Source organism: Ovis aries, chromosome 5 (genome assembly GCF_016772045.2).
Source record: "Ovis aries strain OAR_USU_Benz2616 breed Rambouillet chromosome 5, ARS-UI_Ramb_v3.0, whole genome shotgun sequence".
Lineage (NCBI taxonomy): Eukaryota > Metazoa > Chordata > Mammalia > Artiodactyla > Bovidae > Ovis > Ovis aries.
The window spans coordinates 18,414,712-18,537,591 of NC_056058.1; the positions used below are offsets into that span (position 1 = coordinate 18,414,712).

The following is a 122,880-nucleotide window of genomic DNA, read 5'->3' on the forward strand; positions in this document are numbered from 1 at the left end:
GAGCTGGGCTGGAGACAGGCTCTGTCTCCATGGAGACAGGATGCTGAAGCCCTGTGGCCCTCTGATGTGCTGGGAGAGTCATTTAAAAGAATAAAAATAAAACCCCACCAGCTCTCTTGCGAGTCAAAGAGGCATTTTCCTCAGCCTCTTTCTCCCACTGGAGACAAAGAGTGGGGAAGAGCCCAGTCTAACTTGAGTCTGACCTCCACGACCTAAAATTCAGTAACCGTGTGTGTGATCAGTCGTGTCCAACTCTTAGTGACCCCCATGGACTGTAGCCCACCAGGTTCCTCTGTCCATGGAATTCTCCAGGCAAGACTAGTGGAGTGGGTTGCCATTTCCTTCTCCAGGGGAATCTTCCTGATCCAAGGATCAAACCCTCATCTATTGCATCTCCCGCACTGGCAGAATTCTTTACCACTAGCCTCCCACCTCCTAAGCAATCTTCACCCCTGGCGTTTATTCCCTGACACACATCAGCCGTATCAGGGAACAGGTCATGGCAGAAAAAACCAAGACTGTGTGCCTGAGGGCACCTGGGACACTTGAGGCTGACTTTTGATTTTATCATCAGCAGAGGAAAGCTAGTCACATCAGCTTCGTGGCAGGAGGTCCTTGGTCTGGGCTGTGACTTAAAAGATAGTGAGGATGGGAACAGAGCCTGATGGGGAATCTGGGGCTGAGATACTTCCCAGCCGGTTGACTCTCAGGATCTTCTGTCAAAAATCTGCCCCAGGACCTTTGCACAGTCTCCCACAATAGAGTTTCTCAAAATAATTACACAGACTTAATTTATCTTAAAGGAAAACTCCCTACAATTGGGATCAGGTCATTCTCTGTGCAGGGGCGGGGGCGGGGTGTTGAGCAGCTTCCCTGCCCCACCCTCTTGGTGCCAAGAGCACCCCCCAGTTGTGACAGTTGTCCCTAGACGTGGCCCAGGGTCCAAGGTGAGAACTGCTGATGTGAACAGGTAAGGTGCTTACCTTGGCTTACCTCGGCAGAGGGGCCAGACTGGGATCAGGGGGGCAATGTCCAGGCTGCACCGCCCCTCAGGTGTGCAGACCACCTGGGCGGGCATTCTCTTGAAAACCACCCCCAGAACCACCCTCAACCCCTGGGTCTGATAAGGGGCATGGGACTCTATTTCGAACCAGTCTCCAAGTGAGGGGCAGCAAAGGTGTGAGGAGACATCCGTTGTGTCCCCGTCTTGACGTCTACAGGCAAGATTCTCATTTCATAGGGCGTGGGTTCATTTCGCAGGGCGTGGGTGTTACGAGGACTGGGCCCATGAAGGGAAACGTCCCTTCTGGGGCCTGGTCTTGCAGTCCTTGGTTTGGGGGTTCCTCCGGTGGTGGTGGGAGGGTCAGCCAGGGGGACTGGGGTCTCTGCACTGCCAGCCCAAGTGTCCTCCTGGGTGAAGGTCAGCTGTGCCCCGTCCCCTTGGACCCTGTGTCCTTCAGCCTCATCCCTTCAGGGATGTGTACACCTCCTCTGGCACATCACCAGAGATTGAAATGTCCCCATCCGACAGGGCTTAGGGGCTCAGGATGTGTCCCCCAGAAACACTGTACCGCAGTCCCCACCTGCCCCAGATGCCTCCTGCCTTCATGCACCTAAGGACACAAGGCACCTGGGGCTGTCCAGCACTCAGAGCCCCCAGCCCCACTGCCCTCCCTCTGCTGGGAGGGAACTGCCCATCCGCCTTCCTGCAGGGACCCCCGGATCCTCCCTGACCCTCGCCATTTGGCTTCAGGGATGGGAAAAGGTTTTTCACTGAGCCAACACCTCGCTGCCCCCTCTCTCAGCAAACCGCACTCCCTGGACACAGCCAGGGGGAGGGGAATCTGAAACATAACTCCGTCACCCCCTGAGCAAATCTCTCCCCCGTGGGGAGGTGGGGGAAGGAAAGGAGGGGCTGGAGATAGGAGTGGGGACCCGGCCACGCACCCCTCAGTGGTCACGGTCCCATCCCCCATCCCTCCTCTGCTGTGGCCCCGCCCCTTTGACCCTAGGAGTGGACACCTGCCCCTCAGGGCTTCTTCCTGTGGGAGTCTGAGCCTGGGAACAAGAGGGCCTGGGTGTTGAACTAGAGAGTTTGTCAGAGGATCTTCCCCCTCCCCAAGTTAGAATGAGAAAGAGATGAATAAATGCTCTTTTCTGAACTGAGCTAGACTCACTGTGTTTCTGTAACTCGCCATCGAAACGGCATGAGAGTCTATATTGCAGGATTCCATTTCTGTGAAATGTTCAGAACAGGCAGAATCCACAGAGACATACAGTGGGTTTGTGGTTGCCAGGGGCTGGGATAGAGGCTGAGGGGGGTGACTGCTCACGAGAGCAGGGTTTCCCTTCGGGAGTGGGATAGGACGTTCTGGAATTAGATAGAGCTGACAGATACACAGCTCTGTGAATGGACTAAAACCCACTGAACTATACACATTGAAATGGCAAATGTTATGGTGTGTGAATGTATATCAATAAGACTTAAAAAAATAAAAATAAAAAAGGTGGGAGACTTCCCTGGTGGTCCAGGGGTTAAGATTCTGCATTCCCACTGTGGGGGCATGGGTTCAATCCCCAGCTGGGGAACTAGGACCCCACATGCTGCAGGACGCGGCCAAATAATAAAAATATATATATATTTAAAAGAGACTGCCAGCAGCGTCCTGTTGCCAAGGGACCTTAAGGCAAGATACTTCTCCTGCCCAGATACCCTTTTGTCCCCTGCAAACTGGACATAGAAGCAGGTATGTGATCCTGACCCGTGCCTTTAGGAGAGGAATGGCAGGAGGGTCCCCGCTGGGCACCAGGTCCCAGTGGTTTCAAGCAGGAACTGTCAGTGGTCGCTGACCATGGGACTAAAGGATCAACCCACAACTTGCTCATTAATCAATCACAAAGGGGGAACAGCGACTCTCTTGTGAGACACCCAGCAGACACATCGCCCTGAGCTCGGCAATGACACCCCCCCACTTCATTCCTGGTTCCTGTACCAGCCCCCCCTACACCCCCGCTCCCCCTCTCCCTTAATTTTTTTCTGGACCTTCTATAGGTCAAATACTGATTAAAATTATCAATAACTCTTAGAACTGGGGCTGAAATGTCAAAAGAAGCCAAGGGTGTGTGTGTGTTAGTCACTCAGTCGTGTCCAGCTCTTTGCAGCCCCATGGACTGCAGCCCGCCAGGCTTCTCTATCCATGGAATTCTCCAAGCAAGACTACTGGAGTGGGTAGCCATTCCATTCTACAGGGGATCTTCCCGAACCAGGGATCGAACCCGGGTCTCCTACATTGCAGTCAGACTCTTTATTGTCTGAGCCACTCGGGAAGCTCCTGAACTGAGGCTGAAATGTCCAAAGAAGCCCACGACGTGTGTCCCTTGCAAAAGGACTGCACCGCCAGCCTGCTCTGGTAGCTGCCAAATGAGTCCCATGGTAAGAAAGGGGAGAAACCAGAGGGCAGACTTTGGGAGGCTGCGGACTTTTCCCAGAAAGAGCCGGAACGGTAAGCACTTGAGGGTTTGTGGCCCGTGCAGCAAGAAAACAGCTGAGGGTGATTCACAGCCAGGTGCGTCTGGTTGTGGCCGTGTGCCAACAAAGCTTTATTTACAAAGACAGGCAGTGGGCCATACACAGTCAAGGGCCACAGTTCTCTGGCATTTGGTTAAATACACTCCCTCCTGAGAGGCACCTATGAAGGCTTGTGATGGTATGAACATCAGCAGGGCGCCAGTAGATAAGCCGTTGTACCTTCTGAGTTCAGAATACTACACAGCAGGGGAAAAGAGCATGGAGTGTGAGAGATACCAAAGCAAGAGTTAATGCAAGAGGACAGTACAATGGGACCCACAGATGTGTAGGCCACACGCAAGCGAAGCTGAATATTGTGTATATATCCATAAACAAGACTCTTGCTCCTTGTAAGGAAAGCTATGACAAACCTAGACAGCGTATTAAAAAGCAGAGGCATCACTTTGCCAATAAAGGTCTGTCTGGTCAAAGCTATGGTTTTTCCAGTAGTCATGTACAGGTGTGAGAGCTGGACCATAAAGAAGGCTGAATGCTGAAGAATTGATGCTTCGAACTGTGGTGCTAGAGAAGACTTTTGAGAGTTATTTGGACTGCAAGGAGATCAAACCAGCCAATCCAAAAGGAAATCAACCCTGAATATTCATTGGAAGGATTGATGCTGAAGCTCCAATAGTTTAGCCACCTGATACGAAGGGCCAACTCATTGGAAAAGCCTGATACTGGGAAAGGTTAAAGGCAGAAGGAGAAGGGGACAACAGAGGATGAGATGGTTTGATAGCATCATTGATTCAATTCAATGGACATGAATTTGAGGAAACTCTGGGAGATAGTGGAAGACAGAGGAGGCTGGTGTGCTGCAGTCCATGGGGTTGCAGACTTGGACGTGACTGAGCAACTGAACAACAACATAACCATAAACACACACAGACGTTTTTAAGAGTGAGAGTTACAGACAGCGGGAGACGGCTCTGTGCAGAAAGAGGAGACCAAGGTGGTCTCATCAGATGCTCTTCCTGTTTTATAGCCTTAAAACACAGACCCTGGAAAGAGATCGATGCTACTGGGGTCCTAATATGGGATTGCACCTTTGCCCAAATTGTTTGCTGCTGCCCAGGGTTGATGGAGACCTGGGATCATGCTCACTGGTTCTGAGGGAGCCCACAGAACAGGGTCATCTGCACAACTGTCCCCTGGGAGTCAGTGGCCTTGCTGCAGCCCTCCTCTCCTCTGCCCTTCCCTCCCCACAGCTTCCCATCACTCTTGACAGCAGGAAGCAAACGCCCACCAATTCCCCAGGGGCCTCTTGTGCCTCACCTCCTTCCTCTCTCCCCCTCCATCACTGCCCCACCCACACAGGCCCCCTCCTCACTGCTCCTGCAACTCGCCAGGCCTGGTCCTGCCCCAGGGCCTTTGCACAGGCTGTGCACGCTGCTTGGACCACTGTCCTGGATTTCCATATGGCTCAGTCCCTCCTGTCATCCTGATTTCACTCAAAAGCCCACTCATGTCCACCTGGGAGGTTTATTTTTACTCCAGTGGACCACAGGGCCCAGGGTCTCTGCTTGGCAGCCGCGTCTGTATGCCCAGCAGGGCACCTGGCACATGTGGGAAAATACTGGATGACTCCACAGTTGAATGAGACTGATCTGCAGTGGCGGGACCAGAGGGCACCTGGGAACAAGGAGGCCACAGGGAGGGGTCACGGATGGAAGCCAGGAGGAGCTCTGAGGACAAAACATACACCACGCCTTCCATGTGGCAATGGTTCCGTGGGTGGAACACGGCACCTCTCACCGCCTAACATGCCTATGGACAGAAATACTGTTTTTCACACGTGGATCTCATTTCCAGAATGTGGCCTGGTGTACACCCATGTACACACGCCACATACCCAGGGTGGACATGACGGAGAGACACCGGCACATACATAAGGGCAGCTGTGTCTGCCTGCCGGTGTTGTGGTTTTCATGTTTTTGGTTATAATGGGCACAGTTTCGTAGAAAAGGAAGAGGAAGTTAACAGCCTGTGTTGAAATAAGGGGAGGGGCTGGCTTTTCCCCCTTTTTACCTGAGTCCGAGCTGGGGCCAGAGCCACCCTCCAGCCTCAGGGTAGTGTGGGGGATATGAAGGTCTGAGAAGAGGCGGTAGTGACATTGACCTTGAAGATGGGAGTCACTATGGAGACTTGAGCAGCTCTGTGGTCAGGCCCACACATGGTCCAGAAACAGCCTTTGAGCCTCTCCTCTGGGTCCAGGGAACCCAGCCTCCTTCTCCCCTCATGTGTCCCCCACCTGGACAAGCATAGCCCCCTGACCTGCTGGGTGTACCCACTCCCAGTCTGCCTTCCCCAAAGCTGCCACCAGAGGGCGCCTGTGAGCACCTGAGTCCAACCCCTCCTCTGCCCACAGCTCCCCAGAGGCTCCCACCTCCCTGGGGTCAAGGATCTCACAGCCCTCTTTTTTGGCTGAAGCCGTGGAGTTCAAGCCACACCCCCTGTACTGCCTGCCTCCCCCAGGCTTCCTCTCCCAGCTGCACACGTCTCTGTACTTTGTTCTCTGCTCCCCAAAACCAAAGCCCCCAATGCAGGGACCCTGACACAAAGGCACTGAGAACAGTGTGGACAGGCAGAAGCCAACAGGGACAGGCCCCGGATCAGGAGTCTCCTCCAGTGGAGCCCAGGAAGCAGGCGGACCCCTCGGGAGCTCCCAGGCCCAGAGCAGGGAGCCCACTGCTGGAACCCCAGTGTGGAGCTGCACCAGGCACCCCAATGACTGGCCAGGGCCTCCCCAAAGCCTGGGCTGGGGCTGGCCAGTGGTCTTGACCTTCATACAGCCATCACCCTTCCCCCCATATCAGGTTGAATGGTGTCCTTCCAAATTCACAGCCATGCAGAACTTCGGAATGTGTCCTCATGTGGAAACGGCATGCTGGCTGAAGCAGGATGCGCCCTAAGCCCAAAGACGGATGCGTGCTTATGAGACGTCAGAAGAGATGGCCACGCGACCCTGAGGCCGGGAGCCGGGGGACACACGGGACACACACTGCCTCCAGGGATGGGGGGTAACGGACTCCAGCTGTATTGTGGTACGCCACCCCCACCCCCCACCATGATCTATCAGCCCTGAGCTGGCTGTCACCTTCGTGTTACCATGGGGCGAGTGATGGTCCCAGCCAGGGGCAGGAAGGACACCGACTCTGCTCTTTATACAGACATGATGCTCCCCCCCCACCCCCCAAGAAATGCATACGACCCTCAGGGGTTCTGTCCAGACCCTGAGGCCCCAGCCCCAATAGGACACGCGATGCTGTGGTTTGTTATGGCTTTATTTCTCATCGTCTGGCCGCATCCCACAAGCAGCCTGAGCTCCACCCAGTCAGTGGCCCTGACCACGCCCCCCGGGGAGGAAGGACACTCACTCGGCATCCCCAGCCGGCCCCTGGCTCACACATTCACACCCGGGGAAGGGCTGGCCGCCAGCACCGCACCGCATCGCCCTAGAGGGGGCCGGGCTCTGGGTAAACATCTGGGGCAGATGGGCCACTAGACAGGGAGGGGCAAGGAACCTGCAGCCCCCATGCCTGCCCCTCCCAGGCTTGCCAGATAGTCACCTGTTCCCTCCAGTGGGTGGTAGGTGGCTTCGGGAGGGAGCCAGTCTCCAGTCCCTCCGAATCGGAAGGCTGGCGAGCGTTCCCTGGTGGCCAGTAGGCCCCTGGAGTCCCTCCTCCTGGACTCTGAGTCCCCAGCACTCAACAAGTCACTGATTATATTGCTAATGAATGGGTACACCTGGGTCTCCCTGAGGTCACTCCCAGCCCTGCTTGCCTCCCCCGCCTCACCCCTTCCCAGGGGCTCAGGCCTGGACCTGTCCCTCCAGGTCCCAGGATGAGCTCCCCTGTGGTCACGTCCCCTCTGGCGATATGGGGGAACACGCTCCCCCTGAAGGTGACCTCCTCCTTGCAGATGAGGAAACCGAGGCCCTGGGACAGGGGCAGAGGGGCTGCCTCCACCCCCAGGGCTCCTCAGGAGAACAGGCTGAGCAGGAGCCCCAAGGACTAGGAGAGGTGGGCGGGGCTCCCGGGCAGGGGGAGGGGCAGAGGAACCCAGAGGTAGGGTGAGAGGGCCGACAGGGAGGGTGCCGGGTGTCCAGGGCGCCAGCTGCCCAGGGGCTTCAGAGAGTCTGGAGGCCACCCCCTGAGCTGGCTCCCCTCAGCCGGGCTGGGGGTTGTGGAGGCGGTGCACAAGGCTACGAGGGAGGGGCCGGAACCCAGAGACTCAGAGGCCCTGTGGCGCACTCTCCAGACAGGAAAGAAGGGAGAGCCCGGGTTACTGAAGCACGCGGGGGTGGGGGTTGAGGGGGGGGGTGGTCGGGGAATGCGGAGGGCAGCCTCGAGGTCAGAACAGAGCCAGCGTGGTGGAGGGCTGGAGGTTTGGGGGGTGGCCTGGCCCGACTTCCTTGGCCTGCAACTGCCAGGTCCAGGGTCAGCGTCTTAGGCGGGGGTGATGCCCAAGGCCACGCTGGGCGCCTTTCCTCTTTCCTGGCCATGGCTTATGCCCCAGGGCCATGGGGCCAACTCCAGGGTGGGGGGCTCATCCACACATTTGTCCCCGAGTCTGTGGCCTGGCCCCAGACCTCCACCGACGCTCCTCCAGGGGAGCGCAAAGGACGAAAAAGAGAAAGAAGCCCCCAAGTCCTCAAGAGCAACACAGAAAAGCTCTGTAATGAAGGGTTTCGGCCACCGAGGGGGAGGCCCTGCCCTCCAGGTGAGGCGGGGATGGCAGCCCGGTCACTGCGTCTTGGCCTTCAGCAGCCTCTGAACTGTTTTGTATAAGAGGTCGAAGTGCTGGGGGCAGTGGGAGGACTCCAGTGAGACCAGGGGAAAAGGGCCACCTGTTGGGCTCCCACAAGGACCCGCCTCCCGCCGCCCCCTGCTTACCTGGACTGCTGTGTAAGCCATCCCGAGGTAGGCACCAATGCAGACGGCTAGAAGCAGGTCGAAGATGGCTGGCTTGACCCTGGGGATGGGAGGGGGCGGTGGAGGCGGTCAGCCAGCTGCTCCCAGCTGTCCCGAGGACCCAGGCCCCTGGGCGGTGACAGGGCGCTCACCTGTAGGCATTCATCACCTGCTTCAGCTGGTCGTAGAAGACAAACTCGGGGTCCCTGGCAAGAGAGCACTTGCTCAGCAGGCTCACCCTGACCTCGGAGCCACCTGAAGCCCCACTAGCCCAGGAACACAGCACGGTGGAGGATGCTGGGTATGTGTCTATGGGGGTTGCCACTGTCTGTCCTAGGGGAGGGCGTCCTTTATTCTGAACTAACATCTTTTCTATGGCTTTCTGGGCCAACAACTCTCTAAGAACAGTGTGGTGACTATGGAAATTCTCTGGTCTCGTTTCTATAGAGGGAGAATGATCACAGCTGAGGACTCTGAAGCCCCAGCTGCACGGCTGTGGGTCCACTGTGACCCTCAGTTTCTTCTTCGGTTCAAGAGCTCTGTCTCCCTGGAGTGCCACAAGTTGGGGGGAAGATGGAGAGCCAGTGAGTGGCACTGAGCTGTCTGTGGAGGAAGAGGGGTGTCTCCTGCCTGAGGGTCACCCACACCCTTCCTCAGTCCTAATTCATCCCAACCAGGGGACGTGGGAGCATCAAACAGAAAGAAGACAAAACCCAGGAGGCCTGCAGTGGGCAGGAGCATTCCGAGGGCAGGAGGGGGCCAGGGCACAGAAGGATCACAGAGGGTCGGCAGGGGTACAGAGCTGCCAGATAAAACATGGGGCTTCAGTTCTGTGATGACTGAAGATAAAGACTACACAGGCTTTCAGTGTGTGTCCCAGACACCGCGTGAGGGGTACTTATGCTGGGATAGTTCGTCCACCTGGAGCTCAGATTTAATAGGGCGCCTACACTGCTCACTCATCCTGTGACATTTCGCCCTGAGTTTCCATTTGCTCCATCTGGTTCCAGGGTGTGGCAGGGAGACTCTGGAAGGACCCTCTGCCAGCTGGGGGCAGGGGCTGCGCCTGGTCTCACCGCTTGTCGGCCTTGATGTGGTGCGGCTTGACCTCCTTCAGGTAGCGACTGAGGTAGTGCTCCAGCGTGCTGAGAAACGTGCCGTCCTTGTCCACTAGCTGGGCGGCCCGTGGCTGGGTGGTGAGCCAGTCCATCACTGAGTCCAGCTGCTCCTGCTGGATCTGCTGCGGGGACACGGCGGTGGTCAAAGGACCCCCCACACACTCCCACCACGCCCCCGAGCCCACCCACCCGCCGGCCAGGCCATTACCATCTGCTCTGTGAAGACCGGCATGTCCGGGGGCGTTCCCTGCAGAGAGAGGCGGGGCGGGGCTGAGTCCAGACCCCCTTCAGTGCTTGGGGGGGCAGAGAGGGCGGCTCGCGGGTGGCCGGGGCTCACCTTCTCTGTCAGGTTGTAGATGACGCGGGTCAGGGCCTCAGCAATGAGCCTCGTGTTTCGGGTTAGGGTTTTCGAGTCGACCCGGGACCTTCGAGGACGGATTTTATTTATTTATTTTTACTTTATTTATTTAATTCAAGGCTAATTACTTTACAATACAATGACATGAATCAGCCACAGCTGTACATGTGTCCCCCACCTCATCCTGAACTCCCCTCCCACCTGCTTTAGAGGGCAGATTTTACAAACGTACTTATTTGGAAGTGGCATCAATCACCCAAAACCAAGAATGATCACATATGTATCTGATGATGAAAAGACAAGAAAAACAACAGCCTTCCCAGCGGATGGTCCCCCACCCCCCACAGGGCTGCCCGGGTGCCCAGCTGAGCCCTGAGGATGCCGTGGGCCTCAGTGACCAGATGGCTCTGGGCCCGTGTACTCCTCTAGAACCTGGGGGTATGGGGGGCGGTCAGGACACCTGCCTCGGCCGGCTGCTGAGGGCAGAGCTGAGGAAACGCCCTGTGGAGGGGCTACAGTGCCCCCCACACCCACGGCCGCCCAAACCCCGGGATGGGACCTAAGCTGGCAGCAGGGTGTCTGCAGATGTGACTGGTTAATATGCGGTCACAGTGGAGCAGGGGGTCCCGCAGTCCATGGCTCTGTCCTCATAAGGAGGGGAGCCACAACAACGGAGCCGAGGGCGGCGGCACAGCCGCGAGCCCAGGGCAGCGAGGGCTGAGGCCACACAGGACCAGAAGCGGGGAGCTTCAGAGACGACAGACACATCCTGACCCGAGTGGGCGTGGGGTGCAGGCGGCCCGGGGGCAGGGTGAGGTGGCGGCCGCTGGCTCTCCCAGCGCCCTACCCAATCAAAATTCTTCCCTCTCTTCTCCTGGCTCATGCCCTCGGTTCTGGTGCCCCCTCCTCCAGGAAGCCTGACGGGCCCCGCTGGCTCGGTCTGATGGGGGCAGGGGGGCTCTCACCTCACGTCCATGATGCTGCTGCGCTGGCCGTCGCGGTGGCTTTGCAGGTGGGACAGGGTGAAGGCGGGCAGCCGGCGGACGGCGAAGCGCTCGTGTTCCCAGGCCAGCATGTCCTCGGCCAGGTTGATCTTCTTGTGCACCATGGAGAACCGCACCTCGGGGAACTGGTGGGCGGCCACCTGCGAGCAGAGCCATGAGCCTCTGCCCTGTGCCCATGCACCACGCCCTGGCTTCACCGGCCTCTGTAGAGGTGGTCCCTGCCGCCCGATGGATCCCCAGTCCCTCCCCAACCTCCTGCTTCTGGAGCCTGAGGAGAAGCCCACCTGCCCACCGGAAACCCAACCGAGGCCCCAGGGTTCACACGGGCAGCTCCCATGTCCCCGCCCAGCCCCCACGGGGCGCCCACCGTCTCGAGTTCCCGCAGGAAGGCGTGCTGCAGCGTCCCCTCCCTGGGCGGCTTGGACACGTGCAGGTGGAGGCTGTCCCCCCGGCCCACGGTGTCCAGGCAGAGGACGAAGGCCACGTTGTCCTGGAGCAGGCTGGAATCTGCAGACAGTGAGGGCTGGTGGGCTGGGGGTGTGGGGGAGCACCGGCGGCCCAGAGCCCACCCTGGCAGTGGGGGCTGCTCACCTGTGTGGTCCAGGTTGTCTTCCAGCCAGCGCTTGGTGCCCTGGTAGTTAAACTTTCCTCCTCCGGAAGCAAAGAACAGGAGGTTGTACCTGGCAGGGAGGAGTGGGGCCAGAGTTGACAGGTGGGAGTCCAGGCTCCCAACGAGGAGGGGGTGGTCTCCTTGCTGAGTACCCAGTCCCACCCTGTCCTGGCACTGCTGACATCGGGGCATCCTGAGCGCTGCGGGCGCTGGACACATCCCTGGCCCCCACAAATGAGCGCCAGGAGCCCCCTAGTCCAGACAATCACAGACATCCCAACTTCACCCAGTGTCTCCAGAGTGAGAAGGGAGGCTCCAGAGACCTCTGAGTGGAGAGGTGGACCACTCAGAGTGGTCCACACACTCAGACTGGGTGGACCAATCAGGAAACAGGAAGTGATGGGAACTCAGCACCACCTCCCTGAGCAGGAGTGAAGCCAGTGGGGTGGTGAAGGACCATATAACCGGGCCCCCACCCCAGCTGCACCCACCTCACCACAACCACGGCAGTCCTTATAAAAGAAACACACAAGTGTGACCCTGCCAACACCTTGATCTCAACACCCACCCTGCCCCCCCACCCCCAATGGACTGTGAGCACAGTGCTTCTCAAGCCAGCTGCCTGAGAGCAGGCGTGGGGCCTGGAGCGTGAGGTTTGGGGAGACCCGCTGGCTACTAGGGCCCTGCTCTCCCAGGGCACCGTGCTGTGTGGACAAGTGCCCCTGTGAAGGACCGCAATGTCCGGCACCAAGATGGGGAGACGCTTTTCTAAGTGATGATGACAATTTTGCAGGGGTTTCTGACTCTTGCATCTGGAAGCAGCCCAGCCCCTGGTGGGATCCCCAGGAAGAGGGTAGGTGGATGGACCTGGAGGGGCGGGGCCTGACTGAACCAACTCTGAGATCCCGGGTCAGCCCGCCCCCAGCCCTGGGCCCTGTCACTCACGCCGCGTGGGTGCGCTTGTAGGTGTACAGCCTGGAGAAGAGGCGGGCAAGCTCCAGCAGCACCGAGATACCACTCCCGTTGGAGTCCGCGCCGTGAGACAGCCACTGCAGGCAAGGACAAAGGGCACACTCACCCCACCTCCACGTGCACCACCACCCACCTCCACCCCGGCCTGTGGCCCGCTCTGAACCCCACCCCCACAATCTTACCTTCAGTCCTCTTTTCCAGTCCAGCTGGGATTGCTTCCTCTCCCCACTAACCCCCAGCTCTGCCCAAACCTGACTGATGCACCCTTGGTGTGGCCCAACCCCTGCACACGTGGGAAACTCCCCCAACCCTGCTACCCTGCAGCCTGAAGCTAGACTCCCCAGCTGGGCAGGAAGGGCACGGACATACCGGGGCCACCCCAAAGGCATCGTAGTGGGCCACGATGACGATGGTGGGCAGGTCCTCTCCACCCAGCCCAGTCAGCCGCCCCTGTAGAGACACGGGTGTGAAGGGCCTGCCCATAGGAAGCAACAGCCACCCTCACCTTGGGGGGCAGGGTTCTAGGCTCTGCCGGCTACACTGCGGGTACCAGTGGACCAGTGGGCACGGTCACTTTCCAGTAAAACGTTATTTACAGAAACAGGCGGGCCAGGCTCTGCTGGGGGCCAAGGTGCCAGCTGTTTCTCCACCTGGAAACCAGGCCTACCCTTCATAGGCTGAGCTCCACTGATGGAGACCCTGCCCGTCCGCAAGACCTTGGCCGTAAGGACAGCACGGGAAGAGCCCTCTTGTGTAACCGGCCCTCCGTCAAACACAACGAGGAGCCGCTGGGGAGACGGCCTGTCCAGAGCACTGCCTACGGGCATCAGGTGCTAAGGCCCTGCGGCCTTTACTCTCTGGATGGAGGGCTGCCCTGCAAGGAGACAGCAGAGGCCTCCTGGTGCGGGGAGTGGGAACAAAACTGCTCGGAGCTTTTTGCTGGGGGGAGCAGTGATAAAACCCCACATTTGCCCGTGGAGAGAATGGAAGTGGGGGAGGACTTGGGAGCTTGCTCTGGCCTGGACCCCTCCTGATGGGAGACGGGCGTCTGGATTTTTCTGCATTCTGCTTTAATTGCTGCCCTGAGCTCTCCTCTCTACCAGCTTAGAGAATGTTCCATGAAGGGAAGGGGGTGGCCACTCCAGCAGGCAGGGGTCAGGGAAACAGGAGGAGGTGGAGGAGCCCCGCCTACCCAGAGGTGGTGACTTGATCCCGTCACCCAAGCAGCAGCCCCTCCAGTGGGGACAGGAAGTTAGGCGCCAGGTACTTACCTCCACGCTGGTGATGAGCCAGTCACTCACGGCCTTGCTCTGGACCCCACTGGTGACCATCTGGAAGCCGTTGGCGGTGGCGGTGTGGAGCAGCACTGGATACAGGGCCAGGGAGGGTCAGCCTGAGCCCCGTGACTGCCCTGCAGCAGCTGGGGGGGGAGGTCCCAGACCAGAATCTGGGTCCTCGTCACCCCAGACTCTAAGCGTTTGGTCTGAGCAAAAGCGGGACTGATCACATGGACAGAACACAATGTGATAACTGGACATGGGAGCGAATCTGGGCATCCAGGACAAGGGCTGGTGAAACAATCTCCTGCTTCCCACATGGGAGTCCATGTGTGCCCTTGCTCTGCTCTGCAGGGCCCCTTCCTAAATCACAGAGGGGTACACACTGCCTCTGACCCAGCTTTCTAAGGATCACTTGAGCAGGGATGCCAAAACATGTTTCCCATCAGACAGCTCATGACCCTCCAGCCCAGCCCCAAAAGTGGAGATGGTGTGAGAACCCAGAGATTCATAAAGTTTTGTTCTCTCCAGAATCAGGAGAGAGTGTGCCCACCTTCCACGGTGTGAGCTAATGGTCCACTTCACCTGGGGGCAGGGGCTCCCTTAAAATGCCCAGGAGCTCACTCTGCCTCGAATCCTTCTGTTCTTTACACATTTAAACATTTAAAAACACAACTGTAGGGATTCCCTGGTGGCTCACTGGTAATGATCACACCCGCCAGTGCAAAGGAGGAGAATTCAATCCCTGGTCCGGGAAGATTCCTCCCTGCGGGTGGCGGCTGCAAGATGCGATCCGTGATGCCCGGTGCCCCCTCGGTTAAGCGTGTGTTGGCTTGAAAAGGGGAGCCCCAGAAACAGCACAGCGCAGCCCATCCACGCACCCTCCGCCCTGCAGCAACCCCCCACCAGCCCACCTTCGGCGGCGGAGGCGGAGCCCTGGGAGGCGGAGGCAGCCTGCGTCTGCTCATAGATGGACAGCAAGGCATCGTCCTCCACGGCAAAGTACACGGGGACGATGGTCTCCATGGCCAGCATCTCAGGCTCAATCTCCATGAATTGCTGCGAGAGAGGCATGTGTTCGCTCTGCGGTGTGTGTGGGGGAAGGGGGCCCAGAGGGAGAGAGGGGACCCCAGGGCGAGGCAGGGCTCACCCGGACGACGTCCTGCGGCACAGCGGCCATGGTCCGCGGTAGGATGATGACCACAGCACCGGCAGACTGGTGCAGGGCGCGCTGGTAGCGCTCGTACGAGAAGTCCAGCAGCCGCACGAGCACGCAGCGCCGGCTCAGCACATCCGCGTCGATGGTGCGCGCCTCTGTGTTGAGCACCGCGTTCCGCGTGCCTGTGGGGACGGGACCCTGAGAGGGGTGCCGGACCCCCGCCGGCCGCCAGCCCGCCGCACACCCACCCCAACCCCGGGGACTCGCGGGGCCTTCCGAGAACCTTCTCCCTGGGCCAACCTCCCCTCCACACCCACATTCCTAGACCACGGCCCTACCGCCCATCCCTGCTCTCGCTCTCGCTTCGCCGCACTACACCCCTGCTGCAGTCATCCCCCATAAAGTGATGTCCCTGTCCACTCAGCCACCCTGCAACCACGTGCAGGTTGCCCGCTGGGCCGGGCAACGAGTCTCCACCCCATGTCCCTGAAGCAGCTCAGGGGGCTGGTGGCCTCAACCCACCCGACAGAGGCAGCCACCGGCCCCCACCCCCAGGCCAGCCCCTCAGCAAGAGCACTCGGACTGGAACTCAGCTGGTGTTGCTCCCCCAGTCCTTCACCAGTGGCTTCGCCATGGTTCCAGGACCCGCAGGGCTGACAGGTGCCTGCTGAGCAAACCCAACCCCCAGCCTCCTGCCCTGCCCAGACTGTCCTGAGATGCCCAGGAGTCTTCCCAGCACCCACACCACTCCAGGGTCCAGACACCAGCAGAGGGAGCCCCCAAGCTAAGAGGCTGCACCTCCCCACCCCCAGGTTCCCAATGTCCTAGGGAAAACCCAAACCCTGCCCTCTCCAGGCCAACCCGCCCCCAGCCCCCAGGCAACTAGCCTGGGGTTCCAGGGGCACAAACCTTGTTCACTGCAGTGCAAACCCAGCATCACCTAGCAACTACCAGCCTAGTGCCCTCAGGACACGGAATGAACAAATGCTTGGTCTCCCCAAGGCCCCTCAGGAGGGCAAGCGCCAGGGCTTGTCCACCTTCTTCCACAGTCAGGGCCACTCTGTAGCCTGTGGGCCATCCTGGACGCTGTAGGGCACAGGGCAGCCTCCCTGGCCCCCAGACCCTTGTTGCCAGGACCCCCTTAGATGTGGTAACCACAGACGACCCCAGACATGGCCCCATGTCCCCTGGAAGCAGGGCCACCCAGATTTTTCTCAAGAAAGATCCAGAGAATCAGGTAGGAAGTGAGAAGCTGCCTCCTGGAGTGGACCCTGCCTTGCTCACAAGCTTATTCCAGGCAATTGACTCCTTCCCACCAGAGTGGAAGGGGCAGGTTGTAACCAGGATTGTGTGGCCAAAGTGAAAGTCGCTCAGTTGTATTTGACTCTTTGTGACCCCATGGACTGTAGCCCACCAGGCTCCTCTGTTGATGGGATTTCCCAGGCAAGAATACTGGAGTGGGTTGCCATTTTCTCTTCCAGGGGATCTTCCCAAACCAGGGATGGAACCCAGGTCTCCTGCATCACAGGCAGACTCTTTACTGTCTGAGCCACCAGGGAAGCCCACTGTTCTAAGGCTGGTGCAGCCCCTCCCACACAGAGCACCGCTGCCCTGAGAGCTGAAGGGGCAAGAAGCAGTGCAGACGTTTGATGCAGCACATGGACTCCCGTGGTTGCACTGCCTGGGTGCACAGCCCCCGGCGGCCGGCCCTCGGGGCCCCCTGTCCTCCCTGGACGGGGGCGGGCGGGGGGCTCGGGCAGCCCCCTCAACTGCTGGGGCCACTAGCACTCAGCAGGATGCTGCTGAAACTCCAGATTCTTCGGTCAGACCTCCCAGATGACAAAGACACACAGTGCCCAAAATGTCTCACAGGCCCTGGCTGAGCTGGGATGCACAAAGCAAGCACGCTAATCCTCCTACACTGGGGGCAGGTGTGGCCTCAGGGCTCCACCCTGAGCCCCTCACAGCAAGTGTCAAGAAAACAATGCAGACAAACAGGTCTGTTTCCCCACGGGAGCTGGACCGCGCTGCCTGGAGGACAAGGTGCCGGGTGACGGGACACTGGCATCCTTGGGGACATACCAAGCCCCACGGAGCCTCAGGCTCAGAGTCCCCCCCCCTCGCCCACTGCTCTGCAGGAATGCACTGGCCAGCAGGAGAAGGGTCGCTTCTTACAGCCCATCCTAAGGGCCCGTCCAGGGGAGGGGACCAGCAGGACACAGAAGGGACGGTGTCCCAGGTGGGAAAGGGCAGGGCCGTCTCTGGGCAGGGGCCAGTGACCAAGGGGACCAACCAGGGGCCTCCATGCCTCTCCCCACCCCTCCGGGGCCCCGCTTCTGCTTTAGGGTGACAGGGGAGCCCCCAAGGGCCTAGTAGGGGAGGGCAGTAGAGACCTTCAGGAGCCCTTGAAACTTGCCCCACCTGTCCCAGCCGCAGCCTCCCGGGGGTGGCTCAGATGTCACCTCGGGTGGGGACACACACGGCCGCTTGTGGAGCCTACTGTGACCCGCTTTCCAGAAGGAGGACGACGGCCAGAGAGGGGAAGGAGGAGGTGAGAGCAGAGTCAGGCTGACGCCAGATGCCCAAGTGCCCCCTCAGAGGCCAAGCACCCCAAGAGCAGAGACCGCCTTGGTTGGCGCGAGGCTGGAGTCTGCGAGGCCTGTTGCCCCTGCGTCATGACGGGCTCTGGACACCTGGATGGGAAGTTGCAGGTCCCCACAATGGGACCAGATCTGAACGGAGGTCGCAGACTTCAATCGAAGGCCAATCCTCTCTCCCTGCAGTGGCACTAGTCTTACGCTGTGCAAAGCCACTGACTGTAGGCATGGCGGAGTGCCAATAAAACTTTATTTACAAACAGGGGCGAAGAGCCCATCCTGGTGCCCGGCGTGAGTGCCCATGTCCCCGCCTACCAGAGCCCCCTAGGGCCAAGTGGGATGGGCATGAGCGGCCCAGACCAGGGAGGCTGTAGTCCGTTGTGGGAGGGTGGGGAGGCAGGCCACACCCAGGGCCCAGCTCACACCCCAGCTCAAAGAGCACATAGCCTCTCCTGCCAGTTTCTCAAGAGGTGTGGAGGACAGGAAGTTGGGAAACGAGGCTCAGAGCAAGGGCATGTGCGATGCTGGGATTACTGCAATCAGCGATGACCCAGCAGAGCAGCTCTCAAATGCTCCACCACTGGGAGGGAGGTGGGGTTCCCTGCTCCACCGGACTATCCCACAGCATCTCCCCAGGCAGTGGCAGGCGCCCTACATCCCTACCAATGGGGACACTGCCAGGTGGGACCAGGGTGAGGGTATAGATGTGTGAGCCAAGATGGGTGGGTGCCCTGCCAGGCCCCTCTGCTCATCCCTGAGCCCACTCAGTGTCTGGCAAAGAGATGGGGGCCAGGAAGGAGGGCGTGTGGGGTGAGGGAGTCACGGGGTCAGAAAAAAGAATAGGAAGGAAGGACTGGGGGCAAAGGACTCAGAGAGAGGAGGGGAGGAGGAAAGGGAGAGAGTATTGAAGGTTCTGAGGGCCCACGTGGAGGACGAGGCAGACATGGCTCTGTGATCAGGGTTGGAGTGTCAGGAAGCGCCCGTCTGGGCAAGGACAGGAGGCCATATCAGCAAGCAGGCCAGCACTGGGCAGGCAGCAGGAGACACGGGGCATCCAGGCGGCAGATTACAGCTGCCCAAGGGGCCGGGGCAGAGCTGGGTGTGCTAGGAGAGCTCACAGCAAGGCTCCCAGTGTGAGACAGGACAGGGGAGTGACACGGTGAGGGAAGGACCTGCGAGCTGATCTGGAGAGAGCTAGGATCCTGCCAATGGGATGGCGGAATTCTCCAGACCAGGACAGAGCCGCCAGTCACACGTGGCTATTCAAAATTATGATGATGAAACGCCAAAAGTCATCCCAAAGGGCCACCTGTGACACCACTGGCATAGACCCTCTTCCCAGGGGGATGCCAACAACACATATAAACTTCCCACTCCTTAGCGGCTCCTGGCCTACCACCCCACTGGAGAGGAGCCTGGGGTCTGCAGCCAACACTGTAACCCTGAGTTCTCCCCCTTGGCACTGCTGACAATCTGGCCAAGATAATTTTCTAAGTGAGGTTGTCCTGGGCACGGTGAGGTGTGGGGCAGCACCCCTGGCCCGGCTCCACTAAATTCCAGGAGCCTGTCAATCATGACGGCCCAAAGTCATCACTCAGGGACCCGTGGATCCACAACCACTGCACTAAACAGAAACGATGTAACTGGGGTGAGAAGGGGTCTGAGGGGGATGTCTCCAGACACCGGGGCTCCCCAAGGACCTGGCAGTGGCGAGGGGTCCAGGGGACTCAGGTTGGGCCTGATGTTCCAACGAGAGAGGCCAGTCCAAGAGAACCAGGACTCAGAGATGAGGGGACAGGGGCACTGGGAAGGGGAAGCCCTCATGGCGTGGACAGGCCTTGCTTGCCGGGGGCCTAAGACACCAAGTTGGGAGAGAAACCAGAGGCCAGAAGGTTCTGGAACACCAGATACAGCAAGGCCCGGAAAAGAGAGGACACTTTCGAAAGACTTTAACAGATGAGGGGGCAGGGCTGAGGAACAGAAGCTAGGCAGGATCCAGGCCTGGAGGCCTGCAACCCTGGGGAGAAGGAGCAGCAAGGGGGCTTCCAGGAAGCTGAGGGGTGGGTGCGCTCCCAAGCAGGGAGCAGGACATGGGGTCCAACGGATTTCAGGAGCCCAAAGGCAGGAGAATTTCTGAGGAACCGAATCCATGAGCTGGGTCCAGGGAGTAGGGAGGGCCTCGACATAGAGATAGGCTGGGGTGAGCGATCAGAGCTCTGAGCCCTAAAGCAGAGCAGAATGTGAGCACTAGATAGAGCGCACCCGGGTGCTGAAGGGCTGTGTAGAGTTGGCCAGCTTAGCCTGGAAGAACGGCGCTGAGAGGTTCCACTCCAAATCAAGGAGGCCCAAGGCGGGCGTTCTGTTCCAGCTGGGGACTGGGGAGAGAGAGGGGACCCAGGAGGTCAGGAGCAGCGACAGTGTGGCCTGAGGCTGGGAGGGAGTTCTGCGTTCTGGAGCAGGTAGCCCTTGTTGGGGACGGGGCCAGAGGGCTGTGGGAGCCAGTGCGGTGGGTCCCTGGGACACTGGACAGAGAGCTAGGGGCCCAGCAGCGGTCCAGGCATCCAGGCTCGGACTTGCCTGGAGCTCCGGTAAAGGGTCTGGCAGCCCAAGTGAAGTCTGCAAGCTGGACTCCTGCTGGACGTGTGGGAGAGGCAGGTCCTGAGGCCCAGGGAGCAGAGACCGAACCGCAGGAAGGTGCACCCCGGCCGGCATAGGCCGGGGCCCTAGGGAGGCGGGAGGCTGGGCGGGAGGTCAGGGCCCCAGCGTGGAGGCTGTGCTGGGGGAGACCAAGAGCCCAGGAGAAGAGCTGGGCCCACGGGGGAGGCCAGGGGCCCGGGTCCACGCACCGTAGGGTTGCCCCTGTAGGTCGTACTGCTGCATGCGGTACACGGTGAACTCGTGCGCCGCATCGGCGGCGGGCAGCGGCGGTGCGACGAGCAGCAGCACCGCGGGCAGGAAGACGATGAAGCCGAGAGGCAGACACGACGCCTTCAGCATATTCTCCAGCACCTCGCCCGCTTCCTCCAGCATCCTGGCCAGCAGCGGGGCCGCGCGGGGCGGCGGCGGGGTCGGGACGGCGGTGGCGGTGGCTCCCGCGGACTCACCTCGGCATGGGTAGGCGCCGGGGTCCTGCGGGCGACGCTCGGGGCAGCCCGCGCCCGCCCCGGGGTCCTGCCGGCACCGCCGAGGGCCACCTGTCCGCCGCGCTGGCTACTGGGAGTTGTAGTCTTCCCGGCGCGTGGAGCCACATGGGAGTTGTGGGCCCATTCTGTTACTCCCCCTAATAGAGAAAGCTGTGGTGGCTGTCTGGCTAAAGTTTCACTTAAACTCCAAGTCAGAAAATACGGAGACTTTAAAACATACTATTAGCAGTGTAACTTACTGAAACCATGCCTTTGCTGTGGGAGAAAGGCGAAGGACGGGAGGAAGAAAGGTTGTACAGGAGGTGACCTTGCGACCCGGAAGAAAGTTGAAATAAGGAAGAGAGGGGCGGACCTGTTGCGCTAGGGCTCCTGGGAATTGTGGTCTCGAGCAAGCATAAGGGATCATGGGAGCTGAAGTCTTCCCTCGTCTGAAAAAAATCACTTAAAAGTCCCAAAGAATATAGATGTTAAATTGCCTGAGGGCAAAGACTTGTGTTTTCTTTGTGCACTGATGTATTCCTCAGAACTTGACCCAAGGCCGGGCACACAACGGGTGGGTTATATAATTTTTGGATAAATGAATGAAAGAAGAATCAAAAAATCATGACAGGTTCCTAAAAGGGAGTGTCGCAATGGATTATGGGACTTGTAGTCTGCAACCTGGTGGTGTGCTGCGGTTGATGATATATTATTTATACCTAGGCTTAATTATATTTGGGGCATACTCATAGTAAAAGAGTTACTCGTTGATAACCAGAAATTCAAATTCTACTGAGTGTCTTAAATTAATATTTTCTAATCTGCCCACCCTAAGAACCCAACTGTCCCTGGGTCAGAGGCCTTAAGGGTCATCAGTAACTCATATCCTCTGTACGGATGAGAAGGCTGAGGCCACAGTGTGCAGAACACAATGGCCCTGGCCCCTAGGCTCCGGTACTGTTGCCTAAGGAGTTGAGCCTCCCTCCTGCCCCAAGTGAGAGGAGGCAGTTGTGTTGATTAATAACATGAGTTCAAGTCCCAGCTCCTCCACTTCCCAGCTGTGTGACCTTGGGCAAGTCCTTTCACCTCTCTGAGCCTCTATTTCCTCAACTGCCTGCCGAATACGATGATAAATAATCAAACACTCTTCCCAGGGTCCTCAGGGTTGTGTGAGGATTCGGTAAGATAATTCACGTGAATGCACTTTGAAAGGATGAGGCATACATGAAGCACTCAATAAATGCAGGTATTACGAGAATGTGCCAAGCTCATGCAGCCTTGGAGCTGCTGCACCTGCTTTTCCTGTAGAACCCTCACGGACCCCTCCTGCTTTCTGCATGGGTAGTTCCTTACTGAAAATGACACTGGACTCTTAGTTTGGTGTTTGTCACCTGCGCCAAACTGTGACCTTTGTGCAAGCAGGTGCCAGATTATTCATAGCTGCCACCCCAGTGCCCAGAATAGAGCCTGACACACAGTGGTTAAGTGAATGAGTGAGTGAATAAATGAGTCATGAAAACCCTAAGACACCACCCCATCCCTCCCAGCTATGTCACCTGCTTCTGGCCATCCCCAGGTCTCTCAGCGGGTGGGGGGTCCCAGGCTGGAGGAGTCAGGGGTGGCTTGGCAGGGCAGGGAGAGGGGTAAGAACTCATTCTGGCCAATGTGATCTTGATCAGCAAATATTTATTATCTGCTTCTCCATCTACCCTTGCTCCTTCCAGCCAGGTTATGAACAGGCAACACACATACACATACACACTTACACTCATCCAGAGATAGAGCAAGAAAGGGGCCTGAACCTGGCTCAGATAACAAGGCTTGGATCTTAGGGCTGCCCGTGCCACCTCCTCCCCTGAGCCTTAGTTTTTCTGTCTGTAAAATGGGGGGCTTCAACTAATCCTGCTTTGTGGAGGTGAAACCTTGGGGCAGCCCAAAGAATAACTTGGAGCATTCATTCTTAGTTTTCCAAAGAGGGAAGGAACTGGTATTCATTCATTCATTCATTCATTAAAGAGGCAGTAAAGAACAGGGATCAAGAAGTCACCTGTCAAGTTTGAATCCCAATCCTGCCTCTTCCCAGCTGTGTGAACTTGTCTGTTACCTAAACTCTCTGGGTCTCAGTTTCTCCATCTGTAACATGACGTTAATGACAGTATCTGCCTCCTGGAGGTTTTGCAAGGATTAAATGAATTAACACACAGGTGATTAGAACAGTACAGAGTGGCCTTCGTTGTTATTATTCATTTAACTACGTTACCAAAAGCAAGGACAAACAAACCAAAACTATGGGAGTTGGAGCAGAGAAAGGTTTATTGCAGGGCCATGCAAGTAAACCAGTGGCTCATGTCTCATAAACTCATACTCCCCAAAGGGTTTCAGCAAAGCAAGGTAAGAGAGGGACGTGGTTGATTGTTGCAGACTTCTTAGTGTTGGAATCCTTTGTTCTTGCAGCTGGCCACAAAGGACAGGATGTTCCTGTAAACCTCCAATGAGACAAATGTTATTCTCTGTTCTGCAACTTTTTACCTCTGTATGAATAGATTCAAGTGTCAGAGCCCTGAGGACAGGCTCTCCTGTATATTTCAGGCTATAATGCAACATTCTTGTACAAAAGGTGCAGAATCAGTATGACAGGCAACAGGGCACAAAAGTGAAAGCAAAAGGAACAGATCTAATAGGGAGTCAGATTTGTTCTTCCCTGTTACAAAAACACGCTTCCCAAGTGGTGCAGTGGTAAAGAATCTGCCTGCCAAGTGCAGGAGACATAGAAGACACGGGTTCAATCCTGGGGTCTGGAAGATCCCCTGGAGGAGGAAATGACAACCCACTCTAGTATTCTTCCCTGGAAAATTCCATGGATAGAGGAGCCTGACGGGCTGCAGTCCATGGGATCACAAGAAGTCCGACAAGACTGAGCAACTGAGCACAGCACATTACACAAACATAAGTAGTTGGAGAGCCTTTATATTCCTTGCCTTATCAACATCCCAGGAGGGCAGGAGACATCGATATCTCCAGTTTACAGATGAGGAAACTGAAGCCCGTGGTGCATGGCAGAGCTGGGGAACAGCAATGTTACAGACACCTGAGCCACCTAAGAGCAGAGGACCGCATTCTTGAGGACGGCTCCACCTCAGTCAGGGAGGTGGGGAACAAGGAGGTGAAGAGGTTTCAGTGGAAGGCATGCTGCTGGGACCAGTTATACCAGAGCTCTAGTTCATGGAGCACCTCCTATCTGCTGGGCCCTGTGCTGTGTTTGGGACACAGCAATGACCCAAATACTGTCACTAACTCCATTCTCATGGAGCTCAAAGTCCAGGGGAGCAGGTGGATGTGCGGCCAGGTGTGATTGAAGCTGTGATAGTGATGTACACACAGATGTGTGAGCCTGGAAGAGGGCTAAGGAAGAAGAGAAATCAGGGAGACTTCCTGGAGGAGGTGATGCTGAAGCTGAGACTTGAAGGATGCACAGGCCACGCTAGTGGGGTCAACAAAGACATGCAAAGGTCCCAGGTAGGAAGGGGCAGCAAATAGTCCAGTTCAGTCAAAGCAAAGCGTGACACTCACAGGGTGGCCCAACTCACACAGGCCCAGGGTTGCAGGTCAAGAGCTTTAAGGCAGCCCGGGCTTCACTCGCCCCAAATTCTGCCAAGACCCCACCCACCCTGTCACTGTTCCAGATCAACACACCTGGTCAGCAATCTGGAAAACGTAAGTACCTCAGGTTATGAGTTATCCAGGGGGTGCTCTGGGAAGGGAGAACCCACCTGCCAATGCCCAGTGCAGGAGACACAGGAGACACGGGTTCATTCCCTGGGTCAGGAAGATTCCCTGGAGAAGGGAACGGCAACCCGCTCCAGTATTTTTGGCTGGAGAATGCCCTGGACAGAGGAACCTGGTGAGCTACAGTCCATGGGGTCACAAAGAGTCGGACATGACTGCGTGACTGAGCACGCAATCCTAGCTTATACATGCTTAGAACTTTCCCCTCCCTGTCTCATAGCACCTTCTGTGATGATGGATAGATTCTGTGTCTGCATTTTCCAGAACAGTAGCCACGAGCCACATGTCCCATCAAGCACTCAAAATGGGGTTAGTGTGACCAAATGCCATGGGCCGAATTGTGTCTCCTCCAAAATTGACGACTCGAAATCCTAATTCCCAACACCTCAGAAGAGGCCCTTATTTGGAAATAGGATTTTTATAGGTATAATTAGTTAATCTGAGTCACACTGTATAGGGTGGCCCTAAGCCAATAGGACTGGTGTCCTTATGAAACAGGGAGGGACTGCCCTGATGGCCCAGTGGTTAAGAATCCTCCTTCCAGAGAGATATTGTATGTCATCCCTTACATGCGGACCTTAAAGAGAAATGATACAAATGAACTTACAAAACAGAAAGAGACTCATAAAGGACAAACTTATGGCTGCTGGTTGAGAAGAATAGGGGGGAGGGATAGTTAGGGAGTCTGGGATTGACATGTACTCACCGCTACACTTAAAATGGATAACCAACAAGGACCTACTGTATAGCACATGGAATCCTGTTCAGTGTTATGTGGCAGGCTGGATGGGAGGGGAGTTTGGGAGAGAATGGATACATGTAATGGATGGATACATGTATGTATGGCTGAGTCTCCTCCCTGTTCACCTGAAACTATTGCAAAGTTGCTTGTTATTTGGTTGTACCCCAATACAAAATAAAAAGTTGAAAGAATACACCGTCCAATGCAGGGGACCTGTATGTGATCCCTGGTCAGAGAACTAAGATCTCACATGTTGCAGGACAACTAAGTCAGAACACCAAAACTAGAGACAGCCCTCGTGCCACAATGAAGACCCACAGTAGCCAAGGGAGAAAAAAAAAAAAAAAAGACTTGAGAATTTGGACACAGACGTGCAGGCAAACACAACCCATGTGAAGATGGAGGCAGAGATGCGGCTGATGTGTCTACAAGCCAAGGGATGCAAGACTGCCAGCAAACCCCCAGGATCCAGGAGAGAGGACTCAAGGGAACCAAGCCTGCTGGCACCTTGACCTCAGACTTGCAGCCTCCAGAGTTGTGAGCAAATACATTTATGTTATTCAAGCACCCCCTCCCCAGTCTGTGATACTTGGCCACTGAAGCTCTGAGAAATGCACCGAGAAACTGAATTTTTAAAATTCATTTTAATTTTAAGTAGCCACATGTGGCTAATGGCTGCTTTATTGGACTGCACAGTCAACACATCCATCATGCCATCCCCTATCCTGCAGGGGAGAAATGGAGGCTCAGAACAGAGCTGTCCCTTCTGGAGTGGCAGACAGGACGCTGCCCCAACGACTTGGCAAGATAGAGGCAAAAAGACCTGTGGGCACTGTCTCGGCTGGGCGGATGGAGACAGAGAACTTCCCACTAGCCAAAAGTGGCTACATTCAGAAGGTGTCCCCCTGTAGCACTGTCTGGTACCATTGCTGCGAGTCCTGTGGAGTGCTTAAATTCGCACGCATTCTAAGTTGATTTCTTCAGTCCCATTGACCTCTTATTGAGGGCTCAGTAGCCATGTGTGGGGGAGGGGTCCCACACTGGGAAACACAGATACAGAACATTTCCACTATCGCCGGATGTTTCTTTGACACACTGATGCCTGCTCGCCACAGCAAAAGCACTGAGCGAGCACCAACAGCCTCCTGCGGTGAGTTCCGAGCACCAACAGCCTCCTGCGGTGAGTTCCATCTGCCATCAGCCCATTTTACAGATGGGGAAGGGAGAGGCAGTTAGTGCTAAAGCATCTCCCTCTCTGTTGGACTCCAGACTGAGTCTCAAAAGATGCAGAAGCCAGAGGTGGGGGGAGGAGGCTGCCCAGAACCCAAGATGAGAGATAGGGCAGGCAAAGGGGAAGTGACCAGGAAGGGGTGGGTGTCAGCGTCACCGCCCCCGCCCCCACCCCCTTCTGGTAGCCTCCCTAAGTTTACACACACGTTCAACAGAGTGGATCGGTCACACACATGTGTGCACAAGCACACGCCCTCAGACAAGAGGCCTGCTACACGCAAGGATATCTGCACACCAGCACACGCTGCTCACCGACACAACTTGCTCTGCCCTCAACCTCTCTATCCCTCTCTAACAGACACATACAGTCTCATCCACACCAAAGCCCTTGCTGTCACAGCCACACCTCCCAGCACACAGACCCATGTTGCTCCCTGGCCACTGGCCCAGCTCCAGCAGACCCACAACCCTCATGCTTTCACCCTGACACCATCTCATCCCACCACTGAACTTCTGTGTTCCCAGGGCATCCACCCACTCCCCGCCAGTCCACCCCCACCGAGGCCCAGAGAGGGGCTGGGACTTCCTCCGAGTCACACAGGAGGGGGGCGCACACAGCAAACCCATTGATCTCCAGTCCAGCGCGCTCTCGGTTGCAACCAGCCGTTGCCTCCTGCTCCACAACAACCATAGGAAACCCACTTGGTGCCAGCAGCCCCTTGAGGCTTCCGGGATGCCCCCCAGCACCGCGGGGCCTTGGGATGCAGGCCCCTGGTGGCTAACCGGTTCCTTCCTCTTCTTCAGGCGCGACTGCAGCATCCCTGCACGGGGATCAAGGCTGCTGAACCACCACCCCGACCGTGGCTTCAGACACTCCGCACGCTGGAGACACTGGTCAGGGGCTCCCGCATCCGGAAGCTGTGCGATCGAGAACCCCGAAAGCTGTCCCTCGGCCTCAGTGAGCTGTCGGTGTTGGAGGCTGCAGAGTGGGCCTCGACGGCCTGAGCCAGGCAGTCCCCAGGCCCTCGAAGCCCTAGCCGGAGACACGCGCCGCACAGGAAGCCCACCACGGCCCGGCACACCTCCCGGCTGCGGAAGGAGTAGATGATGGGGTTGACCGCCGAGTTGAGCACGGCCAGCGCCAGGATCCAGTCCATGCCCCGCAGGTACTCCTGCGCCCAGACGTTGGAGCCGAAGATGTCGGCCAGCAGCAGGCCGAAAAGCGGGCCCCAGCACACCACGAAGGCCACCAGGATCATGAGTACCGTCTTGAGCAGCCGGCGGGCCTTGCGGCGCGCCGGGGTGCTAGGCGCCTTCTGCCCGTTGGCGCGCACTACTCGGAAGATGGCTCCGTAGAGCACCATGATGGTGGCCAGGATGAAAGCGAAGACCACTACGCAGAAGAGGATGTAGTCCTTGGAGTAGAGCGGGAGGAGGCTGGAGCAGCGTTGGAAGGCGCACACGCAGTTCCAGCCGAGCAGGGGCAGCAGGCCGAGGAGCGCCGCCAGCAGCCAGCACAGCCCGATGAAGCTGCACACGCGGCCCCGCTTGGTGGCCCCACTCTCGGCCACCGGCCGCACCATGGTGACGAAACGCTCGCCGGCCGTGAAGAGCAGGCTGAAAGTGGAGGCGGCCAGCGCCATGAAGAGCAGGCCCTCGCGCAGGAACCACTGGGCCGGCGCCAGGCGGAAGGTGTGCGCCCCCGACAGCAGCACGTTGGCCAGGTACGCGGCGCCGGTGAGCAGGTCGCTGAGCGTGATGTTCACCAGGCAGTAGTAGACCCAGCGCCGGGAGCGCATGCGGCTGGCGATGGCCACCAGCACCAGAAGGTTCTCCAGCACCACCAGGCAGCTCATGGCCACGAACAGCCCTCGCAGCACCCCCAGACCGACCTCCTCCGCCCCAGCGCGCCCCGCCAGCCGCCCCGAGTGGTTGTAGTGCAGGAGGACGAGCCGGCTGTGCCCGCCGGCCGCCAGCAGCTGGCAGGACTCGGGGTCCCCCGTCGGGGTCCCCGTGGCGTTCATTGCGGTCCCCCTCCCCGAGGGCAGACTGGGGCCCCGGGGTGGGGTGTTTCGTTTGCCCCAGGCAGGGTGGAGCCGAGAGTTTTGCCCGCCCTTGGTTTCCTGTTATTTGAAATTTCCTGTTATTTCAAGGTACCCCCTGGGTGGGGGTGAGGCTGAAACGGGGAGGGGCATCCAACGGTGGGCTCCCATCCTTACTCCCAGAGGGCAGGGCGCTGCGGTCACTCCGTGCCGCCCCCTGCGGGTCCTCGAAAGCCCATTGAGGGTGGGGTCCCCGCCCCCACCCCCACCCCTTCACTCCCTCTAAAGGGTGGGTAACCGGTTCTTTGTGGCACCCAGGCTGGACGACTCTCCCGCCCCCACCAACAACTCCTTGCAGGCTGGCCCCACTGTTCCATCACCTGCTCCTCAACCTCTCTAGGCCCGCCTGGCACACAGTAGGTACTTAATAAGTGTGTGCCGAGTGGCTGCACACAAAGAAGCACTGCCAGCTCCCTCATCGATGGTGCAGTTGTACCCTCATCTTATCCTCACAACAGGGCCAGGAGCAAACAGTTCTCAGAGGGGAAACAGGCGTGGAGAGGGGCAGTCCCTGGGGAACCCTGCTGAAGACAGCACAGTGGGGAGGTGAACCCCAGGCACGCACACACCCACACGGGTCTGGATGGGGGGACCCTCCTTACCCGGGTCTTCTGTTGCTTTCCAGCCCCTGAGCTGACCTTGCTAGCAGCAAAGCCGCAGGGGACCTCCGCCCAGGGCGGCACCTCACCTCTGGAGGGAGGAGGGCCTCACTCGACCTCCCTCAGACAGACTCAGCCTGAGAAGGTTGAGGACCGAGGTGTGTGGCGGGGAGAGGAAGTGGGGGGTGACACTTGGAGTGATGCTGGGGGAGTCTGAGGGGGGAGGCACAGCCCTGGCCAGGGTCTGAGGAGAGTGGCACCGGTATCTGCGTGGCTCCCTAGCCCCCCTAAGTGGAGGATGGGCAGGACGTGGGGCTGGAGGGCAGCCCTGCAGCCCTCCCCTGAGTTCATTGTTCAGCCTGGAGCAGGACAGTTACAGGGAGGGGAGGGGGCTGCACGAGAGGCAGCCACATAGACTCACTGGAGGTGACCAAGCAGAAACAGATCTGAGGTGGGAAGGGGGTGTGAGGAGGGGCTGTGCAGGCGGGTGGGGAGAGCGAGGAGGGCACGAGCAGTAGGGCCACCGAGCCCCAGTCCCAGCCTTACAAGGGACCCCTGACCTAGGCACACTCAGAGAGAGACACATGCATAGTCTGAGCCTGGACCCTGGACTGAACCTTGACCCCAGGCTGAATCCTGACCTTGGTTGAGCCCACTACCATAGGCTGACTCCAACCCTGACCCTTGCTGAGACTTGACCCTGAACTGAGCCCTGATTGCAAGCTAAGCCCTGATCCTATTGAACCCCAACCCTGACTAAACCCTATCCCCAGGTGAGCACCTGAGCCAGCCTAGAAGAGCAAATTGAGAACTAGACTGAAATGTTATGAGAGAGCAGGGTTTGACTAGATTGAGGCCAAGCTGTCCTACTGTGGTGACCTTATGCCATGGATTACCCGCTGCTTAGGTGAAAAGCCATATGTGCATTGTAACTTATTTAACCTTACAATTATCCTCATGTTACAGAAGAGCAGTCCCCCTTCAGAAATTAATCCTGAAGACACAGCTCTAACAATACCCAAGTGAGTATGGAGAAAGCTATTAATTGTCATTTGTAAATGCAAAATATTGGAAGCAACCCACATGTCTGTATACAGGAGAGAGACTAATGTATTACACTGCACTTCAGAGTGGAGTGCTACACAGCCATGAGAAAGAATAAGGTCTATTTCTGTGATAGAATGGGGTAATTTCCAGGACATATTGTTAAGTTGAGGGGGAAGTACAAGAGTATAGGTAATATGTTACCTTTTGTATAATAAAGAAGGAGGGAATAAAAAATCCACATATCTGCTTGTTTTTGCAAAATGAAAGGTAAAGCAAAGAGCAATCAAATTGGTTACCTACAAGAGTGGCTGGGATTTAAATTTAAGAAAGGAGGGGATAACATCCTTTGTATTTTCCTTTTTGTATAATTTTTAAACTGTTATTGCTTTCTATATTTAATAAAAATTTAAATCAACAACAGTGGAGGACAAAAGCTTTAAGATGGAATACAGAGACATCCCTGGTGGTCCAGTGGTTAAGACTCTGCACTTCCACTGCAGGGAGCATGGGTTTGATCCCTTGCTGGAGAACAAAGATCCCACATGCATGCAGTGCAGCCAAAAAAGGAAAGAAAGGTGGGATATAAGTAGAAAACAAATGAACTGAATGATATTTCAAATGAAAAACATAAGCCCCCAGAAATAGAAAAGAACCAACTTGTGCAACTTGTGGACACGGTACTGACTCTAAAGACAGGAGCTGCAAAAAAATTTTTTAACTTGGTTTAGTACATTTGTGTGTTCCGGAGTGACATAGGTATAGTGATTCTGAAACTCTCATGTGTATTATGGGACTGAACAAACTAGCAAGTGTGTTGATATTATTAAGAATCAGGTCTTTCCTGGGGGGCAAAGAAAGTGCAAAGATGAAATGGAAGAACCCCATGGGAACAGAATGAAATTAAAGTATCCGCGTGGACTTGATAGTTAAACAAAAATCTACTTCCTAACTCTGTCCACTGAGACAACCCAATAAGAATGAGTGCACCTAGCACCTAGATCTTGGCTTCTAAATATCATCCCCCAAAAGGTGGGGAGGGGAATGCAGGACTCTTGGGAGAAATGGCAGAATCCAGGATACAAGGTGTATACAAGGTGAGGCTGGAATGTCCTGGTGCATCAAAGAGTAACGAAGGGCTCCCAGAAGGATGGGACCCATCAGAGAGATACAGGCTGAACAAATCTGGGACAATTTGATTGTGAACAAATGTAGTTCAGTCACTAAATCGTGTCACCATGAACTGAAGCATACCAATCTTCCCTGTCCTTCACTGTCTCCCAGAATTTGCTCAAATTCATGTCAATGGAGTCAGTGATGCTATCGATTCTTATCCTCTGTTGCCCCCTTCTCCTCCTGCCTTCAATCTTTGCCAGCATTAGGGCTTTTGCCAATGAGCCAGCTCTTTGCATCAGGTGGCCAAAATATTGGAGCTTCAGCTTCAGCATCAGTCCTTCCCACAAATATTCAGGGTTGATTTCCTTTCAGATGGACTGGTTTGTCCTCTGTGCAGTCCAAGGGACATTCAAGAGTCTTTTCCAGCATCACAGTTGGAAAGCATCAGTGAATGATCTTAAAATCATAGGATGGTGGATGCAGGGGCAAGGGAGGGAGAATTCAGATTTAGTGTTTAATGAGAAGAGAGTTTCAGTTTTATAAGGTGAAAAGCAAGAGTTCTGCAGATAGAATGTGGTGGTGACATTTGCAAACATGAAGAATGTATTCATTCAGCCCTATCTCTGAAATGGATGCTCAGGTTCATTTATGTTACATTCATTTTACCACAATAAGAAGCAATTTTGAAGGGACTTCCCTGGTGGTCTAGTAGCTAGGACCCCACGCTCCCAATGCAGAGGGCCCTAACTAGATTCCCACATGCCACAACTAAGACCCAGTGCAGCCAAATAAATAAATCTTTTTTAAAAAATTAGAAAAAAATGAATGAACTTTCCATATGATCCAGTAATTCCACTCCCAGGCATTTCCTCAAAACGAGTTAGGAAAAAAAATCACCATTTGATAATTATCCCAGCAATAATGGACCCAAACAAGATTGATCAGTGGAGGGCTTCCCTGGTGGCTCAGTGGTGAAGACTCTGCCTGCTAGCACAGGAGACTCCAGTTTGATCCCTGGTCCGGGAGGATCCCATGTGCTGAGGAGCAGCTAAGCCCATGCGCCACTACTACTGAATTTGGGCTCCAGAGCCAGGGAACCACAGCTGTCGAAGCCCAAGTGCCCCAGATGCTGTGCTCCATGATAAGAGAATTCACTGCAATGAGAAGCCAGGCACTGCAAGGAGAGAGCAGCCCCCGCTCGCCGCAACTAGAGAAAGCCTGTGCTCAGCAACAGAGACCCAGCACAGCCAAAAATAAATTCATCAGTGGATGTTAAGATGATTGGGTGGAAGTTTGAAGGGGAGAAGTAATCTCAAAGTGTGTTGCTACAGATGACTTAGCAATTACAAATGCCTTACTTAGAACCCTAGTGAATAGCTTCTTAACCAAGCCATCCAGGGAAACACACTGGGAGTGAGGACAAAATGGTCTTTGTGGGCCTCCTGATAGGAGGCACTGAGGAGGACACATTGCTTCTGGGATATTCCTGCCAAACACAGGCCACCTGCATTTGATCATGGGAGCCATCAGACAAACCCACACTGAGGGACAAGGTCATAACAGTTATTAAGTGTGTATGTGTGTGTGTGTGTGTGCGCGTGCTATGTCACTTCAGTCCTGTCTGACTCTTTTGCAACCCCATGGATCATACCCCACGGATCATACCCCACCAGGCTCCTCTCTCCCTGGGATTTCTCAGGCAAGAATACTGGAGTGGGTTGCCATTTCCTCCTCCAGGGGATTTTCCCCACCCAGGAATCAAACTCACATCTCCTGCATTGGAGGTAGATTCTTTACCACTGAGCCACCTGGGAAGCCTGAAAGGTATTAAGAGACAACAACAGAAAGCCTGAAGCTGACTCAGAAGAAAGGCGATCACAGATACATGAAATTGTGTGCAATGAGTGATCCCTGCCTGAATACACCACCGGCGGAGAATGAGGGGGTGGGGAGGGGAGCCTTGCGATATAAGACAATATTAAAACAACTTGTGACACTTTCAAACAGGCTGTGTATTAGCTACTATTATTGTCTCAGTGCTAGATTTCCTGAATTTGACCATCTTGGTTACTTAACAAGAGGTGTTTTTTTTGTTTGCAGGAAATACATGGGTTTTTGTTTTTTATTTGTTTTGTTTTTGAGTCAAAGTGCATGATGTCGCGAGCTCACTGTCAAATTATTTAGAAAAGATTAAGAAAAAGAACAAAATTATTTTGTGCATATTCTTTAGGGAATAGATTATATACTTTTAAATTATGATTATAGAGAAATGTAAAGCAAAAGGTTAACTGTGGGAAGCTCTAGCTCAGGGGTGGGCAGATTTTTTCTGCAAAGAGCCAAACAGTAACTATCTTTGGTGTTGAGGGCCAGACAGTCTCTGTCACAGTGCCTCTGCTGTCATGGAGAAAGCTGCCCCCTGCGATGTGTAAATGAATAGGTGTGGTCATGTGCCAATAAAACTTTACAAAGCAGCCTTAGAGCAGGTAGTGAGCCCTGCTGACCTAGAGGAAGCCTTTATGGGGGTTCATTATCATCATGTTGCAACTTCTGTAGGCCTGAAATATTTTCAAAGTCAAAAGATAAGTGAAGAAAATGTGGATTTCCTAACTTTGTGGTCAGTGATGGTCTCTAAATATCAAGAGGAAGCAGGGGGACTTCCCTGGTGGTCCAGTGGATAAGACTCCGTGCTTATCTCAGGGAGCCCAGGCTCAATCCTTGGTCAGGGAACTGGATCCCACATGCTGCAATGAACTAAGACCCAGTGTAGCCAAATGAACAAAATTAATACGTTAATTTAGGGGGAAAAAAAAAGAGGAAACAGGGCTCCTTGGGGAAACACCCAGATCCAAGGCTGGGGCTGTGAAGTATGAGATGATCAGAAAGCGTCTCACAATGCCAGAACTATGAGCTCTTAAGACCACTGCATCATATCACAAGGACTTAGGGGCCAACTTGAAGAGGCTTCCATTGGCCAGAGAAGGAAAATAGCAGAGACATCACCTTGCAGAAAAATGTCCATATTGTCAAAGCTATAGATTTTCCAGTAGTCATGTATGGATCTGAGAGCTGGACCATAAAGAAGGCTGAGCACCGAAGAATTGATGCTTTAGAACTGTGGTGCTTGAGAAGATTCTTGAGCATCTTGGACAGCAAGGAAATCAAACCAGTTAATCCTAAAGGGAAATCAACCCTGAATATTCTTTGGAAGGACTGATGCTGAAGCTAAAGCTACAATCCTTTAGCCACCCGATGCGAGGAGCCAACTCACTGGAAAAGACCCTGATATTGGAAAAGATTGAGGGCAGGAGGAGAAGAGGGCAACAGAGGATGAGATGGTTGGATGGCATCACTCACTCAATGGACATGAGTTTGAGCAAACTCTGGGAGATAGTGAAGGACAGGGAAGCCTGGTGTGCTGCAGTCCATGGGGTCGCAAAGAGTCAGACATGACTGAGCAACTGAACAACAAAGGGAAGAATAAGATGTACAGTGTGTAGAAACACATCTAATGTTACATCCATGAGTTCATAGGGACACGAAGGAGAAAATAAAACCCTTTGGTGATCTTTTGTGGCTATTTAGGAACTAACTCATTATTATGAAAACTGCTAAAGAAAATCAAGAATCAGGCATTAAGCTTTTCTCTCCTGCACAGTTTTTATTTCTGGGTAACCAATTACTTGATAGGGGGAAGACATTTTGATCATACTACATTTAAAAAATTTTTTTAATTGTGGTAAAACACATGTGGCATTAATTATCACTAACCATCTTTAAGTGCCCAAAGTGGCTTTAAGCACCTTCACATTGTATTGCAGTCACCACCACCATCACCTCCAGAGCTTTCTCATCTTCCCAAACAGAACTCTGTCCCCATGAAATAGTGATTCCCCCTCCTCCTCCCCTAGTCTCTGGCCCCACCATCTCCTTCCTGTCCCTGTGGATCTGACTCCTCCAGGGACCTCCTGTGAGTGGAATCAGACAATGTGTGTCCTTCTGTGTCTGGATTACTTCACTGAGCATAAGGTCCCCACGGTTCATGCATGTTGTAGTGTGTGTCAGGGTCTCCTTCCTCATTGGGGCTGGATGACATTTCATTGTATGGATGGACCATATTTGTTTAACCATCCATCTCTCAAGGGACATTTGAATTGCTTCCTCCTCTTGGCTATTAGAAATAATGCTGCTGTGAACATGGGTATACAAATATCTCTTCAAGACCCTGCTTTCAGTTCTTTTGGGTGAGCTGGGTTGTTGAATAGAAAAATTCCAGGCAACAAATGCAGAAGAAATGCAAGTATTCAAAGTCACCATTTTTGCAACCCCAGATGATGTATGTAAGTGATGATCATCAGTGGCCACTAAGATTGTTAGGAGAGAGAAATTTCTCATCGGGAAGTTCACAATGCATGAGTCAGACCGATGCCCCCTGAACCCACTGGTCAATTTTAATGAGAAGAGAGAGAAACACACACATACAGAGAAGCAACTGGCTGTTGTGTTGTTACATGTCTCATGGAGAGAGACACCCAGAAACACAGAGAGAGAACCAACTAGATGTTATGTGTCATCTGCTGGAGCTCACGCCACCTAGAAAGTCTGTCCAGGTATCTAGGCAGATCATTCACAGGGATTACCGGGCATAGAGGAGCCCATTGATCCACACCTGGAAAGCAATCCACCAGTTAGGAAGCTGAGAAACTCTACCAGACAAATGATCTCATTTATTCAACAAATAAATGGCATACAAAAAAGGCTGGGTGATAGTTATAGGTGAAAAGCTTCTTAAGAGATAGAAAAACCAAGGGGCTTCCCAGGTGGGGAATCCACCTGCCAGGGCAGGAGATACAAGAGACATGGGCTCAATCCCTGAGTCAGGAAGATCCCCTGAAGAAGGAAATGGCAACCCACTCCAGTGTTCTTGCCTAGAAAATTTCCAGGACAGAGGAGCCTGGCAGGCTACAGTCCGTGGGGTCCCAATGAGTCGTACACGACTGAGCGACTTAACTGAACAGCAACCAGATGCCACATGTGGGCTTTGTTTGGGTCGTGACTCAAATGAACCAACTGTGAAAAAAAACACAGGTAGCATTTCCTCATCTGTGATGAGGCATTTCCCCACCAGGGACCCACCCATCTGAGAGGGACCCTGCGGGACTCTTGCCCAAAATACATGGCGTTAATCACATTGTGAGCAAACCTCAGACAAACCCAAATTGTGGGACTGTTCTACAAAATAACCAGGTAGCATTCTTTAAACAGGCCATGACAAAGGCTAAGGAGCCATCAGCCAGGAAGGAAACGAAGATCAGGAGGTGCAGTGCGGAATCCTGGCCCAGACGGAGGGCAGAAGAGGGAAAAACTGGCCAAATTCTAGCAAGTCTAGAGGTCTAGATGGTTGATGTGAATTCCTCGGCTTCTATAACCTGGTTTGTAGCATGTTACCTAAGAGGTTCACATCAGAGGAAGCTGGGTGAAGGGTGTTCTGGAACTCTGCACTATTGCTGCAACTTTTCTGTAAATCTAAAATGATTACAAAATGAAAAGCTTCAGGGAATCCCTTGGTGGTCTGGTGGTTAGAACTCCGAGCTTTCACTACCAAGGGCCCTCATTCAATCCCTGGTGGGGAAACTAAGATCCCACAAGCCATACAGTGGGGCCAAAAGATTAAAAAAAAAAAAAAACCCTTTAGAAAAGACATTACAAGACACATAGGGAAATGTGAGTACCTGGTGGAGAAGGAAATGGCAACCCACTCCAGTGTTCTTGCCTGGAGAATCCCAGGGACGGGGGAGCCTGGTGGGCTGCCGTCTATGGGGCCGCACAGAGTCGGACACGACTAAAGCGACTTAGCAGCAGCAGTGGATATTAAATACACGGGGATCATTTCTAACTTTTTTTTTATAGGTGTTCACGTTGCATTATACTTTTTCTTTTTAGAAGTGAGTTTTGTCTTTTGCTTTTTACAGTTCTGATGTGCTTTTAAGCTTTATTAGTATTGTCTTTTTGCTTGTTTTTGGCAGTGCCATGGGAGGTATGTGCCATCTTACCTCCCCCGCAGTGGGTGGAACCCGAGTCTTCTGCACCAGAAGCTCGGAGTCCCTAGAAAAGTCTTTATATTCTAGAAAGATGTGAATGAAATGGTACTATATCAGGGAAAATCAAAGTAACCAAGAGGCAGATTTCTCTGGTGACTCAGACAGTAAAGAATTCGCCTGCAATGCAGGAGATGCAGGACATGAGGGTTCGATCCCTGGGTCAGGAAGATCCCCTGGAGAAGGGAATGGCAACCCACCCTGACTTTCACTTCCAAGAGGCAGAAGGGGCAGGGAGGGAGGATGGAGAGATATGCATGGAACAGGCGTGAAGAACCATCACTCGTGGGATGACGGGGTTTGTGTACTAGGTTCAAGGTCAACTTAGTCTTCAGGCTTAGGGCTCACAGCACTTTCAGGGGTCCATGAAATGTGTTAATTTTCATTCCCTTTTAAGATCCAAAGAGGAAAATGAATAAGCTAATCATGAATACATAACAACAAACCCAGTCTGGATTTCATTCTTCTTTCTACCAACAGGGCTGTAAAAAATAATTATAAATATAGTTTTATCAAGGAAGAAGCCCATGAAAGCAAAAGTGCCTCAGACTCGTGAGAGTCTTAATGGCTAGTCTCCCTGCTTTGGGAGGTTTCATAGTTTCTGTCTTACAAAGGTTTTATTTTTTTTAATTTATTTACTTACTTGTTCACTTATTTGGCTGGACCAAGTTGTGGCATGTGGGATTTAGTTCCCTGACCAGGGATTGAACCCAGGCCCCATGCACTGGAATGCAGAGTCAACCACTGAGAAGTCCCTCCATCTTAAAAAGGTTCTAAAGAGTTGCGTGCCTGACTCAGACAGGGAACCAAGGTCATGTTGACAGCATGTACTTTCACTAAAGCGGCTTCCCAGGTGACGTTAGTGGTAAAGAACCTGCCTGCCAATGCAGGAGATGTAAGAGATGAGGGTTCAGTCCCTGGGTCAGGAAGATCCCCTGGAGGAGGGCATGGCAGCCCACTCCAGTATTCTTGCCTGGAAAATCTCATGGACAGAGAAGCCTGCGGTCACAAAGAGTCAGACACAAAGAGTCAGACCCAACAGAAGTGACTTAGCACACATGCCTGCACTCTTGCTATAATGGGCCGAAATCTTCTCCTCTCTGCTCTCCTGATCAAAAAATTAAACCTCAGTCTAATCACGAGAAAAAACATTGGACAAAACAACTAAAGGACGTCTGACAAAACACCTGCTGGGAGATGGCTGAGGTCCTAACCCAGGTATGGTATCCGGGAATATGACCTTTGGAAACAGGATCATTGCAGATACAATCAAGTTAGAATGAGGTCATGTTCATCTAATTCAGTATGACTGGTATCTCTGTTGTTGTCAGTCATTCAGTTGTGTCTGACTGTGACCCCATGGACAGTAGCCCACCAGGCTGCTCTGTCCATGGAAATCTCCAGGTAAGAATACTGTAGTGGGTTAGCATTTCCTCCTCCAGGTGTCTCTGTAAGAAGAGCAAAATTGGACACAGACACACACAAGAGGAAATGGCCATGTGAGGACAGAGGCAGAGACTGGAGGGATGCCGCTACAAGCCAAGGGACACACAGAGCCACCAGGAGCGGGAAGAGACAGGAAGGACCTTCCCCTGGAGCCTCTGGAGGGAGCTCAGCCCTGCTGACACTTTAGTCTCAGACGCTGCCTCCAGAACTCTGAGAGATTTCATTTCTGTGGTTTTAAGTCCCTCTGTCTGGGGTACTTCATTACTGGAGCTCTGGACAAGCCACAGAGCTGACCAGCACTCTTCAAAATGGTCAAGGTCATCAAAGACAAGGAGAGTCTGAGAAACCATCCCAGCACAGAGGACCTTAAAGAGATGCGATGACAAAATGTCATGAGGGATCCTGGGTGGTGTCCCAGGACAGAGAAAGGGCATTAGGGGAACACAGGAAATCGGAATATAGAGTAGACTTCAGTTAATAATGTTTCAGTGTTTGTGTGTGTTAATCACTCATGTGACCCCATGGACTGTAGCCCGCCAGGCTCCTCTGTCCATGGGATTCTCCAGGTAAGAATACTGGAGTGGCTTGCCATTCTCTTCTCCAGGGGATCTTCCTGACCGGGAGATTGAACCCATGTCTCTGGCATTGCAGGTAGAATCTTTACGGTCTGAGCCACCATACCATATTAATATATTAATAATATGGGAAATCAGATATGGTTTTATAAGGCAACTCTGTATTCACAATTTTTCTATAAACCTAAGACTATTCTGAAAATAGTTAATTTTTTAAAAATTTAAAAACAACAGACTTCCTTGGTGGTCCATCGGTTAAGATTCTGGGCATCCACTGCAGGGAGCACGGGTTCAATCCCTGGTTGGGGACCTAAGATCACCCACACTGCGCAATGCAGGAAAAAAATTTTTTAAAAGAAACCAAAAAACTGTTGAATGAATAATAGAGTCTTGGCTCAGCCATCTTCAGGTGTGTAGCCTCAGTCAAATTATTCAGTTTCTCATGTGCCTCAGTTTCCTCATCTGTAAAATGGGGGCAATGGGATTTGTGCCACATAGGACTGGCCTGAGACCAGGATATGGTGAATAGAGTCATCATTGTCTCCATCAGAGATGGCTGGTGGCTGCTGCTGGAATTTTGGGTGAGCAGCAACAGAGGGCCCGCTAATACGACCCCATGGTCACAGAGAGAGGCTGGACTTCACTTCCTGGCTTAAAGTGCACACAGTCCCGCAGAGCTCTGTGTTCCGTGCCCTGCACAGCGGATGGACAAGTAGAACTTCTTCCTTCCTTTGCCATGTTGCTACCCTGTCTGGGACAGGAGACTTGCGACAGGACAGCGGGGGCCAGGGCTAGGGGGTGGGGTGTTAAACAGGACGCCCCTAAGAAACCAAAGGTCTCCAGAATGTCATTTCTTTAATGTCCACCCTGCAAGGGGCCATGCAGAAGGTGAGGGAATAAATACAGAAGGTTGTAAGATGCAGTGCTCCTGGCTTCCAGCCTGGGAATGAAGGCGGATGCCTGTGGACCTCGGTTTCCTTCATCTGCAAACCGAGGTAAGACACGCTTTGAGCCAAGAGGCTCTGAAAGGGCATCTCTTTCTCCTAAGAAAACGGAAGTCCCTGAGCTCCTCAGACCTCAGGCTGGGATGTCGGCTCCTGTCCGCTAGGGGGCGCCAGATCCCGCGTCCCCGGCATGAAGGACCACTCCCCCTATCCCGGGGCTGGCACAGAAGCCCCAAAGGGCCTCTGCCTAAGAGAGGACATGCCTATAGGTGGGGGTCCTGAGAGAGCCCCACCCAGCCAAGTTCTGGATCCGTTACTCTTTTCACCCTTTCCTGCACCTTGGCCTCCTAAACGGCCACTGTATTTTCTCTCCGAGGAGGTAAACCGAGTCGAGGGAAGGGGGATCCAGAGGCTGTCCTAACGAGGAGCGGAGAAGGAAGGGGTTAGCGACCGGCTTTCCACGCCGGCTCACTCGTGGTCCTTCCTCCATCTGGGTCTGGGGCTGGAGCAACATGGGGCATCTGGACTAGCTGAGAGCCGGCCCACCCCGCGCCCACTGCCCGCAGGTTCCACTTGCCCCTGGCGGGTCCGAGTTCGGAGCGGCAGGCCTGGGTCACAGCAGGTTGATCTCGTCCAGGTAGCGGGCCAGGACCGAGTCCCGTACGTCCTTGAAAACCTTGCGGATGTTCTGTGTGTCCGTGGCGCACGTGTAGTGGCTGAAGAGACGGCGGGAGCGCGAGCCCTTCCTTCCCCCGTCGGCACTGTCCACGCAGCCGGCGTACATGCGGGTGTACATGTCCAGAATGAACTTCTTGGCTGCCTCCGCGTCCTGCTTGGGGCCTGGGGACAGGGGTGGGCAGTCAGAGCACGCGGCTCGTGTGGCAGGTGAGAGCCCCTCCCCCCTGGGACCAAAGTAGACTCTGGACAACATCGGGGCTGCAGGAACCATCCGGCAGGGTGCCTGCCAGCCTCCTCCATCTTTTGTGTTTCTAGCCATTCACAAGACTGAGGCCCAACCGGTAGGAGTCTCAGGGGTAGGCTCATTTGGGTCACATGGCCTGGAATGGACCAATGAGGCTGGTCTCTGAGACTGCACAGAACCGTGTTAAAGACCCTCTCTCTTAGCTGGGCTTGGAGCCTGGAGGTCCAGAGAAAGAAATCCTGGGGAGATGAAAGAGAAGGGAAGGGATGGCTGCCCTGGTGAGGCACACATGGGATTTCCAGCCCACCCATCTCTCATTCATATACGTGTGTGTGTGTGTGTGTATACATATATACGTACATATGTATACATATATACATATACACACGGACACACATATATATGAAATATATATATAAAGAGAGAGAGTGAGTCAAGGGCTTCTGGAACCCCCCAAGACCCTCCTCCACTACTTACAAGTTGGATTACCTTATCTATTAATCCACCTAACCTCTGAGAGTCTGTTTCCTCATTTGTTTAAAACGGGATCATAACAGTCCTAGGCCTCCCTGAAGTGTTAAGACTCAATACAATCAGGTCGAGGGCTCCGTGTTCAATAAGAGAAGCTTTCAGGAGTCTATACTATCATCATTCTGTCAGAAAGGCAGGTTCCCATAGTGGTTACCACCTGCCAGCTTTGGATCCAGGAAACCTGGGTGGGAATCCTGCCTCTGCCAGTCACTTGCTGTGTGACTTTTGGCAAATAACTGTACCTCTCTGTGTTTCAGTTTCCTCATCTCTATAGTGGTGAGAAACATGAGTGCTACTGAACAGCGATTTTTTAATGACCATTTTTAACAAGTCAGTACACGAGGGTGCTTCCATCAGTGTTAGATGTATTAGCTGTTATTGGCTTATTATTATTGTCATGAATATTATATAGTAGAGAGGAGAGAAGACCATGAGTCAGAAGTTAGCAAAGGGTGCTCCAGCCTCTGTGGCTGGGAGAAAAGGATGAGTTATGGGGGTTCCCTGCGACATGAAGGAAAACAAACCATCCTCAAAATGATCTACTTTATCCCTGTTTCCAAACTCTCCAAGCCATGGTCCCACTTCCAGACCTGCCCAGGGGATGCTCGAGGAAGAGGGAGAAGAGTGTCCAGGCCACCTTCCTGGAACAAGCTGACATCTGTCACCCAGACCTCAAGTCTTGTGGGTAAGATTGGGTGAGACTGGCCACACAGGCTCTGACAGACCAGCGGTCACACCTGTGGCTGCTACTGCTGCTGCAGCTAAGTCGCTTCAGTTGTGTCTGACTCTGTGCGACCCCATAGATGGCAGCCCACCAGGCTCCCCCGTCCCTGGGATTCTCCAGGCAAGAACACTGGAGTGGGTTGCCATTTCCTTCTCCAATGCATAAAAGTGAAAAGTGAAAGTGAAGTCACTCAGTCGTGTTCGACTCTTAGCAACCCCATGGACTGCAGCCTACCAGGCTCCTCCATCCATGGGATTTTCTAGGCAAGAGAACTGTAGTGGGGTGCCATTGCCTTCTCCGCACACCTGTGGTGACATCATCAAGACTTACACACCAAGCTCATGCTAAGGGTTTCACTTACTGTGGCTGATTGTGTATTAGGATGAATACACAAAACTCACAATTTGGTGAATACACCAAATCCATGTTCACTCAGAATCTCAGAATATGACCTTATTTACAAATAGTGGGTTTTGCACGTGTAATTGGTTAAGCTGAAATGAGATCACACTAGGTTAGGTCATGTCCTAAACCCAATGACTGGTGTCCTTGTAAGAAGAGAAGTGGGACTTCCTTGGTGGCACAGTGGATAAGAATCTGCCTGCCAATGCAGAGGGATACGGGTTCCATCCCTGGTCTGGGAAGATTCCCCGTGCCACAGGGCATCTAAGCCTGAGCTCTAGGGCCCCTAAGCCGTAATTACTGAAGCCCATGCACCTATGGCCTATGATCCACAACAAGAGAAGCCACCGCAACAAGAAGCCTGTGCACCACAACGAAGAATATCCCGCACTCCCCACAACTAGAGAAAGCCCAGATGCAGCAACAAGACCCAGCACAGCCCAAAACAAAGAAAGAAAGAAGAGACGAGACAGACAGAGTCATGTGGCAACAGAGGCAGAGACTGCAGACACGCAGCTACAAGTGAAGGAATGCTGCAGATTACGGTGACCACCGGAAACCAGGAGGGGCCTGCTTCAGGCTTCCGGCCTCCTAAACTATGAGGGGGAGATTCCTGCTGCTTTCGGCACCCAGTATTAAGGCTTCTGTTACCTTCTCCCCATTCGACGGAGGGGGAAGCTGAGACTCAGAGGTCTCTGGCAGAGATCAGAGATGGGTCTGGAGCTCAGGTCTGTCCGACTGCACTTGGAACCCCAGTGACTCCAGGCTGAGGTGTGGCCTGAACCAGCGTCTCTCTTGGGAGCTGCTTTTGGGAAGTGAAGGATATAGAAAGTTCTAGAACCACTCACCCCGGAAACTGGGGAAATAGGTAGCCAGGTGGGAGGTGGGGATCTTCTCCTCCAGGATGTCGGTTTTGTTGAGGAAGAGGATGACGGAAGTGCTTTTGAACCAGGGCAGTTCCAGGATGGTCCCAAACAGGGCCAGACTCTCCTTCATTCGGTTCTGGGTTGGGAGGCACAGGCTGGTCATGGATCCAGATGGATGCTTGGCCTGAACAGGAGCCCTCCCCGCAGGCGGAGATGGGGTGGCAGCCCACCATCCAGCAGCCTGGAGGCTCCCCAGTTCCCTCCAGGCTGGGACTCAGGGCAGTGGGACCAGCTGCCTGTGTGTGCCCAAGATTGTTTTGTGCCTGAACTGGTTGGGCTAGTGTACCCCACCCCCAAATTCATGTCCACCTGGAAATTCAGAATGAGACCTGATTTGGAAATAGGGTCTTTGAAGATGTAATTAGTTAAGAATCAGTCACACTGGAGTAGGGTGGGCTCTGACTCCAATGTCCTTATAAAAAGGGGAAATCAAAGGACTTCCTTGGTGGCCCAGTGGTTAAGACTCTGTGTTTACAATGCAGGGGGCAAGGGTTCGATCCCTGGTTGGGGAACTAAGATCTCACATGCCACGCAGCATGGCCAAAAAAGTTTTAAAATTATTTTTTAAAATAGGACACAGGGAGATGGCCATGTGAAGATGGAGGCATAAATGGTGTGGTGTCTTCTCCAGTCAAGGGACCCCAAAGAGTGTCAGCACACCAGAGGCTGGGAGAGCCTGGAACAGATTCTCTCTCACAGGGTCAGAAAGAAACAGCCCCACTGACACCTTGACCTTGGATTTCTGGCCTCCAGGACCATGAGACAATAAATTTCTGTGGTTTCAGCTCCACCACCCACTCCCCACGACCAGCCCCACCTCCCAGTTTGTGGGACTTCATCACTGCAGCCCCAGCAAAGTGGGACGTTGTGTGTGACTCGATTCAAGCAAGATCTGTGTCAGAATGACCTCAAATTGATTCTATCTGACTCAGTTTGATTCTATCTGACTCAGCCCGAAAGTACAAATTATAACACCTGACCCTTGGATCTGAAACTGTCTATGTGAAACTTTAACCCTGAAAAGTGCACATGTCAGAGATAATAGTGGTGTGCCCAACCTCCACCGTGCTTTGGTCGTGTCTGACTCTTTGTGACCCGATGGACTGTAGCCCGCCAGGCTACTCTGTCCATGGGATCTCCCAGGCAAGGATACTGGAGTGGGTTGCCGTTTCCTCCTCCAGGGGATCTTCCTCACCCAGGAATTCAACCTGCATCTCCTGCATCTCTAGCATTGCAGGTGGATTCTTTGCCGCTGAGCCACTAGGGAAGCTGAATTAGGAGAAGAATTCATGAAAAGGAGAAGAATCCTGAATAAAAACAGGACACAGCCCCATTCCCACAGCCTGACCCCTACTCCCAGGACAGCACACACTCCCAGCACACACTCCCAGCACACACACTCCCAGGACAGCACACACTCCCAGCACACACTCCCAGGACAGCACACACTGTGCTTCAGGGTGTGGGAATAGGGTGGTGTGCCTTGAAGCTTGAGTATCCAACTGTGTGTGTGTGTGCCCCCAGGGTTCTTGTCTCACAAATACTTGTGGATCTGTGTGTTGGGGTTCAATGGTCTGGCCACAAAAGAGTGGACAGTGAAGCTCAAAGCCACGCCAGACACACAAAGACTCCCTCAAGAGTGGCAGTAGGCTTTCCTGCTCAGTGGAGGGCCAAGGAGTAAGAAGGGCAGGGGAGACGGCACCCCCACATCCCCAGTGGCACCTCACCTCTTGGTTGTTTTCCTCCAAACACTGGTCATATTCACTCAGCGAGGCCAGGTAGATGAGGGCAATCACGTTCTCAAAGCAGTGGATCCACTTCTTCCGTTCTGACTTTTGGCCCCCGACATCCACGATCCTGTGGGGAAACCATCTCCTGTCAGAGCTCAGGCCCAATCAGGGGCCCTGAGACACGGCACCCCAGACCCCAGTCATGGCTGGGACATGCCACAATCAACATTAATAGCAGCAAGAATAGATGCTAGCCACCTGTGTGTGACTGCCTTTCACCCCATGGGGTAGGCATCACTATTATACCCATTTTACAGATGAGAAAACTAAGTACAGAGAGGAGAGGGGACTATCCTGAACTTCTGTTGCACTGGGCTGCCTTCTACCCCACAGTAGAGGACAGCTGATTGGACACATCCTCACTCAGCTTGCCCTGTTTTGATTGATGACCCAGGGGAAGTAGCAAAATGTCTCCAGAACTCAGTTTTCCATTGGCTGTGCTCTGGGTGACCACAGGAGCGTCCAGCAGCCACACAGATGGGCAAGAGCCATCCCCTTTGTTTGCGTCCCAGGACGAGTGTTCACCTCCACCCCAAGACACACCACAACAAAAACCTGAGCCCTCCCGCCTTCCTGTTGTCTGTTCTAAGAAATATGGGTCGCTGATAACAAACCCTGCGTCATTTACCCGGGGATGCGACCATTACTCAGGCAGCAGGCAGGAAATGCCAGAAGCCTCAGAGCAAGAAAAGACTTGCCCTGATGTACAGAAGGAAAATCCAGGCTGGTGCCTGAGGCTCCTGAGTCCCCAAACCGGCCTTTCTGGTGATCCCAAGATTCCCTCAGACCCTGTGTCCAGAGTCATATGGGGGAGGCAGTGGCTTAGAGTGGGGCTCCAGAGGCTGAGACAGCTGTGGGGTTCACTTACTCTCCAGCCTCCCAGCTCAGAGTCTCCCTGTCCTCTTTGCTCTCACCGTTCCCTTGAGAATGGACTCAAGTTTCCCCTTCTGAAAATTCCCCTCCTCCACCCAGTCTTTCCTCTGAACTTCCCCAACCACTACTTCTACTCCTAAACTTTCACCAACTCACCCATCCACCTGTGCATCCATCCCCCCACCCACTCATTTATCCACCTTTCCACCCACCCATCTAGTCACCCATCTGCCCACATACTCACCCAACCATTCATGCATCCATCCACCTACCTATCCATCTATCCATTCATCCACCCAACAATCCACTCATCCCTTCATCCATCCAGCCTTCCATCCATCTATCCACCCATCTATCTACCCACCCATCCGTCCGTCCAGTCTTCTATCTTCTCAGCCATACACTCGTATTTACAAACTTCCACTCTGACATTTAGTTGATTATCACTAGAGAAGCAATGCTTCCCCGATGGCTCAATAGTCAAGAATACACCTGCAATGCAGGAGACGAAGGAGACGTGGATTGAATCCCTGGATTGGAAAGATCACCTAGAGGAGGGCATGGCAACACACTCCTGTATTCTTGCCCGAAAAATCCCATGGACAGAGGAGCCTGCCGGGCTGCAGTTCAGGGAGTCGCAAAGAGCTGGACACAGCTGAAGCGACTGATCACACACAACTCACTCAATATCACATAATAAATATATCAGTCAGAGAAGCAGCAGAATCAGTCTCAAGCTGTAACTTCAAGGGGCTCTCCATCTAGTGGAGGAGACCCAAATGCAAACAGTAAATTATGAACCTTCTTGTTTCAAAAGCATGGAGCCAAGAGGGAGGGCCATTCAAGGAAACTAGAGATCAACATGAGTGGGTTGAACACGAGGTTTTCAGGCACACCTGCACAGCTCTCTGCCACCATCTTGCCACTGAAGATTCTCTAAGGGCCGATCCCAGAAGTTGCTTGTCTCTCTGAACTTTCCTCGGTCTTTGACACTGGCCATGGCTCTGCATGGACCATTCTTGGCTGCACTGGATCCCCACACCTCTCTGTTTTCCAGCTCAGGCCTGTTTGCACCCAGCCATCTCCCAGATGTCCCAGACTCCTCAGACCCAACCTGCCCCCAAATAACTCCATCGGCTTTTCTAACACCTCCCTCTCTACCACCACCACAGTGGTTTTTACCATCTATACCATCATCTTGATGGGAAACTCACAGCAAGTCATTTTTGACTGCCTGCTCTAATTCCCACACTCACCCATTCTATACCAGAAACATTTATTGCACAATTCCATCATTTCCATCCTCATGGCCACTGCCCAGACCCTTCCCAACCCTGTCTGCCTGAATCATGACTCCCATCTCCTCCTGGGTCTCCTGACGCCCAGCCTGAACCCCTCATTGATCACTAGAGAGATCACCGTCTGAGCTTTCCCAGCCCCAAATCAATCCCTCTGATCTAGCCCTGACCCCACAGTCTGCCTCCTCCTTCCCATCAGCCCATAGCTCTAGTGAACTCCTAATCATTCTTCAATGCCCTAAGACCAATGCCTCCTTCTCTAGAAAGACTTCCCCTCCCAGAACTCTGGGGGCTATGGGTGGGCCCTTCCAGGTCCCAGTCATGACTCCATGGGGGGATGGAGATGTCTATACCCAGCTTTGCCTCCTCCAGCCTGACAGGCCCTTTGTGGGCTGGGACAGACAACTCCTACTCAGCCGTCAGCGCTGCAGCTCCTTTGCCCCTCCTACAAGATCTTCCAAGCTCTGTGCTCACCTCAGGTTGGTTTTCTGCACGGAGAAGCAGTACTCGTTGATCCCGGTGGTAGGCATGCGGCTGCGGAGCACGTCCTGTGCGGTAGGGATGTAGCCCTCTTCCGTGATACGGTCCAGATTCGACAAGTAGCTGTGGAGACGGAAGCCCTGAGCGCTGGCCTTGCAACCTCCCTTTGCTTCTCAGATTTCCCCTGACCCAGGGCCCCATGAGAACCCTGCTGGGGGAGGAGAGCCCCCAGAGAGGGGCCAGCATTTCTGTGGGTCCCACGTGGCTGAGGAGCACAGCCTGAGGCCACGGGAGCCTCAGGGAGAAGAAGCTTCATCCTCAGGGCAGTGTGTCTCTCTGGGGAGGTGTCACCCAGGTGAGTCACTACCACAGGAGCAGTGATACTCTTGAGAACTAGAAGCCAGCATTGAGCCCAGGACTCCATCACCCCAGGAAGGATCTCATGCCAGAAACGGTGTGACCCCAGGGCAATGTCATCCTAGAATAGTCACCTTCGAGGTGCCATCACTCCAGAAACGGTGTCATCCTAGGACCTGTGTCACCCCAGAAACATCACCCCAAGAGCTATGACATCCCAGGAGCTCTGTCATCCCAGGAGCTGTGAAACCCTGGTAACAGTGCACCCCAGAAACTGAGTCACCTGTGAGCAATGTCACCCCAGAAACACCCTCATCTGGGAGTCAAGACCACCCACAGCACTCCCGCAGTGGAAGCTGACCAGCCTTGGGGCCCCTCTGCCCGCTTGGATCCCTGGGAATGGGTCTCTTTGGACTGTGTCCAGGCACGGCCTCCCGCCCCAGACCCCCGTCCCTTACCCGGCCCGCGGACCCCAGACTCACTACACAGCCGAGTCAAGCAGGTGGAACTCTCGCCGGCGCTCATAGCAGGCGCGGATGCCGCTGTCCTCCCACAGCCACTTCATGGCCACGGCGTGGCGCTTCTCGAATTTGGTCACCTTGTAGGGGTCCTGGCTCATGATCACGCTGGCGTGGTGCTGGGAAGGGACGGACGGGGTGGGTCAGAGCAGCAGGACCGGGCGGGCGGGGGGCGGGGCTGCCCTCCTGCCGTCTCCGCCCCCTTGGCGCGCGTGTCTGCAGGCCGCAGGGGCGGCAGGGGCGCGCGCGCAAGGAGCATCACTTCGGGTGACCCTGCGCCGGGCAGCAACCTCTGCTCCATCTGTCCGCTTTGCTTTGCACCGGAAGCAGGCCGCTCTTGTTTATGTTTGAATTATCTTTTTATAGAAGTAATTAAGCTACCATGAGGTCATGAAGGTGGCCCTAGTCCAGAGTGCCCTATAAGAAGAGATTGGAGCACAAACGCAACGGAAGGATGGCCGTGTGAGGATACAGAGAGGACAGCCGTCTGCAGGCTAAGGAGAGAAGACTCATAGTGAACCAACCCTGAGGTCTTAGGGGTCAGAACCCGTATACACTGCTGGGGAGAATGTAAACTGGTACAGCCACTGTGGAAAACAGTTTGGAAGTTCCCCTCAAATTAAAAATAGAGCCACCAGGAATTCCCTGGCAGCCCAGTGGTTAGTATTCCACACTTTTACTGCTGAGGGTCCAGACTCAATTTCTGATCAGGGAACTAAGATCTCACAGGCTGTGTGCAACGACCAAAAAAATAAATAAGCAAATAATTTGTTTTTTAAACATGGAGCTACCATATGATCCAGCAGTTCCACTCCTGAGTATGAAATCAGGATCTCGAAAAGATATCTGAACTTTCAGGTTTATCCCAGCGTTATTTACAGTAGCCAAGATGTGGAAAGAACCTAAATGTCCATCAGTGGATGAATGAATAAGGATGTAGATATAGGGACCACTATGCAGCCTTTAAAAAGAAATAAATTCTGCAATAGGGGACAAGGCAGATAAACCTTGAGTACATAATTTTAAGTGAGGTAAGCCAGTCATAGGACAGATCCTGCATGATTCTACTTACACAAAGAATCTGAAAGCAGCAAGTGCAAGGATACAGGGAATAGAATGAGCTGAGGGGACTGGTTGGGGGTTGATATGAATAAAGTTTCCCTTAGTCAAGGGGAACACCTTCTAGAATTCTTTCTTTATGACATTGTATCTGCAGTTACTGATACTGTATTGTGCATTTAAACTTTGCTAAGAGAGTAGATTTCATGTGGAATGTTCTTCATACAATAAAATATTTAAAAAGAAGGGTGGTGACTCCCTGGTGTTCCAGTGGCTAAGACTCCCTGCTTCCAGTGGAGGAGGTGCAAGTTTGATCCCTGGTCAGGGAACTAGGATCCCGCATGTAGTCTGGTGCAGCCAAAAATAAAATAAAGAAATATAAAAAGAAGGGTGAGGTGACACATGGTCTGCATAGCACTGTTCCCTCAGCAGGGTGGGGCAGGGTTCAGGAACCAGTGCACCATAATAATACTTCTAGAACAAAACACATGCCCACTCAGGACTCCTACCAGGCATCATAAGGTCCAAGGGAGAGATGACTGAGCCTTGGGGGTCCACGGGGGAACCCTTGAGGTGGGGGCACATGCTGGTGCTGAAAGTGAAACTGCTCAGTCTCACAGCCCTGTCCAGCTCTTTGCGAGCCCATGGACTGTAACTCACCAGACTCCTCTGTCTGTGGGATTTCCCAGGCAAGAATACTGGAATGGGTTGCCATGCCCTTCTCTGAGGGAATCTTCATGACCAAGGGATCGAACCCAAGTCTCCCGCATTGCAGGCGGATTCTTTACCTACTGAGCCACCAGCTGGTGCTAAGCTGCCTTACGTGCACACCAGGATCCCAAGAAACCTTGGAGGGGGCGGTTCTTAAGAACTGAGGCGATCTGAGGGAATGCGGTCCCACCTGGAAGCCCTAAGGGCGCCCACTCCGCATGGGGCTCACCTTGCTCTCGGGCCAGCTGAAGGGGATCTGTAGTCGTTCCATAGCTTCGATCATGGTCCTCATGGATATGAAGATGTTCTGGTAGACTAGGGGCCGGAAGTTCTTGCGGTCCTCCTCCGAGTAGCCCGCCCCATGGATGATACGCATCTGCTTGATAAACGTGCTCTTTCCACTCTCGCCGGGACCTGGAGAGATGGCCACTGTGGTCAGCTCAGCCCTCGGGGGGCTCCCGCCACCTAGCACCCGCCACCCGCAGGCAATGGGGCTCCAATCCTGGCTCCGTGACCCTGGGCATGCCTTCACGGCTCTGAGCCTTTATGTCTCCACCTGTAAAACATGGTTTTGCTGGAGGGCATGAGGGTTAAACTGGTTCATGAAAATGTAGTTCTGGAGGGTTGACAAACCACTGGTCCTCGGACAAAGCTTGTCAGTGCCTGTTTTTGTTTCATTTTTGTTTGTTTGATTTGATTTTCTGTTTCATCATTACCACTTATTTGGCTACACTGGGTCTTCTTGGCAGCATGACGGATCTAGTTCCCTGACCAGGAGTCAAACCCAGGTCCCCCACATTGGGAGCTTGATGTTTTACCCACTAGACTTCCCTGGGGAAGCCCCTGTTTTTTGTTTTGTTTGCATTTTGTTTTTGGCTGAGCCGCATGGCTTGTGGGATCTCAGTTCCCCAACCAAGGACTGAACCAGGCCCTCGGCAGTCAAAGTGTGGAGTCCTAACCGCTGGACCTCCAAGGAATTCCTGACAGCCACCTGTTTTTGCATGCCAGCAAATTTTTACAGTGTGCATGGTTTTTACATTTCTAATTATTTTCACGATTACAATTTTTACAGTTTTTAAATGGTTAGTTTTTGCATTTTTTACATGGCTGAGAGGAATCTAGACACTGTTTGATGACACCTGAAAATTACATGAAATTCAGGTTTCAGAGTCAGTAAATAAAGTTCTGGGCTTCCCTGGTAGCTCAGCTGGTAAAGAATTCACCTGAAATGCAAGAGACCCCGGTTTGACTTCTGGGTAGGGAAGATCCCCTGGAGAAGGGATAGGCTACCCATTCCAGTATTCATGAGCTTTCCTGGTGGCTCAGATGATAAAGAATCCTCCTGCAATGCGGGAGACCTGGGTTCGATCCCTGGGTCAGGAAGATTCCCCTGGAGAAGGGCATGGCAACCCACTCCAGTATTCTTGCCTGGAGAATCCCCATGGACAGAGAAGCCTGGCGCATTACGGTCCATGGGGTCTCAAAAAGTTGGACATGACTAAGCACAGCACAGCAAATAAAGTTTTAATTGGCACACGGCCACACCTGGTTGTATATAAATTATCTAGAGCTGGTTTCTGGGGATAGCAGCACAGTTGAGCAGTCAGAGACCCTCCAGCTTGCAAAGCTGAGATTTACTGTGCGTGCTCTTTAGTCGCTAAGTCTTGTCTCTTTAGAGACCCCATGGACTGTGGCTTTCCAGGCTCCTCTGTCCATGGGATTCTCCCGGCAAGAATACTGGAGTCGGTTGCCATTTCCTTCTCTAGAGGATCCTCCCGACCCAGGGAATGACCTCAAGTCTCCCACATGGCAGGAAGATTCTTTACCACTGAGCCACCTGGGAAGCTCAAAACGATTTTATATCTGGCCCTTTACAGAAAAAGTCTGTAGACCCCTGGCTTAGAATGTGCTTTGATATAGTAAGAGTTACATTCGTGTTCACTACCATTAGCAGTAGTAGTCTTTACCATAGTTATAATTACTGTTATCATTATTTGCTCTAATTATTTCAGGTAGAGGAAGTTTTATGAAGGAAACACAATAGGACAAGTAGAGTGAGTAAGTGACTACTGCTAAGTGCATGGAACGCTTCTCAGTGGAGGTGACACTGGGGTTGAGATCTGAAGGCTGAGAAGGTTGCTCCCGTGTCAAGGTGTGGGGAAAGGGAGCACCAGGCAGCGGACACAGCATGTGCAAAGACCCTGGGGCAGGACTGTACCTGATGTGTTTGACAAACAGATGGGAGACCCATGTGACTAGAGCAGAGTGAGCAAGGGGGAGGGAGGAGGGAAGGGCAGGGAGGGGATGGGGCTGGTCATGCAGAGGCTTGTGGGCTACAGGAGAACTTGGGCTTTTACCCTCAGGGAGGTGGAAGCCTCGAAGGCTGTGGGCAGAGGAGGGGCGGGACCTGACTCAGGTGCTCACAGGTGCCCTCTGGTTACTGCAGGGAGGACTTCCCACTAGCCAGATGGTTCAGGCTAACCCAGGTGGCCAAGTGGAGTGAGACAGAACCCACACAACCTCACAGTGGAACAGAGTGGGATGAGGCTCCTTGCAGGCTCACCTACAGAATTTCCAGGGCCAAGTGCAGGATGAACCTTCAGGGCCCTTCTGAGTGCAGGGTTGCATGGCCCAAAAGCCAGGAGTGAGTCTGTGATATTAACACTAGAATCTTCCAGAGCCCAGGACCAGGAGTTCAAAGAGAAAGGCCTGGCTTGCTGCTGTCTGAGCCCCGATATCTCCCTCTTGGAGCCTCTGTTTTCTCATCTGTGAAATGGGCTTGACAGCCAGGTGAGAGGTACATGGCCAGGAGGCCTCTTCCCACACCTCCATCACCCTGCCAGCCCCTGGGGGACCCTGGCGTGGGGTCCCTCCAAGGGCGGGGGCACTCATGCAGGAGGAACTGAGACCTGCCGCAGAAAGGGAAGGGGCACCCTGGCTGGAGCCAGAAAGAGGAACCGGGAGCAATGGGAACATAGTGGGGAGGAGGCAGGGAGTGCGGGAAGTGGCAGAAGAGAGCGTGCTCTCTCCTATCACTCATGGCGGGGCTCCAGGTCCTCCCTACTCCCAGCACATTTGAGGGCAGTGAGCGGTAGGCTGGCGGCACTACTGCACTTGAGATCCAAGAAAAATAATCACTTTTCTGTTACCTGAAAAGACATTCATGGGGAAACTGGAAACACTGGTGGGACGTGACAGAGACAAGACTGCAGCACGTGCATCAGCCGCTCATCATCGTCCTGGGGGTCTTTCCTTTTTAGTGGGACCCAAACCCACAGAAGTATTTGGGGGATAAAAAGGTGAAAGTAATTATCCTCCAATTAAAAATAAATAAAATTTAAAAAATATGTACTGCTGCTGCTAAGTCGCTTCAGTCGTGTCCGACTCTGTGCGACCCCATGGACTGCAGCCACCCAGGTTCCTCCATCCATGGGATTTTCCAGGCAAGAGTACTGGGGTGGGTTGCCATTGCCACTAAATATATAAATGTATAGCAAAGGTCCAGTGGCTAAGACTCTGCACTCACAATGCAGGGGTCCTGGGTTCAATCCCTGGTCAGGGAACTAGATCCCACATGCCAAAACTAAATGATCTGATGCTGCAACTAAAGATTCTGTATGCTGAAACTAAGACCCAGAGCAACCAAATAAATAAATATTTTTAAATGCAACTACATTTTTTAAAATAAATATATAGCAAGTAAGCTATAGACATACATTACGTAAATTACAAATATATACACACAGATATATATAGTGTATATGTGTATGCGTATGGAGAGGGAATAAAAGGCATGAGATAAAATATTAACATTTTCAGAAGAATCCAGTATAACTTTTCTAGAACTCTGAAAGCATTTCAAAATGTAAAGTTAAGAAAGTTGAGGGGTGAATTCTGCTGCTGAGGCATGGTGATGGCTTCTCGCAGGCGGAGACCTGAGCTCCCTGGGCCCAAAATTTAAAAAAAAAAAAAAGTGGGGGGGAAAACCCCTCAAATACCAGGTGAGATACTGCGTTGGAGGCTGAAATGAGAAAAGGGTATTTGTGGAAAAACCAGTGAAATCTAAACTTTGGATATGAGTTCACAGAAACTTAAGGGCACAGTTCCCACGTTAATATCTCAGCTATGACAGCCCACGGCACTTATGTAAGAAGCCATCATAGAGGAAGCTGCTCAGAAGTTGGGAATTCTTTGTGCAGTCTTTGCCATGTTTTTGTCCATTGAAAGTGATTCCAAAATAAAAAGTTTCCAGGACTTTCCTGGTGGTCCAGTGGTTAAGATTCCATGCTTCCAATGCAGGCGGCATGGGTTTGATCCCTGGATGAAGAACTAAGATCCTGCATGCCATGCAGCATGGCCAACAATTAAATAAATAAAATGTGTACTATAAACAAATTAATAACAGACACCATCCGTATGGAGCCACCTGGCTTAGATTCTGAAATTCCTTGGGTTTCAGGACGGAGATACATCAAACTCACTAAATATTCCTGCAATGGGACATCTATCACAGTCAGTGAGATAAACCCACAACCTCACCTCCCACTGGGAAACCTAGGGAGATGGACTGGTCTCTGCTTTTTAACAGCTCTATTTATTTATTTATTTGGCATATCACATGGCACGTGGGATCTTAGTTCTCCAACCAGGGATTGACCCTACATCTCCTGCAATGGAAGCGAGGAGTCCTAATCACTATACTTCCTGGAAAGTTTGAGATAGGCTGGTCTCTGATGCTTCTGCAATTTGGAGATGGTAGAGAAGGCTGTGAGTTCTGCCCCCCTTACCTCCCTCTCCCAGTGTGGTGGGGGGCCCATGCACCAGCTCCCCCAAGTCCACAAGAGGAATGGCCCTTGGCTCCACTTTTCAGGTGGAAAAACTGAGTCCCAGATTGGTTGGGTCCTGCAGTTGGTGAGTGGCCAGATTGGGACTAAAACCCAGTTTTGAGTCCAGAGTTCTTGGGCTCTTTCATGATCGTTCTGGGAAGTTCCCCAGGTGCTTTGAATCATTGTCATCACCCGTGTCTTCCCAGCGACAATGATTTAAGTCTTAGTATCTGCCAGACCCTGAGCCCAAGTCCTCTCTGACTGACCTTGGTGGATCCTCACAAACATTCCCACTGTGTTCCCATTCACAGTGAAGATGTGGGGGCTCAGAGAGGTGCAGTGACTTTCCCAAGGTCACACAGCTAATGGAAAAGCAGAGGAGTAAAAACAAACCCTTGTGGATCCTTCACCAACAAAATAGGATGTGGCCGGTAGGCTGAGTCAGGCATCATCAAAATATCAGTTAATAGGATTTTTCTCCACACACTCGGAAGCTCATTGGCTCCTCTGGGTGCTGCCAAAATGGCAGTGAGACCTACAGCAGGGGACTACATTCTTTGACCTTCCTGTGAGCTGCTCCTCTGGGAGCACAAACAGAGATCTCATCAAGCAACAGTTAATTTTGTTGGGATGCACTGTTTCATTAAAGAAAAAAAAAAAAAAGCCTGGTAGCCACCCGCAACTTGGGTTTCATGACACACGTGTGAGTCCCAACCTGAAGTCTGAAACACGTTCACATTTCCAGCCATGACTCCTAGAACCACTGAGGATTCAGGAGCCTCTCATGTTATGGTTCAGGAAGCTCCCCAAATGACGCTGAAAGATGTAGGAGAGCTGTCTCCACCTGGCACAGCCTCGCAGCACAGACGGGAAGTGGCCGCTTCCTCCTGGGCACCGGAGAGGAAGTGGAAATGCAGAGGCCAGGAGCTGCGCCAAGTCCCAGGCATCACAAGACACCAGGCGGCTCCTTCCATGGGGAACCACAGCCCCCACGCCACCGTCCACTCCTGGAAGACGGGGCTCCTGGGGCCAAGGGGGTCAGGCCCGGGCAGCTGGAGACCATACAGACCAGCTTCCATGCCCAGCTCTGCCTCCAAACCAGCTGCAGACCCCAGACCCAATCCTGCCACCTCCCTGGGCCTCAGTTTCCCCATCTGTCACTGGGGTTCTGTGGGGGCACATTCGCAGGGCAGTCAACAGTGTGGAACTGCAATTCTAGGCTCCAGTCCTGGCTCTGTGACTTTGGGCAAGTTGCTTCACCTCTCTGGGCCTTGGTTTCCCCATCTGGGGATAGAAATGGTTCCCACCTCACATAGGACAGACAGAGCTGGCTTCTTTATTATTATTATTATTATTATTATTGGAGAGGGGCACACTGCATGGCATGCAAGATCTTAGTTCCACAAAAAGGGATCAAACCTGTACCCCCTGCCGTGGAAGCTTGGAGTGTTAACCACTGGACAACCAGGGAAGTCCCAGAGATGGCTCCTTTAATTGTTTGCTTCAGATTCTTCCCCCTTCTCAACATGGTGACTACTACCTGCCAGGGACAGACCCCTGGTCCCTTGGGCTTCTTCCTCAAAAGGATCAACCACCTCCCAGGAAAAAAAAAAAAAACTTTTAAATTCAATTCCTGTTTTTAAGGAAGGCGGGTGTGGAGGCAGCCTTTGGGGCTTGGATGGGGGTGGTTGAAACCACAGTTCAGCAGGCTGTCCACAGGGCCACATCAGTGCTTGGACATGTGAACAACCTCCCTTCTCCCCTCCCCCCACCCACCACGAGCAGAAACGGCTTCCTGATTTGGGGCTGGCTGTCCAGGAGTCAGTGGAGCAAAGGACTCTACCAGCTCTAGGAAGATACAGTATAACTCGGGGGAAAATCACTCCAGAAACTGGATTCATTCATTCATTCGCTCATTTATAAAGCATGCCTTCATGACCAGGCCGCTGTACTCCTGAAAAATGCTGAGGACGCAGGAGTGAATACGATGGACATGGTCTCTACCTCTGTGTTGCTTGCTGTGTGACTGGAGAGACAGACGGTGAACAAGGAAACAGGAAAATACCAGACAGTGTGTCACGAAGTGAGTGCTATGAAGAAAAACTGGGCAGAGGAAGAAGGACGGGTCTGACCTTGAAGCCAGGGAAATCAGGGAAGATGTCTCTGAGGAGGCAGCACTTGAGCTGAGACCCACCGGCCAGGCAAAGGCTTGTGGGGATACTGAGAACCCTTGGCAGGGAGAATGGCAAATGCAGAGGTCCTGAGGTATGGTTAGAGAAACCTGAGACGTTCAAGGAAGGATCGTAACACTGACAAACCCCTAGCCCAGCTGAGCTCCTAGCTTCCCCAAAAGGAAGAGAAGACAAAGAACGAAAAAAGAGACATCACTACAAATCCTACAGACATGAAAGGATGACAAGGGAATGTTAGAAACAATAGTACGCCTCTGTACTTGAAAACTTCAAGGAAACAGACAAATTCTTTGGAAGCTACCAATAACCAGAGCTCACAAAAGAATAGCCTACGTAGCTCTATTTATTAAAAAATAATAAATACCTTTAAAAAAATGAAAATGAAGAAAAGAAAGTAAAAAAAAAATAGTAAATACCATATCATGTATAAAAGCCTAGTTATTTTAGAAAGTGAATAGGGATAGTTATTAAAGTCTTAATTAAAACTTTCCTGCGACTTCCAAAGGAAGACTCACAGCAGGGACCATGGGTTCGATCCCTGGCCAGAGAACTAAGAGCCCACACGCCATATATGGTGAGGTCAAAAAACCAAAACAAAATAAAAACCTCTTCCAGGCTCAGACGGCTTCACTGGGGTGCTGTGCCCCACTTTCTCCTCTCTTTCCACCCCTGAGGGCTGCCCCTTCCCACTGAGCAAGAGAAGAGACAGGGCGGCTATCCAGATGACCAAGCCCTGCCCTTTGTCCCAGGGCAGGCAGGTGGGATTTGGGGACCTCAGGGCCTTCCCCAGCCCTCATCCAGGGCTCAGGCATTCCCAGGAGACCCTCCGAGGTTGGGGTCCCTGGGCTTAGGCCTGAGGGGCTACACACAGGGCAAAGTGGCTGGGGGAGTGGACGCTGCTGCTGCTGCTAAGTCACTTCAGTTGTGTCTGACTCTGTGTGACCCCATAGACGACAGTCCACCAGGCTCCCCCATCCCTGGGATTCTCCAGGCAAGAACACTGGAGTGGGTTGCCATTTCCTTCTCCAATGCATAAAAGTGAAAAGTGAAAGTGAAGCTGCTCAGTCATGTCTGACTCTTAGCGACCCCATGGACTGCAGCCTACCAGGCTCCTCTGTCCATGGGGTTTTCCAGGCAAGAGTACTGGAGTGGGGTGCCATTGCCTTCTCCGGAGTGGACACATGTGGACCATAAGACGTCAGGTCTCAGAGGTCACAACTTCAGAGCCTTCCAATCCGTCACACCTGAATCACCCCACCTCCCACACGGTTTTGTTTACCTCCTCTTCTTGCTGCCGGAAATTATTTTATCTACTTGTTAGTTTACAGGCTTATGGTCTGGCTCCGTCACCAGAAGCTGAGGTCCCTAAAGTCAGGGACACACAATGCTCCATCTCCCCTGCTATTGTACCCCACCTCCAGGAATTATGCAGTACATCTTGAATGAATGAACTGATCCATCAATTAATCAATCCATCAAAGGTGCTTGGCCATGCTTTCCCCATGGGACTTGTCCTGATAAACCACCAGAACAAACCCAGGTCAAGCCCTCAGAGGGACGGAAGGGTCCTGGACTCTCCACGGTCGCAGGGCTAGGCTGGAGGTCCCAGCACTGGGCAGCTCATTCCCTTATCATGACTCGGGAGCCCGTAGGGTGGGCTGGGCCAGCCAGGCCAGAATTGGGCCACCCAACTGAGCCACCTCCACCCCTGCAGATTCCCAGGAGGTGGCTGGGCCAAGGGAACGGGCCCACAGCTCACCCCCTGGGAGGAGGAATCAAGCCTCAGTCAATTCATCCTGAAAGTGGGCTCCCAGGCTGCCCCGCCCTGGGTGGCCTCCGACTCACCCAGAAGCAGCAGTTTCAGCTCCCCTCGGTCGCGCTTCTTCTGCTCCAGGAGGATCTTGTTGATTTCCTGGTCGATCCGGGCTGCCGACTTCTCATCCTCCGTCAGACACCAGGGGCAGCAGCGCCAGGTGAGTGAGCGAGCCATGGCAGGGCCTCAGCGGCCACGAGGCGGCATCGCCCCCGCCCTCGCCCAGGGAGGAACCCCAGCCCGGCCACTCTGGGGAGGGCTCCAGGCAGCGGGCAGGAAGAGCCTCCCTCGTCGTGGGGGTCGCCCCCCCAGGGACCCCCTGGCTTCCTGGCCTGGGTTACCGGCTGGCCCAGCTTCTCTAGGCCTGTGCGCCAGCTCCAGCTCCGGGGTGGAGGAAGAGAAAAGATGCTGGCTCAGGGCTCCCCGCCCATCCCCAGACCTGCCTGGCCCGGCCTGACAGGTTGACGGCAGAAGAGCTCAGAGATGAGGTGGGCGCCTCGGGGAAGGGCGGGCCAGGGAGGAAAGGCCAGCCGTCTGGGTGCACGCTGGGCCTCCTTCCTCATTCTGGAGAAGGGGTGGACCTGGTTCTCCGTCCTCCCTGGGCCTCTGAAGCCCGCCCTGGCCCACGCCCCTCTTCCCTTCCTCTAGGCCAATTAGACGCAATCCTCAGAATACCTATCACCATCTTTGTTATTTATTTTTTTTAATAGCTTTTTGGCCATCCTGAGAAACATGTGGAATTTTAGTTCCCCCACCAAGGATCAAACCAGCGCCCCCTGCACTGGAAGCCTGGCGTCTTAACCACTGGACCGCCAAGGGAAGTCCCCCATCCTGATATTTTTTTAAAAGAACATCCAAGGCCCAGGGGCACATACTGCTTTAAGCACTTTTGTGTATTAGGGGAAGCGGGTTTCACGCAGACAGCGCCCCAAGTTCATTTCAGCCCCCTGCACAGATGGGCACATGGAGGCACAACCAGGCCTGACTCCCGGGGGAGGCTCTCCCACCCGTGGGGCCCCAGGGTTTCAATGCAGAGCAGGCAGCTTTAGAGCCAGGGCCATTCATTGTCCCTGCAAACTTGTATGTGGCGCCTCCTATGTGGCAGGCAGTCTACGCAAAGATGGGACTGAAACGTCAAACGCCACCCTACCTCCCTGTGTGATACCCTTGACAGACAAAGAAATACCTTAAATATATGTATATCCAAGCCTATCAGATGGTGATAAAGTGTATGTGAGAGGAAAATAAAGCCCAGGGAGAGGATGGGAGATGTAGTGGGGCTCATTTGTGTCCTGAAACGTGGGGCAGGGGGAGCCAAAGAAGGTCACTCTGACAAGAGGACCTTTGGGACCAGGACGAGAAGCTGGACAGGGAGCCTGGACATAGTGAGAATCTCGGGAGTGGAAGCTGCTCCCCAAAAAGCCAAGAAGTCACCATGCCAGGTCTCCAGAAGTAGAGGGGAACCAGAGGGTGAATTGTGGCTGGTCCCCCACTGACTGCCTCCAATCTGGTAAGAACTTTGCCGTGTTTGGGAGCAGAACGCTCTTGGAGAGGTTCTAGAAACTTCTAGAAAGTTCCCAAACACCCCTCTCCCCAGAGATACACAGAATCCTGCAGCCTCCGGGCCCCTCCCAAAGGTGCTGGTGAGGCCCAGATAGGGTACGTGTTGCACTTGGGACACACAGCCGCAACCGTCTCCCTCCACCACGCCCTAGCCACGACCGGTGTGGTTTTCTTGCTGTTGATTCATAACGACTGGCAGATGGGAAGTTCGATAGGGGCCCCCTTGGGTCACTGGGGCCCGGCAGGCGCTGCCCTGCCCACCCCCATCCCCGCCCCCTGACCGGATGGCTGTGGGGAGGGGATGTTCCCTGGGGCCTCGAGGTCTGGGTAACTTCCCGCTCCCAGGCAGGTGAAGAAAAACAGAAATAAGTCTGGGCCGTGCAGAGCTGGGCAAAGAGAACAGAGATGACCAGCTTGGCAAAATTGAGAAGCCAGGCTGAGTCACGGGATGGAGAGCAGATGGTGGGGTGAGGTGGGGAGTCCCTGGGGCCACCCTGCTGACTATTTCCCAAAGGATACCAGGCCTTTAGCATGTGACATGGGGCCAGGGAGGTAGGCACTGGTCTAATACTTTCCTTGGCTCCCGCTGACCTCCTGAGAAAAAACAAGCAGTGCCTTGTTCCTTTTCCTCCAGGGCCCAGACTCTGTGAATTTCTCTAGCCTCACAACACATCTTCTCAGTTCCCCAAACAGGAAAGTGTTGCTTCCTCCCTTCCAGGCGGGACGCCTGTCACCTATTAATTGATGCAGGAAAAACAGGGTGAGCTCTGTGCATACACACAAACATGGGCTTCCCTGGCGGTTCAGTGGTTAAGACTACACATTTCCGAAGCAGAGGATGGCGGGTTTTGGTCCCTGGTTAGGGAACTAAGATACCACGGGGCTGCCAAATAATACTAATATAAATAATAATAATTCTTTAAATGCAAACACACATGGAAAACACAGAAAACATCAACATATATTAATCTAATTATTTCCTGTGAAACCAACACACACGTGATCCCCACCCTGGCCAAGATTCAGGGTGTCATCAGCCCCCTGAGGTCCCCCACATGCTCTTTCAAACATGAACAACCTCCCACCTCCTCCTCTGGCCAGGTAATCAGCACTACAGCGATTTCTATGGTACTTCTGTGTTTGGGGGGTACATTTTGGTTACAAGATTTATTTTGTTTTTCGTTTTTTTTAATTTATGTGGCTTGGTAGGCACTTTCTTTGGTGCAGGGTTCTAAGTTTTAACAAATATACAGTTGACAGAACATGGTTCTGCTACCTGAAGAACCTCCTCCAGATACTGCTTCGTAGGCAGATCCTCACCCAAGCCCTCACCCCTGGACACCGTGGATCTGCTTTTTTTGTTGCTATGGTTTTTTGAAACTTTTTATTTATTTTTATTTATTTGGCTGTACCAGGGTCATAGTTGCAGAATGTGGGATCTATTTCCTTGACCAGGGATCAAACTCAGGTCCCCTGCATTGGGAGCGTGTCTTAGCCGCTGGACCACTAGGGAAGTCCCCATTTTTTAAAAAATCTTTTTGAGAACATCATATAAACAGAAGCATACATTGTGTAGCTTTTGAGATTGGCTTCTCTCACTTAGCATCTGAGACCTGTCCATGCAGTTAGGTATGTCAGGAGCCCTTTCCTTTGGACTGTCCAGTATTTTCCCTTTGTGTGGGCTCATCACCTTTTATCCGTTCACCTGTAGAGGGCCATCTGAGTTGCTCCCAGTTTAGGGCGATCATGAACAGTGCTGCTATAAACATATTATATAAATATCACCAGTGTTCATTTCTCCAGGATAAATTCTTAGAAGCAGGCTGCTTGAGTTATAAGGTAATTGTAGGTGTAACTTTGTAAGAAATGGCTGGTTTTCCAATGTGGCTGTGCTGTTTTTCATCCCCACCGCCAATACCTGAGAGTTCCTATTTTTCCACATCTTCATCAGCACTGGGTATTGTCCTATTTTTTTATTTTTTATTTTAGGCATTCTAAGATGCTTTATTTTCTTGGACTCCAAAATCACTGCAGATAGTGACTGCAGCCACAAAATTAAAAGACCCTTGCTTCTTGGAAGAAAAGCTATGATCAACCTCAACAGCATATTAAAAAGCAGAGACATTACTTTGCCAACAAAGGTCCATATAGTCAAAGCTATGGTTTTTCCACTAGTCACGTACGGATGTGAGAGTTGGACCATAAAGAAGGCTGAATACCGAGGAATTTATGCTTTTGAGCTGTGTGTGGTGTTGGAGAAGACTCTTGAGACTCCCTTGGACTGCAAGGAGATCAAACCAGTCAATCCTAAAGGAAATCAATCCTGAATATTCATTAGAAGTATTGATGCTGAAACTGAAGCTCCAATATTTTGGCCACCTGATGCAAAGAGCTGATTCATTAGAAAAGACCTTGATGCTGGGAAAGATTGAAGGCAGGAGGAGAAGGGGACGACAGAGGATGAGATGGTTGAATGGCATCACCAACTCAATGGACATGAGTTTGAGGAAGCTCCGGGAGATGGTGAAGAACAGGGACGCCTGGCACGCTAAAGTCCATAGGGTCACAAAGAGTCGGACACGACTGAGCTACTGAACAACAGCAAAGATGCATGTAATGGTACCTCACTGTGGATTTTAATCTGTGTCTCCCTGATCAGCTAACAGTGTTGAACATCTTTGCATGTATTTATGTGCCATCCATGAATTTTTTTCAGTGAAGCGTCTGTTCAAATATTTTGCCATTTCTTTTAGTGGGCTTGTTTTCCTATTATTATGTCTTGAGAATTCTTTATATATTCTGGATACAAGTGATTTTATGGGGTCTGGGGTTTGAAATTTTTTTTTCAGCTTGTGGTTTGGCTTTTCATTCGCTTAGCTGTGTCCTTGGGGCTTCATTTTGATGATGCTCAGTTTATCAGCTTTTCCCCTCTTCATAGGTCATGCTTTCACTGCTGTCATGAAGAACCCTTTGCCAGACCCAAGGCCACAAAGAAGTTCTCTTTCGTGTGTGTGTGTTCAGTCGCTCAGTCGTGTCCGAAACTTGGAGGCCCTATTATGTATGTATGTATGTATTTGGCTGTGCTGGGCCTTAGTTGCACACACTGGATCTGTTTTCAGTTGTGGTATGTGAACTCTTAGTTGTAGCATGTGGAATCAAATTCCCTGACTAGGGCTTGAACCTGGGCACCCTGCATTGGGAACGCAGTCTTAGCCAGTGGACCACCAGGGGAGTCCCAAGCAGTTCTCTGTTTTCTTCTAAGAGTTTTATTGTTTTACATGTCACATTTAGACCTATGATCCCATCTTGTGTTCCTTTTTGTTTAGGTAGAGGGTTTTTTTTGTTTATTTGTTTTGTTTGTTTCTGCCTAGGATATCCTGTTTTTCCAGCACCATTTGCTGAAAAGACAGTCCTTTCTCTGTTGAACTGCCTTTGTATCTTTGCGCCAAATCATTTCACCATATTTTTTGTTTCTGTTTGGTTGATGCTATTGTTTAGATCTCTATTCTTGCTAATATCCTGTCTGCTTATTTTGCCAAGCACCAAGAGATGACTGTAGAAGTTTTGAAGTGTAATTGTGACTTTCTCTGCTTTTCCTTTCAGCCATATCGTATTTTGCTTCATCTATTTCATGCAGACACATTTAGGATTATTCTGTCCTCTTGCTGAGCTGATTGTCTTGTGATTCCCTTTTGTAATGTCCCTCTATACTTCTTTGCTTTCTTTATTTACAATCGTATTAAGTGACTCTAAAAATTGTGTTCTTTTTCTGTCATTTTTGAACGTTTTGCAAATTATCTCTCACTCAGCATTTTGTTTGTGTCATAAATCATATGATTACCTGTGGTTGAAATTCATTAATTCTCACTTCTATAGACTATACCGTTGGGTGAACATCCCATCATCCATGTATATATCCTTTTAGTCAGCGTTTTCTATATATATATTTTAAAGTGAGCTATAATTGATACATAACATATGCGCTTCAGCTGTACAACATAATTATTCTGCATTTGTATATACTGTGAAATGGTCACCACAGTAACTCTAGTTAGCATCCATCGGCACATGGAGTAGTTATTTTTCTTGTGATGAGAACCTTTAAGACCGACTCTCAGACACTTTCAAAGTACAATACAGTTTTGTGTGGGTTTTTGTCCACCCTGCAGTGTGGCACGTGGGATCTAGTTCCCAGGCTAGGGATTGAACATATGCTCCCTGCTTTGGGAGCTCAGAGTCTTAACCACTGCACCCCCAGGGGAGTCCCAATACAGCATTATTAACTGTCATCACCATGCTGGGCTAGTCATCTATTCTAGTGTCGATGGGCATTTGGGGCTGTAATGAGAGGGGTCACAGAGTCGGACATGACTGAGTGACTGAACTGAACTGAACTGAACTGAATGCTATAAATGCATAGTCTCTCCTTTCTTTACAAATGAGCCACTCCCTTCAAGTGCTGTTCATTCAATATTAAAAATGTCCTTCTCTAGAAGTCCAGTGGTCAAGACTTTGCATTCCGCTGGAGAGAGTGCAGGTTTGATCCTTGGCAGGGGAGCTAAGATTCCACATGCCTCCTGGCCTAAAAACAGAAAACAGAAGCAATATTGTAACAAATTCTATAAAGATTCTTTATTAAGAAAATCTTAAAAATAAGTCCTTTCTGTTTAATGAGGATGTTTACATAGCTTCAAAGTACCTGGCGCTCTTCAGATGATGGGAGACCACAGCGGGGTCCCTCCCTGGCCATTGCGTTGGCCACACACCCCTCCCCCCCACCAGGGTTATCCCAAGCCTGGGCTACAAAGGCCCACCTTCTCCCTTTATTAGCTGATGAATCACAGATTTAATTCCACTTCTGCGAGATACCCAAAGCAGGGTCTGCACCAGGTCCTTCTTACCCAAGTCCACCCCAGCCAAAAGAAGAAAGCACCGGGAACCCCTCCCTGGCCACCTGGTGGGTTGTCCAAAGGTTTTCCGTCTTGAAAGCCTCCTGGTTTACTTTGCACCGGGTCGTGTCTAGTGCCCTGGCCCGGGGGCACCGCCTGCCGTCAGGGCAAGGGCCCAGCTGCTCAGTTTCCCTGTTGGAACCGGAATGCGGAGAGGACATTCCCGGCAGGTGCGCGTTGGAGCCCGCAGGTGGCGGGCTGCTGGGCGCGGAAAGCCGGCGAGCGGCACCTGCCGGCGGAGGAAGGCATGACAGCCTGGTGCTCCAGCAGCGTCTTCGGGCCTCCTCCCCGCCCCCACCTCCTAAATCCCTCTCCTTTCCTCTGCCTCCATCAAGTCCTGCCTGGTCTAGAGCGGTCCCCTCCATCCAAGTTCCGGGTTCCGCCCTCATCCCCTCAGTCTCTCCGTGCAATAGCGACCAGAAGACGCGCCTGAGCATTGAGTCAGGCTCCGCCCCTCCTCTGCCCGCAGCCCTCCAGGGTCCCACCTCCCTCGGGGTAAGAGCCCAGTTCCTCCCTTGGCCCACGAGCCCCTGCACGACCTGCCCGTGCCCTCCCTGCCTTCCCTTCCTCCTTCTCTTTCCCTCCTTACTCTGCTGCAAGCAGGCCTCCTCGCTGTTCTTCCAGCAGCCAGGCACAGTCCTGCCCCAGGGCCTTTGTACTGGGCTGTGCTCTTTGCCTGGAAAGCCCTTCACTGGGACTTCCCAGGTAGCTCCGCTGGTAAAGAATCTGCCTGCAATGCAGGAGACCCCGGTTCCATTCCTGGGTCAGGAAGTTCCCCTGGAGAAGAACATGCATCCCACTCCAGTATTCTTGCCTGGAGAATTCCCATGGACAGAGGAGACTGGTGGGTTACAGTCCATGGACTCACAGAGTTGGACACACTGAGCAGCTAAGCACAAGCACAGATCCCTTCACATCTTCCAACATATTATTCACATGCCACCTTCTCAGAAAGGCCTTTGCTGAACAGCCTGTCTGAAATGGCCACTGTTTCTTCCCATGCCTCTTTTCCTGGCTGTTTGTTCACAGATTGAGTCGTGGTGATAAACGCTGTTCTCCTCCCTGTATACGCAGTGCCTAGGACAGTGCCTGGCACACAGTCTTCAAGGCATTTCCATTCCACTGATGAGTGAGTAAATAAAACTGGAGGATGATGTGGAGAAGTGGGAATCGGGTGAACGGCTGGTGGGAACATGAAAATAAGGTAGCTGCTGTGGAAGCAGTCTGGTGGTTCCTCAAACGGTTGACTGTCGCATCACGGTGTGACCCAGTAGTTCCACTTCTCTTTACACCCAGTAAGACGGAAAGCCGTCTCGAAGAGGCACCTGCACACCGGTGTTCTCAGAGGCATGATTCACGGCAGTCAGAGGCGGAACATGCCTAGCGTCCACTGACAGGCAGATAATGGATAACACGGTGTGGCCCAACCACACCACTGGAATGATTCAGCCTTAAAAAGGAAGGTTCTGACACCTGCTACACCATGGATGAAACTGGAGGACACGATGTGCAGGGAGAGAAGCTACACACAGAAAGACAAACTCTGATTCCACTCAGGGGAGATCCCTACAGATAGACTCCATAGAAAATACGGTGGTGGGGGCTGGGGGCTGGGGAAGAGGTGGGGAGTTATTGCTTAACAGGGAAGGAGTTTCTGCTTGAAGTGATGAAAAGGTTTTGGAGACCGTTAGTGCTGCTGGTTGAACAACATTGCGAATGAAATTAATGTCAGTGAATTGTACATTTAAAAATGGTGAAGAGGGGCTTCCCAGATAGCTTGGTAGTAAAGAATCTACCAGCCAAAACAGGAGATGCAGGTTCAATCCCTGTGTCAGGAAGATCCCCTAGAGGAAATGGCAACCCACTCCAGTATTCTTGCCTGGAAAATCCCATGGACAGAGGAGCCTGGTGGGCTACGGTCCACAGGGTTGCAGAGTCAAACACACTAGGCATGCATGCACGACCTGATCGTGTAACAAGACCTGTTGCTAATGACCCATTGGAACACAAATAAAATCTGATTTTAAAAATTGTAAAGATGGTAAGTTATATGTGTATTTACCACAATATATGTATTTTTTAAATTTTTAAACCAAAAAATACTGAGAGATGGGAAGGAGATTACTGGCCCAACATCTTGGTTTACACAACTGGGTTAGGGGAGGGGCACATATTTCCAAGAGCATCCATGAATGGCCAGCTGGGCCCAGGGAAGGAGGCACACCTCAGGCAGCCAGGCTGTGGTTCCACAGCTGAGACCCCAACCTAAAGGTGACAAGACCCCTCCCAGCCGCATGGGAATCCGGTGACACCCTGGGGGCCTCAGGGCTCCTCTGCTGCGCACCCCTCCTCAGCCACCAACAGGAAATAAGCCAGAGGGGGGCCACGTGTTTAGGAACAAAATTTATTCCAATTTAAAACAGAATTCATTTCAGGAGAAAGGTATGAAAAGTCAATTTCCACCAGCTCTCTCTTGATTAAGGGGTGTGGGCCCCAATGCGGACGCGCTGCCTGGACATGGTCGGCTCCAGCAGCCCCGGGAGGCCGGCACTGAGCTGACCACCCGCCCCTCAGCCCGCACGGAAGATACATGCATCTCAAATGACAAAAGGTTTAAAAACAGCATCTTTATATAATATTCTTTTTTAAATAGATTAAGGTTTAAATTGTCTGAAATCAGTATTGTTTAATATACAAGCAGGCGAGGTTGCCCCCGCCGGCCGCAGGGCTCCTCACGCCACTGAGGCGTTGGCACTCGGAGGGCAGTTCTGCTGGGTGACGTGACATGGGGGTAGGGGCTGGCACTCAGGGATGCACCGCAGAGGTGAAGTTCATACTGGGGGCGAGGAGGGCCTAAAACCTGCCACCCCATTCTCCCGGCACGGAGGTGGGGCCAAGTTGGCGGGGTCCCAGTGGGCCAGACGGGGAGGTTTGGCACTGCGGGGCCAGGCCTGCCCTGGGATATTGGCACACTGACCTCTCGGGAAGTTAATACTCTGGGTGCACGTCGCCCACCCCGCCTTCCCCTCAAGAACCCAATCCAGTTCCCTGTGTGATGTGGGACTGCGGGAGCCCACCGCCAGCGGCACCACCTGTCCCCCCCAGTACACATCAGGGCTAGGGTACAAACCCCACACATGGGCACATGGCACAAAAGAGGGCCCTTCCGGCGATGACACCAGGGGAGAACAGGCCAGGAAGTGTGCCCCCCATCCCACCCCAGGCCCCGCCTATCAGGAGTGCAGGGGTGGGGTGGGCGGCCACGGTGGGGGTGGAGCCGGGACCGGCTAGGCGGAGCTGGTTTGCCTTCTCCCATCATTCCTCTGCAGGGATCCAGGGCCGCCCGAGTGCTCAGGTGTAGGGCCCAGGTGCGCTGGGCAGGTGCGAGCCCCACCAGTGGGCCACTCTCTGCACCTTGGTGCAAGAAGCCAAGCACACAAAACCAACCACCGCAGCCTTTGGTCCATGCCTTCTCCCAGAAACCCACCCTCAGGCCCTCTGGGAGGTACCTCTGTGCCTGGCCATGGCCGTGGCTGTGAGCAGGCCGAGGACCCACCTCCGGCTGCCACGAGCCCGAGGTCTTGGTTCTGGGCAAGGTGCAGGGCAGTGGGCACAGCCCTGACGGCCATGGACCTGCCAGGCGACCCTCCCTCTCTCTCTGCCTCCCGGGGACAGACCTGAGAAGATTCTGAAAAAGTCCCCACCACACCCCCACTGCTTCCAAAACAGCCACAAAATACAACAAAATAAAGAGCGACTCTGGGTCCCTGTGGGCCCCTCAGTGTTGGGGTTGGCTCTGGAGCCCAGAAGCGCTCCCAGGGGGGCTGTAAGCCCCCCTCCCTGCAACCCTGACCAGAGAACCCGACGCACCTGGGCTCCCACCCCGGGGCTCCCACCCAAGGCAGGACTGCCAGAGGCCCTGGGCTGCAAGTTTTGTTTCCTCAAAAAAAAAAAAGAAAAAAAAAATGGTTAGGCACTTCCCAGGGCGGGCAGCGGGGGGCGCCACCCACCCCCACTTCTTGGAGTCCGGCGCAGAAACAGGGCGACTGTGGTGAGGGTGTCAATAACTTAACACGGGAGGAAAGAGAAGCCCAGCCACTGCGTCTCCGCGGCTCCGAGATCAAGGGGAAACCGGCCATGTCCTGCGACCCGGCGCCGCTGCTGGTGCCGGGTCTCCTCTCTGCCTGTCTGCTGTGGGTTCTCTGTTTTTTTTCCTTTTTTTTTTTTTTTTTTTTAGAAAAAAGCAAGCCACAAGTCAAGGCCAGAAAAAGGCGGCCTCTGCCACTGACAAAGACGAGAAGGTGCACGAGGTGTGTAGGAAGAGAGGTGTACGTCCCCTGATAACTGTGAAATAAAAACCATTTGTTTAAAAATATGAAACCCCGACTCGTGGGGCGGCTGGCGACCGGCAGGCGGCTGGCAGGAGTCCCGGTCACACCAGGTTGTACTCCTTCAGGTTGAGCTGCAGGATGGTGTCCTTGACAGCGGCGAAGACGAAACGGATATTCTCAGTGTCGGTGGCGCAGGTGAAGTGCGAGTAGATGATCTTGTCGCTGTCTGGGTTCAGGTCCACGAACATCTTCAGAATGAACTCCCGGGCGGCCTGCGCGTCCCGCTGGGGGCCTGGTAGGGGCGGGGCAGGGTGGGGTAAGCAGGGGTGGGGGAGGCTCTGGGAAGAGGTCCCCGTCCTGGCCTGGGGTCGGCCCCCCCTCACCTAACCTCTCACTCATCTCCACCCGCCTCCTCTTCCCACCTCCCTCACTCCTGCCTCACCTCTGTGGATTCGGCCCACAGCACACCCCACGCTAGGGCACGTGTCAATAACACACCTCCAACTACATCCCTGGCCCCCACACTCCAGAGCCTCCTGTGCTCACCCACCGCCCACCCCAGCCCGGAGCCCACACTTCCGGCCCCACCCAGCCTGCTGGCTCCACAGGCAGCATCTCGGGGGACATGTCCTGGAACATCTGTGACACTCCTTCCTTCCCTGCCACCAGCCAAGGTGGGAGTGGTGGAGCTCTGACCACTCCCCAGACCTCCAGGGGTCTCCAGGTGGGAGGTGGGGATGGTCCTGGGTTCACCTGCATCTCCAGTGCCCCCCACCTCCCAGTGCCCAAGCCTGGGGAGGCAGGGGACACACCAGTGAGTGGTGACCACAGGGCACCCCCTCCCGCGGACACTCCCCTGGGGGACACCAAGGTCTCCCACCCTCCAGGGTCCCACGAGGCACCCGTGAAGCTTAGCCACACTAACTGTGCTGTGGCCTCCCTACGGCCTCTGGAAGCACTCGCCCTGCACCACAGACCAGGATACCAAGGCCCAGAGAGGGTAAGGGATGGCTGGCGGGGCGCCTCACCGTCGAACTCTGGGAAGTAGTCCACCAGGTGGGAGTGGAGGATCTTGTCCTCCAGCAGGTCTTTCTTGTTGAGGAAGAGGATGACAGATGAGTTCTGGAACCAGGGGTAGGTGACGATGGTCCTGAACAGTGCCTTGCTCTCCTCCATGCGGTTCTGCGGGGAGGGTGGTAGGTTGGCATCAGGCCCCCCAAAAGGGCCTGTGGCCCACATCCCCAGGCTCAGCGCAGGCCTCACCTCGTTGTCTGACTCCACCAGCACTTGGTCGTACTCACTAAGGGCCACAAGGAACATGATGGACGTCACGTTCTCAAAGCAGTGAATCCACTTCCTCCGCTCAGACCTCTGGCCCCCCACATCCACCATCCTGCACAGCGGGGCACACAGGCTCAGTACTAGGTTACAGAAGACACTGCCCCCACAGCAAACCCTGTCTCCCCCAGGACGGCTGCATTGGCCAGAGCCACGAGGACCCCCTGATGGCATCAGAGCCCGTCCCTCAGTCATCTGTCACAGGCAGCAGAGACCATCAAACACTGGAATTCCCAGCCACAGCAAGAGCTAGCCCGCTGCTTCTCTGCAGAGGCTCAGGGACACTGATGCTGATACCGGCAGGCTGAAGGCAAGGGTTGGGGTGGGGTGAGGGGGTTGGGGACATGCCGTGACCGGTGACAGGTCTCTCTTTCTACTTGTGAGTTTCCTAAGTTTTCTATGACAAGGAAACACTACTTTTAAAGCAGACAGTGAGGACAGCGGCCTGAGAAGGTAGGGAAAGGCCAGGGGGCAGCTCCAGACAAAGGCCATAGCAGGTGCAGGGTGGGGGCCAAAATGAGGCAGTGTGATGAATACCCGGGATGTGGGGTTTGGGAGGAGGCGTGCCACAGGCCCCATCTGTGCCCTGTGGGGCTCTGCCATCCCAGACTCTATCAAGAATCTGAAAGAGACCAAAATGCTGAACTCTCACCAGAAGATGTACCCTCAGGCATGGGTAGGGTGATGCCTACAACTTCTGAGGGCCATCAGGGGCTCTGATGGTGAAAAAGGGTGAAGGGGGCAGGCAGGGGGACCCGAGGTTCTCTCCCTGTCCCAGGAGCCTTCGCCTGAGCAGTAGGGTCCCAGGGGGCAGAGTTGGGTCTCCAGCCAGAGGGCACCTCAAGGTTAACCTGACAGAGTTGGCTGGCACTTCCAGGTGCAGGGCAGCATCTGCCAGCAGTGTTGTCTCTGGGCCCCGACCTGGGGAGGGCTCACCCAGCAGAGGGGACCCTGTGAGGTGGTGGCAGGGAGGGAGGGCTCGCAGCCACAGCAGACTCCCCCCGCCGCCTCCCCCCGGAGCCTGGGCCCTGGTTACAGTTGTACAGCCTCATCTGGGAGTGGGGTCCTCTGCAGGCATCACCGGTTAGGACACAGTCACCCCAGAGCAGGACCCTGAACCCAGGGACTGGTGGTGTCACCGTAAGAGGGAAATGCGGGCAGACACGGGAAGGAGCCACATGATAACGGCAGGGAGACAGGGCGATGTGGCTACGAGCCAGGGAATGCCGCAGGCAGCCAGCACCGCCAGAGCCAGGAGGGGTGGGGCAGGTGACTCCCACGCCCTCGGGGGTCCCAGCCCTGCTGCCACCTTGACCCCAGACAGCTGGTCTGCAGAGCTGCGAGAGGACACATTTCTATGGTGTAAGTTGCCCATCTGTGGTCATCTGTTATGGCTGTCCCAGGAGACACGCTTGGCTTTGCCGCTTGGCAGCTCTGGACAAGCTATGATCTCATGGAGTGGCAGGGCCTGTCCTTGGCGACAGCCCTGAGTCCACTCTGGCCACACAGCCTGCAGAACAGGGTTGCTGAGGGGCCTTCAGGTCATTCCACTGCCCAGAGCACCCCTGCTCTGGCCCGGACTCCAGAGCCCCCCACCCACCTGCAGGCACCCACATCCTCCTCCGTCTGAAGCCATGCTCCCCAGGCCGCCTCCGTTCAGCCCCTGAACGCCATAAGGCCCTGGCTCCCTGGGAAACCTGGGGACAGCTCCAGATGACAACCCCTCGCTGGCGGCCCCCCCGGGACCCGGGCACCTGAAGATGATGTTCTCCAGGTCGAAGGGGTACTCGATGATGCCCGTGGTGGGCACGCGCACCCGCAGCACGTCCTGCTGGGTGGGCAGGTAGCCTGAGGTGGCAATGCGGTCCACGTCCGTCAGGTAGCTGCAACACAGCAGGGGGTGGGCTCAGGCAGGCTGGAGGGGCCTCCCTCCACTGTGGTCTCCCTCCACTGCCCTGGGCCCCTGAGTGGCTGGGAGGGGCCGAAGCAGCCCAAGTACTTGGGACAGAATGGACAGGGACGAAATGAGGCCGCAGGGAAGGTGTGGGATAGAGCCCCGTCGGCTCTGGGAGTCAGCTATCAGGGCTGGGGATGGAGTAGGAGTTCCAAGAGAGACTGTGGGCTGGAGGGGTAGCTTTTCAAAACCAGGCCTACTCCTTTGGAACAGTTTTAGCTACACAGAAAAGGGGCAGAGACAACAGAAGCCCCCGCAGATGCCGCCTCCCTGGGTGAATCGTCCACATCTGTCTCAGCTGAAGAGCAGCATGCAGACAGCATCACCCAACATCTTGTCCACTCCCCTCCGCTGTCCCCAGGCACTGCCCTAGCCCCACTCACTACTTGGTGAGGTCCAAGAGCTGGTGCTCACACTCCCCACCCCGTCCACACGCCCGCATCCCCTTTCCCAGCCTTCAGCACACCCCAGCCCCACTCACTACTTGGCGGAGTCTGAGAGCTGGTACTCGCGCCGGCGGTCATAGCACTCCTGGATGCCGGGGTCGTTCCACAGGGTCTTGATGGCGCTCACGTACCGGTGCTCGAAGGTCGTCACCTTTTCCACATCCACCTCCCGGATCAGGAGTGCGTTGGCCTGCAGGGGGAGGGGTAGGCAGGGGGGACACACAGTGCCAGTGACCGACTCGGAACCATCGACTTCCATTTCCCATGAACACAAATCAGAGCACAGTGACAGACAGTGACCGTTCCCCAGGGCCAGATCCCCAAAGCCAAACTCAGGACAGGAGCGGCTCCCAGGAGCAGGAATGCCACATGCCTCAGTGCCCAGATGCCAAGGAGGGGACAGTAGGCTCTGAACAGGATGGAGGAACAAACACCGCAGAGCAGAACAAACACCGCAGAGCTCCCAGGTTCCCTGGTCACAGGAGAGGAAACCAAGGCGGAGAGCTGCTGCTCTGACCCGGGAAGAATCTGCCCCGTTTCCGGGCATACGGCTCTGGAAACCCTCAGGGTCTCTGTACTCGGTGCACAGCTGGGACGGGGCTGGGGGCCAGAGCCACCTACCAAGGAGCGGAGGCTGGGTTCATCGAAGCGCCCGCTGACTCACCCCTCCAGGATGAAGCCTCCACACAGACCCTGGAGTACAGGGCCTGGAGACCCCCTCCTCAAGAACTGCTGCCCAGAGAATCACACATGTGTGCACCATACACACATGTACACACTGGTGTGCACACACACAACGTGGGGCAGAAGGCTCTCAGGAGACCCCCTTCCCCTTCAGCCCTGTGCTCAGGGCGGTCCAGTCACACTCAGCTGAGTGACTGCGGAGGAGACACAGTGGGATGGATCCCAGACAGGGAGTGAGGGGCCCCAGCCTGGGCTCTGGAACCCAAACCCTTGCCCTCCCAGTCACGGTGCCCAGCCTCCAGTTTCCCCTACAGCCATGTCCTTCAGCGCCTCCCACTTCTCAGCCTAAGCCTGGAGAAGCAACTCCAGCCCCAGAAAACCTGCCTGACTGTGGATGCACGGGGATCAGGGACCAGACGTCTGTTCCTGCAGCCACACTGTCCCTGCCATGGATGACAGGTAAGTGAGCAGGCATGGCCTGTGCCGAGAAAGCTGCCATTTAGAGACAGGCCTCTATCCGCTGATCCCTGTTCCAGACTCTGCTGGACTTCATGACCAAAGGTAGACCTGGAGGGGCCTCGAGTGGAAGTGATCTTAGAAATCAGAGGGTGAGAGGCTCCAGCAGGCCCCCACACTGGGCCCCACAGCCAGGCTGGCCAGGCCCCCAACCCATCACTGGGCTTCTACGGTCCCTGACAACAGCAGGCATCAAGGCAGGAAGATGCCAACATCCAGTGAACTGGCTGTCTGAAGCCTCAAAGTGAAGGGATTAATGTAAATAAACCCTATGGGACATATGTGGAGGCTGGTGCCACTGTCAGCCTGGGCAACTCCTGGGGTTGAATGAGGAGTCCCTGAAAATAGACCCACAAAAGGAAAGCCAAGGGAGGCGGCCAGCAAGAGACCACTGTGATGCCCAACTAGGAGAACACCGCTCGGCCAGCTGGGGGGCAGCAGCTCCAGAGGGCAGACCAACAGGGACCCTGGACTCCACACTCCACTGCTGGGGACACACCCAGGAGAACGAGGATGCGCACACAACAGAAACTTGCACACGAACATCTCAGTGACATGTCCGAAAGAGCCAGAAAGTAGAGACAACCTCGTGTCCCTCAACGGATGATGAATAAACAGCTGTGGTCCATGCACACACAGAGCATGACTCAGCCACAAAGAGAAGCCTTGGCACTCGCTACCATGTGGACGGACCCTGAGAACATGACGCTCAGCGAGAAAAGCAGACACACAACACACAGGGTGACTCCACCGACGGGAAATGTCCAGAACAGGCCGATCCACACAGACACGATCCACACAGACACGGAGGTGGGTTCCTGGTTGTCAGGGGCTGGGGCAGGAGGATACAGGGGTGGCGGGGGGGGGCGGTTGGTGCGGAGGGGTGACTGCTGATGGGGACATGGTTTCTTTCTGGTATGATAAGAGTGTCCTGGAATTAGAGATAATGGTTGCACAATGCCATGAATATGTTAAAAATGAGTGAAATGCACACTGTAAGTGGATGACTTCATATGTAAATGTTCTCAGTAAAGCTATTACAAAAGAAAGAGGAAGGGTCCCAAAGGTCCGATTCCGCACGCGGAAGGCCTGCTGGACAGGCTGTGAACGGCTGCAGGATGCACAGCAGCACTGGGCCTCACCTTGTTCTGCTCGTACTTGTAGAGGATCTTCAGGGTTTCCATGGCGCGGATCATGGCCTGCATGGCGGTGAAGATGTTCTGGTACACCAGTTTGGTGAAGCCCCGCTTGTCCTCCTCTGAGTAGCCCGCCCCATGGATGATGCGCATCTGCTTGATGAACGTGCTCTTCCCGCTCTCGCCCGTGCCTGCAAACGGCCCAGTGAGACCCCAGCCCTGGAGCCCCACCCATGAGGGGGCAAGGCGGGGACACGCCTGGCCTGGCCCGCTGCTGCCCCTAGAATCAGGCGTCCTCCCCTGCACACCCACATCTACACGGGGAGCCAGGGAACCGAGCCTCTTAGGAGGTCAGGACGATGATGTGGGCAGGGACAGGAGGGGAGCGGCAGCTGCACCTGCAGCAACTGGGGTCTGAATCAACTCCGGCCGCAGCCAAGGAACCCAAGGCTGCAACAGTGAAGTTGGCCTCTCCCGGACGCCACCTGCTTAACTGCGGGTGGCTGCAGGTTCACTCCCAGGTCCCAAGCACCCCTGTATGGCAGTGTCCCACCAATCCCTAGCTGCTCCTCCTCCATAGCTTCCAACCAGAACAGCTTTCCTTCGGGGCATGAGTTTGGCATCTTGCGCACCTCAGGGAGGGGCGCTCAGAGGCTCTACCTCCTGAGAGCTGGGGACCAGAGTCAGCTGCAACCCCCGAGAGGGACCCCGGGGGCCTCTTCGTCCTCCCCTTTCTCACTCAGTGCACAGCGTGCGGGCGCCAGCCCCACCCGGCCCCACGGGCGCCAGCGCTCCCCAGGCCTCTCCTGCTTCAGCCCCTCACTGCCCTGTCACCTCTAAGCGGCAAACCCATCTCCCCACTTTCATTCACCCCCAAGTACAGCCACAGCAATTTTACATTTCAATGTGTCCAGGAATCTCTGTGACACCTCCCTCGCAGAGCCGGAGCCTGATCCCCCTTTCCAACCCACAGAACCAGACCAAGGACAGCCTGGCACTGCGAGACAGTCCCAGAGGGCACTGGGCTCCCTGGTCTCTCTGGGACTCTCTCAGGGGCTGGGGGGTAGCTCCGCAGGGGCCCACATAGACAGGAGCCGTGTGAGGGGCCATGCCGGAACCCTCTCCTCAGAACCTGCCTATGGTTTTCGGCTACTAAGCTACAGGGTGATTTTACTGCACAGCAGGAGAGAACGCTACACCCTAAGGACGCACTGCCTCAATCCCTACTTGATGACAAATGCAGGTCCCACTCACCCATGGACCGAAGGCCCAGGGCCCCCTTCTGGGGACTCAGAATCCCCCAGACTCACCCCAGCCCACCTGCCCAGGCTCATCCTCCTCACCCTGAGTGGCCTGTGCCCCTCACCCTGACTCGGGGGCCTGGGCTGCATGCTCTCCACATACTGTGGGGCTCACAGCCACCTGTGCCATGGGCAGGGGACAGGAGCCCCCCTGCGCTGGGACCGATCACCATGCTTGCGGGGGTCTCTCTCAGGTATCTGTTGCCCGCCTCCTTGCTCAGGCGGGTTCCTGGGGAAGAGACAGGTTCTGAGTGCCCCACATTGTGGTCTGAGTGACCACCTTGTCCTGCAGCAGGAGGCCCTCCACCTGCGTCTGAATAACTGACTGCAGGAGGCCCCATGGGGAGACCCGAGACTCAAGCTGGACAAAGAGGGAGCCTCATGCAGCCGCCCTTTCTAGGATATCCATCAAGGCCCTCGGTCCTTGTCTGGTTCTGTCTCCAAGTGGTGACTACCCCTATGCCACCCTTCGCCTTCCTATCTCTGCACAACACCAACCAGGGCCAGTTGCCCACTCTCACGAAGGCCCCCCAGTTCTGGAGCAGGAGAGGATGACCCCACACCTTCCCGAGAGATCCACGAACCATCATTGCACGGGGTAGGGTGGGGGTGGGCAGGAGGTGGTGGCACACAGGAGTACCATGTCCAGTGCGGTCTCCTCTGGACCAAGGTCCTCCCAGCACCGCTGCCATTGGGCTCATCACAGGTTCTATGAGCTGTGGAGCAGTCTCCTTGCCCCCACCCTCTTGATGCCCCTACCCTCAGTGAAACAACCATGGATGTTCCCCAACAGGGCCCAAGGTCCTCTGGGGGCAGGATCGCCAGGGTAAGAATCACTGGTTTTGATAAAATTCTACTGTAAAAAGATACATGCCCTGCTGGTTGTCTGGACGGGTTTCTCACTGGAAACACCAGACGGTGGCCACTCAAGCCCAAGCCCCTGCAGGCCGCAGGTCAGCCAAGGTAGAGAGGGCAGCCTCTTGTGTTGAGGCCCCTCAACTGCAGGACAGGCAAGTGAACCACGTGAGTGCGAGGGTGCCAGGAGACCAGAGAGCGCTGCCTCTGAGGCAGACATAGCCAGCATCTTCAGAACCGGCACCAGAGGAGTGAGCAGCCCCACACTGCCCCCCAAGGGCAGTGCCAAGCACCAAGGCTCACACACACCAGCACATGGCCTGCACCCAGAGCCAGGGACTGCGGGCAGGGAGTGACCACTAAGGAGCCCTGAATGCAGGCCAGAGAGCGGCCGAGGACAACAGGGATGGCCAAGGGGCCGACACAGACACCGCCAGTGGGACACGCCCCAACCGAGAAACGGAAGATGGACCCCAAGGAAGCTGGAAACACGATCAACCCTGGAGACACGGGGGGCCTGGATAGGGCATGTGGCCCAAATCCTGCCAGCGCAGAGAAGCCGCTGTGAAGACAGAGCCGTGATCCAGGCCAGGAGCAAAAGGCACTGGTGAGGTGACAGGGCGAGATGGCCTTGACTGGCAATCACGTCACAGTGCCTGTGCCGAGTCCAACACAGCTCAGGGCGCATCTCAATTAAACCAGGTAGAACACAGCAAAAGGGACACCGCGGGACCAGAGTGGGACATGGCAGCGTCACTTTGCCAGGAAGAACAGAGAAAAGCAAGGGGGCGGGGGGCGGGGGGCAGTGGTGGCCACAGAGGCCCCCAGGGACAGCCCCACCAGTTAACGGTTGTGTCAGCCATGCTCAGCGCCAGCCCCTGCGGGAGCCTCCACAGCAGGGCAGCAGCGTGAGGGGCGGGAGCCCACAGGCCTGAGCTTGGCCACAACTGTGCCCGGGAGGGGGAGGGAGGAAAGGGTCTGGGCGTCCCCTCCAGACACCCGTCTCCTAGGCCAACTCAGCCCACGTGCTGCCAACAGCCAGGCCCCAGTGCACCCAACCCAACGTCTATCTGCGCAGAGAAGTCTCTGGGCACAAGGCCCGCCTGGCCCTCACAGCTGCACCCGTCTGCTGGGGCTGATGCCCAGGTGTCCCAGGCAGCTCCAGCTCACCCTAGCTCTTTGTCAGTCCCTCCAGAAGATCTGGTCACTTGTGCCCTTCAGCTAAAAACCCTTCAACGGCTGCCTGCAGGGGGAAGAGCGAGGCCTCACAGCAAGACCATGGAGAACCTGTGCTGGCCTCGTTCCAGCCCTACACCTGCACAGGGGACGCACAGGGCACCCACAGCCACAGCACCCCCCTCCTGGCCATGCTCAGACCCCAGGCTTGCATCTGTGCATCCCTAGCCCTGCCAACAGGACAGGCCCAACGTTACATGAGGACTTGACCACCCACTGGGCCCTCCCCCGCCCAAACACCGCCCCAAATCTCTGCACAGAAACTCCAATTCATGTTTTCCAAGAAGCACTCCAGCACCCCCAACATCCCACCAGCTGGAGCCGGCTCCCTGAAGGCGGGGGTCTGCCTGTAGCCCCGCACCCCACGCCCCAGCCTAGGCCTGGCCCACAGAAGGCACCACACAAATTTTCCCTGAATGAACCAAAAGAACTTGGCCCCACCCGCGGTCTCGGCTCTGTCACACACCCCTCACCCCCTCGCCCCCACCCCGGGCCCTCTGTATCCCCCGTGGCTACCCCAAGAACACGTCAGCCCAGGCGAGGGAGGTCCTGGCTGCGGGGCCTGGCAGGGTCAGCCTGATGCAGCGGGCCCAGAGCCTGCAGGACGCCCTCTGGGCGCTCAGCGGCATCATCAGCCGCCTAGTCGAGAGTGCCTGGAGAAGAGGAAGAAGAGCAGCCTGTTCTACGAGGGAGGGAGAAAGCTACGGCCTGCCTGCCAGGTCGGCCGAGATCTAAGACCTCGGATTAGGAGGAAGTGGGTCTGAGCCCGCAGCCGCCACTCTGAGATGGGAAAGCTGGGGGCAGGGCCAGGGCTTGGAGGGCAGAAGGGAGGCGCTGGGCTGACCTCATCCCCGGGGCCTCTTGTGTGCAGCAGGTGGCCACTATCCAGCAAGAGAACATCAGCGTCAGAAGCTGGGGTTCAGGGCTGCCGCCTGGCCGTTCCTAACCCCTGGACATGGGCAGTGAAGCCAGGAAGCCCAGGAGCCCTGGCGAGAACACTGCCGGATATCTGCGCTCCTGAAGACACAGCCAGAAATCCTGTGTCAACAGGTCTAAGATCAAAGAAGGACTCCAACCTCATGGACAAAAAAGCGCAGACTCCTCGTATATGTATTCAAGGACAGCACCTGCGTGCTCCCCTTGTCCCCACTGGCCTATTCATTCATTCATTCACTGGTAGGTCTATCACCCCACCTCCCAGGCACAGAGAGGTCACGCAGCTTCACTGAGGTCACACAGCTGGTAACTGTCAGACCTCAACAGGCTCAGAGCTTCCGGCTTCATGTCAGTCCGTCTCCCCGTGGTGTGTTGGCCACCCAGGGAAGTGAGAGAATGCAGGAGCACCAGGAGGACAGTCAAAGGGCCTTGAAGACACCACAGCAGTGGTTCTGAGGCAGACAAGGGCCAGAGGGAGGACATGGGATGGGCCTTGGGACTCACCCCTTTAATCTGACCTCCACACAGCGGCTGCTAAGCCGGCAGGGCCTTGTCCTGCCCAGGTGGCTCCAGATGCAGGACACCAGACCCCTCCAGGCCAGCCCTACTCGTCCCCACATGCTGGCTCCCAGTACAGCCCTCCCTGAAGTCTGACTCTCAGAAGTCAGGAGAACTGCTGTGAGTTCCCCCACCCCGCATACCCACTGAGGCTCAGGAGCGACGGGGCGACCCACCTCGCATTCAAACTTCCCCCTCCTCGGGCCTTGTGAGGGCTCTGACCTTCCAGCTCTGGGCCTGATCAAGGTCCATGAAGCAAACCTCCATGGTGGGGGCTGGGATCAGAACAGGGCCTGGCTCTGAGGGCCAAGCTCCAGAGACCTCCCTGAGGGGCAGCGAGGCCTGCACAGCAGCAGTGGGACACCGGCCAGTGCAACACTGTGGATGGAAATGCACGCAGAGGGTGCTTCCCATCCGACGTATCGCTCCACCTGAATGCCCCATAGCCCTGCAGTCAGTGGGACACTGCCTTTCACAGAAGAGAAACCGAGGCTCAGGAGGCACCGGGGACCAAACCCCCTCCCAGGGGCACTTGGGCAAAGCATCAGGTAAGGAGGAGACAGCGCCTAGCACTGGCTTAGCACCACTGTGCACCAAGCACCTCGCAGGCATCACAGCCTTAGCCCCCAACAGACGGGCGTGGCAGGAGGCCCTCCACGCCCGCTCGCAGGAGGCCTCAGGCAGGTAGGAATGGTGAGCTGTCCTGAGTCACCGTCTGTCCATGCCCTGGAGCAGAGCGCCACCAGCAGTGGCAACAGGCCTCTGAGCAGGAAGCCTCACATACAGGAGAGATGTGAGGACGCCCAAGCCGGGGGCACCCAGGCATCCCCATTCCACCTGCCTGGAGGAACTGTGTTCAGTTGAGCAGAGCACCCAGCAAACGTCTCAGAGGCCTGCAGGGCTCTGTGCTGGCTGAGGGGTAGCAGCTCCTAGAGGGGGCACATCATGAGGGGAACAATGGGGACACCTTGGCAGCAACTGGCCAGGTGCCCTGCAGAGGAGAGACAGCGGCCACCTGGGAGACAAGGGGCTGGGGCATGGGAGCACAAATTCCTGCAGCCGGCAAGCCTGAGGCCGGGGTCCCAGTGCTGAGAAGCTGGAGTTCCACCAAAAAAATACCCCTGCACGTGGGCACCCCCAAAGCCCAAGGGACGCCCTGGACACCATGGTGTCCCACCACGGACACCAGGCCAACAGGCCCATGGCTCCCTGTCCTGATAGGAGAGGAGCCCTGCGGGGACCAAAGACGCGACTGCCCTGGGCTCCACACGTGTCCAGGCTCAGCCCAGACCAGACCCGCCCACCTGGGGCTGGACTTTGCCCCCAAGACAGTGTGGGGCAGAGGAGGGATAAGTGGGCTCCCCTCCCTCCTGCCAAGGGTCCCTATTGCAGCCACTTCCAATGTCCAGCCCCCAGCTCTGGAGCAGCAGTGACCACGGGGAGCAGCAGGGAGCAGGGGCCACCACAAAAATCAGAAAGTGAAACCTCCTGTGGTTAAACATCCGAGCAGAGCACTTCCTTGGGGCTCTCAGCAGCTCAGCCGAGGCTTCTGGAGGCTGGGACGCATCTGTGTACAGGAGTCGGGGCCCAGGGACAAGCCTGGAGGCAGCTTGGGGGCCCTGGGAAGGGAGAGTCCTGCCCTCCCACGCAGCACACAGGGCACAGAGAGGCGTCCTGAAAGTGGGTCCAGGCTCCTGCACCTCCAGGGACGGCGCCTACCTAGCTCTTAAGCCCCTAAGACACACTCAGGTGGGTTGCGAGGGGTGGCTGCAAGGAGTGGCCCAGAGGCGTCCAGCTCTCGGGGTCCATGGAGGACACACAAGGCCACCACTAATAGCCACGGCCACGTTCCACTCGTGCCTCAAAGCGGGGCAGGCACACCCTTCCCGCTGGGGCCACCACACCCCAGGCCGGATTCCGGGCCTTTCCACCGCCGCGGGCCGGACAGGAAGCCTGTGGAACTGACCGCCCTGCTTTATTTAGAAATCCCCGAGCCGCTCTGTTGCTCAGCTCCCAGAGCAGCGCTTCCCGCAGCAGGCCTCAGCTCTCTAGGGAAACCTGCTCTGAGGAGCAGAAACCTGGCCTAAGGGGTCTCCTCCATGGGTCTCCGCATTTGCCCCAAGAGGGGTCCCAGGAAGTGAAAGCCGGCCAGCCTGCCTGGGACCCCCGCCAGGAGCCTCTACCTGGGCCTCGGGTCTCTCTTGCAAAGCAGGAGAGCAACGCTGAGCCACGGGGACCTCAGTCTACCCTCTGCAGTGCCCCCCCACACCTGGGGGTCGCCTGTTCCCCACCACAGACAACTGTCCACAAGGACACAGCCAGGAGTAACAAGACCAACCAAACTGAATCATCACCCACATTTGCAGACATACTGAGTGTTGAGTGCAAGCACATATGTGGCTTTGGACCATACAAACAAGAACAGTCACTTTTTAAGCATCCAGACACATGACAAAACAACCTCCACCGACCACCACCAGCTCTGTCACACACGCTGTACTCTGCGTACTGACACAGCGCAGAGATGATTCCATAACACAAACAGGGGTGACCCTGCTCTCAGGCGACACAGGGCCAACGTCCACGGACGTCTGTGGTTGTCAGGACCTGGGGTGCTTCTGCTGTTGAGTGGGCGGGGGCTGCTGTTCAGCATCACCACCCCCCACCCCACCCCTCGCAGCAGGTTCCCTGGACTTCTGCCCCACATTTACAGCCACCCTCCTGGGGTCATTAACCTTCACCTTGGACCTGCAGGCACTCATCTTCCTATCTGCCCCGTGCCTAGGACTTAACAGCTTCCTGGGCGGGTGCAGATACCCCGTCCTGACCCTGGACACACTCCGATCCGCTTCAAGGCTCCTCGGCCCAGGCCCAGCGAGGGTGCAGGAGTATAGGCCGCCAACCCACATCCTGGAACCCCAAGTCAGTTCAGAGCCTGGGTGCACACAGGGCAGGCGGAAGCTCACGCAGCCCCCAAGTAAGGTCCTCGGCCTGGTAATGGTAACGTGCCATAACTTCCAAACACACCTCTGAATAAAGTCTAGCTCTACTGGCAAAAGCCAGCCTGCACCATGCTGTCCTCGCAGGTGCCACTTCTTACTTTTGACTGCAGAGGTAAGTCCTCCAACAGCCCTTATTTGGGGTGACAACACTGTGTCAACCACCAGACCGACCAGGTCCCTGCAACAGGCGTGCCATGGGGAGACGGAGACTGGGAGATGGGTCTCCCTCAGGACGGGGAGGAGGACCAAGGCTCCCACTAGGACTAAGGAGAGGGTCAAGGAGTCAGCCAGTTCTGAAAAGCTGCCCAGGTTCCTTCAGGGGCTCCACCCACCCCACCCCCAAGAAGAGAGGAAAGGCTGTCTTTTCCCCTTCGGGCTATACTCCACTGGGAAAGGAAGGGACACAGGTCTTCCTGGCGGAGGGAAGGGAGGTGGAGACCCACCTGAGGGAAAGGGGGGTCGGGGGGGGATGGTGATATGTATGTGTGTGTGTGTGTGTGTGTGTGTGTGTGTGTGGAGGAGGACAGGCCCTGTGTGCAGGGAACAGGGCTCCACCTGGTGGGAAGAGTCGAGAAGGGATCCCGGGAAGCAAGGGTGCGTCTGATGGATTACAGCCCAAAGGTCTGGTCCCAAACAGATGCTAGGGTCAGCAAGGGGGCACACCTGGCGGGGTAGAGACAGGGGCCAGCCCAGTGCAGGGAGGGGGCTGGTCTCATGAGAAGGGGCAGACCCTCGAGGGTTCTGGGGGCCAGGCCTGGAAGTAGAAGCTGTCCCTGCAGGGATCGGGGGTGGACAGCCAAGACAAAACTGATCCCAAAGGGTCCAAGGGACCCCAGCTGGGTAGTTGAGGCAGGGGCTGGCCTTGCAGGGACTGGGACCTGCCATGGGCAGCACTGGCACAGGCACACCCCGAGGGTCCATGGCGTTGATGTGGACAGGAGAGGCAGAAGCAGGCCCCTCTGACGTCAGGGGCTCAACCAGACACATGTGGAAGGGATGGGGTGGCCCAGAGACGGACAGCACAGGTAAGGAGGGTCTGACCCCAGACTCGGGCCCTGCACAGGTGGGTAGACGCTGACGCCAGGCCCGGACCAGCAGCAGAAAGCACAGGTGGGTAGGCGCTGACCCCAGACCCGGCCCATAGCAGACAGCACAGGTGAGTAGGCGCTGACCCCAGATCCGGGATAGCAGCGGACAGCACAGGTAGGTAGGGGCTGACCCCAGACCCGGGCCCTGCAGAGGACTGCACAGGTGGGTAGGCGCTGACCCCGCGGGGGTCGACCCCGCCCTAGACAGCACGCAGGGCCGCCCCGCCCGCCCGCCCGCCTGCCCGCCAGCACGCGCATCGCCGGCCGGGACCCCGCAGGCCCCGGCCCCACTCACCGAGCAGCAGCAGCTTGAGCTCGCGCCGGGCGTCGCGCTTGTCCCGCCGCAGCTGCTTCTCGATCTCGGCGTTGATCCGCTTAGACTCCTTCACCTCATCGCTCAGGCAACACGCCATCATGGACTCCAGAGTCATCGTCCCGGCCCCGGCCGCTCGCCGGCCGCCCCCGCCGCCGCCCCCCGGCCGGCCCGGCCCTGGTCCCGAGCCGCCCCGGCCGCGCCCGCCCGGCCCTCGGCGCTCGGCCCCCGGGCCGGCGGTCCGCCTCGGCCGCCTCCGAGCGCCGATCCCCTTCGGCCGCTGGTCCCGCCCGGGCGCCCTCCACCCGCGCCGCCACCGCCACTACCGCCGCCGCCGCCGCCGCCAACCGCAGCCGCCGCGACCGAGCGACAGCGCCTCACAACCTAACCCGCGAGCGGACAGCGCCGACGGGCGGCCAGTGCGGCCAATGGGAGTGGGCGGTGGCCCGCGCGCCCGCCGCGGGGGTGGGACTAGCGGTCGGGCTGGGCGGGGCGTTGCGCGGGCGGGGAGGGGCGGGGCGAGGCGGGCGCGCCCGCGGGTTAGGTTGCGCCGACGTGGGAAGGGGGACGCGCAGCCGGGAGCTGGGCGGGGCCGCCCGGGATTCTGGGAATGTGGCGGACTCGGCTGGGCCGACCCGGGTGGCGGGCTCGGCTGCGCTCGGCTCCGCTCGGCTCCGCTCCGACCGGCGGCCCGCTTGGCCCAGGAGCATGGGGCTTCGACCGGTCGCTGCGGTCGCAGGGCTGAGCGAGCCAGGCCCCACGTGAGACACGCGGATACTAACCCTCAGGGCCTCCCGGGGCGCCCTGGCATTGCCTGACCGGAAACAAAACTTCCTCTCATCCGTTCTTGGAACAAGCATTAATGGAACGCCACATGTATACCAGGCTTGGGCTTAGTATTAATACAGAACCTGCTAATATGCCAGGTATGGAGCGAGCGTTAACGGAGTACCCGCTGTATACCAGGCATTTACCAACCATTTATGCAGTACCTACTGTATACCAGGCATGGACCAGCTTTTCATGTAGTGTCTACTGTGTAGCTTGCTGCAGTCCATGGGGTCGTAAAAAGCCAGACAAAACTGAACAGCGACTGTGTAACTAAGGATTACCAGGCAGAAAGCAGTGTGATGCCTACTGAAAGCTAGGCACACACCATGCATTAATGCAACACTTGCTGAATATCAGGAATTAGTGAGTTGCCTGCTGTATTCCAGGCAGGGAGCAGGTACTGCAGGGTTGATTTTCATGAGAGCATTGCCACACCCATTCATTTACGGAGGTTGGCCGCTTTCACCCTGCACCAGAGCAGAGTTGAGATTTTGCAGCGTCACTAAAATATTTACTATCTGGCATCCTCCGAAAAGAGATCTAGGACGGGGCCTAAACACAGTAGGTGCTCAATCCATGTTTGTTTGTTTTTTAAGCTTATTTATTCTCATTTATTGCACATCTACTCTATATCAGGCTAATAGGTAATTAGAAAGAAAAAAAGGATGTGAATAAATTGAAAAATAAAATAATGAGATTCAAATTAAATATGACCTTGCTGTCAGCAACAGGGATCTGGAAATCACACAAATGGGAAAGACATAGTTACAGCATCAGATAGAAAAATTCATTCTTGGAATTGTTTAAAAAAATTTATAAACAAAAATACTATAAATAAAGACACTGGCAGCTCTCACATGTTTTTTATCTGACAGTTTTTTTCTTGACAATATTCAGCAAACAATTGGCATTCAGTTAGGACTACTAACTGATCAATGCAAATGAACTCCCTCAAAACTGGGTGCTACGCTGCAACTACTTCTCAAATGCTACCTTTACTCTAAGGTGGCTGCGCTGATGTGTCTAACCCTCCTACAGGGTTTTGCTTGTTTGGTTGCACCGGATCTTAGTTGCAGCAGGTGAGATGTTCAGTCTTGATCGAAGCATGCAGGTTTTTTAGTTGCAGTGAGCAGGATCTTCTCTGTTTTTTTGTTTTTGTTTTTGTTTTTTTTTTTAGTTGAGGCATACAAATTCTTAGCTGTAGCATGTGGGATCTAGTTCCCTGACCAGGGATCAAAATCACAACCCCCTGCATTGGGAGCTCAGAACCTTAGTAACTTGAGCATCAGGAAAGTACTTCTAGAGGTTTTTAAGGTTAGTTTCAAAAAGGGACATATTTTCACTGCCATATATGCATATTAGGATATGTCTTTTTGTAAAGTTTGTTCTTATTTGGTTTCACCCTGTAACCCCTTTGGGCTTCCCTGGAGGCTCAGGCGGTAAAGAATTCACCTGCAATGCAGGAGACCCAGGTTTGATCCCTGGGTTGGGAAGATCCCCTGGAGAAGGGAACGGCTACCCATTCCAGTATTCTTGCCTGAGAAATCCCATGGACACAGGAACCTGGAGGGCCATCCCATTGCATATCATAATGTAATGTAAAATCTTAGACATTTTTGATCCATGTGTTTTGAATGATGGAAAAGGGGAGGGGGGAACACCTGAAGTGGAGACCCATCTCACAGATGAGGAACCCGAGGTGCCCTTCTGCATGGTTCCCTGATGAGGACACCTGTCCCAGCCCTGACCTGGTCAGAACCCCCACTCTCTTCCCACCTGGCCCTGCCCAGATCCCATCACACACCTTCCAAGCTGTACCTTGACACACTGGGCTCGCCTGTCTTGAGATAATTGGAGAGAGAAAGGTCAAAGTCTCCATTTATTAGTTGATTGGGACTGAGGAAAGGTTGATTCTTTGAGATGTTCATCTTAGGGGCACCCCTGCTGGACACGCAGCCAGGGTAGGGGCCCCCAGGGTCTCCCCGCCCCCAGCCCCACGATAGAGGAAAGCTCCACTTGAACAAAGACCCAACAACCAGGGAACCCAAACAAAAACTTGGTTCCAGGCACCTTGGCTCCATTGTCCCCTCCTCCAGGGAAGGCAGTTAGGCCAGGCCTTCCCTGATCACACTTTCCAATGACACCCCCACCCCAGCACCTCCCTGCTGGGCTCCCCAGAGCCCTTCTCCCAGGTGAAATCATCTCTTCTCTTCCTTTCCTCTCCTCCTCCCACCATACTATAGGGCGTCTCTGCTTTGATCACTGCTGCTTGTAGAACCAAACCTGGTACACAGTAGGTACTCAGTAAGTATTGAAGGGAGAAATAGTTGGGTTCTTTTCTTTTTTTTCACCGCGCCATGCAGCATGTGGAATCTTAGTTCCCTGACCAAGAATTGAACCCATGCCCCCTGTTCACTGTCTTGATTGTGCCGATGGTTACGTGGGAGTGGACATATAACAAAACTCATCAAGAAGTACATTTTAAACACAGGTGGTTCGTGGCATGTAAATTACACCTTCATAAAGCTGCCAAAATAAGAGGTGTCCAAGGAGGTGGTAGCCACAAAGTACACATGTATGCTTGCTCATTCACTCAGTTGTGTCCAACTCTTTGGGACCCTATGGACTGTGGCCTGCCAGGCTCCTCTGTCCATGGGAGTCTCAAGGCAAAAATACTGGAGTAGGTTGCCATTTCCTCCTCCAAGGGATCTTCCTAACCCAGAGATTGAACCCATGTCTCCTGCATCTCCTGCACTGGCAGGCAGATTCTTTACCCCTGTGCCAGCTGGGAAGCCCTGTAAAGTACACAGTAGGTACTTAATAAGTGCTTAAATGTCTTAAAGGATACTGAAACAGGGAGCAGAATCCACAGAGGGTGGCTTGTCATTCTCAGCCATTCACTAGCATCTTTCTTGTGCTGGACCTGGATGGGGACCAGGTGGGGAAATGATGGGGAGAGGAGGCCCATGGAAGGATGGTTAGCTGGTCCCAGGGCCCAGCTGGTGGCTAATTACTAACTCTGGCTGCTCCACCCAGAGGCTCAGAGAGACAAAGTCCAGGGCTGCACGCCTCAATGGCTCGGAGGCCCATCCTCCTGTCCCCACTGCCTCCTCCCCTCCTCCATCATTGGAAGTTGGTCTGCCATGCCCTGAAGGGTTCGATTTTATGAGGGGGTCCAGGGGCCAGGGAGCAAGGCCATTTCTTGGCACAGAGCTGAGAACAGGAGCAAAGGTGAATATGGCCAGGCTGGGGGCACACAGGGCAGGGATCAGAGAGGGGGGACCAGGGTGGGGGGGAAATCAGAGGCTAGAGCACAGCCCTGGAATTGGGGGCAGATTCCACTGTGTACAAGTCCCTGCCCTTCTCCAGTCCTCACAGCTGAAAACAGGGTGTTGTTCATCACCCATGTCTCATGGACACTCAGCATCAGAGGAACCAGAAGGGGGTCACATCATTATCCTGCCTTACATCCCAACCTGCAATCCCAGAGGGTCTCTATTTGTTCTTTTTTCCTTTTTCTTGCCACCCAAAAAGATCAGAGTGAGGAATCAGTGTCTGTCTGACCTGGCCTGGCCTGGCCTACAGCAAACACGCAATGAATGTTCTTTTTTTTCTCTCTCTTTTTTATTTTTTATTGGAATATAATTGATTTAAAATATTGTGTTAGTTTCTGCTGTACAGCAAAATGAATCAGCTATATGAACATATATATCCCCTCTTTTTGGATTTACTTCCCATTTAGGTCAACACAGAGCATTGGGTAGAATTCCCTGTGTTTTACAGTAGATGCTCATAATATCAGGGCTTCCTCAGTGGCTTAGCAGTAAAGAATCCACCTGCAATGCAGAAAACGTGGGTTCGATCCCTGAGTCAGGAAGATGCCCTGGAGGAGGAAATGGCAACCCACCGCCGTGTTCTTACCTGGCAAATTCCATGGACAGAGGAGCTTGCTGTGCTAGAGTCCATGGTGTCACAAAGAGCACGACGTGACTGAGAGACTGAACTCATCGCATCAGTAGCGTGTCAGTCCCAGTCTCCCAGCCCGGCTAACTCCCCTTTCCCTGCTCCGTATCCATAGGTTTGTTCTCTGCATCTGTGTCTCTATTTCTGCTTTGTAAATAAGAAAATCTATACCAGTTTTTTTCAGATTCCACACATATGTGTTAATATATGGTGTTTGTTTTTTCTCTTTCTGACTAACGTCATTCTGTATGACCGTCTCTAGGTCCATCTATGTCTCTACAAATGACCCCATTTTGTTCCTTTTTATGGATGAGTGATAAACCACAACCAACTCAGAGGACATGAATTTGAGCAAACTCTGGGAGATAGTGAAGGACAGGGAAGCCCGGCATGCTACAGTCCATGAGGTTGCAAAGAGTCAGACATGACTTAACAACTAAACAACAGCAACAACATTCTGTTGTATATATGTACATGCATATGTATCTTTGCATTTCTCTGTTGATGGACATCTAGGTTGCTTCCATGTCCTACCTACCAATGCATGTCTATTGCACAGCTCCATAAATATTAACTTTTACTCTAACAACAACAACGAAATGCATGCAGGTGGTCAATAAGAATGTTAGGAAAAAGTTCGGGAAGACCTCAGTGAGATGCCACCCACCAGAGTGGCTAAGATGGGACAGTCTGAGCATACTAAGTGCTGATGAGAAGAGGGCAACTGGGATTCTCATCCACAATGGCTAGTGGGAGAGCAAAATGGGGCAGCCTCTGCTGAAAGCAGTGTGGTGGGTTCTCAAAAAGTTCTTAAAATCATACACCTATCAGGGGGTCTAGCCATTCCACCCCTAAGTATTTGCCCAACCGAAACAAAAGCATACAAAGATTTGTACACGGATGCTCACAGCAGTCTCATTTTAAGCCAGCTAGGTAAGAATCAGACTGTCTTGTCTCCATCCTCCACACACACCCACCCCTGCAGGCTATGTGTCTTTCAAGAAGTGGCCAGCCCTCTCTGAGCTTCCATTTCTTCATCTGTTAAAACGAAGGTGATGATATGAATTTCCAGGTAACCACTAAGCACATGAAAATATGCTCTGCACATAATAGACACTCAAGGACTGTTGGTTTGTGTTAATTAAAAAAAAAAAAGTTCAATGTCATTAGTCATCAGGGAAATGAAAATCAGAACCACAGTGTGACTGGGGGAGGACTCTGGGCTTTTACCAACGAGGAGGTAGGAACCTGGAGGGCTATGGGCAGAGGAGGGGTGGAGTCTGACTCAGGTGCTCACGGGCGCCCTCTGCTGACTGCTCCCAGGAGGACCGACTGGAGGCAAGGTGGGGAGTCTTGGTACAAAATACGGGTGACTGTGCTGCAGGTCAGGAAGCAACAGTTAGAACTGGACATGGAACAACAGACTGGTTCCAAATAGGAAAACGAGTACGCCAAGACTGTATATTGTCACCCTGCTTATTTAACTTATATGCAGAGTACATCATGAGAAACGCTGGGCTGGAGGAAGCACAAGCTGGAATCAAGATTGCCAGGAGAAGTATCAATAACCTCAGATATGCAGATGACACCACCCTTATGGCAGAAAGTGAAGAGGAACTAAAAAGCCTCTTGATGAAAGTGAAAGAGGAGAGTGAAAAAGTTGGCTTAAGGCTCAACATTCAGAAAACGAAGATCATGACCTGGTCCCATCAATTCATGGAAAATAGATGGGGAAACAGTAGAAACAGTGTCAGACTTTATTTTTGGGGGCTCCAAAATCACTGCAGATGGTGACTGCAGCCATGAAATTAGAAGACGCTTACTCCTTGGAATGAAAGTTCTGACCAACCTAGATAGCATATTGAAAAGCAGAGATATTTCTTTTCCAACAAAGGTCCATCTAGTCAAGGCTATGGTTTTTCCTGTGGTTGTGTATGGGTGTGAGAGTTGGACAGTGAAGAGAGCTGAGTGCCGAAAAACTGATGCTTTTGAACTGTGGTGTTGGAGGAGACTCTTGAGAGTCCCTTGGACTGCAAGGAGATCAGTCCTGGGTGTTCATTGGAAGGACTGATGTTGAAACTGAAACTCCAATACTTTGGCCACCTCATGCGAAGAGCTGACTCATTGGAAAAGACCCTGATGCTGGGAGGGATTGGGGGCAGGAGGAGAAGGGGATGACAGAAGATGAGATGGCTGGATGGCATCACTGATTCGATGGACGTGAGCTTGGGTAAACTCTGGGAGTTGATGACGGACAGGGAGGCCTGGCGTGCTGCAATTCATGGGGTCGCAAAGAGTCAACTGAACTGAATTGTGCTGGTCCAGGTGAGCGATGAGAAGGACTGGACCCAGATGGAGGTAGAACTGAAACGTTGTCTAGTCTCCTAAGCGCAGGAGGGCGGCAACGGGCCTCATGGATCAAGTACATGTGTGTCAAATGAGCTTCATTCAGGTGTGAGTTACAGCCCTGTGTGCTGTGAGCTCAGTGTTAATGAATCCAGCTTTTATTAAATAAGGTGTCTCTAAGCAGAAACACACATGGCAGAAGGCTGTGTGTTGATCAGTTGACAAAAGTGCAGTGACCAGAGGCTCGCAGAAGCCTAACCCTGCGTATCCCTAGGAGCAGCGATGCAGTGTTCACTAATTCAGCGTTCGAAGCACATGTAGCACAGAACTTCTGTAAATAAGAAGCAGGGACCCTACATTCACCTTGCCTCACTCTAGAATCTAGAGTCTAGATCACAACCCCAAACAACAGTTCAATCAGCTTCCACCACCATATATATTAAAATCAAACTTGGGATTTCCCTGGCAGTTCAGTGGTTAAGACAGCACACTTCCACTGCAGGGGCACGGGTTCAATCCCTGCTCGCGGCGCTGGGATCCCATATGCTCTTTGGTGCTGCAAAACAAATAAAATCAAAACTGCCTTTTTAGGGACTCCCTGGTGGTCCAGTGGTTAAGAATCTGCCTGCCAGTGCAGAGGACGTGGGTTTGATCCCTGGTTAGGAACTAGAGGACCCAGCACAGCCAAAATAAACAAAACAAACAAAAAACCTCAAACACAAAAACAGAGACAAAACCAGCACCATGGAACAAGCAGTGCCATGAGGTATGCCTTTAGGAAATGTCCCCATCTTTAACTTCAGAGATGGAAATTGAGGCTCAGGGGGTGCGGTTGGTCCAGAGTCTTGCCCCAGCCAACCTGATGGCACAAGGAGCTTCAGACCCAAGTGGCTGCAGAGGCTTTCGGTTCTGAGTTTTATCTGGAACTCTTCCCATCTCGATTCCCTTATTGCCCCTTATCTGTGCCCAGTAATAAAAATTGCCAAGGCTCCCCAGCAGGCAGGGGCAAGAGCAGATAACAGCAGACACGTGGGCAGTGTGAGCCAGCCGACTGCCCTGTGCCCGGGAGGGAGGAACAGCTAACCATTTCTGAATGCTCTCTTCCTGCCAGGCTCTGTGCTTAGCAGTTTCGTGTCTAAACACATTTACACAGGAAGGGGGTACAATTCTTTGACACGTCCTCTTAAAGCCTAGAATCCCAGGAGAGTGGGCACAACCAGTGGGCACATACCCAATGTCATATCCGGGGCTTCCCAGATGGCTCAGTGGTAAAGAATCTGTCTGCCAACGCAGGAAATGCAGTTTGAAGAACTACCAGACTTTTCCACAGCAGCTGCACCAACTTTCCATTCCTACCAACCAAACATGATGGTTCTGATTTCTCCACATCTTCACCAACATTAGTTACTTTCTAGGTTTTATGATTTTTTTAAAAAAAGGTTTTGCTTTTTTTTTTTTTTTCATTGACATCCTAATGGGTGTGAAGTGGTATCTCCTTGTGGTTTGATTTGCATTTCCCTGATGTCTAATGATGTTAAACATCCCTCTCATGCACTTTTTGGCCATTTGTGTATCTTCTTTGTGGAAAAGCCTACTCAAGTCCTTTGTCCATGTCTTTACTGAGTTAGTGTGACCTGCTCTTGAACTTCATATATGTGGAGCCGGGCTACTAGCTCTTCATGCCTGCCCTCCAGCCACGTTGTGTCTGCCAGATGTGTCGAGGTCGTGAAAGTAGCCACTGGCCATTTTCAGTGCAGTGACCCTAGCATAAGAATATCTTGCTTGAGGTCCACAGGCTTTACGATCTGAGTTCCTGACTTGTGCCCTTCCCAGCTTGGACTCTAATCATTGTTTTTGGCCATCTGCAGGTCAAGAAATCAATTTAGTGGGTCATGACCCACATTTTTATTTTCAGTGATACAGAATAAGAAGTATAATGCATCGTGCTGGGCAAGGAGAAGTGTTATCTTGGACAACTTTGATTGGAGCACTGTATGTATTTAAATATGTGTCCTGGAACTTCCCTGGTGGTGCAGTGGCTAAGACTCCGATTCCCAATGCAGGGGGCCAGGGTTCGATTCCTGGTCAGAGAACTAGATCCCATATGCCACAACTAAGACCCAGTGCAGCCAAATAAATAATTTTTAAAAAATATCTGTCCTGAGCATGTATATAAATATTTTCTAATTAATTAATTTAGTTTTACTGAGTGAAGATGTCATGGTCAAAAGAAGTTTGAAGTCCTCCCCCAATCCTTATAGACTGCATTTTTTTTGTTCATCTCCTTCTTTTACTGTTTTTTTTTTTTTTTTGTCTGTACCATGCGACTTGCGGGATGCTTCCCGAGCAGGTATTGAACCTGGGCTGCAACAGTGAAAGCCTGAAATCCCGACTACTAGGCTACCAGAGAACTCCCTAGACTCTATCTTAGTTCATAACTGAAATGTTGATGTGTGTGGGACCTCCTGGGTGGTCCACTGGCTAGGACTCTGCACTCCCGGTGCAGGGGGCCCCAGTTTGATCCCTGGTCAGGGAACTGGATCCCGCATGCTGCAACTAAGAGTTCCCACATTGCAACTTAAAAAAAAAAAAAAGATTAAAACAAGATCCTGAGAGCCACAGCTAAGACCTGGTGCAGTAAAATAAATAAATATTTTAAACATATATTGATGTGTGTAATGAGTCCATTCACTGGAATGGTGATTCCCAGGGGGAGGTAATTTTGCCCCACTGAGAGATGGCCAGCAATGTCAGGGACATTTCTGATGGTCACAACTAGGGGTAATTCTGCACACGGGGGACACTGGGTGATGTTGGGGGACATCTGTGGTCATCACACTGTGGGGGGCTTTTGGTATTGAGTAGGTGGGGCCCCAGTGCTGCTCCACACCCCACAGTTCCCAGGATGGCCCCCCACATAGAATTATCTAGACTCAAGTGTCCTAGAGGGGGGAAGGGATTCTGTGTTAAGTATTTGATGGAAAAATTAATTTGATCTCTCCCTCACTTTAGACACCAGAATAAATTCCCAATGGTCAGATGGTATAAACCATGGTGACCCCCAGCATGTGTGAGTCACCTCCCCTCCCTCCCACTAAGGTGTGTATTTAAATGTCAGCAGTGTCTCAGACATCCCTGGTGGTGCAGTGGGTAAGAATCTGCCTTTCAATGCAGAGGACTCGGGTTTGATCCCTAGTCCAGGAAGATTCCACACGCCAGAGCGATTAAGCCCACAGGCTGCAACCACTGAGCCTGCGTGCCACAGCTACTGACGCCCATGTATCCTAGAGCCTCACAGCAAGAGAAGCCACTGCTATGAGCGAAGAGGAAGCATGGCAATGAAAACCCAGCACAGCCAATAAAATAAATAAAAAATAAAATAATAATAAATGTGTGCATCATCCCAGGACCTCAGAGGTCAGATGGCCATGGGACCCAGTCGCCTGGGGGGTCATGGAATCCGCTAGTCCAGGGGATCCTCTCCGGGCAGTTCTGCCCTCCAGGGGACACTGGGGAGTAACTGGACATCTGTGGTCATCATGACTGGGGGGCTCCTGGCATTGCCTGGGTGGGGTCAGAGGTGCTGCTCCACACCCCATAGTGCCCAGGACAGCCCCAGCACCAGTTTCCAAGCGCAGAGGGGTAACCTGGACTAGGTTGTGTAGTGTGCAGCGCCGTGTTCAGCACAGAGCCTGGCTCACGGTGGACGCTCCCCAAGCATGTGCAAGCGGATGGCTGCCAGCCCCCAGCTCTGCCTCCGCCCCGGGCACGGGGACTGGGACACGCTGCCCCCCTGTGGACAGCCGTGGAATCGCAGCCTCCGCGCCCTAGTCACGGGGCTGGAGCGCGCGCTGGCAGCCTAGACTGACTTTGAGAAGGGTCTCACGCGGCGCTGCCCACCAGCACTTTCCGCCCAGGATGGCAGTATTCAAATCTGGTGTTGCCCGGCATGCTCGTCGCTGTGGCCACTGAGCCCCTGAGATGTGACCAGGGCAACTGGGGACATGGCGTTTTTCACTTCATTTCCATCAATTTCAGTGTAAAAGTATATAACCGTGTAAGATTAGGGGCTCCTGGTGGCTCAGATGGTAAAGAATCCGCCTGCAATATAGGAGACCTGGGTTCGATCCCTGGGTCAGGAAAATCCCTTGGAGAAGGAAATGGCAACCCACTCCAGTATTGTTGCCTGGGAAATCCCATGGATGGAGGAGCCTGGCAGGCTACAGTCCATGGGGTCCCAAAGGATGGGACACGACTGAGTGACTTCACTTTATAGCAGGAGACGCTGTTTCCATCCCTGGGTAGGGAAGGTCCTCTGGAGTAGGAAATTGCAACCCACTCCAGTATTTTTGCCTGGAAAATTCCATGGACAGAGAAGCCTAGTGGGCTATAGTACACAGGGATGCAAAGAGTCGGACATGACTGAGAACACCACTCAACAGTAGGTCTAGCCCATGGCAGCTGTCCTGTGCATTGCGGGGTGTGAGCGGTAGTCTTGGCTGGGGAATGGGGCTGGAGAATTTTGCCTTTCCTCCAAGCTCCCAGGGGATGCTGGTCTGGGGACCTGTTTGAGATTCATTGTCCTATCCCAGGGTGCCCCTAGAACTGCTGACATGGGTTTGGGTCATTCCCTGTTGGGGACTGTCCTGGGTCACATGGGGTGTGGAGCAGCCTCCCTGCTCCCCTCACACTCGATGCCAGGATCCCCTCAATTCTTGACAACCACAAATGTCCCCAGACATCATCCAGTGTCCCCTAGGGACAGAATCACCCCCAGATGAAAACCATTGCTTTTGAATGCTCTCCATAGAATGTCCCAACATGGTGATTGATGACAGCCACCTGCACTTTCCAGTGTGGTGGCCAGCAGCCCCCAGTGACTGATGAGGACCTGAGGTGTGGCCTGTGCAACTGAGGGACTCAATTTTAAAATTTCCTTTCAATTAATTTACATTTAATGCAAAAAGGGATGGGAGCTCTGTGCTGACCAAGGTGGGCAGTCCAGTTGGTAGAGAAAGGAGCTACTTATCCACTTATGAGCAGATGGGGTCCTGGTGTGTGTGAGTATGAGTATCTGTGCGTGTTGTGTGTCTCCACATTGGTGAACTGGTGAACGTGTTTGAATTTATGAACTTTTAAAAGAAATTATTGGGACTTCCCTAGTGGTCCAGTGATTAAGAATCCACCTTCCAATGCAAGGGGCATGGGGTTTGATCCCTGGTTGGGGAACTAAGATCCCCCATGCTGCCAGACAGCTAAACCCACACAGGGAGCCCACATGCCACAAGGAAAACCCACTGCATACCAAAGAAAAAAATTATTGTCTATCAAGCGCTCAGTGGAACCAGAAGCTTGGCATATACTGTAGTCTAATAAACTGTGGAAAATTCTGAAAGAGATGGGAATACCAGACAACCTGACCTGCCTCTTGAGAAACCTATATGCAGGTCAGGAAGCAACAGTTAGAACTGGACATGGAACAACAGACTGGTTCCAAGTAGGAAAAAGAGTACGTCAAGGCTGTATATTGTCACCCTGCTTATTTAACTTATATGCAGAGCACATCATGAGAAACGCTGGGCTGGAGGAAGCACAAGCTGGAATCAAGATTGCCAGGAGAAATATCAATAACCTCAGATATGCAGATGACACCACCCTTATGGCAGAAAGTGAAGAGAAACTAAAAAGCCTCTTGATGAAAGTGAAAGAGGAGAGTGAAAAATTGGCTTAAAGCTCGACATTCAGAAAACAAAGATCATGGCATCTGGTCCCATCACTTCATGGGAAATAGATGGGAAAATAGTGGAAACAGTGTCAGACTTTATTTTGGGGGGCTCCAAAATCACTGTGGATGGTGATTGCAGCCATGAAATTAAAAGATGCTTACTCCTTGGAAGAAAAGTTATGACCAACCTAGATAGCATATTGAAAAGCAGAGACATTACTTTTGCAACAAAGGTCCGTCTAGTCAAGGCTATGGTTTTTCCTGTGGTCATGTATGGATGTGAGAGTTGGACTGTGAAGAAGGCTGAGCACCAAAGAATTGATGCTTTTGAACTGTGGTGTTGGAGAAGACTGTTGAGAGTCCCTTGGACTGCAAGGAGATCCAACCAGTCCATCCTAAAGGAGATCAGCCCTGGGATTTCTTTGGAAGGAATGATGCTAAAGCTGAAACTCCAGTACTTTGGCTACCTCATGCAAAGAGTTGACTCATTGGAAAAGACTCTGATGCTGGAAGGAATTGAGGGCAGGAGGAGAAGGGGACGACAGAGGATGAGATGGCTGGATGGCATCAGTGACTCGATGGACGTGAGTCTGAGTGAACTCCAGGAGTTGGTGATGGACAGGGAGGCCTGGCGTGCTGTAATTCATGGGGTCGCAAAGAGTCGGACACGACTGAGCAACTGAACTGAACTGAACTGATGGGGCTGCAAAGAGTCAGACATGACTTATTGACTGAACAACAACAGGAAAGTTTAGGGAGACATATGCGGGACTGAAAACTAGCCAGACTAGAGTAATCTCATCTCTGTCAGTGGATTCCTGGCTGTGTGACCTTAGAGGTGTGTCTTGCTCTCTCTGAGCCTCTGGGTCTCCTTGGCTATAACCATTTCCTCCTGGGATTATTCTGGGAATTAAATTATGTAACTCATTGCCTTAGTCTGCTTGGGTACTATTGCATAGATTGAGTGATTTAAACAATTGAAATTTAGTTTCTCACCATTCTGGAGACCAGAAGTCTAAGATCAAGGTGACAGTACAGTCAGAGTCTGGTGATAGGTCTCTCCTTGGACAGCAGATAGACACCTCTTGTTGTATTCTCACAGCAGAGAGACAGCAAGCTCTGTTCTCCTCTTTTTTGGGGGGGAGGGTGGAGCAGTTTGTGAGAGGCTTAGTTCCCCAACCAAAGATTGAACCTGGGCCCTCAGGAATGAAAGCACGGACTCCTAACCACTGGACTGTCAGGGAATTCACCCCTCCTCCTCTCCTTAGAAGGACATTAATCCCACCACGAGGGCCCCACCTTCAAGACCTCATCTAACCTGAACCCCCTCCCAGAGACCCCACCTCCAAATACTCTCCCACTGAGGGTCAGTGCTTCATCGCAAGCCTGTGATGTGGCAGGGGGTGGGTGGACACCATTTATTCCACAGCACTCATGCAAAACACTAAAAGTGTTGCCCGCATTCAGTAGCATGTCGGGAAATATTTGCTGGTAGTCTGAGAAGGCAATGGCACCCCACTCCAGTACTCTTGCCTGGAAAATCCCATGGATGGAGGAGCCTGGTAGGCTGCAGTCCATGGGGTCGCTAAGAGGCAAACACGACTGAGCGACTTCACTTTCACTTTTCACTCTTATGCATTGGAGAAGGAAATGGCAACCCACTCCAGTGTTCTTGCCTGGAGAATCCCAGAGACAGGGGAGCTTGGTGGGCTGCCGTCTATGGGGTCGCAGAGAGTCAGACACTACCGAAGTGACTTAGCAGCAGCAGTCTTAGAATGGTGAAGCAAAAGTGTTAGTCACTCAGTCATGTCTGACTCTGTGCGACCCCATGGACTATAGCCTACCAGGCTCCTCTGTCCACGGGATTTCCCAGTGGGTTGCCATTCCATTTTCCAGGGGGTCTTCCCGACCCAGGGATCGAAGCTGGGTCTCTTGCATTGCAGGCAAATTATTTACTATCTGAGCCACCAAAGAAGCCTAGGATGGTGACTGAGGTTCAAATCCTGGCTCTTCCATTCACAGGCTGCGTGCTCCTGGGTCTGTTTCTCAAATTCTCTGGGCCTCACTTTCCTCAGCAGTCAAGTGGGAGTGATCGTCCTGCCCACCTCAAGTGCTCAGAACAGCACTGGGGTTATGCAAGAGCTTGGTAGACCCTGGCCTCTTCCAATGAAGGGGCCACTGATTTTGTTAAGGGGAGGGTGGAGGGCTCTAGGCACCAGGGAGCGAGTACAGCAGTACAGGTCCTGTGGGGTCTGCACTATACCCTCAACCACAACATAGATGGGAAAGCAGAGGCCCAGAGAGGGATAGAGAGTTGCCCAGAGTCGCACAGCCCACCGGCTGCAAAGCAGCTGCTGGCACTTGGCCATTAGGTGTCTCAGGAGAGGCTGTGGGGCCTTCTGAAGGGCAGGCCAGGTAGGCAGCCACACCTCCCTGCTCCCCATAACCCCCAAATGTCCCCAGGTGCCCCCAGAGACACACCCATTGGGGGTAGCCCCTAATCTCAGCACCTAATTACTACCCAGCCCCAGGGAAAGGCTGAGAAAGACCTTTTAAAGGTCTTTAAACACCCCAACAGCCGCTCCCGCACCTGCCAACACCAGGCTCCCAAGGGTGCAATCAGAAGCTCCAGGGAGAAGGAAAAGCACAGAAACAAAACACACTCATTGTCAAGCTGGGCCCTGGGGGTGCGGTGTCAAGGCCTAGAGGCCTGGATTCCCAGCCCCTGCCAGGCTGAGTGACCTCCAGGTGAGCCGCGCTCTCACTGAGCCTCTCTTGTCCCCATTTGCAAAATGGGTTACTAGTAAACAAACATGCGAAGACTTAGATAGGTTCCCAGCCTGCAGGAGGCCTGGGCCATCCACAGCATCAATACTGTTGTCTGTTTTTCTTTCCTGGGTTTTATGAGTTGTGGACAGAACATGCTGTCTGCAGGGCTGGACTTGGGAGACAGGAGTGAGGGATTTATCTCCTTCAAAAGTCACATTTGGGACCTCCCTGCTGGTCCAGTGGTTACGAATCCGCCTGCCAATGCAGGGGACACAGGTTCGATCCCTGGTCTGGGAAGAGCCCACGTGCCACGGGGTGACTAAGTCCGTGTGCCCCAGCTTCTGAGCCCGAGTACTCTCGAGCCAGCGCTCCACTACAAGAGAAGCCATTGCAATGAGAGGCCAGACACCGCAACTAGAGAGTAGCCACAACTCGTTGCAACTAGAGAAAGCCCACATGCAACAGAGAAGACCCAGTGCAGCCAAAAATAAATCAATAAATAAGCCATTTCACTTCTTGTTCTTTTTTGGTCACTTGCACTCAGACCTGAGGGAAATGATGTTGACAGCTGAAGAATCTGAAGGAGAAAATGGCAACTGACTCCAGTACTCTTGCCTGGAGAATTTCATGGACAGAGGAGCCTGGGAGGGTTACAGTCCATGGGGTAACAGAGTCGGACACGAGCACGCACGCATGCATGAACATTACAGTGCAAAGCACATAAACATGGAAGGAAGGTCGGTCTGACCTCAGAGCCTTTGCACTTGCTGTCCCCTCTGCCTAGAATGCCCTTCCCGAGATCTTCCCATGGACTCAATCCTTTTTGTCAGCTTAAACAGACGTTCCTCAGAGAGGCCTTCCCTGTCAAGTTCCATGGGAGCTATATAATAAAGAATAAAGTCATCTTTGTTGTTGTTGGCCTGATTAATGTCAGTTTATTCCCTACCCTTTTCTCACAGCAGTTCAGTCAGTTCAGTCGCTCAGTCATGTCCAACTCTTCGCGACCGCATGAATCGCAGCACACCAGGCCTCCCTGTCCATCACCATCTCCCGGAGTTCACTCAGACTCACGTCCATCGAGTCCGTGATGCCATCCAGCCATCTCATCCTCGGTTGTCCCTTCTCCTCCTGCCCCCAATCCCTCCCAGCATCAGAGTCTTTTCCAATGAGTCAACTCTTCCCATGAGGTGGCCAAAGTACTGGAGCTTCAGCTTTAGCATCATTCCTTCCAAAGAAATCCCAGGGTTGATCTCCTTCAGAATGGACTGGTTGGATCTCCTTGCAGTCCAAGGGACTCGCAAGAGTCTTCTCCAACACCACAGTTCAAAAGCACTAATTCTTCGGTGCTCAGCCTTCTTCACAGTCCAACTCTCACATCCATACATGACCACAGGAAAAACCATAGCCTTGACTAGACGGACCTTAGTCGGCAAAGTAACGTCTCTGCTTTAATAGGAGATATTTGTTAAACAAAGGAAGGTGGGAGAAGGAAAATGGTAATTTGTAATAATAATCACTCATTTCCTCTTTTAATGGATTTGGAAAAGTCATGTGAAGTAAATCTGGCCAATCAGAGCACCTATTCACACAATAAATATTGAATTATGGTAATCATGTGACCCAAGCCTGGCCAATCAGAGGATTGTATCAGGCCATAAACCTTGAGTCCCAGATGTCATGTGTCAGCCATGAGTGCTAAATGCTTTCTGGGACCTATCTTATTTAATTTTCCCAACAACCCAGTGGATCCTAACAACACACACCTTCATCATTTATTCAGTATTTACAATGAGCCAGTCACTGTTCTATGTGCTGAAGGTACAACTATATCTGAGGCAGACAAAAATTTCTTTTTTCTGAGAGAAAGATTGGAAGTTTGGTATAAGCAGATGCAAATTATTATATATTAGATGGATAAACAACAAGTCTTACTGCATAGCACAGGGAACTATATTCATATCCTGTGATAAACCATAATGAAAAAGAATATGAAAAAATATATGTATGTATAACATTTACTTTTCTGTACAATAGAAATTGGGGCTTCCCAGGTGGCATTAGTGGTAAAGAACCCACCTGCCAATGCAGGAGATGGAGGAGACACAGGTTCCATCTCTGGGCTGGAAAGATCCCCTGGAAAAGGAAATGATAACCCACTCTAGCATCCTTGCCTGGAGAATCCCACGGACAGAGGAGTCTGGTGGGCTACAGTCCATAGGGTCTCAAAGAGTCGGACTCGACTCAAGTGACTTAACAGGCAGGCACAACAGAAATTAACACAATGTTGGGAATCAACTACAATAATTACTTTTTAAAAATCCCTCCCTTCTGAAACTAACATTCTAGTGGTGGAGAAAACCAACAAATAAATACATAAAGACATCATATATCAGATGGTGGTGAGTCATATGCAGTAAAGAAAGCATTGACCTCAGGACTCCCCTGGCAGGCCAGTGTCTAGGACTCCGAGCTTCCATTGCAGGGGACATGGGTTTGATCCCTGGTTGGGGAACTAAGATCTTGCATGCTGCATGGGGAGGGGTGGGGGAACATTAACCTCATTACTAGATTAGGGAGGATGAAGGGCAAGCAGCAGCTGCCACTGGGAAGAGGGAATCAAGTAAAGTGGGTGATAGGCAAGTGCAGAGCTGGGTACAGTCTGTTTGTTTGTTAATATTTTATTTATTTGTCTGCTCCAGGTCTTGGTTGTAGCACATGGGATCTTTAGTGGTGGCATGTGGGATCTAGTTCCCTGACCAGGGATCGAGCCTAGGCCCCCTGCATTGGGAGTACAGACTCTTAGTCACTGGACCACCAGGGAAGTCCCTGCATCCTGTTTTTATTTAAAATTTTGAAATTGTGTTCATCATGGAAATGTTGTCATTTACTTTTGATTTGTTCAAATATTGCCTTATGCAAATCGCAACCACATTGAGATATAACCACATCTCCTAGAATGGGTGGATAAAACACATATATATGTATAAAATATATATTTATATATATTTTAAAGGACAATAACAATTATTAGCAAAGATGTGGAAAAACTAGAATCCTTGTACATTGGAATTGGGAATGTAAAATGGTACAGCCCCTGTAGAAAATAGTTTGGCGATTCCTCAAAAGTTAAACATAAGCTTACCCTCTGACTCAGCAATTCCATTTCTGGGTATACACCCAAGGGAAATAAAATAATACCTTCATATGGTGGCTCATGCATAGTCGGGTCTGACTCTTTGCCACCCCGTGGACTGTAGCCCTCTGTCCAGGGGATTTACAAGGCAAAAATACTGGAGTGGGTTGCCATTCCCTTCTCCAGGGGATGTTCCCAACCCAGGGATCGAACTCAGGTCTCTTGCATTGCAGGCATATTCTTTACCACTGAGCCACCTGGGAAGCCCTAATCTTATGTGTATTTTACCACAATTTTAAAATTGTACTTATTGCGTTAAAATAGTAAGTCTCTTGTTGACTGAGATTTGGTGCCCTCTTAAGTTTTATGCCTGGAGAAAGTGTCTCCCTACACATCCTCCACCAGCCCTACCAGAATTAAACAGAAAAGTCACAACACAGCCCCACTGAGAAGGTGACATTTAAGTCAAGATTGGAAGGAGACAAAGGAATTAGCCAAAGTGGGATGTGGGGATGAGCTTTTCAGATAGGGCAAACAGTCAGTGTAAAGGCCCTGGGCAGGACCGTGCCTGGCATGTTGGAGGAACACTGAGGAGGAGGAGGAGGATGAGGCCCGTGTGTCTGGAGCAGAGTGAGCAAGGACGAGAGAGGGAGGAGGGCAGGGCAGGGAGGGGATTGGGCAGGTCAAGTGGGGCCTTGTGGGCTGGAGAGAGGTCTTGGCTTTTATCCCGAGGGAGGTGGGAGCCCTGGAGGGCTGTGAGCAGAGGAGGGGCGGGACCTGAGTCAAGTTTTTAAAGCCCGTCTGCTCTGCAAGGGAGAGGATTTTCGTCCTCCATAATCACTGCTGTAAACCTCCACTCACAACCATGATAGGCACACAGGAGGTGTGATCAATGTTGACCGAGGGAATGAATGAATAACAGCTCTATTTAGGGAGGGGGGACTAGGGCACAGAGCAGTAAAGTTATACTGTCCCAGGGTCACCTAGCCAGGTTCCTGCAGCCAGGGTCTCAAGCCTAGGCCGGACAGCTGAGGCCCCTGCTCCACCAGCCCTATCACAGGGAGGTCCCCCGTGCCCGCCCAGCGGCCACCTGTTTCCTCCCCGCCTCTGATTAATGGCCCCACAGCCCCATCCATCAAAGGCCAGCCAGCGCCTGGCTCTGCCCTGAGGCCTCGGGGCCCAGTGCTCATTTGTAAGCAGGCCGAGAGGCTGGTCTCAGGCTGTTGGATACACGAGACAGATCCCCGCCCCAACTTGGCCCCAGATGTGGCCGGAGAACCCAAGGGAGGGGAAAGGATGGGGAAGGGTAGGAGCTGAGGGGTGTGGATGACAGCTACTCTGACAGTAAGGTCTTCAAAAGCCCCAGTTTCCTCCCCCTCCCCAAATTAATTATATGATGAAGACTGTTCCCTTCTGCCCTGTCTTTCCCCCACCCACTGGCATACTGTCCTTTTTTTTTCTTTAACTATTTATTTATTTGGCTGCGCAGGGTCTTAGCTGCGGCACAAGGGATCTAGTCGCTGATCAGGGATGGAAACTGGGGCCCCTGCATTGGGAACGTAAAGTCTTATCCATTGAGCCACCAAGGAAGTCCCCCTGCTTCTTCTTGACATTTAGAGACCAGCATCTGACCATAAAGTTAGGAAATCCACATTTTATTCACTCATCTTTTGACTTTGAAAATATTTCAGGCCTACAGAAGTTGTAAGACAATGACAATGAACCCCCATAGTTGCTTTCTCTAGGTCAAGACTCACTACTAGATTGAACCTGGGCCCTCTGGATTGGAAATGTGGAGTCTTAGCCTTTGGACCACCAGGGAAGTCCCTAGCATTTTGTTCTTTCTACCCCCAAAGCTCCTCCAGACAGCGGGCCTGGGCCAGCCTGGGCCTCTCCTGAACCTTAGTTTAGGTATCCCCTCTGGTCTCCTGGCTTCCTAACTTGCCTATATCCATTCCCACTACCAGCAAGCATCTTCTGCCACCAGCTGTGGTGGTCTCTCTCTGCTGCTTTATGTCAGTGCTCCTCGGCTGGGGGCGATTTTGCCCCAGGGATTTGGGGCTGGGGGTTCCTGGCATTGAATAGATGGGGGCCAGGGATGCTGCTCCATACCCTACAGTGCCCAGGACAGCCAACCCCAGAGAATGGTCCAGGCGAGAATGTTAAGAGTGGTAACTGGCAAACCCTGCTCTAAAGTCTTCCACGGCTCCCAAGTGCCCTCCAGGTACTACCACAACTCCTCAGATCAGAACTCAGGGTCCTTCATCATCTAGAGTCCTGGCCCTCTCCAGTTAGTCTCCCTACCATGCTTTGCCTTTATGCCCCACCTAAAAAACCTTTTCATACTGTCCACGAGGTTCTTCTGAGTGCCAAAGAATTGATGCTTTCGAATTGTACTGTTGGAAAAGACTCTTGAGAGTCCCTTGGACAGCAAGATCAAACTAGTCAATCCTAAAGGAAATCAATCCTGAACACTCATTGGAAAGAATGATGCCAAAGCTGAAGCTCCAATATTTTGGCCACCTGATGCGAAGAGCTGACTCATTGGAAGAGACCCTGATGTGGGAAAGACTGAGGGCAGGAGGAGAAGAGGGTGACAGAAGTTGAGATGGTTGGATGGTATCACCAACTCAATGGACATGAGTTTGAGCAAACTGCAGGAGATAGTGGAGGACAGGGAAGCCTGGCATGCTGTAGTCCATGGGGTCATGAAGAGTCTGACATGACTTAGCAACTGAACAATGAACAGAGGGTCAGGATCACATAGACATCAAGGGCCCAGGGACCTGGGTTGACCTCCTGGCACTGCCACCCACCATCTATGTGATTTTGCCCAAGTCTCTTAACCTCTTGGTGCCTTCATTTCTTCATTCTTAAAATGGGTATAATGGCAGGGTTAAAATGCTAAAACAGAGACTGGTAAAAACTTAAAACAGGTGGGTTGGTTTATTCATAGTCTGGGTTGCAATTCTGGGCTTTTCTACACACTGAAAGGCCCAGCCCTTACCCCACTGTACTGAGGTGTCTGACCAGCTCCAAGTCTGGTCTGCTAAAATGGTCACCAAACACCTGAATACAGGGAACTGCCTGCCTGGATGCAGGTGGTCTCCCAGGAGAAAGGGCATCTGGTCCCCACAGAGGGTGGGGAGGACTGGCAGCAAGGCTGGTTTCTTGGGCCTGTGACTCAGGCAGCCCTACAGGCCTCTGCCTTCAAAGAAAGGCCTAGGGCTTCCCTGGTGGTTCAGTGGTTAAGAATCTGCCTTGCAATACAGGGGACTAGGGTTCAATCCCTGATTGGGGAACTAAGCTCCTACATGCCTCGCGGCACCCACATGACCAGCCCAATGAATGCAGCCAAGTAAACCTTTTTTAAAAAAAAAAAAAAGGAAAGGACTTGCACTTAGTTTGATGCTCTGTTGTCACTATCCTGAAATTCCTGATCTTTTCTGAATCAGAGGCCCTGCGTGTTCATTTTGCCCAGAGCCATGAAAACTCTGTAGCCCATTCCCATCTAGGATTCCAATACAATTTGTGGGGTACACATATTCCAGGATGAGGACGGTAAAACTCTGTAGCCCATTCCCATCTAGGATTCCAATACAATTTGTGGGGTACACATATTCCAGGACGAGGACGGTTAGGAACAGAAAACTTTCTATAACTTTTTTTTTTTATCCATGCCACTCGCTTCCCCAACCATGCCACTTGGTTCCTCAACCAAAGCAGTGGAAGCAACGAGTCCTAACCACTGGACTGCCAGGGTTACTAGTCCAGGAACAGTAAACTTACTAAAAATTTGTGACTTTCCTCTTCCAGCAATGGATTTAAGGAAACCCCACATTTTACTAATTCATCTCTGGTCCCATTGGATCCTACCTTATTTAATATATTGATATTTTTTCATGGTGAATTTTTTGGCATTAATTTTTATTTAAAAAAATATGGTGTTATGGGCTTTCACTGACGTGGCCCAGGTTCAATCCCTGGTCAGACAACTGAGATCCCACAAGCTCCATTGTATAGCCAGGGAAAAAACAAAAAGAACTAACTAAAAATGGTTGGTGATGCACACGGAAGCCTGGCGTGCTGCAGTCCATGGGGTCGCAAAGAGTCGGACATGGCTGAGCGACTGAATTGAATTGAAAACTAAGGAAAGAAATTAAAAATATGATGCTGGGAAAGATTGAAGACAGGAGAAGGGGACGACAGAGGATGAGATGGTTGGATGGCATCAACGAGTCGATAGACATGAGTTTGAGCAAATTCCGGGAGCTGGTGATGAACAGGAAAGCCTGGTGTGCTGCAGTCCATGGGGTTGCAAAGAACTGGACACAACTGAGCAACCAAACTGAAAAAATATGGTGTTAAAGTGCTCTTTTATCTTCAAGTGCTTTAGGGGCAGAAGAGCCTTCAGTTTTGCTTATTCATCTCCACCTAGTCCTAACCCCTCATCTGCCCAGGAAAGGTGACAAGGGTCCAAACTCCATTTTACAGACAGGAAGACTCAAGGCCCAAAGAGGTCAAACTCATCCAGGAGGTAGGTGCACAGTTGATGATGCCGGTGATGGTGATTATTAAAAGCCTGTGTATTTTAGCACTTGCACTGGGTTCACCGTGCATTATTTCAATAGCTTCTTCCAGGTCTGAGTCAGGCCCGGCCCCTCCTCTGCCCACAGCCCTCCAGGGCTCCCACCACTCTTCAGAGTAAAAGCCCATGTCTTCCACACCGCCCACCAGGCCCTGCAGCATCTGTCCCTCCCTATCACCAGCTACAGAAGCTGCGGGGCTCAATACAAAACTAAACTGTGAGGACCCTGTTCAAAAATCATTTAGGAATTTCCAGAGACCACAAGGGCGGATCATTAACCAGAGCACAGCCCTTCTGGGAGCTGGGGCCCTATGTGAATGCATGAAGTTGCTGGCCCTGCCTCCCTGCCCTCATTTCCTCCCAAGCACTCCACCCCCCACCCCGTGCCAGGCAGTGCTGCCTCAGTGCCTTTGCGCTGGCTGACTCTGCCTCCTTGACTAAGCCACTACCCCCATAGCCTGCCAGCTCCTTCTCTCACCTTTGGGTCCTCTTAGAGGCCAAGGAGGCCCTCTGACCTCCCTCTGTTTAAAATCGCACCTTCCGGCCCTCCCTCCTGGTTTGTTTTCCCCATAGGTGTTACCACTGTCTGACCTGCTAGGGATGTGGTTCATGGGTTTGTCTCTATGTCTCATGACATCTCCACCAGGGCCACCAGGGCCTGGACTTTGTATCCCCTCCCACCCCACATCCTGGAGCGGAGCGAGGCTTGGTACACAGTAGGCGCTCCATAAATGTGTGTGGAAGCCATGGCTCCCAGGAGCTCGGTGGTTATCACCACCTCCTTTCTACAGAAGAGGAAATCAAGGCTCAGAAAACATCCCGTGAGCCAAGGTTACAGAGCATGTCCATGGCACGCGTCCGGGTCGCGCCATGACTGCGCCGGAGGTTTCGATGGGGGCAGCAGGGCCCCCCGGCTCTGACACATGAGGAAACCAAGGCCCAGGCGCGGCCGTGCGGGCCACCAGGCCAGCAGGGGCCGCGGCGCGGCGGGGGCGCGCCGGGCCCAAGGTCACCGCGCCGGCCTGCCCGGGGGAGGCGGATGGGTGGGGATCCGCGGGCCTCCCCGGGCGCGCGCCCCCCCCTCGGCGGCGCGCACGGGGCCCGGGAAGCAGAAGCGGCGGCGGCGGCGGCAGCAGCAGGTGGAGCCGGAGCCTCCGCGCAGCCGAGGCCGCGGCCACTGCCGGCGTCGCCGCCATTAGACAATAGGAGCGGCGGCCGGGCGTGCGGGGAGGCGGGCGGCGGGGAGGGGCGGGGAGGGGCGCCGGGCGCGCAGGAAGCGGGGCCCGGGGCGCGCCGGGGCCGGGCGCGCGGGGAGGGGGCGCAGGAAGCGGGCGAGGCCGGGCGCGGGAGGCGGCGGCGGCGGCCCGGGAGCTGCCGATCGGCGCCGGGACAAAGGCGCGGCCGCCGGCGCCCCGAGCAGCCCGAGCCGGGGCGCACAGCCGGGGCGCAGCCCGCGCCCCCCGCCGCGACTGACATGATGTTTCCACAAAGCAGGCATTCGGTAAGCGGGGCCCGCCGGCCCGGCGCCCACCCCATCCGGGCCCGGCAACCCCCAGTTCCTGGCTGGGCCATCCCCCAAGCTCTGGGCCCTGCGTCCCCCCAGGTCCCGGCCCGGCCCCCCCAGTTCCCAGCCGAACCATTCCCTCCCTCAGGTTCGGGCCCTGCACCCCCCCCTCAGGTCCAAACTCAGCGCCCCTCTCCAGGTCCAAGCCCTGTGCCCCCAGCTCTAGATCCCAGCCGGGCCGCCCCCACCCCCCAGCTCTCAGCTCGGCATCTCCCCCCCAACTCCTGGGCCCAGTCCCCTCTAGCTCTGGGCCCAGCGCTACTCCCCACCCCCGCCGCCAGCTCCCGGACTCCCTCCCATCCCCCGTAGCTCCCGGCCCCTCTCCCGGCTTCCGGGACCAGAGTACCCCGCTAGGTTCCAAGCCAGGTCCCCTCCAGCTCCCAGCTTAGATCCCCCGACCCCGCGCCAGCCCGGGCCCTGCCCCCAACCCCCCCAAGCCAGGATGGGCCTCGGCGGCCTTGGCCTCAGGCCTAGGGCGCCCCGGAAGCCCCACCAGGCACCTCTAAGGCTGGGGGTGCTTTCGGGGTCCGGGAGTGGGGGGAGACCCAAGGCGCACCCCTCCCGGAAGAGCGCGGCCTGGAGGAAGGGTGCTCAGAATCAGGGGTGCCCCCACTCGGAAATTTCAGGCGGTGAGAGATGCCCCTCCCCCAAGGGGACTAGGCTAGGAAACCTCATTCCCCCCCAACTTGGGGGGGTCTCTCTAGGACACGTTCTCCTCCCCCCAGAGGCAACTGGGCGCTCAGAGTGCACCCCCTCCCGGCGCTTTGGAGGCGCGGTAGAGGGCGCACCCTGCCCCCCACCAAGGGCGGGCCTTCAGACGCACCCCCACAGCCTGGGGGTGGCGGAGGACGAGAGGGCGCACCCACCCCCCTCGACTCGCTGGGAGAGGCGGGGGCAGGAAGCGAGGGCGGGGGCCGCGCCAGGAGCTGTAAACACGGGCCCGGGAAGTGGGGCGGGTGGGGGGGGCGCTGCAGCTGCGCCTGCCGCCGCCTTGGGGCCTCTGTGGCGGGGGAGAGGTGGATGTCTGCCCTGTGGGGTCCTGACCCGGGCCGCCGCCCCCTCCCCACAGGGCTCGTCGCACCTCCCCCAGCAACTCAAATTCACTACTTCGGACTCCTGCGATCGCATCAAAGATGAGTTTCAACTGCTGCAGGCTCAGTACCACAGGTGAGCTGGGGGCTGGTGGTCCCAACTCGGAAGAAGGTGGAGCCCCTTGCTCCAGACTGAGGCCTGGAGCGGAGATTGTGGCCTCTGCTTTATATACAGACTCCAAAAAATAGAGGCCATGAAGGTCTTAGTGGCAGGCGCTGTCTTTACCACTTCAGGGATATGACATTCATTTAGTCTTTAAAACAGTCCCATTTTTGTAGATGAGAAATCTGAGGCATCAAAAATGTCAATAATTTGCCCAGACTCAGTTGTCTGGTTTTAGAGCCCCTCTCCCCACCTCCACACCAATGGATAAAAGACCCCCAGCATCTAGAATTGGTGATTGATTCTCCACCTCCCCAAAGCCCTCCCCCCCCCACCCCCGCCCCAGATCTGTAGCCTGGTTTTGGAGAAAGGGTTCCTGCCACCCAGCAGGAAGGTGATTCTCCCTCCAGAATTGAATCTGACATTGCTAAAGGGTTTTGCCATGTGCCTGATCTAAAGAGAAAGGAACTATTTATTTTTCATTTTACATTTGGAAAAACTTAAGCCCAGAGATTTTTTGAGGTTGCACAGCAAGAAAGTAGCAAGATTTAGATCCCATCTCTGGACTGAAGGAAGCAGATCCTCAAGGCTGTGCTGCAGAGTGGTCTTTGCCTGGGAATCAGATGGGGAGTCTATATACCAGTGGGGTTTGGGGCCTCCCTGGATCTATTTACCCACACAGAAGTATTTTTTGAAGGATCCTGGGATTTCTGCAAGAAGAAATTGGAAAGAGTGATATATTTGTTCTTTAGAGGGTACTGCCCATTCTCCCCATTTGCTGAAGAGTGAACATACTTCCTTTTGTTTCGTCTTCCCTGCTGTCCTATCATTGTGCCCATTTCAAAGATCAGGAATCGGAGGTGTAGTTGATTGAAGGTTCTGATCCTGTGATATGGAGGGTTTAGGGGCTTTGCCCAACAGATCTGGCCTCTCTGAGCCTCTCCAGGGGGTCCCCTCTCCCTGCCTGGCCCATGCACACATCACAGTGACCACTGGAGCCGATCCAGTTCTAGAGATGTTGCCAGAGCGCTGTGTGACCTCAGATAGGTCACACCCCATCTCTGAACTTCACAGTCTCTGTTCGCTGGGCTTAGGCTTCCTGGTGTACACTGAGGGCTTCCACTGTGTTGGGGCTGTCCCAGTATCTACCAGTCCCTCAGGAAAGGCCAGAAATGCCGAATTTGGAATGAAATTGCACATGGACATTTTTAAAGAGAATTAGACTAAGTGTGGCTCACCTGTGAACCCAGGTATACAAGTCATGGTCAGTCTGGCAGAACGAAACTCTAAGTCCCCTGGGGTGACCACAAGATGAATGAAATATTTATTGGGTACTTACTGTATGCCAACATGAAGAGCATTTCTGGTCTTAATTCTTCTTGTCCTCACCACCCCACCCCGGAGGCTGGAGCTCAGCAGACTCAGCGACCAAGGCCCGGAGAGGTAGAGGCGTTTGCCCAGAGTCACACAGCATCAGAGTGGCGGGACTGAACTTTGGACCCAGTTTATCTAGTTGAGTTTGTGGCCTCAGCTCTCTACCTGTCACCCTGACACCCCCTTGGGGGCCTTTGAGAAATATCCAAAGCTCATCCTTGCTGGGGCAACCCAAGAGAGGAGGGGGATCACCAGCTCTATTATCCAGTGATAGAAATTTATACCCCTCCCCCAACCATGGAAATCAGAGGTCACAAGATGGGCTGGGGGCCTTTGAAGATTCCTTACTGAATTCAGTCCAGAGCCCTGCCAGTGGGCTCTGGGCCCTTGTAACCTCTCAGCAATGTCTGTTTATTCCTTCTTTGCTGGAGAGTTTTGCCCAGTGGGTGGGAGTATGGCCTTTGAAGCCAGCTTCCTGGCTGTGTGACCTTGAGCCTGTTCACTCAACCTCTCTGAGCATCCATTGCATCATTTTTATGAAGGAGACTGACGTTAACAGCCCTGACCTCGTTGGATTTCATGATAGGAAAAAGTTTCTTTGAATCCCTGTCTGACCTACAGTCAGGATATTTGCTCTGACTTCTGTTTTTATTATTTTCATTGCTTTCTCCACCCCCACATCTTCAAGGTGGGTTTCATCATCCCCAGTTTCCAGCTAAGGCACCTTTGGGTCCCCTTCCCCCCTCTTCTCTCTGACCCCCACCAAAGTTTGGGGCTCCCTTGCACAATGAGGGGGACATCATCCCAGCCCTGGCCCTCCCCCTCTTCTTCTTCAGTCTGAAACTCGAATGTGACAAGCTGGCCAGCGAGAAGTCAGAAATGCAGCGTCATTACGTGATGGTAAGCCAGCCCGGGGGTCTGGTGGGCAGGGCCAGAGGACCCCAGGTCCCCCTCCAGCACTGGCAGCTGCTGTCTGAACCCTGGCCATCTCCTCTGGGATGTGCGAGAAGTCAGGGTCTGCTCTCCGCTCAGCCAGCCCCTGGCCGGGCTGAGTTAATCTTGTTGGCCTGGCTGCCGGCCCAGGCAGTGGCCGAGGTGCCAAGCCACCGGGTTGCGGCCTGGGCCTGCCAGGTCCCTGGCTGTCCTTGGCAGCGGAGGAGCCAGTGGCTGTGAAAGCCAGGAACTGGGGTTAGAGGGGGGTTGTTGATCCCTCCCCTCCCCACCCCCACTGTCTAAGCATCCCAGGCTTAACCCCTCCTAGTCCAAGCTTGGAGGAGGACTCCTGGAGGGCCCCCTTCCCCAGGCAGGAGGCTGACACTCTTTTGAGGTGGGTGGGTGGAAGGGAGGGAGGGGGTGACACTTCCTTCTTGGGCCTGACATTGGAGACCCTGCCCCTGCACACTGCTGGAATCACTTGCTTCGCTTCATATGCACCAGGTGGTGATTTCTGCATCAAAACCCCTGCCTAAGCCCAGCCCAGAGCCCACTTCCCCCAGGCCATGGGGGAGGCAGAGCTGGACAAGGAACCTCTGGATTCAGAGGGATGGGGCTGGGGCACTCCAGAAGGGTATGCTCCTGTTTGGAGAAAGACTGCATGGAGAAGGAGGCACTGCAGCTGGGGTCCTGATGAATGGATAGGAGCCAGCTGGGCAGAGAAGGGGAGACCACACAAACCTGGCTTTCTCCCCCTATCTTCCCTGGGGGGTGATGGGGAGTCATAGGAAGGTTTAGAGCAGGGGAGGTGCAGGGTCAGATGTGGGGCATGAGGAGGGGGGGCGCTGGCCCCAAAGGCAGACCCAACAGGATTTGTTTATCCTCGATTATTTATACCCAGGAAGACAAACTTCCCTGGAGTCCGGGGCCACCCGCAGACAAGACACATAAAGATAAAAGATTAGGAGCCTTGGAGTGTGTGTGTGCCTGTGTGTGTGTGCGTGTGTGTGTGCGTGCGTGCGTGCGTGTGTGTGTGTGTGTGTGTGTGTGTAGGGGTTGAGGTCATTATTCCAGAAATGGGGCATTCAGGGCCCCACTGGCGTCCCTAGCATCCTCACCAGGCACCTGGGCCCCAGCTCCAGGTGTGGGTGTCTCCCCGCTTCCGACTCCATCTCTCTCGCCTGCCCTCCCCTCCTCCTACCTCTCTCTTTCTCCCCCTCTTTGTCTCTCTCTGTCACTTCCCCTGTGTCTTTTGTCTCTGGAACCTCACATCCTTCACCCACCCCCATTTCTGTCTCCCCCCTACACAGTACTACGAGATGTCCTATGGCTTGAACATCGAGATGCACAAGCAGGTATGCCCCCTTCCCCCCTCCTCCGCCCCCCTGCCCCGCCCAGGCAGGTAGGAACCCGCCACCCCTTGGCTGAGAACCAAGACTGCCTTGGTATCCTGTTACCTCCGGAGCCCCCCCACTTCTGTTCTTTCTCAGGCCTCCCTGGGAGGTTGCTCTCCCTGAGGGGGAGGGCAGAGGCTTTCCCAGGACCTGCCACCCTCACTCCATTGTCTCTCTTTTGTGACAGCCCTGGGGGAGGGGGGTGATATGACCTGCCAACCCACCCTCCAAACCCTATCTCAGGTGTGTTAGAGAATTCTGATGCCAGCTGCCCCGACCTCTTCCTCCCTCCCTCTCACGGAATGCTCACTACCTGTGAGGCATCGGGCATCTTTCCAGGGCCACCCAGACCCCAAGCCACTGGGCCTGGATTTCGCTCTGTCCTGGGCTCTTAGCTACCCTCAGAGACTCAGCCCCCGGGGCCACTTTTGCTGCTGATCGGGTGCCCATGGGCCTGATGAGTCGATATGATCCTGGGACTTGCCGGCCTCCTCTTGGATTAGACAGAACCGCTGGGCTTTCCAGGGCTGGTCTGCACCTGCCCTGGCTGGCTGCTGCCCAGGGCTGAAGTGTCTGTCTGTTCCAGGCTGAAATCGTCAAGAGGCTAAATGGGATATGTGCCCAGGTCCTGCCCTACCTGTCCCAAGAGGTGAGCAGAGCCCCCGGGGGTCTGCTGGGAGGAGATAGACCCTGAACTTCCCTCAGCCCCACCCCTCTGTAGGCATCTGTGTGCCCCAGGGCACACGACTGCCTTCTCTGGACCTCCCAGCCATCAGCCAGTCTGTGCAGGAGAAACCCCAGGGGTGAAGGGAAGGACCTCACCCTGCTGTGGAATTCCCAGCCTGCGTGAGTCATTGCACCGTAAAAACGTCAGCTACATTGCCGAACACTGCACCAAGAATTTTGTTTCTGCCTTTCACCTTCCTGAGATTCGTCTGCCTGGTCCTGCTGGCCGCTGGGTGTACAGGAAGGCACTCTGCACACAGAGGCAGACATACAGACAGACACAGATGCAATAGACAAATGCACAGATGCAAAACATAGACACACAAGCACATGGACACGCAAAGGTCTATGCACCCAAGTCTTCCTCTTCTGTTTCCTGGGATTCTCGGTGTGAAGCCCACTGTACGCGCACACACACGTCTGGGTCACGTAAGACCCCTCTGCTCTCTGCCAGATTTACCGCTGATAATTCATCATTTCCTTTTTAAACTCTGCTGGTACCTTAGGGTCCCACAGGGGATGATGCCCAGGGACAATTCCAGGAGGACACCATGGAAGCCCCAGAGAAGGAGATTCTTAGGGCCCTGAAAATCTAGCTTTATGGTTTCCTTTCATAGCAGGGGCTCCCTGGTAGCCAAGGCACAAAAGGAGCTTGGCAGATTTTAGCATCTGATAGCCAAAGAGACAAATTTTCAGGGAAAGCTGGGGATTGCCCCGAACCTCGACTCGTACCCCAGCTGTGCCAGAATTCACTGGGCCTTCACGGCTGCGGAGGAAGAGGAGCTTGGGTTAGCAGACCTCAGATCTCTTCCATTAGCAGTCCTGGTCTGAGCTCTTAACAAGCTTTGACTTCTTTGCATGTGGCATTGGTCATAGTCCACGGTTTCCTAAGATTCTGGTACCAAGCCCTTTGGGCCTTCTGTGCATCTCTATGTATCCCATTTTCCAGATGAAGAGACTGAGGCTTTGTGAAAGGAATCACCTGGAGAGAGGGGAGTTTCCTGAGGGGAGAGATGGGAAATCGAGGAGAGGGAGGGCTCTAACAGTGCAGATGGGAGTGGGACTTCTGGGCTCTGTGCCACAAATCCCAACAAGACGGGGTGAATCATCTGTCACCTCTCCATCCCCCACCCCCCACTTTCCAGCACCAGCAGCAGGTCTTGGGAGCCATCGAGAGGGCTAAGCAGGTCACTGCTCCTGAGCTGAACTCCATCATCCGAGTACGTCTGGGGTCTTGTGGGGGGATGGGGGAGGGACAGGTGGGCTCAAGGGGGCTAATGCTCCCCTGTTTGTGTACTGCAGCAGCAGCTCCAAGCCCACCAGCTGTCTCAGCTGCAGGCTCTGGCCCTGCCCCTGACCCCCCTGCCTGTGGGGCTGCAGCCCCCTTCTCTGCCGGCGGTCAGCGCGGGCACCGGCCTCCTCTCTCTGTCAGCGCTGGGCTCCCAGGCCCACCTCTCCAAGGAAGACAAAAACGGGCATGACGGTGACACCCACCAGGAGGACGACGGCGAGAAGTCGGATTAGTGGGCGGCTGGGATGGGGAGGGTGGGGGGTGGGACAGAGGGGAGACAAACACTGAGAGAGAGGAAGGTTCAGCACGCGAGACACAGTGATAGCTTGGGATTGGCCAAACTCTGGTAGTATTTATGTTAGCTGCCTGCTGGGGCTGTCGCCCTGCTTCTGTGCCCTACCCTGGCTTGGCTCCTACCCCTAATTCCTGGCCTCCTCCTCCCCTGTAGACTGAATGGGTCAGTACCCACTCATACCACAGATGAGGCAAGCTGAGGCCTGGAGACATAGGGGAGGCCAGGTCCTAAGGGAGCAAAACCTCAAGAGGTCCAACACCCCCTGCATTTCCCTGATTCACACACATGTAACTGACAGTCTGCCCGCCAGGAGGGGGCCCCCACCCCAGCCTCCCATTCTGGCACTGCATGCAAACACAATGCTAGCTGCCCCTCCCCACCCTGGGCACCCCGCGTCTCCCCCTCCCACCCACTCACCCTCCATGAGTTCCTGATGCCCGCACCCACAAAAGAAAGAGGGGCCACCGACAGCAAGCTTAGCCCCAGGGCAACAGTGGGGCCAGCAACTCAGAACTCCCTTTCTCCCCTTCCCGAATAAAGATGAGGGTACTCAAGTTGTCTTGGTTTTTATTCCCCCCCCCTTTTCCAGTATACTAGCTTGTCTTTTAAGAAAAGGGATATTAAAAAAAGGAAAAAGACAAAAATGTTAAAAAAAAAAAAAAAAGCAACACCCACACCTGTGTCTGTATATAGCCTTTTAGACTGTCAGCTTTTGTTGTGTTCAGTCGTTTGATCTCTACGGAGAGAAGTGAAAATGCTGTATCGAGGGTGGGCTTAGCTGTGCCTTTCAAATAAAGACGTGAGAAGGTTGGTTGCTGTGTTTCTGCCTCTGTGTTGTGGGCTGCCCCGCGGTGACTCCCTTCCCAGGGGAGGAGGGGGGCCTCCTTCAAGCCTCAGGCCCCTCCTCTGTTACGGGACTGGATATGAACAGTCCTGAGTCCAGCTTGTAAATATAATTTAGCTCCTGAACGCAGTCCCTAGCCCAGAGATGGTCAGATGGAGGCTCGAGGTCACACAGTAAAGCCTAGGTGTTTGAGGTCTGGTCAGCTGTTTTGACAAGTAGGCAAAAGGACTCAGAAAAGCTAAGGGGTCACTGAGCATAAGTGGTGGGACTGGTTTCTGAGCCTCAGGCCAGATGGTTCCTAAGTGAAATTCTTTACCCTTAAGAGACAGATGTTAAGACCATGAGCAGTCACTGTGCGTGCATTACAGATGGCTTCTTCCAGATCAGAGAACTGATTCCTGGCTGGACCTCAACTCTCCAAGGACCACTTGGAGCCTGCCTTCACGCCCCTGCATCCAAGCTGGACCACCTGGGGAGGGGGAGCCAGGAGGAAAGGTGGTTCCCTAGGGCACCTGGCACTTCAGTCAAGAGAACATCAGTCTCCCCACCCAGGATATAGGGCTGAGGGCAAGGAGCGGGTTGGAGAGTGGGAGCTGTCATTTTGACTTTGCAGTATCTTCCATCTTGCAAGATCTTTGCCAGGGCTTCTTGGCATAGAACTCTCACTCTCAAGGGACTAGGAGCATGAGGAGACCAGGGAATTCTCAACTATCTGCCTGATCCAGTGGCTTTCCAGGTGGCCAAGGGCACAGGGAATGAGGCAAGGGGTAGTGATGGACAGCCAACTTCAGAGAAAATGTCTTCTGTCCCTCAAGAGAAAAAGAAGGTGTAGAGGGGACAGGGGGACCCTCCTTCTGCACCCCACTGCCTCCCCCACTACAGAGAAATCACATGCAAAAATCAATGTAATAAGACCACTCCCTGGTTAACATGTATCCTCATATGTTAATGCAGGTACTTCCCCAGTGATCCAGTGGTTAAGACTCTGTGTTCCCAATGCAGGGGGCCAGGGTTCAATCCTTGGTCGGGAAGCTAGATCCCACATGCTGCAACAACAATAGCAAAAACCCCCAAAACTCATCTCTGTGACTTGGGGAATATAAACTGTTAACATCTGCCTCCAAAAGACTGCTTGGCACCCAGCAATGCCCCTGGACTTCAATGTTAGATCCATGCAACAGGCATGCCACCAGAGTGTTCAGAGCAGCTGTAACAAGTCATTATTGCCCCAAACTGGAAACTACCAGCTGTCCATCAAAGGGCAGAAGGGTAATTTGTGATACCAGCTGCCTATGGAATACTATGCAGTCAGAAAAAGAACCAGAAACCACCTCACTCAACACCTGCAGCACACACACAGAACACTGAAAGAGCCAAGTACAAAAGAGAAGATGCTGTGTGATTCCATTTATATAGAGAACAACAGGTCCAAGTGACCTATATAGTTTCACATGTCATGGGGTTACCCAAGCAGACTTCTACCCATGATGGAAGCTTGGGGGCTGATTACGTGAGTGTATTCATTTTGTGATAAGTGATCAAATGATAATCTGGGCACTCTTCTGTGTGTTCTACTTCACAATTTTTATCTTTTTGCCATGTGGCAGGCAGGATCTAGTTCCCAGGCAGGGGGATCGAATCCCTGCATTAGGAGTATGGAGTCTTAACCACTGGACTGCCAGGTAAATCCCGGCAGGGGGGGTATCTTTTTTTTTTTTTTTCTCAAAATTTTAAAAAATGTTTCAAAGACTAGATTATCTTTGGCCTCTGTGGCCCTAGCAGAGACATTACTTTGCCGACTAAGGTCCGTCTAGTCAAGGCTATGTATGGTTTTTCCTGTGGTCATGTATGGATGTGAGAGTTGGACTGTGAAGAAGGCTGAGTGCCGAAGAATTGGTGCTTTTCAACTGTAGTGTTGGAGAAGACTCTTGCGAGTCCCTTGGACTGCAAGGAGATCCAACCAGTCCATTCTGAAGGAGATCAGCCCTGGGATTTCTTTGGAAGGAATGATTGCTAAAGCTGAAACTCCAGTACTTTGGCCACCTCATGGGAAGAGTTGACTCATTGGAAAAGACTCTGATGCTGGGAGGGATTGGGGGCAGGAGGAGAAGGGGACAACCGAGGATGAGATGGCTGGATGGCATCACGGACTCAATGGACGTGAGTCTGAGTGAACTGCGAGAGATGGTGATGGACAGGGAGGCCTGGTGTGCTGCGATTCATGGGGTCGCAAAGAATCGGACACGACTGAGCGACTGAACTGAACTCTGTGGCCCTAGGAATAAATTCTAGGACCAGGACACCCTGAGGATCTGCTACCCACCATTCTAATTATTCCTCCTCAGCAGGCTAGAGCCAGGTTGAAACATTTTGCCTTTCCTTGAATAGAGACCATTGCACATGCTGTTCTGGAACAGTGACTTCCCCCCCCCCTCCCTTGGGTTCTAATCCCCCCAAATCCCAAGAAATCATTTTTCTGACCTTTCTTCACAAAGCAAGTTTCCCTGGTACTATGAAAATTTCAACTGGGATGGGAACAACAGCTATTACTAATACATCTCATAATGGTTCTGGACACAGAGTCTCCAGCCTGGGCTTAAATCCTGACTCTTCCTCTCACAGCAAGGTGATTCGAGCAAGCAAGCAGCTTCACACTGCTCTGGGTCTTGGTTTTCCCTATCTGTGAAATGGGTATAATCACACCGTTGTCATGAAGATCCTATCATGGACCCCGGCATTCATTCATTCTTCCTTTAAAAAACAAAAACATACTGAGCTCCTACTCTGAGCCCTGGGGACAGCAGGGAAGGAAAAGGAAAGACTTAAGTCCCCACCCTTGTGGCCAGATAGACACATGCGTTGGGAAAATACAAAATGGGTCAGTGGGTGTATGGATAGAAACCGAGGCAGAAAGGAAAGTGAAGTCACTTGTCTGATCTGTTTCTGGGAAATTGTTCCGAGGATTAGCAGAAAGCCTGCAAGGGCTCAAGAGAAGTCAGCTGATATTATTAGTACTATTACTGATGTAGCTGGCAGATGAAGGGCGTGGCGGGGGCGGGGGGCTCTGCTCCAAAGAAAAAGGGGCCCGTAGGGCTGGGAACGGTAAAGCGAGGGCCCTGGAGTCTGCTGTGGGGCGCGTGACCAGAGGGTCTTGGGGCGGGAGAGTGGGAGCAATCGCAGCCGGGAAGCCGGGGCAGGCGGAAGTGCGGTCTTCAGGGCTCCCTCCCCGCCGCGGCCTCCCGCGCTTAACGACCACGCCGCCGGCGACCTCGGCTAATTGATCTGCTAATGGGCCCCGCGCCGCGGCCGCGCCTAATGAGGCGGGAGGAAGAGGAGGAGGGGGCGGTGGGGAGGGTGGAGGGGAGGAGGGGGAGAGGAGGGAGGAAGGAAGGGGGAGAGGAGGAGGGGGAGAGGGAGGATGAAGAGAAGGGGGGTAAGGGGAGAGAAGGGAGAGGCAGGAGGAAGGAGGGGGGTTAGGGAAAGGAGGGAGAAAGAAAGAAGGGGGGATGTGGGGGAGGGGAGGAAGGCGGGGAGCGAAGGAGCAATAGAAGAGGGGGAGGGAGGCAAGGGGGAGGGGCAGAGGGACCCCAGAGGGGGCTGCAGGGGCACAGGTCCTGGTGAACCCAACTGTTCTGACTAACCCACCCTCCTCCCAGACCCTAGGGCCTTCTGGGAGTCCCTCTTCTACCCTCTCCCCCTTTTTAAGGGTCTTTCCAGCAGCGAGGATCCCTGTGCTTCAGGGTATGCAGGTCCCTGACTCTCTCTAAGCCAAGATGTTCCTGTGCATACAATCATGTCCTCCCACAGGCCCCAGTGGCAAGAGTGTGACCCAGCACCCTCCTGCACCCCAGTCCTCCAGAGCCAGGCTCACCTCCTCCTCCTGATTTGGCCTCCCAGGCTGAGGA

General features: G+C 53.8%; 5 protein-coding genes and 1 long non-coding RNA gene across 10 annotated transcripts; 2 read left to right on the plus strand and 4 right to left on the minus strand.

Annotated features, from left to right (window-relative positions):
• Positions 1–6,834: 6,834 nt before the first annotated feature.
• NCLN (nicalin) lies at positions 6,835–20,707 on the minus strand. Of its 2 annotated transcripts, none has more exons than XM_027969901.2 (15): positions 20,423–20,707; positions 14,971–15,161; positions 14,735–14,879; positions 13,815–13,909; positions 12,913–12,993; positions 12,517–12,620; positions 11,553–11,641; positions 11,329–11,468; positions 10,923–11,101; positions 9,937–10,024; positions 9,808–9,846; positions 9,558–9,718; positions 8,634–8,687; positions 8,464–8,542; positions 6,835–8,370 (listed from the first exon to the last, which is right to left on the minus strand). In XM_027969901.2, the coding sequence occupies exons 1-15, from the start codon at positions 20,604–20,606 to the stop codon at positions 8,314–8,316; spliced, it is 1,686 nt and encodes a 561-aa protein (XP_027825702.1). In that variant the 5' UTR covers positions 20,607–20,707; the 3' UTR covers positions 6,835–8,313. The 2 variants fall into 2 exon arrangements, with proteins under 2 accessions (XP_027825702.1, XP_027825701.1); XM_027969900.2 differs by having other exon boundaries at positions 9,558–9,721.
• A 1,660-nt stretch (positions 20,708–22,367) lies between these two features.
• Positions 22,368–28,507, minus strand: S1PR4 (sphingosine-1-phosphate receptor 4). Its single transcript, XM_015095898.4, has one exon. The coding sequence runs from the start codon at positions 28,478–28,480 to the stop codon at positions 27,323–27,325; it is 1,158 nt and encodes a 385-aa protein (XP_014951384.2). The 5' UTR covers positions 28,481–28,507; the 3' UTR covers positions 22,368–27,322.
• A 7,514-nt stretch (positions 28,508–36,021) lies between these two features.
• GNA15 (G protein subunit alpha 15) lies at positions 36,022–60,365 on the minus strand. Of its 4 annotated transcripts, XM_042250190.2 has the most exons (8): positions 59,832–60,365; positions 51,198–51,382; positions 49,163–49,317; positions 48,318–48,446; positions 45,610–45,739; positions 43,805–43,958; positions 40,955–41,217; positions 36,022–40,416 (listed from the first exon to the last, which is right to left on the minus strand). In XM_042250190.2, the coding sequence occupies exons 1-7, from the start codon at positions 59,974–59,976 to the stop codon at positions 40,991–40,993; spliced, it is 1,125 nt and encodes a 374-aa protein (XP_042106124.1). In that variant the 5' UTR covers positions 59,977–60,365; the 3' UTR covers positions 36,022–40,416; positions 40,955–40,990. The 4 variants fall into 4 exon arrangements, with proteins under 4 accessions (XP_042106124.1, XP_042106125.1, XP_027825703.1 ...); XM_042250191.2 differs by lacking the exon at positions 43,805–43,958; XM_027969902.3 differs by having other exon boundaries at positions 36,022–41,217.
• On the plus strand, positions 59,834–66,015 carry LOC132659873 (uncharacterized). Its single transcript, XR_009600826.1, has 2 exons — positions 59,834–59,959; positions 63,352–66,015. It is a non-coding gene; the product is annotated as an uncharacterized LOC132659873 (long non-coding RNA).
• Positions 66,016–68,701: 2,686 nt separating this feature from the next.
• On the minus strand, positions 68,702–86,154 carry GNA11 (G protein subunit alpha 11). The gene is made up of 7 exons (XM_015095900.4): positions 85,988–86,154; positions 76,723–76,907; positions 74,416–74,570; positions 73,735–73,863; positions 71,906–72,035; positions 71,671–71,824; positions 68,702–70,934 (listed from the first exon to the last, which is right to left on the minus strand). Exons 1-7 carry the CDS (start codon positions 86,121–86,123, stop codon positions 70,744–70,746), a joined length of 1,080 nt encoding a protein of 359 aa, XP_014951386.2. The 5' UTR covers positions 86,124–86,154; the 3' UTR covers positions 68,702–70,743.
• A 24,526-nt stretch (positions 86,155–110,680) lies between these two features.
• Positions 110,681–118,942, plus strand: TLE5 (TLE family member 5, transcriptional modulator). Its single transcript, XM_015095901.3, has 7 exons — positions 110,681–110,861; positions 111,994–112,091; positions 114,329–114,392; positions 115,736–115,780; positions 116,406–116,468; positions 117,691–117,765; positions 117,848–118,942. The coding sequence occupies exons 1-7, from the start codon at positions 110,835–110,837 to the stop codon at positions 118,067–118,069; spliced, it is 594 nt and encodes a 197-aa protein (XP_014951387.1). The 5' UTR covers positions 110,681–110,834; the 3' UTR covers positions 118,070–118,942.
• Positions 118,943–122,880: the final 3,938 nt, after the last annotated feature.

Excerpts from the sequence above, each read along its gene's own strand:
- S1PR4 (XM_015095898.4), bottom strand. The coding sequence starts at position 28,480 with ATGAACGCCACGGGGACCCCGACGGGGGACCCCGAGTCCTGCCAGCTG.
- GNA11 (XM_015095900.4), bottom strand. The coding sequence starts at position 86,123 with ATGACTCTGGAGTCCATGATGGCGTGTTGCCTGAGCGATGAGGTGAAG. Across the intron at positions 73,864-74,415 it reads CTCTCAGACTCCGCCAAGTA|CTACCTGACGGACGTGGACC; the intron begins GTGAGTGGGGCT and ends GCTGTGTTGCAG. Across the intron at positions 70,935-71,670 it reads CTACTTCCCAGAGTTCGACG|GCCCCCAGCGGGACGCGCAG; the intron begins GTGAGGCGCCCC and ends CGCCCCTACCAG.
- NCLN (XM_027969900.2), bottom strand. The coding sequence starts at position 20,606 with ATGCTGGAGGAAGCGGGCGAGGTGCTGGAGAATATGCTGAAGGCGTCG. Across the intron at positions 11,642-12,516 it reads TACAAGCGCACCCACGCGGC|GTACAACCTCCTGTTCTTTG; the intron begins GTGAGTGACAGG and ends CCTCCCTGCCAG. Across the intron at positions 11,102-11,328 it reads TCCTGCGGGAACTCGAGACG|GTGGCCGCCCACCAGTTCCC; the intron begins GTGGGCGCCCCG and ends CTCTGCTCGCAG.
- TLE5 (XM_015095901.3), top strand. The coding sequence starts at position 110,835 with ATGATGTTTCCACAAAGCAGGCATTCG. Across the intron at positions 110,862-111,993 it reads TTCCACAAAGCAGGCATTCG|GGCTCGTCGCACCTCCCCCA; the intron begins GTAAGCGGGGCC and ends CCCTCCCCACAG. Across the intron at positions 115,781-116,405 it reads ACATCGAGATGCACAAGCAG|GCTGAAATCGTCAAGAGGCT; the intron begins GTATGCCCCCTT and ends TGTCTGTTCCAG.
- GNA15 (XM_042250190.2), bottom strand. The coding sequence starts at position 59,976 with ATGGCTCGCTCACTCACCTGGCGCTGCTGCCCCTGGTGTCTGACGGAG. Across the intron at positions 43,959-45,609 it reads TGGAGGAAAACAACCAAGAG|AACCGAATGAAGGAGAGTCT; the intron begins GTGAGGTGCCAC and ends CTCCCAACCCAG. Across the intron at positions 41,218-43,804 it reads CTATTTCCCCAGTTTCCGGG|GCCCCAAGCAGGACGCGGAG; the intron begins GTGAGTGGTTCT and ends CCCTGTCCCCAG.